The 102,546-nt window shown below is 46.9% G+C and overlaps 3 protein-coding genes and 1 long non-coding RNA gene across 15 annotated transcripts; 2 read left to right on the forward strand and 2 right to left on the reverse strand.

Moving 5' to 3' along the window:
- Positions 1-9,148: 9,148 nt before the first annotated feature.
- On the forward strand, positions 9,149-21,771 carry LOC128337668 (uncharacterized). Of its 4 annotated transcripts, none has more exons than XR_008312388.1 (7): positions 9,149-9,553; positions 10,464-10,807; positions 12,342-12,659; positions 15,790-15,906; positions 16,948-16,994; positions 18,794-19,295; positions 20,602-21,771. XR_008312388.1 is itself a non-coding variant. In XM_053278928.1 (7 exons), the coding sequence occupies exons 2-6, from the start codon at positions 10,771-10,773 to the stop codon at positions 18,893-18,895; spliced, it is 621 nt and encodes a 206-aa protein (XP_053134903.1). In that variant the 5' UTR covers positions 9,149-9,553; positions 10,464-10,770; the 3' UTR covers positions 18,896-18,916; positions 19,175-21,771. The 4 variants fall into 4 exon arrangements, 3 of the variants coding, with proteins under 3 accessions (XP_053134903.1, XP_053134904.1, XP_053134902.1); XM_053278928.1 differs by having other exon boundaries at positions 18,794-18,916; positions 19,175-21,771; XM_053278929.1 differs by having other exon boundaries at positions 18,794-18,916.
- A 25,265-nt stretch (positions 21,772-47,036) lies between these two features.
- On the reverse strand, positions 47,037-68,451 carry LOC128337661 (zinc finger protein 84-like). The gene is made up of 2 exons (XM_053278897.1): positions 68,152-68,451; positions 47,037-53,412 (listed from the first exon to the last, which is right to left on the reverse strand). The coding sequence occupies exon 2, from the start codon at positions 53,180-53,182 to the stop codon at positions 51,746-51,748; it is 1,437 nt and encodes a 478-aa protein (XP_053134872.1). The 5' UTR covers positions 53,183-53,412; positions 68,152-68,451; the 3' UTR covers positions 47,037-51,745.
- Positions 68,452-72,008: 3,557 nt separating this feature from the next.
- On the reverse strand, positions 72,009-99,417 carry LOC128337659 (zinc finger protein 268-like). 9 transcript variants are annotated; one of them, XR_008312384.1, is made up of 7 exons: positions 99,113-99,417; positions 76,752-76,775; positions 76,208-76,239; positions 75,400-75,684; positions 75,106-75,224; positions 74,469-74,814; positions 72,009-73,273 (listed from the first exon to the last, which is right to left on the reverse strand). XR_008312384.1 is itself a non-coding variant. In XM_053278894.1 (3 exons), the coding sequence occupies exon 3, from the start codon at positions 93,171-93,173 to the stop codon at positions 91,464-91,466; it is 1,710 nt and encodes a 569-aa protein (XP_053134869.1). In that variant the 5' UTR covers positions 93,174-93,403; positions 96,761-97,279; positions 99,113-99,417; the 3' UTR covers positions 86,514-91,463. The 9 variants fall into 9 exon arrangements, 2 of the variants coding, with proteins under 2 accessions (XP_053134869.1, XP_053134870.1); XR_008312386.1 differs by lacking the exon at positions 76,208-76,239; XR_008312385.1 differs by lacking the exon at positions 72,009-73,273 and having other exon boundaries at positions 73,796-74,814.
- Positions 81,507-85,671, forward strand: LOC128337676 (uncharacterized). Its single transcript, XR_008312399.1, has 2 exons — positions 81,507-81,668; positions 83,630-85,671. It is a non-coding gene; the product is annotated as an uncharacterized LOC128337676 (long non-coding RNA).
- Positions 99,418-102,546: the final 3,129 nt, after the last annotated feature.

Here is a 102,546-nt window from a genome sequence, read left to right on the forward strand (position 1 = left end):
TTTGTGTGGAAGCATTCTAGGAAGAGAACCTGGGTAGCTTTTCCTCCTACCTTGCTTCCACACAATCACTTCTACCCAGGTTCTCCTCCTTCCGTGCTTCCACACAACCAAAAAATAAGAGCACAGCCAGCTCCCAAACCACAGTTTGGGAGGAATTTCACATGATTGCCCGGAGGGCACGGGAAGTGGGGGGAAAGGCTGCTTTCCACTTACCTTCCCCCCAGACGACCAAGCAGGTCGGCTTCGACACACCTCCTGCGCGCCCACATGGACAGACCTGCTCCATGCAGCTCTGTGAAGCACGGAGTAGGGTGGAGGGATCTGGGGCAGGGACTTATTACAACAGCAGACATGTTGCACTGGGGATTCCCACGTCTCTGTGATTCCTCGGGCTTTCCTCAGTAGCTGGGGTAAGGGTGCGAGAGCACCTTTGATTGATTGATTCATTAAGTGCCGTCAGGTCGGTGTCGACTCTTAGCGACCACATAGATAGATTCTCTCCAGGACGATCTGTCAGGGAGCGAAGGGATACGCGAGGATCCCGCCACTTCTCATGCGCAGCCTAACCCTGCTTGGGGCAGCCCAAGAGCAGAAGGTTCCACATTCCCTCCCGGGCAGCATCTCCAGAAAGGACTGAGAGAGATGACTTGGAGGACCCTGGGAAGGACAATGGTGTTGGGCAGTCTAGGGCTCAGCAGAATTCCCTCTCTATGATCCATGGTGTTGGGCTTAAAGGACCAGTGCACAGGGATGGGTTCAGGCAACACAGAAGGGTCAGCTGCAGCCAAAACAAACTCAAGGGCCACTAGCCATGGGAGGGGCTTGGCTTGGGGGCATCTAAAAGATCACCGAGGAGGGTAATCACAAATCATTGATTAGATCTTTTTATCTCTCCACCCCCTTAGACTCTGTGTGGAAAGTGTGGATGTGGAGGAACTGCTGTCTATTCCTCCTAACCTTTTGCTGCTGCCACCAAGTAGACTTTTTGTAGGGCTGAATCCATTGCAACAGCCGTTCAAAAATTACCAAAACCCTCTAGTAGTGTGGAAAGGCTTTATAGGCATGGGGTGGAGACAAATCAACCAGCCTCTAATTTTTATATAACCAGAAAGTTTACTTTTAGGGAGCAGTTCAACGAAAACATTACTTTTGCAGCAAAAAATACAAACTCAAAACAGTTACTTACAGAGCAAGTCAGGGAAAAGAAAAAGCTGGAAAAATGCAGTCACTACGTAGCTCTATACTTTCCAGCCTAGCTGCTCAACAGCAGCAAAATGCCTCCGTTCAGGCAAGTCGCATTGAAAATGTGAACAGCAGGGGGAGCAGTCTTGCAGCAACTAACAACCCAAAAAAACAGCAGCTTCCTTATGCCGGATATATGACGTCCTAGTTCTATATCGCAGCAATTAAATTCGAGACAAGGCATTGGCAATGTGAACGGCACCCTGCTGTCCGCGGAGGGGCTGCGGTGTCACAGCGCAGGAAGTGTGGAAGCACACTTCTGAGATCCAACATGACCCCGTTGCAGGGTCTAATCTGGAAAGTGCCCTGCTGGTTCCTATTCAGAGTCCTCTGTACTTTCTTCCTTCAGCTTCTGGCTTGCTGGGCAGTCTCTTGTCCTGGTTATTGTCCAGCCTGGCCCTTCCTTTTCTTCCAGTGATTTCAGCTAGAAGGCTTCTCTCACAACTTCTCTTCTGCAGATGGGTCAACTCCACTGCAGACAGATTCTTTTTCTTGATGACTGCTAGACTCTTGACTCCTCTGGACCACCCTCTTGGACTCACTCTGGACTCACTCTGACTGATGTTTGTCCAAGACTTTTCTCTCAAAGCTTCCAAGCTCAGCTGTGCCTGACTTCCCGGACTCTTCCTCTATATATACATTTCTCTGGCCCAACAGTTCCTCAACCCACCCAATCAGAACGCACAAAAATCCCCTCCATTAAAAAAAATCTCTTTCCCCTCCAAAAAAAATAAAATAAAATAATCAACTGAGAAACTGCTAAACCAAATGTGAAACTTTTGGTTTCAAACAGAAAAACGAGAATGAACATTTGACCCTGCAGAGAGACCAGCCAGCATTCTATACACAGAAATCCTATTTACAATTAGGAAGTTTTAGGAATAGAATAGAATACAATTCATTTATCAGGGCTTATTTACAACTTAAAAGGTCTAGGCCTCGTTCCTCCACATAGTACGTGGGACACTAACCCAACAAGGAACAGCACGAAGTTGCAACTCATCTATTAAATACCACAATCTGAAACCAGTCCCTGCTGGGTGAAGCACCAGAAGCCAGGCTGCCTAGGGAGAAAATGGGGACTTTCACACTGAATAGATAGCAGCCCAAATCAGCTTCAGACAGGTGGAGGCATGTGTGTGTGTGTGTGTGTGTGTGCTAGCACGCTGTGGAAGCACTACACCCACCCACCCATCCCATCCCAGGGTCAGGGAGTTGCCCTGTGTGGACGCTAGGTGCCTTCCATTGTAAACTTCCAATTGGCCAGGGGAAGAGCCACCATTGGGTGAACGAGTTCAAAGAACCTGGGCTGCCACCAATCAGGGGCCGTGAGTGTGTCCCCAGACACGCCCCTTGCATCTGACGTCAGACACGGGGGGCATTATTTCGGTCCCAAATGGGGCCACGCAGTCCTGTTTGAAGCTGTAATCAGCCCACGCTGCATTGGCATCATCGCTGGAGTGACTCTTCCTGCCTTAAAGGCTGGGAGAAACACTCTGGGTCTCACTGCCAATGCAGCAGGGCCGACCGATCTCCCTCGCAAACGGGGCTGCGTGGCTGGAACGGCTCTCCCTGCCTTTAATGTATACTAATACTAATACTAATAATAATAATATACCCCCAGTGAGGCACTACCTTGGCGTGGTTGTGGGCCTTGTGTGTTCTGAGAAAGATGAGAGCTGTGCCAGAGGTCCAACCATACTGGACAGGTCTCACCAGAGGAGCCAGACAAAGAGTGCCTCTCCCATCAACAATATGGTGAGACGTAACTTTAATAAATCTATACTGGATCGGTCGTTGCCCGGGTCAACAAGGACCGCGCCAGGTGCTCTAGTCCCTGGACATCTGGTGGCAAGTGGGCAACAGGACTCAGGATCTTCAGTTGAGCAACCAGGGCTGGAGACTGCAAGGTTACTGGAAGAAACGTCACTTAACCGGAAAAAAATACGAAAAATGCCAACAAGGAAATAATGATCTGCTATTACAAGTCTAGTCCAACTAGAAGAGGTTATTTTAAAAGAATGTACCAAATTTGGAAAGAGAAGCATCCAGATACAGAAATAACAGAACAAAGGCTAGCAGACCAGAGAAGATTCATAATAAGAAATAAAGTATTCACAGGAGTTGAGCTGGAAGAACTGCAAAGAGCAACACAGGCTCAAGATATGGAAGAAGAATTACCACCAATTGAAGAAGTTGCTCAGGCTCAGGTGGAGGAGGTGTTGGAAATCGAGGATGCCACTGTTACTGAACTGTTTCAAAATCAAAACCAGGCAACTGCCCCTTTGCCTTCACCTCAAAAACCCAAATGCCGTTTAACAGAAAAGCAACAAGAACTACAGCAAAAAATAACTGAGCACATGAACCAAACAACCACCAGGGTTCGACTTCCAGCTCTAAAAACAATTGCCAAAAAACAACTTGCTCAGGCATTAAAAGATGTCAATGCTGCACTTGCAGAAATAACAACCAAGAATTTGCAAGAAACAAACCAACTAATGTACAGTTCAGCAACAATAACAACACAAGAGCTCGGATATAAGATCAGTGGACCTGTAAAAAAAGAAAGCAGTACATCACCTAAATGGAGGATTAGATTAGAAAATAAAATCTCCAGACTTAGATCAGATGCTGGTAAATTGAAAGATATGAAAGACAAGAAGCTGAAGAATGAAAACACCAAACAGTATCTGATCCAAAAATACCACCTAGACTCAAGGAAAATTAGAGATGTCCTGGAAATAATAAAGCAGCAAATAACAGCAGTATCAAAGAAGATTAGCAGGTATGAAACCAGAATTACACAACACAGGCAGAATCTCCAATTCCAGTCGAATCAGAGACGTTTCTACCAAAGCATAGAAGGAGAAACTGCAAGAAACCTAGAAACACCAAATCAAGAAGAAACAATGCAATTCTGGGGGAAATTATGGGACAATCCAATAGATTATAATAAAAAAGCAGGCTGGATGAAAGAGGTCAAAAAATGTAACCAACAAATGCAAGATCTAATAATAATACCAGAATTAATAAGTGAAAGAGCAAAGAAAATTAAAAATTGTACCGTGCCAGGCGACGATGAACTGCATGGCTTTTGGTTTAAACACCTAACAAGCCTTCATAAACAACTATCAAAACAGTTCAATCACATTTTGCAAAGAGGTGATATTGAACAATGGCTAACCACTGGGAAAACCATGTTCAAATTATTAACTGGAATAATAGCAGATGAAGTGATGCAACACTTATTAATTAACAAACAGCTTCCAGTTGAACAGAAAGGAAATTGCCCGAACACCAGAGGCACAAAAGACCAGCTGCTGATTGACAAAACGATTTTAGAAAACTGCAAGAGAAGGAAAACAAATCTAAGTGTTGCATGGATTGACTACAAGAAAGCCTTCGATTCATTGCCTTACACATGGATACTAAAATGTTTAGAAACAACTGGTGTCAGCAAAAACATTCAGATATTTATAAAAAAAAGCAATGAGCATGTGCAGTACACAGTTAACAATCAATGGAGAGACACTTGGACAGGTTAGCATTAGAAGAGGCATTTTCCAAGGGGACTCACTATCCACTCTGTTGTTTGTAATTGTCATGACCCCACTTCCACAAATACTAAACAAAACAGGCCTCGGATACCAAACATCTAAAACATCAAGTAAAATCAACCATCTGCTGTACATGGACGATCTGAAGTTGTATGGAGAGTCCCAGTCAGAAATTGAATCACTGCTAAACACTGTCCATATATTCAGTAGCGATATAGCAATGGAGTTTGGACTAGACAAGTGTGCTGCATTAATAATGAACAGAGGGAAAATAATAAAAACAGAAGTAATAGAACTGCCCAATGGAAGCAAGATCAAGAACCTGGAAGAGAAAGAACATTACAAATACCTGGGCATTCTCCAGGCAGATAACATCGCACACACTGATGTTAAAAGAAAAATTGGAAGTGAATACATCAGAAGAGTTAGAAAAATCCTCAAGTCCAAACTCAATGGCGGGAACACCATACAAGCCATCAACACCTGGGCTATACCTGTTATCAGATACACTGCAGGAATAATAGACTGGACCCAGGCAGAGCTAGAGACGCTAGATCGTAAGACCAGGAAAATCATGACCATCAATCATGCTCTGCACCCCCGCAGTGATGTCGATAGGCTATACCTCCCTCGCAGCTCAGGTGGAAGAGGAATGCTGCAAGTCCATCAAACAGTAGAGGAGGAGAAAAGAGGCCTTGAAGAATATATAAGGGACAGTGAAGAAGATGCACTTCAAATGGTCCATAATGCGAAACTATTCAACACCAATGAAACAAAGCAGGCCTACAAGAAAGAACAAGTCAAGAACCGAGCAGAAAAATGGAAAAATAAGCCACTGCATGGTTCATATTTGCACAATATAAGTGGAAAATCAGACATCACCAAGACCTGGCAATGGCTTAAGAATGGCAACTTGAAGAAAGAAACAGAGGGTTTACTACTGGCTGCACAAGAACAGGCACTAAGAACAAATGCAATAAGAGCAAAAGTTGAAAAATCCACAACAAACAGCAAGTGCCGCCTTTGTAAAGAAGCAGATGAAACAGTGGACCACCTAATCAGCTGTTGTAAAAAGATTGCACAGACTGACTACAAACAAAGGCATGACAAAGTAGCAGGGATGATACACTGGAACATCTGCAAAAAATACAAGCTACCTGTAGCCAAACATTGGTGGGACCATAAAATTGAAAAAGTGGTAGAAAATGAAGATGTAAAAATATTATGGGACTTCCGACTACAAACAGACAAACATCTGCCACACAATACACCAGATATAACTGTAGTCAAGAAGAAAGAAAAGCAAGTCAAAATAATCGACATAGCAATACCAGGGGATAGCAGAATAGAAGAAAAAGAAATAGAAAAAAATCACCAAAAAATCACCCTGGTGGCGCAGTGGTAAAACTGCCGCCCTGTAACCAGAAGGTTACAAGTTCGATCCTGACCAGGGGCTCAAGGTTGACTCAGCCTTCCATCCTTCCGAGGTTGGTAAAATGAGTACCCAGAATGTTGGGGGGCAATATGCTAAATCATTGTAAACCGCTTAGAGAGCTTCCAGCTATAGAGCGGTATATAAATGTAAGTGCTATTGCTAAGTGCTATTGCTAAATACAAAGATCTACAAATTGAAATTGAAAGGCTGTGGCAGAAAAAGACCAAAATAATCCCAGTGGTCATTGGCGCCCTGGGTGCAGTTCCAAAAGACCTTGAAGAGCACCTCATCACCATAGGGGCCACAGAAATCTCCATCAGCCAATTACAAAAAGCAGCTTTACTGGGAACAGCCTATATTCTGCGACGATATCTATAACAGCAACATTGACAATAAAATTCTGGCATTCCAGGTCCTTGGGAAGGACTCAATGTCTGCATAAAAGAAACCAGTCAATAACACCTGTCTGTCTGTGTAAAATAATAATAAATAGTAATAATAATATACAGAGAGGCAAGTGCAGACTGCTTTTCAGTGCTCTTGCTGCTGGCTGTTAGTTATCCCCACCTCTACTCCAGGGTATAGCCACCTAATGGCAAAGCGGGAAAATGACTTGATTATCAAGCCAGAGGTTGCCAGTTTGAATCCCCACTGGTATGTTTCCCAGAGTGGGGGAAACAACTATATTGGGCAGCAGAGATGTAGGAAGATGCTGAAAGGCATAATCTCATACTGCACAGGAGGAGGCAATGGGAAACCCCTCCTGTATTCTACCAAAGACAGCCACAGGGCTCTGTGGTTGCCAGGAGTTGAAACCTATTCGATGGCACACTTTACCTTTTACTCCAGGACTGGAATACAAGTAACTGAAGCCCCATTCAGAAGCTTGCCTGGATCAAGGAATGGATTAACCCCAAACACTACAACTTTGACCCTCCCTCCCTTGACAGGGTTGCATTTGTGTTGTGAAAGACAGACAAAACTTCAGGGTGCAAGAAATGGCCATACCCTGGAAGGTTGGTCACGGAAGTGATCCTGCATTTAACCAGGAGCAGTGGTTCGGCTCTGGCATGGATTTTGCATGTCATACAGAATTCAACAGTGCTATCAAATTCGATATCTGTGTAGGTGGAAAGTTGCCTAGAAAGTGTAAGCATCTTTAATTTCAAAAAGGAAACTTTTCAAGGTTGAGAGAACTCATTGAAAGGACGATAAAACGGAGCTGAGAACGCTACAAGAGGCCTCACAGTTTCCTAAAACCATGATAAGAAAAGTCGAGATGGAATATGTACCACAGACAAAAGGGGGGGGGGAAGCTTCAGATAATCTTCACGGATGCCAGCGTGGTTAACCAACAAAGTCAAGTAGCTATAAAAAACTACTTCAAGTGAACTTCTTGAATAAAAAACAAGAGAACTTCTATGATAAAGGGAGTGTTTTGCCAAATATCAAGAACAAAAAAAGAGTTTTGCATAGCCTTATGTGGCACACTTGTAAATGCCAGAGTCAGTTCTTTGCATGATTCTCAGATATAGCACTTGGGTTGTGTGCTGTGCTTCTGGTATTGAGTATTTAGAGCACGGCAGAGTCACACACAGACAGGCTTTTGATTTGCTCCTCCTTGTACCAAGTCATCAGCTACACAGAGGCCGCACTCGTATGTATATATCACAAAACTGGAGGTGAAGGGGCCTCTGGTTTCAATTTATGTCAGAATGCGCTGCAAAATGGATCCGCAGTTTCCTTCTCCGGACTCCAATTTGTACCTTCAGTTTGGAGTATGTTCCACAGGCTGAAACTCCAGTTCTGCGGTGCCAGCGTTATGTCCGAACACGGCACTGCAGTCTTGCTTCCTAGCAACCAGAGTTAAGGGAGGAAGCTCCTCCCTCGCTCTGGTTGCTATTGGCTGCCAGGGCTGTCCTTCAGTCAAGAAGGAAGCCCAGGCAGTCAGTTCTCCCTCCTCTCTGCAGCCAGAGAGTCTGCAGAGAGGGAACTCTTCCATGAAGTCCGAATTAGGACGGGAAAGAGGGGTGTGGAATTGCGGGTACGTTGGAGCTGCGGTTCCATGTTACACCCGAAGGCAGCCAGAATGTCCCTCTGAAAGGCTGCACCTGATAGGTACAGTCCTTCCAGGAGTTGCATACACCTGAGCCAGCCTCGGTGGTACTTCTGTATCTCCCCGTGATTCAGCAGCTGTACAGGAAAGCGAAGAAACTCTTGAAGTGAAGAGCGAAAACTCACCGGAGAGAAAACATACATGGGCTACGGTCCTCTGTACACATACTTGGGGAGAAATCTCATTGAACATCGAGTCCTTTCCAGCTTCCAGACTCTGAAGCCGAACTGCCGGTGAAGTGAGCCTCTTCTTGGATTCGGCTCCTGGGAATTGATTTCAGGTAAGATCTCTGTGCTTGAGAACAACCTGAGGTCTGCCTAGGAATGAGGTTTCATTGCCCTATTCCAGGGCTGCACAACTCAAATGCCCTAGTGGGCTGGAACCATTCAGAACTTGGCGTGCAGGGGCCGAGGTAATTTTTTAGCGCATTATTACATTCAGATTAAAAATATTATTAGTTACCTGTGGATCTATTCCCCCTGGCAATGGACCCATTATTTTAAACAAGGATAGTGGCCAGAAAATGGGTTCTGTCCCTGCTCAATCAGTGGGGCCCCAAACTGAGCCAGCGTGGTGTGGTGGTTAGAGTGCCGGACTAGGACCAGGGAGACCCGAGTTCAAATCCCCATTCAGCCATGAGACTTGCTGGGTGACTCTGGGCCAGTCACTTCTCTCTCAGCCTACCTACTTCACAGGGTTGTTGTGAGGAGAAACCTAAGTATGTAGTACACCGCTCTGGGCTCCTTGGAGGAAGAGCGGGATATAAAATGTAAATAAATAAATAAATACTACCAAGTCCTCTCTTCTCCGTAAACTGTTGTTGTTTTCAGGCTGCAATCCTAGGCATGCTTTCATGAGAGTAAGCCTCACTGGGATCATGGAACATATTTCTGAGAAAACATGCATAGGATGGTGCTCTAAGGCAGTTTCCAGCTCCTGTGATGCTGCAGGATACCTGAGGGCCAGTCAAACAGTCCCTGCGGGCCGAATCCGGCCCCCAGGCCTTACGTTGTGCAGGCCTGCCCTATCCTAAGGGCAGATCACATTGCACCGCCCACACAGAGGAGTTCCTTTACAAGAAACTTACGTCAAGACCCTTTCCTTGAAGCTGCTCACACCAGAGGTGGACTCGTCACTGGTGCTTCCGGGTCCTTCTGCTTTCAGCAATGCTGCTGGCCAAGTGCCTCCTTTTGTCCTCCATAGGTAAGACTTTGTCCTAATACTAACCCGGACCTCAGTGTTTTGTATCTGAGAAACTGGCATGGTAGAGTTTCTGTGCGCCGTAACTTCTTGGGAGAGTTTAGCTGCTATGCAAAGGAAATCTTACAGTGCTCACACTTACAGTGGTCTTGAGGCAGCAAGCATGACTTGTCCCCTTAGCTAAGCAGAGTCCGCCCTGGTTGCATATGAATGGGAGACTAGAAGTGTGACTAGAAGTGTGAGCACTGTAAAAGATTCCCCTCAGGGGATGGAGCCACTCTGGGAAGAGCATCTAGGTTCCAAATTCCCTCCCTGGCAGCAAGACAGGGCTGAGAGAGATTCCTGCCTGCAACCTTGGAGAAGTTGCTGCCAGTCTGTGTAGACAATACTGAGCTAGGTGGACCAAGAGTCTGGCTTAGTATAAGGCAGCTTCCCGTGTTCATAATATAACTATGGGAGGAGAACTGATCTTGTGCTAGCAAGCACAAATTGTCCCCTTTGCTAAGCAGGGTCCACCCTGGTTTGTATTTGAATGGGATACCAGTTTGTATTTGAATGGTAGTCACATGTGAGCACTGCAAGATATTATGGGGCTGCTCTGGGAAGAGGATCTGCATGCTTCTTTCCCTGGCAGCATCTCCTGCCAGGCAGCATCTCCTGCCTGCAACCTTGGAGAAGCCACTGTCAGTCTGTGCAGACAATACTGAGCTAGATAGACCAGGGTCTGACTTGGTATAAGGCAGCTTCCTATGCTCCTAATGATGCATTATTTCTTGTGTTTCCATCGCTGCAGGCAGCCTGGCAGAATCTAGCAATTCCTAGACAGGGATTCTGTTGCTTTCTAAACCCATTTTTCTGGTAGGAGTTGTGGAGGTGAAAAATTACAGCCTTCTGTTCGTGTTGCTTCTTGCAGTTATCTCCTCAGTGTTACATGCCCGGTTATCAATATATCAGACCGAGAGGTTCCTGTTTGTGGATACTGGGGGCACAGCTGAGATCTCGTGCACTTCTACAGAGAAAATTGAAGACAATGGCATTTCATTCAGTTGGTACAGAAGAGAGATGGTGAAATAACACATTTAACTGAGAATGGCTGTGACAAGTCTTCTGGTAAATTTGTCTGCAAAGTGAAAGAACAGAAGTTGACGCTGGAAATCTCCCATCCTCAAAAGACTGATTCTGGTCTCTATTTCTGTGGCAGACAGCTCGATTTTTCAATAATGTCTTTCAGCAATGGGACTTCCCTGATTGTCGGAGGTAAGGAATCAGAGTGAAGCTATCAATGGCAATTTTAAACATATTCTATTTCAGTCTTAATTTTATATCTGGCTATTGCACAGGGGTAGAGAAACAGTCTTGTGGTAGCAAGCATGAATTGTCTCCTTTGCTCAATAGGATTAGTTTGCTTTGCATTTGGGTGAGTGACTACATGTTAGCACTGACTGCTGTAAGAGATTCCCCTTAGGGAATGGTGCCATAACTCTGTGTCAGACTCAGAGCATCTACACTGTATGCAGAAGATCCCCGGTTGCATTCCTGGCTACCGCCAGGTCAAGCTTAGAAAGACTCCTGCCTGCAGCCTTGGAGAAGCTGCTGCCAATCATTGTACACAAGAACATCAGAACCGCCCTGCTGGATCAGGCCCAAGGAGGCCCATCTAGTCCAGCATCCTGTTTCACACAGTGGCCCACCAGATGCCACCGGAAGCCCACAGGCAGGAGTTGAGGGCATGCCCTCCTTCCTGCTGTTACTTCCATGCAATTGGCGGGAACATAGGAACATAGGAAGCTGCCATATACTGAGTCAAACCCTTGGTTCATCTAACTCAGTATTGTCTACCCAGACTGGCAGCGGCTTCTCCAAGGTTGCAGGCAGGAATCTCTCTCAGCCCTATCTTGAAGAAGCCAGAGAGGGAACTTGAAAACTTCTGCTCTTCCCAGAGCAGCTCCATCCCTTAAGGGGAATATCTTGCAGTGCTCACACATCAAGTCTCCCATTCATATGCAACCAGGGCGGACCCTGCTTAGCTAAGGGGACAAGTCATGCTTGCTACCACCAGATCTCCTCTGTCCAGGAAGCATACTCTGTCCAGGAGGCATACTCGGAGGCATCTTGCCTGAGACTGGAGGTGGCCCATAGCCCTCCGACTAGCCATTGATAGACCTCTCCTCCATGAAGTTATCCAAACCCCTCTTCAAGCCATCCAGGTTGTTGGCTGTCACTATATCTTGTGGCAGAGAATTCCACAATTTGATTATATATGTTGTGTGTGAAAAAGTACCTCTGTTTGTTGGTCCTAAACTTCTTGGCAATCAATTTCATTGGATGACCCCCTGCTTCTAGTGTTATGTGAGAGGGAGAAAAATTCCTCTCTGTCCACTTTCTCCACACCATGCATGGTTTTATAGACCTCTGTCATGTCTCCCCGCAGTCGTCTTTTTTTCTGAACTAAAAAGCCCCAAGTGTTGTAGCCTTACCTCGTAAGAAAGGTGCTCTAGGCCCCGATCATCTTGGTTGCCCTCTTCTGCACCTCTTCTGCACCCAAAGATCCCCTCATGAGTTTAATCACCGGATATTTGAACTGGGGACTCCCTTCTCCGATTCCAATTGTCTAGTCATAATAGGATATTAATTCTCAATAGTTATGGGGGCATTGCCCAATATCCCCTGAAAGCCCTAGTCTCTGCCCGAAACAGAAAAACAAACAGCAAGATAAGGTTCTGAAATGTCAGCCTGATGAGACCCCAGAGCAGCTGCTCTTACTGAATTCTTTGCTTATTTTCCTCATCAGACAGTTACACCCCAAGCACCTGGGTGATGCTTTTGCTCCCATCTGCTCATCCATCATCCGAGTTTGTGCAGAGCAAGCATTTCACTTGCGTGGTCCATGGAGCATCCAACTCGGTCCAGGTGTCCTGGAACATCTCTGGAGATCTCCAGCAAGAGGGACAGACACTTTTGGTGGAAAACAGCAGCGGATCCTTAACCTTCATCAGTTTCCTCTCCGTCCCCATGGTGGACTCACAGAACAGCAGGAAGCTCTACACCTGTGAAGTCAGGTTCAATTCCTCCAGCAGGAGTGTGAAGAAGAGTGCCCCATTCCCTGCAGGTGAGGGATGTTGAATGTTGCATAAAAATGTTGGCTGACATCCTAATGGAGTGAAGAGCAAAGCTGTGCTCAGACAAGAAGACTGCACAGCAGTGATAAAAAGCAGGGAGCTGAGGAATTCCGCTCCTGGGCAGAAGTTCAGCTTAGAGCAGATGAGGTGTGCAGCAGGTTGTGTGAGTGTTGTGCAAACAAGTGTGTGGCAGTGCAACAATCATCTGGAGCGTAAGCTGCAGGCTCTGTGCCAGGAGCCTGCGAAGCAATTCTCTGCTGTGGCCATCTCCCCATTTTGATTGATTGACCCCATACACGGGTGGCTTAAAACAGCTCTTACTTCACTTGCTGTCGCCCTGCGAATGTGAAGCCAACCCTTGTCGGTTAGAATGCTCATTTGCATTACAAACGCCCCTCTTTTCTATGAGCAGTGCTCAGATTTTCACAAGAGAGCTCCAACAGCCTCCTGTATGCAAACTCTGTGCCGTTCTGCTCTGCTGTGCCTGACCAGTGGAAAGTTTGAGTCAACTTGTGAAATTTTTGCTTCCTCGGCAAGAAACCACACTATCGATTTGTACCTCGCGCAGTGGCCAGTATCCCACCAACCCAGCTGCTAACACCCTCGGCAAGCTGCCTGCAGGCCTAGTCTGTTGAACTGCCAGCTCTCTCTCTCTCACACACACACAGCCGTTGCTTGAGAGTGAAATAGGAAGCAAGACAGCTGGTTTCTCTGTCAACAATTGTCAACTGCTGTGAACTCCTCTGAGCCCATGGTGAAAAGACATAAATACACTGAACAATCAAACAAACCAGGATATCTATCTATCTATCTATCTATCTATCTATCTATCTATCTATCTATCTATCATATTTATATACCGCCTGATATGTGTATCTCTAGGCAGAGTACACAGTTTAAAACAAGAAATACACAACAGAGTAAAAACAATTAAAACAATTTCATAGGATAAAAACAATTCAAGGTGCTGGTTTTGACTTTTAAAGCCCTTAACAGTTTGGGCCCAGGATATCTGAGGGACTGCCTGCTCCCAAGGGTTGCTGCCCGCTTGACAAGGTCATCTGAGGGGGCTCTTCTCCGGGTGCCGACAACGAGGGAGGCTCAGCTTCTCTGTGGCTGCCCCCAGACTCTGGAATGCTCTCCTGGTGGCTATTCGCTCCTCGGTCTCCATCGCCGTTTTTAGAAAGTGTGTGAAATCTTGGCTTTTTACCCAGTAAAAGCCTGGGTAAAAAGCCAAGATTTCACACACTTTCTAAAAATATAAAAAACCAATCTGACTGAAAAGATTTAAAATACAAGCATAAAAACTGTACAAAACACAAAGAACAAGCAGTTCTTATGCTTCAGTTTTTATGCTTGTATTTTAAATCTTTTCAGTCAGATTGGTTTTTTATATTTTAGCTTAAAATTTTAACTGTGTCATTTTTATAGACTTGTTTTTTTATTTTTGTGTCAACCGTCTTGCGATTGTTTTAATGAAAGGTGGTATACAAATTTAACAATAAATAGATAAAATAAGTTAAAACAAATAAAATAAATAAACAGTTTAAAATTCAATCCAGTTAAAAGCCTGATAAAGCAAGTGTGTCTTGAGGGTCTTTCTAAAAGCAGTCGGAGATGGAGATGCCCTTACCTGTTGGACTAGGACCGGGGAGACCTGAGTTCAAATCCCCATTCAGCCATGAGACTTGCTGGGTGACTCTGGGCCAGTCACTTCTCTCTCAGCCTAACCTGTATGTAAGTGCTAACCTACTTCACAGGGTTGTTGTGAGGAGAAATTTAAGTATGTAGTACACTGCTCTGGGCTCCTTGGAGGAAGAGCGGGATATAAAATTAAATTAAATTAAAATTATTTCAACAGGGAGCATATTCCAAAGCCCCGGGGCAGCCACAGAGAAGGCCTGGTACCAAGTCGCCACTAAACGAGCTGGTGCAACCGTTACCGGATCTTCCCAGATAATCTAAATAGGCAGGAGGGTTCATGACAGAGAAGGCGCTCTCTTAAGTACCCTGGGCCCAAGCCATTAAGGGCTTTATAGATAATAACCCTAACCCCTGCTGAGCAAAGAGGTGCCTTTTAAAAGTGGCAATTCTCTTTATTTAGCAGGGGGAGAGCAACTGGCCCTATCCATCCTCAGCACAGCATCCCGCCAGTGGCTGTTGTTGGTGTCTTTCTTATGTTTCTTAGATTGTGAGCCCTTTGGGGACAGGCAGCCATTTAATTAATTAATTAATTTCTGTATGTAAACTGCTTTGGGATGAAAAGTGGTATATAAATACTTCTTGTATTCATATTCACATTTGTATAACCAGTACTTTGTATTACGCTCAGAAACATATCGGCAGCCAGTGCAGTTCTTTCAGAATCAGTGCTTTATGGTCCCTTCAGGTTGTCCCAGATACCGGTCTGGCTGACGCATTCTGTACCAATGGTAGTTTCCGGACCACATTGTTTGTTATCCCTTATCCAGCCCATTACCGCCTCCAGGCAGGCATTTAGGGAAGCTATGCCATTTCTTAATGAGGTCAATATGAAAAAATAGATTTAGATGTCATCAGGATATTGATAACAAATCTCCTGATGACCTCTCCAAGCAGTTTCATGTAGATTTGGAGACAGTATGGAGCACTGTGGAACTCCATACTTTAGTCCTCGCTTTGCAGAACAGCAGTCTCCAATTGACACCATGTGGAATCTACCAGAGAGGTAGAAACAGAGCCACCATAAAAGAGTACCACCCAACCCCACCTCCCTCAGGTGACCCAGAAGGATACTATGGTTGATGGTATCGAAAGCTGCCAAGAGATCCAAAAGGATCGGCAGAGTCACACTCCCTCTGTGAGTAGCCAATTGGAGATCATCCATCAGGCCAAGGCAGTTTCAAGCCCACAGCCCACTCAAAAGCCGGATTCAAAAGGGTCTAGATCAGGGCTGCTCAACTTTGGTCCTCCTGCAGATGTTGGCCTATAACTCCCATCATCCCTGGCTATAGGCCACTGTGGCTGGGGATTATGGGAGTTGTAGTCCAAAAACAGCTGGGGGGGGCAAAGGAGCAGGCTTGCCCTAAGTAACTGAACCTCTTCTCTTTCTTCCCTTTAAATCTTCCTCTGTGATTACAGCTACCTCTGATCATAACTGCACAACCTACAAGATACCCCTGGCGGTCGGGGGCCTGCTGGCATTGCTGCTGCTTCTCCTGAGCTTCCTTTGGATTCGGCTCTGCCCTTCTGGTCCAGGTAAGAGAACTTCTGGTCTCTGCCCTTCTGGTCTCTGCCCTTCTGGTCCAGGTCCATCACATCCTATGTATGATGCTCAGTAATTTTACCAACAAGCCCATTCCCCTTCTCCTTGCATTTCTTCTCATCACACCCACACTGAACTTACAGAATGTGGTGCCACAAGATGTGGTGAGAGCCGCATAAAAGAAGAAGAAGAAGAAAAGGGTTAGACAGATGAACAGAAGGGAAGCCCAGTGATGCCAGTTACCCAGGTGACTACTCAGAGCTCCCCCTGCTTCCTGTTCCAGCCAGGTTGAGGCTAGGAGCACAGCTGGAACAGCCGAGGGGCCTCTCTGGGATCTTAGCACTGGGATATCTTCACACACGGAACACAGCAAGGAGGAGCTCTTCAGGACCCGGGACAGCTCCCAGTCCAAGCAAGAGAATTTCTTGGGCAATGCCCAGGTCTTCTCAGAGCTCCTCAGTCAGTGCCCAAGGGGGGCAACACCTCAGTTCAGGTCCAGCTGGATCGCAGAGCTCTCACTTGGGTTCAAACTCACTCCAAGGACACCTTTGACTCTTTCCACCCAAAGGGCAGGGCAGAGTTGGTGGGGGCCTTGGTGAAGCAGAGGAGCTGCAGATCCCTCTTCCCGGCTTGAAGGACCTGATCCTCCAGCCCTGGGGGCAGAGCCAGCGTTATCTGGGGGGATCCAGAGCTCTCTCACTCAGGTGGGGTCTGTGGGAGTGAGATCCTCCTGGCCGATAAGCCCCCTCTGCTTGAGCACCATTACCCAAGGCACCGAGACTGGATTCTGACACCAGGGCCAGAGTGAGTCCCTCTCTGAATATCAGCCACTGGGGAGGGAAAGGGAGAAGCTGGAGAGATTCCCAGAGGCCTCGGCCTAGCTGATTTTGGAGGCAGGATGCTGGGCCAGATGGGACCTGATCCACTGGGACTGGCATTGCTTAGGCCCCTGCAGCATAGAGGTAGCCACATCCTCAGACTCAAATGTGGCCTTATGTGGTTGTTTGCTTATTTCTGTCTTTTTATTCCCCAAGGATTCCAGCCCAGGTCCTCCGAACCTGCAGCCTCAGAGGAACCACAGGTATGGCTCTTTTTTGGAATACATCTCTGGCTTTCAAGCTACAACGGCTACTAGTCTAATGGTTACTAGTCTGAGGGCTATAGGCCACCTCCAGCTTCAGAGGCAAGATGCCTCTAAATACCAGTTGCAGGGGAGTGACAGCAGGAGAGGGGGCAGGGCTTTGTCTCTTGCCTGTGGGCTTCCCAGAGGCATCTGGTGGGCTACTGGGTGACACAAGATGCTGGACTAGAGAGGCCTTGAGCCTGATCCAGCAAGGTTGTTCTTAATCTTTTTTATGTCCTTAATATCCACATGAGCCCGATATGGTCTTCTTTGACCTTCTTAAGTGCTGTTCCAGTTAGGCCGGAATAAAGCTTGTATCTCATGTGCAGGAAGCTAGACTGACATTCTGCTGTTGGAGGAGCAGGTTTGGGTGGGTCTGAGTTCATGGGATCAGGCAGTGCTTGTTGGGGAAGAGGGCCATGGCTGTGGGTTGGCCTTCCCTCTCCTCCAGAAGGACCTCCTTGGTGTCTCAGCTGGGGTATATTGGAACACAGGAACCTGCCTTGTAATGGGACCTTCTGCATGGAATGCAGATGCTATGGCCTCCTCCAGGTAGCGATGTGACCGTGATGAAGGTTGTGAAGGAAGATGTGCCTTAATTACGCACAGAGGTGATGCTAGTCAGAGATTCACAGGTGAGAACTGAAGCATTTCTCACATCACTCGTGAAAAGTATTTGAAATCTGAAATGGCCAAGTGAGCAAAGTGCTGGATTTTGGTGGCAAGTTTGAATCGCCACTGATCCATGAAGAGGCCAGAGGAAAATCACTGAAGTCATTCAAACAATCAAAAACTGTGTTCTACCCAGGTTTGGAAGCTGTGTGTGCCCCCAATTTTCAGTTGTGTGGAAGCAAGATAGGAATAAAAGCTACCCAGCTTTCCCTCCTACCTTGCTTCCCACAACTGAAAATTGGCTCCCAAACCCAGGCAGAACACAGTTTTGTGTGAATGGCCTCACTATCTCTCAACTAAGCTTACCTTAAAGGTTGTTGTGAGGATAATATGGAAGAACACCCTGTATGAAGTTCTGAGCTCCACAGAGGTCGTATATGGTACTTACCTGCTAAATGAGCAAAGAGGCACCTTTTAAAAGTGGTGATTCTCTTTCTTTAGCAGTGGGAGAGCAACTGGCCCTATCCACCCCCAGCACAGCATCCCTCCAGTGGCTGTTGCTGGTGTCAGTCTTATGTTTCTTTTTTTAGATTGTGAGCCCTTTGGGGATAGGGAGCCATTGGATGGATGTATGGATGGATGTCTGCCTGTCTGTCCATATAAACCACTTTGGAACTTTTGTCAAAAAGCGGTATATAAATATTCTTCGTACTGGTATTCGCATAAATGCCATCCAGAAGTTAGCTGGTAGAATCAACCTAGTATGGGTTGATGTCTTGCTTCTAGGCACAGTCACTGCTCATGACCTGGTTTGAACTGCACAGTATGTTTATATTTCACTGCCACTCACCCAAAAGCGCTCTTACCCTCGGACTTCTGGCTGGAGGTCCAGGGCCTCCACACCCCCTGGTGGGCCCCGGTTAAAAATACTGCAGGTGTCATGGTGTGTGTGTGTGTGTAAGGGGATGATGCTTAATTTGCAGGGGTATGGGGAAAGCTCCAAAGGCCATTAGCTCCAGGCTCCAAAATTACCTGAGTACACCTCTGCACTCACTTCAAGTCTCTAGGATAGGGCAGGTTACAATTAAACAATGCTTCAAATACAGTAATCGGGTTCCGCCCCCCCGCTTCTGTCTGCAAAACAGGAAGGCATCTGCTACGCCCAACTGGATTTCCCTACCAGGAATCAGACTGGGAAGAAGAGGAGAGAGACACACCTCAAGGGAAACATCTCAAGATTTGAGTGATAGAAGACTACCTGCAAGAGAGTAAGTGGGGAGACTGGGAGGCTGTAGCAGAGTGCTCCAGAGAGAAGGCCAGGCCCCCTTCATGCACATGTGCATGCACACAATGCATGGCAGATAGAGCTTGGCCATTACAGCATGCTGGACAGTGAAAATGCTGACACCAACAATCCAGTTCAAGTACTAAAATTTAGCAAGTTAAAAGACAGTCCTCTGTGGATTTATTTTTCTTCCTTGCATCTTTTTCCTTCTTCAGAAAACAATGTCCTGTTTTGCTTGCAGATTATGTCACTCCACATAAATCATGTTTCCATTTCTATAACTCTGCATATTTGGGGGAGAAAGAAGAAAGGTCATGCTCACCAAGGATGCTCAATTCTTCACCAAGGATGCTTATAGCTTTGTAAGCAAATCAAAACTACTTTTCTCATTCACAGTCACAAAATTCAGTATTGGCAGCTTTGCTTGTGTTCGTATCACTTTGGGTCGTTTGGGTCTCGGGCACATTCCATTAGAAAGGCAACGTACAACTCAAGAAATATTCAGAAGAAATGCACTGCAGACGAAAGGGATTTTTTGCACAACATGGCAAAGGTTTCTATAGATATTACTGCCCATAAACATGTTTCCTTTCTCATTTCCCCACCCGTCTCTCATCATTATTTCTTAGATAGCAGGGGCCTGAAAGAGAAAGGAAAACTGAAATCTCCTCCATTTTCCAAAAACTGCTCAGGTCCCATTTCCCCTTACCACAGGCAACCAGACAAGTGGCCATTTACAAACCTAGGCATCTGAAACAATCCAAAGACTCATTCATCAGGATATATATGTTACACCCAGATTCCCCGTCTCCCCCCACCACCTGCTTTCCTTAGCCCTAGCTGAATCCTCCTTCCTGTCATTCCATCACTGGATAGTCCAAAGACTTTCACGGATGTCTTCCCCTGCTAACTGAGCCAAGAGGCACCTTTTAAAAGTGGTGATTCTCTTTCTTTAGTAGGGGGAGAGCAACTGGCCCTATCCACCCCCAGCACAGCATCCCCTGTGGCTATTGCTTGCTGGTGTGTCTATCTTATGTTTCTTTTTTAGGTTGTGAACCCATTGGGGACAGGAAGCCATTTTTAAAAAAATTTCTATCTATGTAAACTACTTTAGGAGCTTTTGTTGAAAGCAGTATATAAATATTCATTATATTTGTATTCCAGGCATTTCTCAAAATGAGGCCTGGCACATTCGATTTATTTCTTGTTTTATTTATTTTTATCATATTTATATTCTGCCTGGAGTTTTACAGACAGGGCCTCTCTCCCCCGCACTCCAAATCGACTCCTGATTGGAGTGTGCCAGTCCACATTTTCGCTGGATTTAACCCGACCTCCCTGCGGGCTATCAGGGCCCAGGACAGACAGGGCTTTGTTTTTCTCTGAAGGGAGGCTGCAAATTCTAGATTAGCCCAAGTTATGTCCAGGGTAAAAAAAAAACAATCCTCTATTTCCAGCAGCTTTTGAAAAAAGCTCCGGGGCTTCTGCTTTCTCGGAAGGTGTTGATGGAGGTGCTGATGGCTATGCGATTGGTCCATCTGATCCCTCGAATTAAAATGCCTCGAATCAGATTCACTCCTCAGATACCCCGAGACATAGAGCCATGTGTGAAAAACCTCCTGGTATGTGTATCTCTAGGTGGTGAGATACATCTTTTTGACATTTCAGTATCCAAGGATGCAAGTTACCTGTAGGATCTTCCTCATGGGTTTCGATTTGCTGGAAGCTTTTCATGTCTTGTGTGGGGAGAAAGAAAAAGAGGAGAAGAAGAAAAATCTGAGTAATGCTTGAACCATGGCTGGATCTAAGACAGTTTATCTTACAAACACCTTATCTCTGGCAAGATGCTTTTTGATAAGCAGGACAAGGGCGGGATCAACAGGAGGATGACAAAATGGTGGCTCCCAAAATATAACATCAAAAATCCCAGAGTCTCTGTTGCTGCCCCGAGACTCTGCAATATGCTTCCTGTTGAAATAAGAGCCTCCCCATCTCTGACAACTTTTAAAAAGTACTAAAGACTTATCTCTTCACCCAAGCTTTTTAATTTGACTTTAATTTTAATTTTGATTGTTTTAAGGTTTTTATTTTCTGTGTTTTAACTTGTTTTATGTTGTTGTAAATCGCCCAGAGATGAACGTTTGGGATGGTATACAAATTTGATATGAATGAATGATAAAAGACAGATCAAATGACGGGTCTCAAAATATAAAATCAAAGGATTCCTGTAAAAAGGGAGGGAGAGAAAGGAATGGTGGTACAAGCTGCTGTGTCCTTACTAACTAATTAGGAGTAATTAGTCCTTACTAATGCAGAGTAGAGGAGCAAGCAGTCAAGGCTTTTATATTCATGCCCTGTCCATCAGGGCGGACCTTGCTTAGCAAAGGGGACAATTCATGCTTGCTACCACAAGACCAGCTCTCCTCCCAAATCCCTCTGACCTCTGGGGAAATCAGTTTTCAACTCCAAATGCTGAAGAATCCTCATCATGTCTCCCGCATCTATCATGTCAGGACGGGCTTTCTCCATTGCTGCCCCGAAGCTTTGGAATGCACTCTCGAAATAAGAGCCTCCCCATCTCTGTCAGCTTTTTAAAAGTCTTTAAAGACACATCTGTTCACCCAGGCTTTTAACTGATATTGTTTTGATTGTTTTAATGTTGTTTTTAGAATATTGTTTTAAAATTTTAAATTGTATTTTAAATTTCTTGTTTTTAAATCTCTTGTTTTAATTAATGTTTTACTTCTTTAAAAATCTTGTTGTAAACCGCCCAGAGACGTAAGTTTGGGGCGGTATAAAAATATGTTAAATAAAATAAATAAAAGCAAATAAATAATGGCTCTGTCCTTCTGGTTCTGAAAAGTGTTCCCACTTTCCCCCAAAGTGTTCCCACTCTAGTCCAGGAGATTCTATCCCAAGTAGGGTGTGGATCCAAGATGAGGCAGAATAGGAGGGGGTAATGTGGTTAAGGTGAGCCCCCTCCAAGGAGGAAGGAGCCAGGATGGAGAAGCTTAGCCCAAGGGAATCTTCAAAAGGACTGAAAAGGATCATCACAAATTGTTTATTAGAGAGTTATCCCTCTCCTGTCTTAAGCTCTGTGTGAGTAATGACACCCTAAGCACAAACCCAACTTTGAACAGAACGAAAGAGCAACTTGTATATTACATCCGACAGACTAAAACAGGTCCATACTGAGTTAATTCAAGCACCCAGACCCAGGGGAAACGGGAAGGAAGTGGGGACATTCACACAATGTACAGTGGCCCAAATCAGCTGCTGTGGGAGAACTGGGAAAACTCAGCACTCTCCCAGGATCAGGGAGTTGGCCTACATGGACTTCAGTTACCTTCTGTTGTGACTTTTCATCTTCCTAACCCACATAAATCATGAGAGGAGAGCTGGTCTTGTGGTTGCAAGCATGACTTGTCTCCTTAGCTAAGCAGGGTCTGCCCTGGTTGCATATTTATGGGAAAGGTGAACCAAAGGTGAACATCTTGTGGCAACTTTGGCCCTCCACATGTTTTTTGGACTACAACTCCCACAATCCCCAGCCACAGCAGTTTAGACAGGGATTATGGGACTTGTAGGCCAACATCTTCAGGAGGGCTAATGTTGAACAGCCCTGTGGTAATGCATGACATTCCTTATGTTCTCCAATTTCTAAAAGATTGGGTTGATCTTATAAAACCTGTGTCCATTCATCTCACTAATCTGAGCATTCTGATGCTCAGATGAGAAAACACCACCAACAAAAGAAGCCCTGCTGGAATTGATGGGAGGAGAAATCCGGAAGCAGATGGGATGTTGAAAATACTTACTATGCAGAGCAAGCAGAAGAATCTCACCAAGAGGGGCAAGCATCTTCTAGTTCCCTTCCCCTTCTGGAATCTGAAGCAGACCTGCAGGTGAAAGGGTCTCTTCTTTGACCTGTGTCCCAATGGCTCAGCTAAGGACCAGAGCTGATTCCACCTCGGTGTCTGCCCAGGAGTGAAGCTTCACCGCCCTCTCTTAAAGCTATCCAGCATCAACTCTGCACCACCCACTTGGAGCTGTGCCATTACAAGAAATTTGCATCATCTCTAAGACTCTTTGCCTTGAAGCTGCACAGACACACACACACACACCAGATGCACATACTTGAGGCTGGTGTTTCTGGGTGCTTCTGCTTTCAGCAATGCTACTGGCCAAGTGCCTCTTTATTTTGTCCTCCACAGGTAATATTTTGCCTTATGGTCTAACCCGAACCTTAATGCTTTGCATCTGAGCCAGTGGCCCGATTGGATTTCAGTGATCCATTGGGAGAGTTTAGCTGGACTTGAGATGAAATGTTTTGTGCAGGCTTAACTATGCATTGTGTCATGCCCTGGCATAGCCTTTTGAATGTGGACATTTGTGACAGCTGTGGGCTGGTGTGTGTGATTGAATGGCAGGTGGAATCAGTTGAGATGACAGACCGGGTGGGGGTGGGGACAGGGATGTGTTGGGTTGCGAATGGACTACAATGGGCAGGCCAGAAATGTTTAAACAATTAGTAAGCCGAGTGTTCCATCATATATTGTTTGAATTTTTTTTTTTTTGATAGCTTAGCTGTTCAATCTGGTTGCCTCTGCCCCTTCTGTAAAGTAATTAAGTTAAATATATTTTTACCTTACTTGTTTTACCTTACTTGTGCCCCATTTTTTCCTAAATCAAATCAAATAATCTTTATTACAGTCAATGCCACTAAAGATTACAGCACACATATCATAAAGATTATAGTACACATATCGTAAGAACAGCCCTGCTGGATCAGGCCCAAGGCCCATCTAGTCCAGTATCCTGCTTCCCACAGTGGCCCACCAGATGCTTCTGAGAAGCCCACCAGCAAGAGGTGAGGGGATGCCATCTCTCCTACTGTTGTTCCCCAGCAACTGGTATTTAGAGGCACCTTGCTTCTGAGGCTGGAGGTGGCCTCTAGCCACCAGACTAGCAGCCACTGATAGACCTGTCCTCTATGAATTTGTCTAAGCCCCTCTTAAAGCGATCCTGGCTGGTGGCCAGCACCACATCCAGTGGCAGAGAGTTCCATGGGTTAATTATGCAATGTGTGAAAAAAAGTACTTCTTTTTGTCAGTCCTAGATTGCCTGGCAATCAGTTTCTAGGATTATCATTACAGGCACATTGGCAAAATCTAGGGATTCTCAGTCAGGGATGATGTTGCTTTCTAAATTCTTTATGTGGTAGAAGGATTTGGGATGAAAAATTACTGACAATGTTCCTTCTTGTGCTTACGTCCCCAGTGTTACAGGCTCAGTTGTCACTGTTTCACAGTTAGCAGTTCCAGTTTGTGGATGCTGGGGACAAGGCTGAGCTGTAATGCACTTTTGTAGATAAAATGAGAGATGGTGGATATCCATTCCACTGGTACAAAAGTAGCAACCGGGAAATAATATTTTTAATCGGGTATTGCTTTGATGAGAGAAAGGCAGGAAGATACAGCTGCAGAGCTGACGGAGGAAACTCGACACTGGAAATTGCCAATGTCCAAAAGGAAGATGCTGGCCTTTACTTCTGTGCTACGCATTCATATTACAACCTTTTGAATTTCAGCAATGAGACGTCACTGATCATTGGAGGTGAGGAAGCAGGGCTAAGTGCAGTGGCCATTTCAAAGCAGAATATGTTTCTGTATGGACCAGATCAGGGGCGTAACTATAATAGGGCAAGGGGAGACAGTTGTCTGGGGGCCCACTGCCTTGGGGGCCCCCCAGAGGCAAGTCACATGACTGACTCCCCCAGCCATGCACCCGCCCGGGCTTCCTTCAGTTGTATTCATCCTCCGAAATTAATGAGTGCAGCTACCAGAAAAGCATGTCTTTCTCTAGTACCATTAAATGACTTGCACCGACAACAATTTACAAAACCTTAAAAAAATAATTTAGGATTATGTTCTATCGTGGCACATAGTGTGTGTGTGTGTGTGTGTGTGTGTGTGTGTGTGTGTGCTTTTTGTTACCACTATTCAGCCTCATTTAAGATTTCTTTACTTCATGAGCTGAGCTTCAGTGTTCCATTTTAAAATCTTGTCTCTGGGCCCGCTCCAACCTTGCTACGCTCCTGGACCAGATCCAGTTCTCTATTCAACAGATTGCATACAGAATATGCTTCAGTTTGCTACACAGGGTGTGCGATCCTCTCCAGGACCAGGGAAGTGATCGGATTCACACATGCTTAGCTTTCACATGGCTTCCCAGACCTCTCTCTGTTCCGAATATTGATTCCTAATAGCAAGTATTTGTTACAGCTATAACCCGCCCTTCCTCCAAGGAGTTTAGGTGAGCATCTGCAGTTCTCTGTGCTCTGATTTGATCATAACAACCTTGTCCTGTAGGCTACACTGAGAGAGAGCGAGAGAGAGAGAGAGAGAGAGAGCCTGTTCTCATGGCCATATGGAGGTGGGCTGGAGGGGGGGCACCCTCTGCCTCCCAAATGACCCAAGCCCCTGATTGTGTCTACTTACCCCAAACAATCAGGCTGCTGAACACTCCGGGAGGGAAGGAAAACCCAAGCTGGGTCCGCCAGCATCCCACAATGCATTGTGTGAGCAACAGAGAAGCAGCTCTGAGTTCAGCAGGAGCACTCCTCTCCCTGGCCCTGTTTTCCACCCAACTCTATGGTTAATATGGCCACTGCCCGGGCATGGTTTAAAATGCACCGGTGCTACAGACCACCAAAACTAGGGATGTACCAACCGGCTCAAGGTCGAGCCAGTTCTCCATTGAAGTGAGTCAGCTCTAGGGCTCGCCTTTGAACTGGACCTGAGCTCAAGCCGAACCCTCGTGGGCCAGTTTGGGGCCGGTTCAGGGTTCTCAAGTGAAAATTAAAACAAAAGCAAAAACTCACTGCTGAACCCCTCTGGGGTAACTTGGGGGCCAGTTTGGGATTCTAAAGTGGATTTTAAAAAATGTAAACTCACTGCCGGGGTTGCTGCCATGGTGTGTGTGTGGGGTCTCTGGTGGTTCCCCCCATGGGCTGGTTCATCCCATTTTCAGGCCATTTCGGTCTTCTCTGTGCTTGTAGCAGCCATTTTGGAGGCCACCATGCATCCGACCTGGCCACTTGCGTGGCGGGGTCATGACCTGGCGATGCAAATGGCCAGGGTGCATGTGTGGCGGCCTCCAAAATAGCCGCAGAGACCACAGAGAGGGCCAAAATGGGCTGAACTGGCCCACAGAAGACCAGGGTGAGGCCGATGGGGGGAGGGGGACCATTGAAGACCCCCCCCCAGCCATGGCTGCAGCCCCACAGAGGCCACTGAACCCAGCAATGAGGTGTTGTTGTTTTTAAACCCCCACTTTAGAACCCCAAACTGGCTCGAATTGAAGTCGAACCAGGGTTCTAGCTCGGGGTACCAAAACCGAACATGCCCGGTCCAGCTCAAGTCCAGTTAGGACTCGAACCGAACCAGGCAAACCGGTTTTGTGCACACCCCTAACCAAAACAAAAGGTAGGGTGGGTTCCATTCGCGTCCTGCCTCACTTTTAACCTGGGTAGCAGATCTGGGCTACCCAGGTTCAGAGCAGCCAGGTCAGGAGGACTCCTGGTGCCCCAGACGACCACAGCTTCCTGGCTCAACCCTTTCCTATCCTATCCAGGAATCTGCGGTTGTGTGAACAGGCTCGGTGCTGCCCAGCATGGGCACATGTGCTCCCTAAGTGGGAATCAGAACCTCGATCTCCCTGTTCCTGTCTAGCTGTCTAGCCCAGGGTTTCTTAACTTTGGGCCCCCAAATGTTGTTGGACTACAACTCCCGTCATCCCCAGACATGGCCTTTGTGGCTGGGGATGATGGGAGTTGTAGTCTAACAACATCTGGGGGCCCAAGGTTAAGAAACACTGGTCTAGCCATTACACCATGCTAACTCCCTATGGTGGTGTCCTTCACTGTGAGGCCTGGGGTGGGGGCAGTGGCAGCCCATGTCAATCCTAAATGCATTGCCCTGGCTAATTGTTTATTGGGCCTGTGTGAAGCTTTGGCCAAAGCTGAATACTCGGCATGGTCCCCCTGGCACCGTGCAGAGGCTATCATTCCCACCGTGCTGTGCCTTGCCCAGCACTCCGGGGGGGGGGTCCTTTAAGGGAAACGGAGCCCTCTTGAGCCCCTGATCTTGGGAGGTGTGCACGGCATGCTGGGAAGTGTCGCCCTTAAGCTTGAGGAAAGCACAGTGCTGAGCGGAGAGAGCAGCATGATGCAAAATGACTCTGATGTTTTATCTTACATTTCTATCCAGCTTTTTCCTTCGAGGAGCTCAGAACAGTGTACATGGTTACGTTTATCCTCACAACAACCTTGTAAGGTAGGTTAGGCTGAGATATACATGACCAGCCCAGAGTCACCCAGTGAGTTTCATGGCTGAATGGGGATTCGAAATCGGGCCTTCCTGGTTCTAGTCCAATACTCTAACTATAAGGAAGGGTAAACCAGCCCAGGTCGGAGATGGAGCAGGTCAAAATTCCCATGCTGATTGGTAGTGGGACCGTGCCTGTGAATAGCCGCTGCTGCATCCGGCTAGGGTTGTTGTTTTGCCAGAGTGGCCCCTGCTTGAAAATCAGTGGCAATCACTGCCCTATAGTTTATGGGGACTTGGCCCAATATCCCCTGAAATCTCTGCCCCCCCAAAAGAGCTCAGTGACGCACCGAGGTTATTTTGGAGCATGGACCTGAAGGACTTCAGAGGTTCCCCCCCCCACCACCACAAGCCCCCTCCCCATGCTGTGAGGTCCCCCTTAAACATTTTTTGGCAACCAGCCACCTGGAGGGCGCAGGTCGGATCTGAGGAGTGCTGGAAACAGACTGAGGCTGGAGGGGTGCAACCTGCCGGGGGGGGGCTGCTTTTGTCTGTGTGCCACTGCCAGCATAGCGTAGTGGTTAGAGTGTTGGACTAGGACTGGGAAGACCTGAGTTCGAATCCCCATTCAACCATGAAACTCACTGGGTGACTCTGGGCCAGTCACGTCTCTCTCAGCCTAACCTACCTCACAGGGTTGTTGTGAGGATAAAAAATAAGGATGTACTCTGAGCTCCTCGGAGGAAAAAGCGGGATAGAACTGTAATAAATAAATAATAAAATAAATAAACATTGCAGGAGTTCATTGGAGCTCCTGGGCTTGTTTCGGGGGTGGGGTGGGTGGTGGGTGGGACTGAGATCCGAGAGGTGGGTGGGATGAGTAGAGTGCTCAGGGAGGGTGGGAGGGAGGGAGGAGGTTGTCCATTTGGAATTAGTCAACGGGCAGCATCCACTGTGAGCTAGGAATATATATTGGGCCTGGGGGACGGGACGGGACAGGGGGGCAGTCATCGGTAAGAGGTGGGAGAAGAGTGCTGAGCAATGTGGGGTGGGGTGGGGCATGTGGATGGCAGCCTGAACTTGTGGAGAAGCTGTGGGCCCCGCAATTGAGACCACGGACCAGATCCCCAAGGTCCGTGGGGAAGATCGCCTCTGACAGAGCTTGAGAACTAGGCAGCCAGATCGAGTTCCGAAATAGCCCGAAGAGGCCACACAATGGAACCGCGGTGGCAGCCCTGACTGAACTCCCGGCTTTCTTTTCCCAACTAGACAGTTATACCCGGAGCACCTGGGTGACGCTTCTGCACCCAGCATCCCCGGTGGCACAGGGCAACTATCTTGTCTGCGTGGTCCATGAGGTGTCCGGCTTAGTCCAGGTGGCCTGGAGCATCTCTGGAGATCTCCAGCCGGAGGGACAGATGCTTTCGGCGAACAACAGCCGCGGCTCCTTAACCTACATCAGTCTCTTCTCCATCCCCATGGACTCAGAGACAGGCAGAAAGAGCTACACCTGTGAAGTCAGGTTCAATTCTTCTGGCGGGAGTGTGAAGAAGAGTGCCCTGTTCCCTGCAGGTGAGGGGATTTGCCTGGGACTCCGCTCCCGTAAAAACAGTGATCCTTTCCACTCACGAGACTTGGGGAGACTCTTGCTTCAACCTGATTTGTAAGGTGAATGCAAAGCCAGCTGGATCCAGAAGGCGCATTTGCATTACAAATGCTTCTTTTCCCCATTAGCACTGTTCAGATTCCACACGAGAGGTTCACAGGCAACTTTAGCCGCATATATGAAAACTGCTTTCTGTTTTGCTCTTCTCTCTCTTCCTAGAGGCAAGTTTCAGTCAACTTGTGAAATGTTGGCTTCCTCTAGGCAGAAACCACATTTTAAATTTGGACCTTGCACAGTGGTCACTATGCCAGAAAAACAGGTCCCACCACTCTCTGCTCCCCTCTGCAAGCTGCTTGCTGGCTTGTCCTGATCAGCCCAAAGCAATACAAAAGAACCGGAAAAACTAATGTGGTCCTAGCTTATAATTTACAACTCCCAAGAATAAGAATATAAATGGATATTTTAATAATAAAAAATAAGAATGCTGCATAAAATGGATTAAAACTGAATTAAGAATATAAATGGGTATTTTAACAAAAAAATTAAGAATGCTGCATACAATGGCTTAAAACTGAATTAAGATAGGTTTTTTAAAAGTCATAAACCCTGTTAACCCCTGCTAACTTGGCAAAGAGGCACCTTTTACTGTGGTGATTCTCTTTATTGAGCAGGGGGAGAGTAACTGGCCCTATCCACCCCCAGGCACAGTACCTCCAGTGACTGTTGCTGGTGTCTGTCTTACGTTTCTTTTTAGATTGTGAGCCCTTTGGGGACAGGGATCCATCTTATTTATATATTATTTCTCTGTGTAAACCACCCTGAGCCATTTTTGGGAGGGCAGTATAGAAATTGAATTAACAACAACAACAACAATAATAATAAAACATTTACAATCCTCACACATGTGGGTTAAGTATTGTAAAAGTCCTCAGACATATGCAGCAATTCTCTACTTCCAAGTGAGTTGAACCTCTCCAGAATCTGACAAGGATCTAAGAGGACCTCAACTCACGTGGAAGTACAGTATTACTACATGTCTGTGGATTTTACAATGCAATACAATACTTTACAGGGAGGCACTTCACACGATAGGCTACTCTCCCCACAGACAATCAATCGGCAGCCCTTGGCAGTCGGATCAGCCGCCCTTACAACTACTGGCTCTGTGACGGAGCGGGGGGGGGCTGTGGGGATCGGGGGCTGCGCGGTCTCTGGAAGTTCCAGGGTGCCCCGCGTGAGCATGCTGGGCATTTTGGAGAGACCCCTGAGCCCGGGAGAATGCTTGCAGCCTCCCAGTCGGGGGTCTACTCGTGTGTCGCCACAAACTGTGGCGACACAGGAGCAAAAATATGAGGTTAACAGAGCGCTCACTCCATTAACCTCATCTAAGGGGAGGGGTAATTAGGTGGGCTAGCCGCCTTGGGAGCACCGGTCTTGCCTGCGAGCCCGGTGGTTCCCACGATCCCTCGAAAGCAGGCTGAGCTCCCTTAGCCCGCTTTCCCGTGACCGTGAGGATAGCTTCAGTATTTACAATACTGAAGTCATAAAACATTAAAAATCCTTATACATATGCTGGCTAAGTATTGTATTGTATTGTAAACGTTCACAGTTCACCGCCCTGAGCCAATTTTGGAAGGGCGGTATAGAAACTGAATGAATAAATAAATTAAAAAATTGTTGTAATACCCTACTTCCAAGTGAGTTGTGGTCCTCTTAGAGTTTTGTCAGATTCTGTTTTGTCAGATTCTGGAGAGGACCTCAACTCACTTGGAAGTCCAGGCAAAATCCTTGACAGGAATCCTGGTAAGGGAGATGGTATTCTTATAGACCACTGCCACCCCACCTCCCCACCCACATCCTCCTCTCACCTGCTCTACCATGGAGGAACTCTCTGGCAGAAGCTGGGTCCAAACCGGACCACTAGCCTCTCCCGACCTGATCTCTGTGACACATACCAAGTCGGCTCCTTCACCCATAATCAAGTCATGGACTACCTCAGATTTTTTTTTGGACCGACCTGGCATTACGGAGTAATACGGTGAGGTTCTGTGGGTGGTTGGCATTGCTCTCCAAGGTCAAAGAGGTGGTAGGCCTGCTGGAAGGGGAAACAGCAATTATACTTCTGAATTCCCTTCCCCTATAACAATCCGCTGGCCTACCAACGCCATATCTTCGTCGATTCCCCACCACCACTGCTGCAGTCGTCCCCCACGTCCCCATCTCTGCTCAACCCAAGACACACACCTGTACCAGGCCTAACTAAATACTAGACCACAATGAAGTGAGCAGGCGTCTTCCTTCCAGCAGTCCAAGACAATAGGTTGGCCCCAGCTCTCGGTCCCACCCCCGAAGGCCTCCCCCTTTGGCCTCCCCACTTTGGTGGCTGTGCCTTGGTGCTACTCGCCCTTATAAGGGCCAGGAGTTCAAAAGCCTCACCTGTAGCTTTCACCGACCACCAACCAGGCCAGCCCACCCAGGAACAAGAAATTACAGTTGCCCAAAATCCCCCTTGCCTGTCCAAGAAAGGGGGGAAGGGGGGGCGGAATTGGTCAGACGAAACAGCCGGTTGCCTGTGGGGGCCAAGTAGGAACTTTTTGGGCCACGCCAGATTGGCTTTAGGTGCGGCCTTTTCCCGCCTACTTCTTACTGAGGCTTCGGAGCTGGGTTGTGGGCAGGCACCGTAGAACAACCGGTCACTTGGCAGGAGAGCGCGGGTGTTGGGTAGGTAGATTCAGTATTGGTGTTTGGCTGGAGGGCCATTCGGGGTGGGGGTCAAGGAACAGCCCTTCAGGGTTTGGGCAGCCCGGAGGGCTGGGAATGACCCCCACTCGGGGGTGGGATGCGACTCACCGGCTCCGAGCTTGGGTTTGGGATGTGTTGGACCGCTCCCCCCTCAGTGGGGTGAAGCCTTGCGGTGAAAGGAGGTCAGGACAGGGCGCCTGAGCAAATCAGTTACCGGCCCTTTGCCCTGGTGTGGGATGGCTCTCACTAGGAGGTGGCCACCACACCACACCACACCACAGATAACAAACTTGCAACAAGGTCCCTAACTCCTCAGAGTGCGGGGACTCCTCCTAGTGAGGGCCATCCCACACCAGGGCAAAGGGCCAGGTACGGATTTGCTCAGGCGCCCAGTTTGTTATCTGCGGTACATTCATAGTGTGGCCCTTATTGACCCCAACTAAGCAAGTCCTGGCTTCATTGGGGCCTAGGGGTGCAAATCCCTCTTGCCCCTCCAAGAAAGGGAGGGGTGGGGAGGTGGGGGAAGAGGCCAGATGAAACAGGCTGACTATCCCCCACAACGTGTCTCCAGACACCATCTTAGTTTTTCCTGATCTTTTGTATTGCTTTGGTTTGCCTTTTTGGATCAGTCAGGATTATACCCTGCTTTGGGACCTGTCCTGTTCAGCCCACCCCTGAAATTGAAACAGGGCATTAGACTCCATTGCTGAGTCCTGTGAACAGTTGGAAACTGACCCTAGCTGCTCTGAGCCCAAGGAAGAGAGACATCTACACCCGCTAAATTGAGAAACAAAGCAAGACAGAAGGCCACTCCACAGATAAATTAAGACGCAGTAAATCAAGAAGCAAACAGCATCAGTGCCTAGATGCGAGCAAACCGCTCATCTCTCTTCCTTTTAAAACATCCTCTGCAGATGATCCCTGCGCAAGCTACATCAAGATGCCCCTGGCTGTGGGTGGCGTTCTGCTTTGGCTGATGCTTCTCCTCACCTTTTTGGGGATTCGGCTTTACCCGTCCCATCTCGGTAATATCACAAATTACATCCTCAGTGGTCAATCACCAGATAATGAGAACAATAAGCCCTGTCCTCCACAAACTGTGTCTCTTCTCATCACACCCACAAATGATATTTGACTCCATTGCTATATGGAATTCATTGCCACAAGACAGGCACATACGTAGCTAGGGGAGAGAGGGCTCATGTTCGCCCCCTCCCCAGTGGCCCCCCCCGTGTGTGCCAGCCACGCCCCCTGCATCTGACATCACATGAAGGGGCGTAGCCAGCACCCAGAATGGCCCATGTGCAGCCCTCTGCAGTGTCTATCTACCTATCAGGATGGGAGGAAGAAGAGGCGAGCATCTCAAGGGGAGACAGCTCAAGATCTGAATGACATACGACTCACTGGAAGAGCGTCAATGGGAAGAACCTTCTTGGGACAGAGAGCAGAGTGTGGTCTCACGAGAAGGTGCAATCTGCCTCCATGTGCATGCGCAAACACAAAAGGCATGGCAGATAGAGCTTGGCCATTAGAACACGCTGGGCAATGAAGACGTGGCACCATTAGCCTAGTAAGAAGTTGTAAGAAGCCTGTAACCTTGGAAAAGCTGCTGCCAGTCTGTGTAAACAATACTGAGTGAGATGGACCTATGGTCTGACTCAGTATATAGCAGCTTCCTATGTTCCTATATTATACAAGCATCAGCATTTAGCAAGTTTAGACATATTTAGTCTGGAATTTATTTTTCCCCCTTGTGCCTTTTCCTTTCTTCCCAAACTGATGTGATATTTTACTAGCACTCCATATCAATCACATTTCAATTTTTGTAACAGATTTCTGCATATTCAACTGGCAAGACAAAAAACAGAAAGGTCAAAGTCACACTCACCAAGGATGCTGGATTAGTTGTTTGCTACAGATCAACACTCAGATCAACACTGCTTTTTGCTGGGTCACATCCGCAACATTCAACAACAGTGGCTTGGGTGCTTTCGTATTGCTATTGCTCATTTTCATCTTAGGCAAGTTCCACTCAAAAGGCAACTCACAAATAAAGAAATATTCAGAAGTGATGCACCGCAGACTCAAAGAGTGCTCTGCACAGCCTTGCAGATGTTTCCCCGGACGTTACTATGCCATAAACATGTTTCCTTTCTCACTTGTGCACCCATATCCCTCATCACCATTTCTGACAGATGAAGGGTCTGGGGGGAAAGAAGGCTGACTTCCCAGCGTAAAAAACCTTCAGTGTCTGGCTGCCTGGGCCCCATTTTCCCTTGCCACTGGCAACCAGACATACACAAGCCTAGTCATGAAATTAGCCAAAGACTCATTCACCAGCATACAGTCTCAGACTCCCTTTATGACTTCTCGCCTCCTTAGGAACATAGGGAGCTGCCACATACAGAGTCAGACCATTGGTCCACCTTTTTCAGTATTGTCTACCCAGACTGGCAGCGGCTTCTTCAAGGTTTCAGGCAGGAGTCTCGCTCAGCCCTATCTGGAGATGCTGCCAGAGAGGGAACTTGGTACCTTCTGCATGCAAGAAAGCAGGTGCCTTTCCCAGAGTGGCCCCATCCCCTAAGGGGAATCTCTTCCTGTGCTCACACATGTCTTACAGACTGCTCTCACATTCCTTAGGCCTCTCCCTTCCTGCCATGCAACCACCAGCTTGTCCCAAGTGATACATGCCTATGTATCATTTACTCATTTTGTAGGTTTGTGGATATGCTTATATACATGCATTTCTTGATTCAAGATAAGATTATTATTATTATTATTATTATTAATAATAATAATAATAATCTATAACCATTGACAATAAAATTCTGGCATCCCAGGTCCTTGGGAAGGACTCGATGTCTGAATAAAACAAACCAGTCAATAACACCTGTCTGACTGTGTAAACAAGAAATAATCATCATCATTTGATTTCTATACAGCCCTTCCAAAAATGGCTCAGGGCGGTTTACACATAAATAAATAAGATGGTTCCCAAAGAGGTAAAAGGTGCCTCTTTGCCCAGTTAGCAGGGGATTTAGATCTCAACTCTCTGATTTATTGGATAACTCATACAGGTTATTGTCACATCAAATTACTGTTGTCACATCAAATTACTGTTTTATATATCTTACACATTTGTTCACTTGGGCTTTTAAGTACCGTATTTTACGGACTATAAGACGCTACAGACTATAAGACGCACCTTAATTTTAATCCAGTTTTTCAGTTTTAACATATTAAACTGTTAAAACATATAAGACGCACCTGAATTTTGGCGGATATTTTTCGAGGAAAAAAGTGAGTCTTATAGTCCATAAAATACGGTATGTACTGTTGTAATCGTTTTTAACATTGTTTTATATTTTAAATTATTGTGATGTTTTAACCTTTTTATTTTGTTGCAATTGGTATTATTTTTATTGTAAAATGCCCAGAGATATAAGTTTTGCGCAGTATACAAATAGATCAAATAAATAATAACCCCTGCTAACTTGGCAAAGAGGCACCTTTTCACGTGGTGTTTCTCTTGATTTAGCAGGGGGAGAGTAACTGGCCCTATTCACCTCCAGCACAATACCTCCAGTGACAGTTGCTGGTGTCTATCTGATGTTTCTTTTTAGATTGTGAGCCCTTTGGGGACAGGGATCCATCATATTTATTTGTTATTTATTTGTTATTTCTCTGTGTAAACTGCTCTGAGCCATTTTTGGAAAGGCAGTGTAGAAATGAAATGAAATGAAATGAAATCAATCAATCAATCAATCAATCAATAAAGGATAAATAATACGTATGGAAGATTATCCATAATACATGGATCTTTTTTGGTAGTTTACCTTGCCTTTCATTGATCCTAGTATGTGTAGTTTTTGTCTTTCTTAAAGATAGCCAGTATTACTCAGAGAGGTCTTCTTTCTTGTAAATTTGTGTGATGTATAACACTCTTTTCCTTAAAGCTGCATACACCGCAGGCTTGGGGACAGTGCTTCTGGGTCCTTCTGCTTTGAGCAAGGCTCCTGGCCACATACCTCATTTTCTCATCCACAGGTAATATTTTGCATGATGCTTAAAACTGATGCTTTGCATCCGAGCAACTGGATTGGCTGAGTTCCAACTTCCAATACTATACACATAACACCTTGGGAGAGTTTTATATGAAATATTTTTTGCACTGTCTTAAGTGTGTGCTTTCTGGTGTTTCCATCACAGACACCTTGGCAAAATCGAAGGATTCCTAGATTCAGGGCTGAATTATGTCACACTTAGACTGTCCTATGGTCTTATCCTTTTTGACAGAGGTATTCACAGAGATGTGCAGGATTACAAACCAGAAAATAGGATTATGCCCCCAGTTGGTGTTAGTAAATTATTTTCTGGGGTCAATACAGATGTGACATCCAAAAAATTAATATATATATTTTGTAACTGCTGCCAGGTTAGCTATAGCCAAACAATGGAAAAATCAAACCTGCCCGATGGACATCTGTTACAAGAACTTACGGCATATTGCGGTCTCAAAAAAGATAACCCATAACCCAGTCCCGTGCAAACCAGACTACAAATGATTCTTTTTAGGTAATTTGGTCAGATTTTATTCTTTATGGGGAAATTATGGTTGTTTTCCTACCAGAGACAATATTAGAGTGTGGATGGATTGAGGAATTGTGGTTTGTTGTATTATGCTTTGCTGTTTGTGTTTGAATCAGTATTGTTTAGCATTGTAAATTTGTTTTAATAAAGTTTAAAAAAAAAAAAAGACACACTGAGACCCTAAGCTATGTTGTTATTGTTTTTTATTTTTTATTTAGTACATTTATATACCACCCCATACAAAAAGGTCTCTGGGCAGTTCACGATATAAAACCAATTCAAACATTAACATAATTAAATATTAAACTTAAAAGGCTACATAGCATTACAAAATGGGCTGGACATCCCACCCCGAGGACATTACTTGACGGCCCCCCCTGCTCAGAGTTACAGCTGTGTTCATCTGATGAGGTGGACACTGCCTGTCACGTTGATGTGACGGGCGTTGGTCTAAACTGGGACCTGGCCAAATGAAATTTTTATATAACCTACAGTTAGCAATAGCACTAGCAATAGCACTTACATTTATATACCGCTCTATAGCTGGAAGCTCTCTAAACGGTTTACAATGATTTAGCATATTGCCCCCCAACGTTCTGGGTACTCATTTTACCGACCTCGGAAGGATGGAAGGCTGAGTCAACCTTGAGCCCCTGGTCAGGATCGAACTTGTAACCTTCTGGTTACAAGGCGGCAGTTTTACCACTGCGCCACCAGGGGCTCATATAGACTCTTAGAAATGCATTTGCATAAGTAAACCTCAGAGCGGTTTACACAGAGATATAACAAATAAATAAAAAATAAATATGATGGTTCCCTGTCCCCAAAGGGCTCACAATCTAAAAAGAAACATCAGATAGACACCAGCAACTGTCACTGGAGGCGTCTTTAAGCTTCCCCCCATAGGGAATAATGGGGATTTCAGAAGCCCCATAACTCCACTTGGGGGGCACCAGGGTGGCCCAGAGCGAGTGGTGGTGTAGTGCACATAGGGTGCCAACCACCCCCAAACCCACAAGCCCATGGGACACTGGGTTTTGTTGTTTCTGAGGTGTTCTGAGAGTAGATTCTCTGGTAGCAAATGAGAGTGGATTTGAAATTTGGGTGGTAGCTTCCACCCATTGGGCACTACCCCCCCCCATGTTTTTGGCCCCAGGGCCCTTTTTTTTAATCCGAATCGATTCAGATTCAGAAAATTCGGGTACAAATCAAATCTGGGGTGATTCGGGGGTGTATGTGTCAGATTCGGACCCAAAACAAATCGGGGGTGTTTCAGTTCAGGTACAAATCAAAACAAAAAAATCCACTTGTGCACACTCCTATTAAAAACCACAATCAGTATTAAGTTTCAAATTAAAAGTTGCTTTAAAAGCAAAAAATTGAGAATAATAACAAACTAAAAACTAAAGAACCTACCAGATATAACCAAAGATGGAACATTAAAAAGCCTCTTTTAAAAGATGTGTTTTTAATTTTTTTTAATTAAAAAAAACACAGAGTGCAATGTCCTTCTGTAAACACTGTGTTAGTCCGGATGAGAGTCCCCAGTGGGGCTTAAAGCAGTCCGGGTCATCCTGTGAACGTTCAGTGCTCACCTTTCGTTGTCCCAGGATGCTCATTTGCATTACAAATGCCTCTCTTTTCTAGGAGCAGTGCGCAGAAATTTACAAGAGAGCTTCAAAAACAACTTAAAGGTCTCCTCTATGCAAACTGTTTCGCTCTGCTGTCCTTGGCTGGTGGAAAGTTTGAGTCAACTTGTGAAAATGGTGGCTTCCTCAGGAAGAAACCACATTTATTGATTTGTATCTTGCACAGTGGCCAGTACCGCAAAGAAGAGCTCCTGCCTATGTCACTCCAGACGCCGCCTCTGCAAACCGCCTGCAGGCCTGTCCTGTTGAGCTGCCTGCCAGCCCAATCCTGTGGTTTGAAAGTGAAACAGGGCGAAAGATCACAATCGCTGGGTTCTCCGTCAACAGTAAGCATCTCTGTAAGTTCCCCTGAGCCTCTGCAAGAAAGATGCTGATCCACTAACGGAGGAGAAAGGCCAAGAAAGCAGGATATTGAAATCAGAGCCTCCCCATCTCTGGCAAGTTTTAAAAAGGCACTGAAGACATATTTGTTCACCCAGGCTTTTGGTTAGATTTCTAGTTTTAATCCTTTTAATGTTGGGTTTTAAATGATTTTAATGTTGAAATGATTTTTAATTGTCAACCGTCCAGAAACGCAAGTTTGGGGTGGTATAGAAATATGTTAAAAGAATGAATGAATGGGGGTGGGTGGGTTTTCCACTAAATAAAGAAATAAGAAATAAGCAGAAGAGGAGGTAAGTCCATAGGAACATAGGAAGCTGACATACTGAACATCCAAAAAAAGAAAAAGAAAAAAAGAATCTAAATATTATATATGAATATTTTAATATAATCATAATAAAACTGAATGGTTAGAAGAGTTTATATTTAAATATTCATATATATATATATGGATTCTTTTTTTTTTTTTGATGCTCTGACATATTGCTGAATCCAAACAGGGTTTTGTAATCTTTAACTCCCATTGTCTACATAGACTGGCAGCGGCATCTCCAAGGTTGCAGGCAGGAATCTCTCTCAGCCCTATCTTGGAGAAGCCAGGGAGGGAACTTGGAACCTTCTGAGTGCAGGGGCTCTTCCCAGGGCAGCCCCATCGCCTAAGGGGAATCCTTACACATGTAGTCTCCCATTCAAATGCAATCCAGGTTGGATCCTGTTTAGCAAAGGGGACAATTCACGCTTGCTACCACCATGAGACCAGCTCTCCTCAATTTTGTCCTGATTTTCCTGCCTGCTTAATCTTACCTATGCCTGTGAAATTTGGTCCGCAAATCTCATAGGAACATAGAAAGTTGCAATATACTGAGTCAGACCCTTGGTCCATCCAGCTCAGTATTGTCTTCACAGACTGGCAGCAGCTTCTCGAATGTTGCAGGCAGGAATCTCTCCCAGCCCTATCTTGGAGATGCTGCCAGGGAGGGAACTTGGAACCTTCTGCTCTTCCCAGAGCGGCTCCATCCCCAGGGGGGAATCTCTTACAGTGATCACACATGTAGTCTCCCATCCAAATGCAAACCAGAGCAGATCCCACTTATCAAAGGCGACAAGTCATGCTTGCTACCACAAGACCAGCTTTCCACTAAATCCACTACATCAAGAAACAGCATCAGGCCCTAAGCGAGCAAGCCTCTTCTTGCTCTCTTCTATTTAAAGCTTCCTCTGATGAAAAGTGCAAAAGCCACACCGTGCCCCTGGCTGTCAAGAGCATACCAGCATTGCTTCTTGTTCTCTGGAGCTTCCTTTGGATTCGACTCTGCCCTTCCTTATCACATAGGTAAAGTGTGCTGTCAAGTCGATTTCAACCCATGGCAACCATAGAGCCATGTGGTTTTCTTTGGTAGAATACAGGAGGGGTTTACCATTGCCTCCTCCCGTGCAGTAGGAGATGATGGAAAGCTGGCCTTGTGGTAGCAAGCATGACTTGTCCCCTTAGCTAAGCAGAGTCCACCCTGGTTGCATATGAATGGGAGACTAGAAGTGTGAGCACTGGAAGAGATTCCCCCCTCAGGGGATGGAGCTGCTCTGGGAAGAGGAGAAAGTTTCAAGTTCCCTCCCTGGCAGCATTTCCAAGATAGGGCTGAGAGAAATTCCTGCCTGCAACCTCGGAGAAGCCGCTGCCAGTCTGTGAAGACAATACTGAGCTAGATAGACCAATGGTCTGACTCGGTATATGGCAGCTTCCTATGTTCCTAGGATCTTACGCAAGAAATGTGAGATGAAATCCAGTGGGGGTCTTCCACTGGTGCCGCCCCTCACACAAGCGAGAATCCAGAAAACCACCACAGAATCTCCTCTTCAGAGTTCTGCGCATACTCTGGTACAAGCTCTTGCAGAAGCCTTTGTTCAAAGAAGCATTTGCTTCTTTGTTCGAAGAAGCCAAGAGCGGCACAAGGAAGCAGCAATTGTTCCATACATGGTTGGGTGATGAGGACAACCTGAACCTGGCATCTAAATCTAATTCCTGGAGCCGCCAGGCAAATAGTCTCGACAGGGAGAGCCAGAATGGGGACATCGTTCAATGGCAGGGTACCTGCCTTCCATGCAGAAGTCCCTAGTTCAGTCCTCTAGGTAGGCCTGGGAAAGACCCCTGCCTAAAAATGCTGCCAGTCAGAGCAGGCAATACTCAGCTAGATTGACTCAGGGTCTGACTCTGCAGGAGGCAGTTTCCTGTCGTTTGAGGGTATTTCACAAGCATGGTGCCGCCATCGGAAAGGCCCTCTCTCCAGTCACAGAGACCACCTCACTCTGTCATTTTGCCTTGGGAGAAACAGGAATTTAAAAAATATATACTCATTTATTTTAAAGGCCTCCTGTAGAGCATTAGCTTGCTTTGTGTAAAGGTAAAGTGTTCCGTCAAGTCGATTTCGACTCCTGGCAACCGCAGAGCCCTGTGGTTGTCTTTGGTAGGAGGGGTTTGCCACGGCCTCCTCCCGCGCAGTGTGAGATGTTGCCTTTCAGCATCTTCCTATATTGCTGCTGCCCGATATAGTCCCAGCAGGGATTCAAACCGGCAACCTTCTGCTTGTTAGTCAAGCATTTCCCCGCTGCGCCACTGAAGGTGTGCAGAGGACTAATTCAAAGCCTGCTTTCCCATGATTGCACCCTCCTCTTCGATTGAATTGTTTGGCTGGTTATTGTTTGAGGCTTTATTGTGACTTCATCTAATCTTTTGTGTTTTAATTTGTGGGGTGGGTGGCACTTGCAAGCTGTCTGGAGCAGGTCTGCAGTTGAGTAGGGGAGACATTGAACAACAAACAACCACCATTTCCCAAACGTGCCGGGCTGCTCACCTCTGATGATGAGCCTCGTCCCGCTCAGGATTCTGAATGCTTTATTGATGATTGTGGCACAATAATAAATCCCAGAGTGTTTTCTTTGTATGTTCCCGAGGGTCAGAATTGCTTTACGGACCTTTGCTCCTGCTGTTCTCTCGTTGTAACTTGGTTCAATCATGCGCAGGCTTCTGTCCTGCTCCTCTTTGTACCACGTCGTATTCCATGCCTCAGCTCCATCTGGAAGGTCACAGGTGATATTTCTGGCCTCTTCAGGAGATGCCCACACCTGAGTCAACTGCTGTGGTATTTCTGTGCCTCCCTGTGAATGAGCAGCTGTAAAGGAAAGCAAAGAAACTCCCGAGTGATCTAGTGCAAAACTAAGTGGAGGGAAAACATCTCTGCAGATTACATGATGCGTTCATGAGAGTGTGTTATCCCTGCCACCGTGTGGATGAGCCTGGGACTGGTACAGCCCATGCAGACTGCCTGGCTGCCTGCTAGCGGTGCTGGGAAATCCTGCAGGGTGTGTGTGTGCCTGATTTCTCTGTTGGCATCTACAGCCATGCCATGCAGTGCTGAGCCATACACTGGGCGGCAGCCTCCGTGCCTGAACCATACTGTTTAATATTTACGAAGACAATGTTGTCATTTCATGCAGTTCAAAGTAAAGGCACATTTTCAAAAATGATTTTAAAAAGCATGGGTTGCCCCCCACCCACCCAGCCCACCGACCCTGAGATCTTTGCACACATCAGCCAGATTTGTTCACCTTTCTTGAATACAGAGATATAGGAACATAGGGAGCTGCCTTATACTGAGTCAGACTTTTGGTCCATCTAGCTCAGTATTGTCTACCCAGACTGGCAGCAGCTTCTCCAAGGTTGCAGGCAGGAATCTCTCTCAGCCCTATCTTGGAGATGCTGCCAGGGAGGGAACTTGGAACCTAGATGCTCTTTCCAGAGCAGCTCCATCTCTTAAGGGGAATATCTTACAGTGCTCACACATGCAGTCTCCCATTCAAATGCAAACCAGGGTGGACCCTGCTTAGCAAATTCATGCTTGCTACCACAGGTCCAGCTCGCCTCCCTGCCTCACTGAAGAGCACATGGCAGAGATGCAGAACTGTCACTGCTAATAATGGATATTGACTCTACCATCGAGCCTCTGAAAAACCTCTGGAAAGTCACCCCGTCGCTCACATCCTCTGTCACAGGATTATTAAAGGCCTGCCTCACAGGGCTGTTGTGCAGAAGGTTAAGATAAAGAATAGGGACCAAATCTTGGGGAAAGGATGCCAAACATGTCTTCCCAAACTACAACAAAAAGGTGTCATAGATCATTTCCTAACACCCCAGTTTGTACACTGAATGCCTTGTCAGAAAGCTTGATTCCATTTCTTTGGAAATCACTCTCAACTGAAAGTTTTTTCAGATCACAAGATACCGAAAACGGAAAACAAATATATGTAAACTTGTTAAATTGTGAGGGAAATCTACACCCAAGAGGCATTCATGACAACCTTTGGCTTCTCAGAAACCTGGTTTCACAAATTATTAATTCCTTGTTTAGTGAAGGAAAAGAAAGGTTGTGCCGTCGAGTCGGGGTCGACTCCTGGCAACCACAGAGCCATATGGTTTTCTTGGTAGAATCCAGGAGGGGTTTACCATTGCCTCCTCCCTCACAGTATGAGATGATACCTTTCAGCACCTTCCTATATCACTGCTGCCTGATATAGGTGCCTCTCATAGTCTGGGAGAAACAGACTATGTTTCCAGTTCGAATCCAGCGGGGATTCGAACTGGCAACCTCTTTGTTCTCTATGCAAGTTGCTTCCCTCTGTGCCATTAGGTGGCTCTTGTTAAGTAAGAGAATCTAATTTACTTATAGAAATAATATATCCGAAACACTTTGAACTTCTTAATCTGAACTTCATAACATTAATCCTTATGCTAATCATCATAATATGAAAAGATACATCCTGCCTGCAACCTCAGAGAAGCCGCTGCCAGTCTATGAAGACAATACTGAGCTAGATAGGCCAATGGTCTGACTCAGTATATGGCCGCTTCCTATGTACATTACAATATGAAAAGAAGGTTCAGTGACCTATTCAACTGAACATGTTTGTATTTCTCTAAATTTGGAAGGATAGTATTAGAGTAGAGTACTTCTAAGGATGCATAGGGTTGTATTGTAGAGAGCACACTTACTTGAAAGTAAGTCCTATTGGTTTCTGAGGACCTTACTTCTGAGTAAACATGGTTAGGACTGCACTGCAAAATACTTACTGTGCAGAAAAAGGAGAAGAATCCCAAGCAAGTGGGCACACATCACGTAGCCCCTTCAGCTTCTGAACTCTGACGCAGTCTGGCTGACTGAAAGATCTCTTCTTAGTTCAGTGTGCTGTGATGTCTGTCTTTTCCCAATTTCTATGCATACAAAAATACTGTCTTGCACAAACGAGGACCTTTGGAAGCCTCCTCAGTAGCTTCTCTTTCAAATCATGCAAGCAGAGAGATACGATACAATCCTTCCCAATTCTTTGTCAAAATAGACTTAATCTACTTAAAAATGCTTAATATACAATACTTAACTTGGCATCCCAAAATTGAAAATCTGTGCTTTTCTGATGCCTAAAACCAGATTAACGGATGAGCTATCCTTTAGTGTCACACAAAACCTGCAAACACAGGAGGGGATGATGAAGAAAAGGAGCAGAAAACCCAAGACTTGGAAATCACAACTAATCCAGCTGAAGCAGAGTCACCTGTTCTCTTGCGATGGCTGGTCTCAGAGAGCAAAACAGTGCGAGGAGTTCTGTGAAATGCTGGGGGCTGATTCCCGCTCTGTGGCTGCCTAGGACTGGAACCTCATTGGCCTTGCTGGCACACACACTGCACCTCTGACCACAGGGAGGTGTTTCTTGACAAGAAATGGGCATCAGAGGCCAAACCCTCTCATTTGAAGCTGCAGGTTGTTGATGCTGGGAGCAGACTATTTCTTCTGGGATGTGGTTGCTGGCCAAGTATCTCCTCTTGTCCTCCCCAGGTAAGATTTCTTTTGCTTTAACCTGCCTCTGGAAATTAGGATCATTGAATTCTTCTGCAATCTGACAACTTGGGAGAAGTTGGCTGTGATTTAGATAAAACACTTGGCAGGAGCAGATGAGGGTGTTTTGGTTGCTTGAGTCGGATGATGTCCCTCCTACACACAGTGCCGTCTTCTGCAGCTGAAGCGGATGGTGAGTCAAAGGCTTGTATCAGAGGCTTAATTGATGAGTCGGAGGTTTGAGTCGGATGATGCATCTTCTGCAGATGACAGCAGCTCCTGGAGCCATTTCATTTATTTATTTAGATGTATTTATTTCTGTCTGTGTAAACCACTTTGGGAACTTTTGTTGAAAAGTGGTATATAAATATTTGTTGCATTCAGTCTTCCAGTCTTGGTCTAGAACAGGGGTGGGCAAACTTGGCCCTCCAGCTCCAACTACAACTCCCATCATCCCCAGCCACCGTTTATTGAATGAATGGGGAATGAGGAAACTTTGCAACACGAAGGGGCTCAGTTAAAAGGAAGGGGAAAGGGGAATCAATAGGATCAGATCTCTTCAGGACGCTTGGCAGTTATTTAAAACTGTGATAAGAGAAGCTGAGAGAGAACACACACCACAGATTTTAAACGCTACAAACAGGTCCTAGGGGATGCCAGCATGGTTAACCACGCCTGTTCTAACCCAGAGAGAAATCTCTCTCCCTCTCTCGCAACACTAGAACCAGAGATCATCTCATGAAACTGAAGGTTGGGAAATTTAGGACCGACAAAAGAAAGTACTTTTTCACACAGCACACAATTAATCTATGGCAGGGTTTCTTAACCTTGGACCCCCAGATGTTGATGGACTACAAATCCCATCATCCCCAGCCACAATGGACATGGCTGGGGATGATGGGAGTTGTAGTCCGTCAACATCTGGGGGCCCAAGGTTCAGAAACCCTGATCTACGGAATTCTTTGCCATGGGACGTGGTGATGGCCACCAGCTTGAATGGCTTTAAAAGGAGCTTAGACAAATTCACGGAGGACAGGTCTATCAAGGGCTACTAGTCTGGTGGCTATAGGCCACTTCTAGCCTTAGAGGCAAGATGCCTCTGAATACCAGTTGTAAGGGAGCAACAGCAGGAGAGAGAGCATGCCTTCACCTCTGGCCTGTGGGCTTCTCAGAGGCATCTGGTGGGCCACTGTGGGAAACAGGATGCTGGACTGGATAGGCCTCCTTGGGCCTGGAGGTGGCCTGAAGCCCTCCGACCAGTAGCCGATGATAGACCTCTCCTCCATGAAGTTATCCAAACCCCTCTAAAATCCATCCAGGTTGTTGACTGTCACCACATCTTGTGGCAGAGAATTCCACAAACGTATTATGTGTTGTGTGAAAAAGTACTTCCATTTGTTGGCCCTAGATTTCCTGGCAATCTATTTCATGGGATGACCCCTAGTTCTAGTGTGATGTGAGAGGGAGAAGAATTTCTCTGTGTCCCCTTTCTCCACCCCAGGCATGATTTTATAGACCTCTATCATGTCTCCCCACAGTCTTTTTTCTAAATTAAAAAGGCCCAGGTGTTGTAGCCTTGCCTCATAAGAAAGGTGCTCTAGGCCCCTGATCATCTGGGTTGCCCTCTTTTGCACCTATTCCAGTTCTACAATGTCCTTTTTTACATGTGGTGACCAGAATTGTACGCAGTACTCCAGGTGTGGCCACACCATAGTTTTGTATTAGGGCATTATAATATTAGCAGTTTTATTTTCAGTTCCCTTCCTAATGATCCCTAGCATGGAATTGGCCTTTTTCACAACCTCCGCACACTGAGTCGACACTTTCAACGAGTTGTCCACCACGACCCCAAGATCCCTCTCCTGGTCAGTCACCGACAGCTCAGATCTCATCAGCATATACTTGAAGTTGGGGTTATTTGTCCCAATGTTCATCACTTTACACTTGAACTGCATTTGCCACTTTGTCGCCCACTCACCCAGTTTGGAGAGATCCTTTTGGAGCTCTTCACAATCAGTTATGGATTTTCACTACCCGAAAGAGTTTGGTATCACCTGCAAATATGGCCACCTCGCTGCTTACCCCTGCTTCTAGATCATTTATGAATAAATAAACAGCACCAGTCCCAGTACAAAAGTCCCTGGGGGACCCCAATTCCTACTTCCCTATATTGTGAAATCTCTCCATTTATACCTACCCTCTGTTTCCTGTCTTTCAACCAGTTAGCAATCCACACATGTACTTGTCCCCTTATCCCATGACTGCTAAGTTTCCTCAGGAGTCTTTGATGAGGAACTTTGTCGAAAGCTTTTTGCAAGTCCAGATATACTATGTCAACTGGATCACCTTGATCCACACACTTGTTGACACTCTCAAAGAACTCTAAAAGCTTCATGAGGAAAGATTTCCCTTTGCAGAAGCCATGCTGGTTCTCCCCCAGCAGGGCCTGTTCTTCTATGTGCTTGACGATTTTATCCTTGAGGATGCTTTCCATCAATTTGCCTAGAACAGACGTTAAGATAACCAGCCTGTAATTTCCTGGATTACCCCTTTTTGAAAATCGGTGTTGCATTTGCTCCTTTCTAGTCCTCTGGTACAGAGCCTGATTGTAGGGACATTTTTGCAAGGAGGTTGGCAATTTCACATTTGAGTTCTTTAAGGACTCTTGGATGGATGCCATCCAGCCCTGGCGATTTGCTAGTCTTCAGTTTTTCCAGACAGTTTAGAATATCATCTCTTGTCACTTCTATCTGACTCAGTTCTTTATCCTCCATCCCCGAAAAGCCTGGTTCAGGAACAGGTATATGCTCAGTATCCTCTGCCATGAAGATGGAGGCAAAGAACTCCCCCCCCAAAAAAATTCAATTTTTATTAATTTTAACAACCGTAATGTTATCATTCATTACAAATACACACACACAAAGTGGACTTCCCGCTCACATTTCTTTGTGAATCATCAACTATAAATTTACCCTTGCTATAATAATAATTCAAAACATAAATTCAAACCCTTACAAACATAATTAATCTAACCAACCTGCGATTTTTACTAAATTTCAAACCCTGCTTTCAAGTCAATAGTAGGAAAATAATTCTTTAAATACAACCAAAATGGTTTCCAATCTTCTTTAAAACATTCCAAGTTTTGATCTCTTAATAGTGTTGTAAGTTTTGCCATCTCCGCATATTCCAAAATTTTTATCAGCCAGTCTTCTTTTGAAGGCAATTCACTAGTCTTCCATTTCTGTGCATATATAATTCTAGCCGCCGTAGAGTCATACATAAAAAATGTTAAATTAGTTGTAGAAATTGCACCTTGTGTTATTCCCAGCAGGAAGGATTCTGGCTTCTTAGGAAATGTCATTTAAAATATTTTCTTTAATTCATTATATATCATATCCCAATAGGCTTTAGCCTTCCCACAGGTCCACCACATATGAAAGAATGTGCCTTCAAAATGTCCACACTTCCAGCATTTGTTTGAAACATTTTTATACATTAATGCCAATTTTTTTGGTGTCAGATACCATCTATACATCATTTTATAATAGTTTTCTTTTATAGCATAACATGCAGTAAATTTTAAATCATTTTTCCATAACTTTTCCCAGGCTGCCATTTCTATATTATGCCCCACATCTTGAGCCCACTTTATCATAGTCGTTTTAACCACTTCCTCTCTTGTCTCATCCAAAAGCAACAGTTTATACATTTTGGAAACTAATTTTTCATCATTTTGACATAATTCCTTCTCAAAATTTGAAGTCTGGTACTCAAATCTGACTTTAAGGTCTTTCTTATACATCTCATTTAACTGATGATACTGAGACCAATCTCTAACCAAATCTTGTATTTCAGTTAAGCTTTTTAACTTACAATCCTTTTCCTGAAAGTGTAACAAATCCCTATAAGTACCCCAACACATTTGCATATATACTTCTTTACGTGATAAGGCTTCAATCGGAGATACCCATAATGGAGTTTTAGGTTCAAACCAATTTTTGTATTTTAACCACACCCTCATTAAACTCCTTCTCACATAGTGGTTCAAAAAATCTTTATGTATTTTACTTTTTTCATACCACAAATACGCATGCCATCCAAACCTTCTGTCAAATCCTTCCAAATCAAGAATTCTAGGGTTTCTTAGAGTTATCCATTCTTTTAACCAAGTCAAACAAACAGCTTCAAAATATAACCTTAAGTCTGGCAAGGTAAGACCACCTCTTTCCTTTGCATCTGTTAGATTCTTAAAATTAATTCTTGGTCTTTTCCCCTGCCAAACAAACTTAGTTATGTCCTTCTGCCATTGCTTAAAACAAGTTAAAGTGTTAATTATGGGAATAGTCTGAAAGAGAAACAACATTTTAGACAAGACATTCATTTTCACCACTGAAATTCTTCCCATTAAAGACAAATTCATTTTAGACCATCTTTGTAGATCAATTTTCACTGAATTCCATATTTTGACATAATTATTTATAAACAACAAGGAGTTGTTATTTGATAACCAGACCCCCAAATATTTAACTTTCTTTTCCACTTTCAACTCACTTATTTCAGAGAATCTGTCTTTAGCTTTCTGATCCATATTTTTAGTTAAAACCTTAGTCTTGGTCTTATTTATATAGAATCCAGCCAGCTGACCAAATTGTTGTATTTTATCCAAGAGTCTTTCAATCTTATCCATTGGATTCTCTAAAAACAGCACAACATCATCTGCAAAGGCTCTCAGTTTATAATCCTGTTTCCCAATTTTGGGACCATGTAATTTATCATCTTCTCTGATAGTTCTACAAAGTACTTCTAGAACCAATATAAAAAGCAATGGGGAAAGTGGGCATCCTTGTCTAGTCCCTTTTTGTATTACACAGTTGTCTGATAATTCCCCATTTACAATAATCTTAGCATATTTCTCCGAATAAATTGTCTTAATTGCCCTAATAAAATTATTGCAAGCAGTCATTACCTCTAGTAATCTCCACAAAAATTGCCACGAAATATTGTCAAAAGCTTTCTCTGCATCCAAAAAAATCATCGCCATCTGTTTATCATAATGTTTTGCATAGTACTCCAGTACCTTCAGGACTGTTCTGACATTATCTCTCAATTGTCTCTTTGGCAAAAATCCAGCTTGATCTTCATGAATAAAATGCCTCAATATAACCTTCATTCTTCTTGCCAAAATGGCAGCAAAAAGTTTGTAATCATTGTTTAAAAGTGAAATTGGTCTATAATTTTTAACTAACGTTAAGTCTTGGTCTGGTTTTGGGATTACTGCAATATTTGCGTACTTCCATGAATCCGGCATAATCCCTTTTTGTAAGATATCATTCATAGTCCATTGCAGAGGTTGTAGAATTTGATCTTTAAATGACTTATAGCATAAAGCTGACAGTCCATCAGGCCCGGGGGCCTTGTTGGGCTTGGCTTGATTAATTACTTCTATTATTTCCATAATAGTTATCGGAGCATGCATAGTTTGTATTTGCTCCTTAGTAAGTTTTGGAATATTTTTGGTGCTAAGAAACTGCTCAGTTTTTTTAATCTTCAACTATTTTGCCTTTATATAGTTCTGAATAATATTTTTAAAATTCCGCTTTTATTTCCTTTCCATCATAAGAGAGCCCATTTTTTGTAAGTATTTTGGATATGTAATTTTTCTTCTTCTCAGCTCTAATTTTCCAAGCTAACAACTTGCCTGGTTTGTTTGCGAACTCAAATGTCCTTTTCTTAACATATTTCAAGTTCCATTCTAGTTCATTCACTATCAACATAGAAAGTTGTTGTTGCAGGATTTTAATAGCTTGTATGACCGTCTTCTTATCTTTGGCCCATAATAATTCCCTTTCCTTTTGGAGATCTGCATCAATAATATCTCTTTTTTCAATCCTCTTTGCTTTTTAAAATATGAATTTTGCTGTATAAAGAAACCTCTCATAACCGATTTACTTGCATCCCAAACAGTTTTATTGTCCATTCCCTGATTTAAATTCAATTCAAAATAGTCCTTTAATTTCTTTTTAGCTTTCTCCACAACATCTGATTTTTTCAAGAGGTATTCATTCAATCTCCAACGAAATGAAGTCGTTCTTTTCTTCTTCCATGTAAAACAAATTGGGTTATGGTCTGAAAAAGTCCTAGGTAGAATATCCATCTTTTCCATACATGGTGTAATAGCTTTAGATGTCCAAACCATATCTATCCTTGAATGTGATCGATATCTTTCAAGGAAGTACAGGTGAAACTCGGAAAATTAGAATATCGTGCAAAAAGTCCATTAATTTCAGTAATGCAAATTAAAAGGTGAAACTGATATATGAGACAGACGCATTACATGCAAAGCGAGATAAGTCAAGCCTTAATTTGTTATAATTGTGATGATCATGGCGTACAGCTCATGAAAACCCCAAATCTACAATCTCAGAAAATTAGAATATTACATGGAACCCAGAAGACAAGGATTGAAGAATAGAACAATATCGGACCTCTGAAAAGTATAAGCATGCATATGTATTCAGTACTTGGTTTGGGCCCCTTTTGCAGCAATTACTGCCTCAATGCGGCGTGGCATGGATGCTATCAGCCTGTGGCACTGATGAGGTATTATGGAAGACCAGGATTCTTCATTAGCGGCCTTCAGCTCTTCTGTATTGTTTGGTCTCATGTCTCTCATCCTTCTCTTGGCAATGCCCCATAGATTCTCTATGGGGTCAGGTCAGGCGAGTTTGCTGGCCAATCAAGCACAGTACACTGTATACTTTTTGGAGGTCCGATATTGTTCTATTCTTCAATCCTTGTCTTATTGGTTCCATGCAATATTATTAAAGCCCTGCCTCTCCTTGACGCCTCCCTGATTTCCTCCTGCAACTCCCATTCACTGTCAGCGTTTTGCTCCAAAGGGCAATAGCATGTCCACAGTAGCACGTTCCCTTTCAGGCCTTGTATGGGTTTCTGTGGAGGACTCCAGTCCAACAAGGTTTTCTAGCTTGTTAGATTCTATCCCTTCTTTAACATACAGTGCTACTCCACCTCCAAGGCACCCTTCCCTGCCTTTTCTATAGAGATTATATCCAGAGATAACAGTGTCTCACTGGTTCTCACTGTTCCACCATGCTTCTGTTGTTTATGTGGCTTCTCTCCAGTGTAGGTTCTAGTGGTGTGCATGAAAATGCGGAGATGCAGTTTGATGCTGGGGGCAGTGGTTCTTTAAGGGTGGGGAAGGGTGCACTTACTCCTCCCTCCGCTTTTCCCCCACCGGAGCTCCAGTTTTAACAAAACCCATGGGGCGGCAGCATACCTCCCTGCCGCTCCTTTCCCTGTTCCTGGCCGGGAAAAGCCTCTGCACGTGCACCCATAGCATGTACATGCTGAGGGCCCATCGTGATGGGCGCATGCGCTACTTCCGGCCATTTCCAGACAAGAACCAGGAAAGGGGCAGCAGGGAGGAACACTGCTGCTCCATGTGTTTGTGCTAAAAATGGAGCGCCAGAGGGGGGGAAAGCAGAGGAAAGGGTAAGTGCACCCTCCACTGCCCTTAAAGACCCATGACACCACCGGCGCTGAACCTTTTAGCCAGCACCACCTTTGAAGCACCACCTCTAGAATGGCCTCCGGACTGGTTCATGAACATCCCTAGTGGGTTTTATGGTGTACAATAAGATTTCCTCTCTGGCTGAAGCTCTTTCCACACTCCAGGCATTTATATGGTTTCTCTCCAGTGTGGGTTCTATGGTGTATAGTAAGTTGTGGTCTCGTTCTGAAGCTCTTTCCACACTCCAGGCATTTATGTGGTTTCTCCCCAGTGTGGGTTCTATGGTGTACAATAAGATCTGAACTTTTGCTGAAGCTCTTTCCACACTCCAGGCATTTATGTGGTTTCTCCCCAGTGTGGGTTCTGTGGTGGACAGTAAGTTCTCCACTCGTGCGGAAGCTCTGTCCACACTCCCAGCATTTATGTGGTTTCTCCCCAGTGTGGGTTCTGTGGTGTACAATAAGTTCTCCACTCGTGCTGAAGCTCTTTCCACACTCTGGGCATTTATGTGGTTTCTCCCCAGTGTGGGTTCTGTGGTGTACAATAAGATTTGAACTTGTGCTGAAGCTCTTTCCACACTCCAAGCATTTATGTGGTTTTTCTCCAGTATGGGTTCTATGGTGTATAGTAAGATTTCCAATTCTGCTGAATCTCTTTCCACACTCCAGGCATTTATGTGGCTTCTCCCCAGTGTGGGTTCTATGGTGTAGAATCAGATGTGCTCTCCGGCTAAAGGTCTTTCCACACTCCAGGCATTTATGTGGTTTTTCCCCAGTGTGGGTTCTGTGGTGTATAGTAAATTCTCCACTTGTGCTGAAGCTCTTTCCACACTCTAGGCATTTGTGTGGCTTCTCCCCAGTGTGGGTTGTATGGTGTACAATAAGACGTGCACTTGTGCTGAAGCTCTTTCCACACTCTAGGCATTTGTGTGGCTTCTCCCCAGTGTGGGTTCTGTGGTGTACAATAAGATTTGAGCTCTGGCTGAAGCTCTTTCCACACTCAAGGCATTTATGTGGTTTCTCCCCAGTGTGGGTTCTATGGTGTACAATAAGATGTGCTCTCTGACTGAAGCTCTTTCCACACTCTAAGCATTTATGTGGTTGCTCCGCAGTGTGGGTTCTATGGTGTATAATATAATGTGCTCTCTGACTGAAGCTCTTTCCACACTCCAGGCATTTATGTGGTTTCTCCCCAGTGTGGGTTCTATAGTGTACAGTAAGTTTTGCTCTCCGGCTGAAGCTCTTTCCACACTCCAGGCATTTATGTGGTTTCTCCCCAGTGTGGGTTCTGTGGTGTATAATAAGTTGTGTACTTGTGCTGAAGCTCTTTCCACACTCCAGGCATTTATGTGGTTTCTCCCCAGTGTGGGTTCTATGGTGTACAATAAGATGTGTTCTCTGGCTGAAGCTTTTCCCACACTCCAGGCATTTATATGGTTTCTCCCCAGTGTGGGTTCTGTGGTGTATAGTAAGTTCTCCACTCGTGCTGAAGCTCTTTCCACATTCCAGGCATTTATGTGGTTTCTTCCTTGCATTCATTTCCTTCTAAGATTGAAAGCTGGGTTCAGTAGAGGAGCTTTTCCTATACGGAGGACACAGGCTTCTTTCTCCTGCTTGCTGTATTATTTGCTGGATTACATGCTGAAAAGCATTTGATTCATTCCTGTTCTCCCAGTTTTCTCCAGTTTTTAGTCTCTCTTGTTTCCTTTTTTCCCATCTAGCAGCTCCATCCATTGGGTTTCTATCATTCTTCCTCTGCCAACATTTACCTGCAGTACCCCGAAAGAGAAAACTAGTTAGAGCCTGGGATAGAAAAGGAAACTGAAGGAGACCCTATTGTCACGAGCCAATGGCCCAGATCCTGTCTGCACGTGTCTCTTCTCCTTGAGAAACAACATGGGCTCTGAACTGCTTACTGAAACTACTGAGCTAAACCTGCTAATCTATTCATTTCCTTAGCAATGCCTTATAAAATATTGTTATTAACATCCAATTTATACTTGTATTTTGTACTCTCTTATAAGTTGCCCCCACCAAAAGACTATGGGCAACAACCAAGAATCTTGCTGTTTGAAAAAGCTAATATTTTGGAAGCTGAGCAAGATGTCTCAGTGACCTTGCAGATTACAGAACCAGGACCTTCACTGGCTTTATTTATTTATTTATTTATTTATCTAACTATCGAATAATAAAATAAAATAAAAATTTATACCGCCCAAAACACAAGTTCTCTGGGCGGTTTACAAAACACTAAAAACAACCAAGAAAGATTGACACATTTCAACAATTTAAATTTAAAAAGTCAAAACTATTAGAACAATTAAAACAATAAATAATTACAAGCCTAGGTGAACAAATGCATCTTGACTGCCCTTTTAAAATTTGTAAGAGATGGGGAGGCTCTTTTTTCAGCAGAAAGTGAGCTGCAATTTGTGTTGGTCCCAAGAAGACCCTTTGGGATAGGCCCCAAGTCATCATGGTCACTATGAACTCCTGAGCCGCTCCAGACAAATTGGTCCCAAAGTGGACATTGAAGTCCCCCAGGACCACAACCCTGGGAGACACCTGAGACCAAGTCCGTCAGCTCAGTAAGGAACTCCATTGGGCAGTGGGGCAATTGGTACACCAAGAGAAGTCCAAGTCTATCCCTGGTCCCCAAACTTAGGTACACACATTCAGTATGGATACATTCAGTATGGAGTCAGGGTGGTGTAGTGGCTAGAGTACTTGACTAGGACCAAGGAGACCCGAGTTCAAATCCCCATTCAGCCATGATACTAGCTGGGTGACTCTGGGCCAGTCACTCCTCTCTCAGCCTTACCTACTTCACAGGGTTGTTGTAAGGAGAAACCTAAGTATGTAGTACTCCACTCTGGGCTCCTTGGAGGAAGCGTGGAATATAAATGCAAAATAATAATAATAAAATAATAATAATAATATGGTCAGGCACTTCCACAGGGATCCTGGTCATGGAGAGCTTATCCTTATGGACTTCAGCCACTCCACCTGCTCATGTCCCCGCACCTGCTCCTCAACAGAATACCCTGGAGGGAGAAGCTGGGACCAGACTGGGCCACCAGCCTCCCCCAAACAAGTCTCTGTAATACATACCAAGTCTGCCCCTTCATCCAGAATCAGATCATGGATGGTTTCTGACTTATTCTCGACAGACCTGGCACTACATAGGAGCAAGGCATTAAGGGTCTGTGGGAGGTCCACACTGCTCCCCAAGGTCAAAGAGCTGGCAGGGCAGCTGGCAGGGGAAACAGCTCATAGATTTCTGACTTCCCTTCCCCTGTAACGATGCACGGACCTGCCAAATTTACTTCCTCTATTCCCCTCAACCCCATCATAGCCACCACCCCACAGTCAGTGGACACAACCCCTGCCTCCCCATCCGCAGATAAAACAAGACACATATGGAACACCCAGGATCTGAAAACTACAGAAGCCAAACAAATCTCATAAGCCCCTGGCCCTCGTCGCCCCCCGAAGTGTCTCTCTCAAAGGGGATACCCCCTTTAGTGTTGCCCCTTCGGTGTGACCCCACCAGTGGCAGGCCCATCGCCACCTGCCAGCCGTCCTTTTATAAGCCGAGAAAGACAGCTAATCTGAGCAGCTGCCCTCAGGAACTGCTGACTCACCCCCTCTGGCCCCGATCCCGCACAGACAAACCTGCAGAGCAGCCAGAGCCCCACATGCTAGGGGGTACGCAGGCTGGCAAGCTGACCACAGCAGACAGCAACCACACAGGCTCTCACCACTGGGCAGCCACTGTCTCTGGGAAGCAGCTGTTAAAGCCTCCTCCTCTCTACAAGGCTTCTAGCAACTGTGCTCATGTTTTAGATTCAAGCAAAGTGCCAGCTTCCAGTGTCCAGACGTACTGGACAGAAATTAGCAGGAAGTAATTCACGCTTGTTATGGTGCTAATTGTTGCATCTTCCAGGCCTTTGGGCAGCTCTTGTTTGTATTAGAAGGAAGAGTGCTCCTCCCTCCCTCCTCCCATCAACATTAATGAGGCCAGCCCTAAAGGCCAGGAAAGAGAGATGGGCTTTTTGCTGCTGATCTATCAAGGCCAGAGAACACTTCACATAACACTAGCCGCTCTCCAGGCCTGTCCCAAAACAGTGGGGTGCAAGAGTTAACCCTGCTGAACACCAGAGGACAACTTGATGGACACCTGACAACTCTAGATGGGCCAAAACCCCAAAGATGGGCAAGAGGTTTCACAGATGACACCCCAGGGAGAAGTGGGAAGACCCTGCCCCTCGAGAACCATCCAAGTGATCTGCGGAGTTATCCATTGGGACTGGAGACAGAATTCGCCAGAGAGCTGGACCCTCCCATCAGTTCTCTCCCACACGTGCCATCAGTGCCCCCCAATTTCTCGTTTGTTCTCTGTACCCCAATTGCATTGAACTCAAGCTTCCGATGGGCGAGAAAGGATCAGTTCTGGCCAGTTTGGCCTCTCCTCCATCAGACCCTTTCCCAACCTCCCTCCTTTGCAGACGCAAATAGAACCAGCTTTAAACCCTCTTAGACAATGATCTGAAGGAGGAAATCAGGGAGGCATCCAGGAGAGACAGAGTTGTGGAAATGGGTGTCTTGAACCACCCTCCCTTGGAGTGGGCAAATTCCCATCTGGGTCAAAGAGGCCCGATTTCTAGAGACACTAAATGACTGTGCCTTAGAACAGCTGCTCATGGAACCAAACAGGGTGGATTTGATTTAAATCAAACTGATTTAATTCACGATTTAAATCACTCGTCAGTAAGGCTTGATTTAAATCATAGTTTTCTACATAAAGACTAATTCTTGCTGGTATAACTTTAATATGCAAGTAGATGAAGATTTTTAGAATAACAACTTTTCATATTAGTTTTTTTATCCCCAGTTTAATAGGTTAATCATTCATATTTGGACAACTTTTCTGTTGTACTTAGGAAGGAGAAAAATAATCATTACCTTAATAATAACAATTTAAATAGATTTATTCAACGAAACAATAACATTACAGCATATGTTATTTGCTTAAACAAACATCCATGTTTGTTAACTAATTTGGCTAAACAAAATATATATATTTTAAGAAACTTAGACTGTCAGCCCAGCCTACACATGAAAAACTTAAATACCGTCCTCTGTAGCTCACTCATCATCTTCATCTTCTTCTTTGTTCATAATCTGGAAAAGAAAAACAAGCTTTCCTGCTTTATCGGGTCCCAAACGATTTCTCAATTTAGAATGAATGAGTCCAAAGGAAGAGAATATTCTTTCAGCGCCTGCAGAAGAAGCTACTGCTGTTAAAAGTGAAATCATTACTTGAACAGTCTCTAAATCCAAGTGCTTAAGTGACTTCCACCAGTTCACTGGTGTGACTTTCTTTAAAATATCTTCAGCAAACATATATTTCTTGAATGGTTCCCCCTTAGCTTTGAAGTTTATTATAGTTGGCATTACAGATGGATGATTGCTGGATACCCATGTCATAGCGAACTCCTCTTCCTCAGCACTTAAGTTTTGACCCTGGTACTGGATATTGACAATATTTGCCAAAAAATGAGCTGGAGACAGTACTTGTCCCATTCATTTTTTAATGCTTGTAATTTAATTCTGTCCATGTGTAGTTCTGTTTTTAAGTGTTCACTCAGTTCCTTCCAAATTTCAACAGCATCAGCAATAAAACAGCTATTTTTCTGTATTTTGTTTAAAGATTCAGAGATGGGTTTCAGGATGCTCAGCATATGTTCAACATTTCTCTTAAGCCCAATGTTGAGGATTTTGGCCGTGACAGTGCCATCTATTTTATCTCGATTTTGTTCACAAACTGTCATCAGAATAGGCCAGTTCTTGATATACTGCTCAAAACAGTCCACCACAGAGTTCCATCTAACATCTTGTGGGAGCGTTAGCTTGGTTCCACCCATCCTTTTCAGAGCTGCTGCAGCAAAGTGATTGTTATGGAAGTATTTAGCAATTTCAACAACATTAGTCTTTATTTCTGGAACACTTAAGTCTTTGGCTAAGAGGTGCAGCAAATGAGCACTGCAACCATATGTTATTAGCTTTGTATTCCCTTCCTGCTCTTCTAAATTTCTTCTCATCTTGGATACATTTGCAGCATTGTCTGTGACCAAACTGCGTACTAGACATTTGAATTTTTGTTCACATGTTGTTATAGCTTTTACTGCCACTTCTTGTAAGTATTCTGCTGTGTGTGCATTTCCTGACGTATCAATTGTTTGTGCAAGGAAGACTTTCCCTTCTTCTGTTGTTATACAAGCACATACAATAGGATCATTGTGGACATTACTCCACCCATCAATACTTAAGTTAACAATTCTACCCTCCAGAGCTGTTGCACATTGCTCCATTTCTCTGTCATACACTTTATCCAGCAGTTTCCCTGCAACATCTGCTCTGCTGGGTGGACTGTATCCTGGTCTCAGTGACTGAACCATATTAATGAAATGTGGGTTCTCAGTCAGACGGAAAGAAGAGTTCGTTGCATAAACAAACTGGGCAATTTTTTCATCAATTAACTCTTTTTCTAATCTGCTAGTTTTTATCACAAACTTATCTATGGTGGTTCCAGGAGGGAAGGATTTTTTCTTTCTTTTAGGTGATAGTGATATGTGGCTGTGGGTGTCGGATGATGATGCTAATGAAGCACTATCCTGGATGGATAACTCTGAAACTGTAGAACAGGAGGATGGTGATCTTGAAGGTGGATAGTTTCCAGAATCCATGAATTCCCCTAAACAAAAAAGTCAATGCTGTTATTTTATTGTTTATACAATTTCTGCCTATTGTACACAGCACTGCCCCAAAAGGAATATTTGCTTTTCTTCATAACTGTACCAAATGACAGTAACATGCAGTAATAATAAGAAATATAATTTTGCTCAAACATGACAGTTCAAGGCAGTCTTTAGAAATATTATATGATTCAATAAAAATGTTTACCAACCTGAAGATCCTGCCTGTTCAAATGTGTTTCTTTGGTCATCTTCATCACAGCACTTCTCATGATGTTGCCTCATTCGGGCCACCAGGCCTTGCATTTCTTTGTTGCAGTGTTTGCATTTTGCAGGCATGCCTGCCTTACCGATAGGTAAAGGAACTTCATTAAAATATTGCCAAACTGGGTCTCTTTTACGGCCTGCTGCCATTATAGGTTTTTTCCTCCAAGGAAAGAATGTGATAAACCTCAGGTCATACACACAAAAAGATCCAAAGACTTGTCTGTCTGTGGCTATGCAGTATTGTGCTCAGAAAGTTTCACTTTCATTTTGTACTGCTTGTCTGCTTGCCCCTCCCTCCTCACACTTAGTTTCACTTTCTTCTTGTGCAGATCTATTCCACTCCAAACAATCAGAAAAATATTGTTTCTATTCTATTTCACTGAACTTCTTGAAACTTAGCACTGAAAGGGTTGATTCTGTATTCATAGGTTTGTAGAACAATAGGATTAAGGTCTTTTTCTCAACTCTGTTCATGTCATAACATTTTTGCTGTGAAGAAGAGGCATGTGATCTCTGCTGAGTCAAATTCAGTTTTGAGAACTGCAAAAGTAAACCAAGCATCTGTGATAATATCTTGTAGGCAGAGAAACTGCCCAATAATCTTACAGAAACCTCTGGAAGAGCATGACATTGTGAATGGATTAATGGAATTTATTTACCAAAAAAATTAAACATATACAGCCTTATTCTACATAATTAAAAAACTAATCTTTATTTCATGATGGAATAACCTTTGGATGGTAATATATTTTCCTCAAAAAGCATTTTATTTTTAAAAAATCCAATTTAAATCAAAAAGATCCCGATTTAAATCAAAAAAATCTGATTTTTTTTTATTTTTTTTTTAAATCATTGATTTTTATCCACCCTGGAACCAAATAGGGAGAAGATGACCCTGGACTTAACCCTGAGTGGCGCTCAGCACCTGTTAGGAGATGTCTGGGTCATGGAGCAGATGGGGAACAGGGACCAGAGAGCTATCCAGGTCATCCTATATGCGAGCGGAGACTTGCCTAGGAAGTGCAATATGGCCACTTTGGGCTTCAGAAGAGAAAAAAGGCTCAAAAATGAGTGTTGAGGGGAGTGTTGAAAAGAGAGCTGAAGGGCGAGGCCGGCTGGAGGGTGAAATGGATCTTATTCAGAGCCACCATGAACTAAGCCAGTCAGAACTCGCCTTTCCAAGTGGCCTGGCCTGCAGCTGTTAGCAGGGGGAGCTTTTTCAAATGTCCCCTTGGAACTGAATCTATCAAGCTTCTGCTCTACTTTTTCTGTGTGAACTGCTTGGGGAGATTTTTCTTTGAAAAGGCACTACATCGCCTGCTTATGTCTGTCCTCGCCCCCGCCAAAATGGTACAGAAATAATTATTCAAGGCCCAAGAGCCATTGATCAGCTTGATCTACAGCTGTTCAAGGGATTCCTACTGGACCTACTTCCAAGCTCCTTTTGTTGATGGAGAATGATTTCCATTTTACTTGGGAAGCCGCAGGGTCCATTAGTATGACCAGACACCATGGCTCCTTCTTTCTTTTCTCCATGCCTCCCTCTCCCACACCAGAAAACACTGAGGGATGGCTATTATTATTATTGATGATGATGATGATGATGATGATTAGCCCCTTTTGCACACTAAAGATGGAAGCAGCCACCTTTATTAGCTACGTTTTGGTGGGGGTTTCATTCAACACCCTTCCAAGCATAGTCTTTTTTCCAGATAACAGTTGAAAAGCAACCAACGGAGACCTAATTTCCTCCAGGGCAAAGGTGTGTGTGTTCCCCAATGAACTGATCAAGGGGATTGATTCAGAGCAAAAAGCCAGATGAGCCTGTCAGAGCTTCTCTGGGTGCATCTAGGGAATTTCACTCCAGCTCTAATGACTGGGGAGATGGGCTGAAGGTGCTTTCAAGTCATGCAGGTGGCTTCAAATTGTGTTTGCTAATTATACCTAGGATTAGAGAACTCTAAAAGTTCTTAAAGCAGTTTGTATAGAAACATAAGATCAATTAATAGATAAAGAAGGAGAGTGAGAAGTGGGATGACTGGGATGGGAGAGACCCAAGTTCAAATCCTTTCCCACTCAGTCATGAAGCTCAGTGGATGCCCTTAGGCCCATCACTTTGTCTCCTCCTAACCTACCTCACAGGACTGTTGTAAGAAGTAAAATGGCAGAAGAAAAAGCATTATGCCAGCCTGTGCTCCTTAGGCACATAGGAAGCTGCCTTCAACTGAGTCAGAACATTGGTCTCTCTAGCTCAGTCTTGTCTTCACAGTCTGGCAGCGGCTTCTCCAAGGTTGCAGGCAGGAATCTCTCTCAGCCCTCTCTTGGAGATGCCAGACAGGGATCTCGGAGCCTTCTGTATGCAAGCATGCAGGTGCTCTTCTACTGAGCAAGGGCCCCAACCCCTAAGGGGAATATTTGGCAGGGCTCACACCTGTAGTCTTCCATTCAAATACAATGATGGGGTGGGCAGAGGCGTAACTAGGGAAAACGGCGCCCGGGGCAAGCACTGAAATGGCGCCCCCCCGCCTCCCCCCCAACATACATATGATGATACATCCCACATTACACTTAGGTTTTTCCTCACAACAACCCTGTGAAGTTGCCTTGTATCTCAAACATCAGAATTATGATGCACTGAATGATGATACATCCTACATTGCACTTAGGTTTAATTTAGAGTCCAATTATTCATGCAACAAAGGGTTCTTCCACCACTTCATAATGAATGGTAGTGACAGATGTGAGCCAGGAGATTATTACTACAGTGTCTTCTGCCCCCTGGTAAAGACAGTCATGTACTGTACTGTGAAATAAGCCCAGAGAGAGACACTAACCAGCTACATCAATCTCATCTTCTGTTTTCTCAAGGCAGTGCTAACATTTGCAAGACTCATTCCCCTCCTGCAACACTATTCCCAGAGTCATATGCTACCAGGCAGCTAGGCATTCCAGCTGACAAAATGGGTGGCAGCATGTTGGTTGTACTTGTGAAATATGTAACTCCCCTGCATAAGAGGAAAACTCTTGTGGGTTAATTTTAAGGGTTGTTAATGGGCGGCAATCCACTAGCCAAACATGTTTTACTCTCAAAATTTCATCTCTCCCAGTAGAATGTTCCCTAGCCCTCTTGTGCACCTAATCGGTTTGGGACAGGAGAATCTCACCCCCATGATCAGTTCCACATCACAGTGTCCTCCTCCTTCCCTCTCCCTGTGACTCCCACAGAAGACAAATCTCTCTCTAGCTCTGTGTTTGCAGCTTGCTCTCTTAATCCCCATGACCTTCTTGCATATGGTAGATACACACAGGCAGCCATGGCAAAAGTGTCACAAGGTAAATGACCTCCCCCCACTACAGCCATTCCAAAGGAAAATACATGAAAGGAACCCTCCCTCTTGCTGCCTGATCCTATTAACTCCACTTCTTCCTCCATCACACATGCATGCTCTTATATTTAAAAAACCAATAAAGTGGGGTAGGTGGGGAAATGTTTAAATTGAAGACAGACGGGAGTGCGGATGGGGGAAGAACATGCATGCATCTTCACCCTTTCTCTCTATTCTCCATTCCCCTTCTTGCTGGATCTTTCTCACAAACCAGCAGAAAAGAATAGTGAAGAACTGAAAAATTAAATTAAAAGGGTGGGGCTAGGAAACTGCAAATAATGCAGAATCACTTTTGTAATTTTCTTCTTCCTACTCTCCCAGTTTTGCAGTTAATCATGCCTCTTCTGTGCAACTCTGCTGCTGCATGTTTTGTTTAAATAAAAATAATAATAGTATCAGGTTTAAAGGTGAGAAAGACCCAGTATGACCATTTCTGCTCTCCCCCCGCCGCCCCGCTTCTCAACTGTCAGTGGTTTCGGGGAGGAGAAGGAGGAGAGACCCCAACCTAGAAAGGGAAAACACGTTTTCCTCCAATCTTAAATAAACACACCTATCCTGCGAGATCTCAGTGATGGGGGGCGGGGGAAGTGGCTCATCATACCATTTTGCAATGCCGCCTCCTGGCTTCTTTCCTCCCCTCCATTTCTCCCTAGTCAGTCCAAAACACACACTAGTTTATAAACACTGCACCTTCACGGCAACGGCTTGCCATGCAGAGACAGACAGCGGCACTGAGGCAGGAAACGGAGAAGGCAGAAGCAACCCCAGCTGGGGGTTCCATGAGGAGGCACCGCCGCCTCACCCCCATCTTAGAGGTTACTTTGGGGGAGGCGGAGTTGGTGTGGCACTCTTGCCGGGGGGGGTGACCGAACTCCCCACTCCGCTTGAAGGAAGAAGCCCCTGCACGCGAATGCGGGGCATGGCTAATCTTTTTCTCCATGATCTCTTTCTTGCACACACGTACATTCCTCCCTTAGACAGCGGCTCTGCCTGCCCAGAGCCCAGCCGAGTCGCTCTGGGATGCCGCTTCCTGCCAGCCTAGCGGCATTTCAAGAAGATCGCAACAGGATTCGGAGCGGCGTGCAGAGCAGACTGGCTTGGCGAGGAAGTTTCTCCCCACACCCCGCCATCCCCCTCCTTCTTCCCGAGCTTGCCCTCACCAGCCAGCCAGCCCTCCTTGCTCTCCCCGCAGCGCTCAGTGCCGCGTTTGGCTCCTTACCCAAGAAACCATCCGGAGGATGGTGTGCGGCTTCTGGATGAAGGTTTGAGGGTCAAAGGCGCCCCGGCTTTGCCCGCTCCAAACGCGCCCGGTTCCATCCTCGGAGCAAAACCACGTGGCGAGACTGGCCGAGCTTCCTGCCTTCTTACCTTCCAAAAAGAGGAGCAACAGGGAACGAACGGGAGCCCTGCTCCGCCTGCCCGAACTGCAAGCCCGCTCGGACACCACCCGCTTGTTGCTCAACAGATGCTTTTTCGCCTATCCAGCTGCTTCTGGATGCCGGGCGGGCTCCTGCTGCGGAGAAGAGGAGCGCAGCGCCCAGCAGCTGCCCTGGCTGCTGCGTGGCGGCCGGCTGGCCGTCGCAGCAGCAGCCAGACCGGTGGTGGGACCTCCGTGGGTGTGGCTGCTGCCGGGCCTGCTCCGTGCTGGGCTGAGCAGCAAGCAAGCACTCCTCCGGCGGCCTGGCGGCCCGCTAGGTCAGACTTGAGTCGGGCCCGACTCGGCTGGGCTGCGGGCGGGCGAGGAGGGCCCCGACCTGCCCTCTCTCGGTTGCTGCTTGCACAGACTCCCCGCCCACGCTATGCGCGCTCTGCACATGCTCCTCAGAGGCACGGGGCAGTTGCTAAAGTTAATTTAAGTAAGCCCGCCCCCACCCCGCCGGTGCCCGACCGACCAAGTCAAAAAAAAATCACAGAAAAACACACCTTGTCCCTCCCCTCCTGTGCGCTAAGTTTTGCTCTCTGTCTTGTGCCGTCAGTTGGCCAAAGGTGAATGAATCCCCTTGCCCTCTCGGTTGCTGCTTGCAGTCTGCAGACGCCCCGCCCGCGCTATGCGCGCTCTGCACATGCTCCTCGGAGGCACGGGGCGGTTACTAACTGCTAAAGTTAAGTAAAGGCCGCCCCCGCCCCGCCGGCGCCCGGACCGACCAAGTCACAAAAATCACAAAAAAACACACCTTATCCCTCCTTGTGCTAAGTTTTGCTCTCTGTCTTGTCTCTTGTGCCGCCAGCCGGCCAAAGGTGAATGAATCCCCCTTCCCCTTCTGCTTCTTCTTGCCTTGGGCAGCAGCAGCAGGTCCGACTCCCTGCCTCTTTGCAGACGCCGACGCACGTGCAGCACACGGCAAGCTGGGAGGAGGAGTCGGACACGGACACCAGCACGCATACGCGACTGTGCGGGGCGGGGACTGGGAGGAGTGCAGCAGCACCGCCCGCAGATTAATTTTGGAGACAGTGACACGACTCAGTCAGTCAAGAAACAAAGACTTTTGTCTGTGAGTGACGAAGATTTTAGTTGATTTGGCGCCCGCGCGCAGCGCGCCAGAGCCGAGCAGTGGGGGGGCGGCTCCGGGACCGGGGGAGGGGGGGCGCCACCACGCCGACGCTTTAAAAAAAACAACCTGGCGCGGATGCTTTTTTTTAAAAAAAAGGAAAGCCAGGGGAACGGCGCGGGGGCACTTTGGCGCCCCCCACGTGATCATCCAGGGTGGCGCCTGGGGCACGTGCCCCCCTGCCCCCCTATCGTTACGCCTATGGGGGTGGGGGAAGCCAGACCACCAGGAAGGTCCCTTCAGGCACAGGGGTCACCCCTGGCCTCCTCTTCCCCACCTTCCAGGACCCCACTTACAGCTTCAAAACCATCTTTTCATTCCCAGCAGGAATCTGGGGTTGTGGGCTTGGAAACTGTGAGGATCCTTGCCTATCAAAGGCCTTTCCCCCAGCTCACTATTATCTCTCTTTCTCAGGCCTTCACAACTCAAATGACCTTGCGGGCCAAAACCAACCGTGACTTGGTTCATGGGGGCTGAGGTCAATTCCTAGGGAGCTTATTATTAGAGTAACACTTAATATCAATCAATCAACCAATCAACTGAATTAAAGTGAAATGAATTAAAAATGAATTTAAAATGAATTTAATCAATATTTAACTTTTGATGTTCTGGCAGGCCAAGATTGATTTAAATTAATATGAAATAAGTTGAATTAAAATTCATTCTAATAATATAAATATTATACAATCTGTACAAAATACATAATGAAATGAATTGTTCTTCCTTTCCACCTCTGCCAAATCATCACACAAAACATGGAACACTTTTAAGGGGTGGGGGAATGAGTACCTCTTCTCATAATTTTGGAAAAGAATGAAGAAGGGGAAACAAAGATGGAAAGGATGCAGCAGGAGGCTTGGCCTGAGAGAGAGAGAGAGAGAGAATGGAGCAGTCTTGGTGGGAGAGAGAGAAAAAAAGAATGGAGCAGTCTTGGTGGGAGGGAGAGAGAGAGAGAGAGAGAGAGAATGGAGCAGTCTTGTTGGGGGAGAGAGAGAGAGAATGGCACAGTCTTGGTGGGGGGAGAGAGAGAATGGAGCAGTCTTGGTGGGAGAGAGAGAGAGAAAGAGAGAGAGAGAGAATGGAGCAGTCTTGTTGGGGGGGAGAGAGAGAGAGAGAGAGAGAGAGAGAATGGAGCAGTCTTGGTGGGGGGAGAGAGAGAATGGAGCAGTCTTGGTGGGAGAGAGAGAGAGAAAGAGAGAGAGAGAGAGAGAGAGAGAGAGAGAGAGAATGGAGCAGTCTTGTTGGGGGAGGGAGAGAGAGAATGGCACAGTCTTGGTGGGAGAGAGAGAGAGAGAAAGAGAGAGAGAGAGAATGGAGCAGTCTTGTTGGGGGGGAGAGAGAGAGAGAGAGAGAGAGAATGGCGCAGTCTTGGTGGGGGGAGAGAGAGAATGGAGCAGTCTTGGTGGGAGAGAGAGAGAGAAAGAGAGAGAGAGAGAATGGAGCAGTCTTGTTGGGGGGGAGAGAGAGAGAGAGAGAGAGAGAGAATGGAGCAGTCTTGGTGGGGGGAGAGAGAGAATGGAGCAGTCTTGGTGGGAGAGAGAGAGAGAAAGAGAGAGAGAGAGAGAGAGAGAGAGAGAGAGAATGGAGCAGTCTTGTTGGGGGAGGGAGAGAGAGAATGGCACAGTCTTGGTGGGAGAGAGAGAGAGAGAAAGAGAGAGAGAGAGAATGGAGCAGTCTTGTTGGGGGGGAGAGAGAGAGAGAGAGAGAGAGAATGGAGCAGTCTTGGTGGGGGGAGAGAGAGAATGGAGCAGTCTTGGTGGGAGAGAGAGAGAGAAAGAGAGAGAGAGAGAGAGAGAGAGAGAATGGAGCAATCTTGGTGGGAGAGAGAGAGAGAGAGAGAGAGAATGGAGCAGTCCTGGGGGGGAGAGAAAGAGAATGGAGCAGTCTTAGTGGGGGGGAAGAGAGAGAATGGAGCAGTCTTGGTGGGAGAGAGAGAGAGTCTAAAGAGACTTAACTGCGCAGGCGCGCCTCGCAGTTGGGAAGCAACACCGGGCCAAATGGCAGGCCCGAGTGTCGCTCTGGTTTCTGCCGCTGTGCGCCACTGCTGCCATGGGGGAGGGTAAGGAAGAACACCCGCACCCCCGCAGCCATCTCCTCCGCCGTGCAGCAGCTGGAATTTTTTTTGAGGAGATTTTTTTAAGCAGCAGGCGGAGGAAGAAGAAATAGCCCCAGGAACCAGGAAAAAAGGCCTCGCGGACCGCATCTGGCCCCCGGGAAGCATGTTGTGCAGGCCTGCTCTATCCAAACTGCTTGGGACTCACTCACTCTCTGACATAAACTCCCAGACCACCCCTCAAAAGACTGAAACATTGGTTTTGTTTTTGCAGGTAGGCTCCATAATTCATGCAGACTACCAAAACAATTTTTTAAAAACCCCACAAAATAGCATTCTTTCCCCAGAAAATGCAGGGAAACTCTCCTTTTGAAAAGCATGGAGGAGCAAGAAAGCTCAGAGAAAAGAAAGGCTAGAGTCACACAGAGAGAGAAAAGATTGGATTGTGGAGGAATGCTTTCAAAATGCAAGAATTTATCTATCACACACCCCTGGGGTGCAGCCTGAGATCTCCAAATATGCCCATTTAATGTGTGTACTTCAAGCTAACAGACAGATAAAGTCTCCATAGAAGACAGAGCCAAAGTTCTCAGTTCTGCCTTGGAAAAGAATGGCATCTCCACAGCTGATCACTGAGCATGACTCTATTGTTTTAGGGACTTATATCTATGGGAAGGAGCATAGATCTCCTGTTTGAAGCAGGAGATACAACAAAGCAAGCCTGGGAACCATAGAGACAGAGGAGAGGGATAGGCCTGCATCTGGGATAGCAAGCCGGGTCCAGTAGGATTCGAAAGAAGTGGTTGGAAGAAGATACTCAACCCACACTGGGCTCTTCATCTGAAGTGGGAATTGGGGGGAAACCCTACCGATATACTCAACACACCTTGAAAAGTCTCATCTGAACTGGCCGTTTGGTCTCCTTGCAAACAGGAGTAGAAAGGAAAGAAAGAATCATTAGTTCAATAGGAATGGCAAGGAGAAACTTTCCCCTTCCCCAGCTCAACACTCACTGGTTGCTGAGAGCTTTGGGGTCGATCTGGGGTTGGAGCAAAGAGTTATAATCATTTATTATTTTACATCGTTCTCTTTCTCCAAGGAGCCCAGAGCGGTGTACTACATACTTGAGTTTCTCTTTCACAACAACCCTCTGAGGTAGGTTAGGCTGAGAGAGAAGTGACTGGCCCAGAGTCAGCCAGCAAGTCTCATGAGGCTGAATGGGAATCGGAACTCAGGTCTCCCCAGTCCTAGTCCAGCACTCTAACCACTACACCATGCTGGCTCTCTTCTTGCAAACCCTCCCGGCCTCTCTCTCTCTCTCCCCACCCACCTCCATGCCCTGGACAGGTGGATGCTGCTGGCTGCACACCTCAGAGCCATGCCGGGACATTCCTGACAGCAGAAAAGACTGCTGGGTGGCTGAGAGGGAGGGAGAGAGAGAGACCACCACCTCCACCCCTTCCCCGGGCTGCTGTTGTTGCTTTTCCTCCCTTACCTTGCTCTTTATCCAAAACATGCAGCAGCCAAGAGTCCTTCAGGCTGGCACGGGGTGTTTGTGTGCGCGTGTAAGAACACGTGCAATCCTTCAGGAGGCGCTGTCCTCTTGCACCCTGCTGCAGACTCAAGGATGCCCCCGAAAACTCAGGAAAGTCCTGCTCGTTATTATGCCCAGCAGTCTTCTGCAGCCTCCTGCAAGCTCTGCCTCCTTTCCAAGCGCTTCACCCACGCCCCCCACCGCCTTCGCTTCCGCTTCCTCCTCCTCAGCTGCTCCTCTTGCAACCCTTTCAGGCTATTGTCAGCATCCCCAAATCCCTGGTGGGCATGGGGGGGCTATCCCACAACGCATTGCACAGGAAACTGAGAGGCGGGGCATGGAAAGGAAATGCAGCTGCAGCAGCTCCTCCCTTCCTGGCCGCTCTTGAAGCAGCACTCCGAGGACTTCAGGAAGCCGGGCTGCGGGTGGGAGACTGTGAGGATAAGGGAAGGCGGGGGGGGGCACAAGCGGAGGGTGGTGCAGCCTGGGGAGCTCAGAGCCCGGCCAGGAAGAGGAGGAGGAGGAGAAGAGAGAGAGATCCAGGGGGAAGGGGGGGTGATGGAGGCAGAACTCCTGGCCCCAAGCAAGCAAGCAAGCAAGCAAGCAAGCAGCTGGTCTCTGGCTCCTCCCGTCTGCTCTGAGGAGGGAAGCTGAGGGGGAGGGAAGGAAACTGCCAGTTCCCCAATGGAAGGGCTGCTGCACCCCACCTCCTGCACAGCCTGGCCTCAGGGGATCTGGGGGTCAGTGGGGCCAACCTAGGGGCAGAGGGGGCCTTGCCTGAGGGCCCTCCTGACCTCGCCTGACAGTGACACACACACACACACACACACACACACACGGACTCCAGTCATGATGGGAATTGGGCATTCTGGGCAGGGGATGATGGGACTTTTAGTCCAACCACCTCTGGGGAACCCTGTCTGGGAACCCCTGCCGTAAAAAGACAAGAACTGATTTGTGCCAGAGAACCGGCTTCTAATCAGCTTCACTTCCATTGTCGTGAGAGTGGATCACCACCACCCCACATTCTGGCTCTATGGCTTGGACACGTACAACTCTCTCTTTGACTCCCCCTTTGTTGTCTTTTAGCTTTGAAAAGAGAGATGAATCTTTCGCCTTTCCTCCTCAGGAAGGTGCTCCAGCTCCTCCGTCTCTTGACTAGCTTTTTTCTGTACAGTTTCTCTTGCTCGCTGCTGCCTTTTTCTCCCTCCCTCCCTGCCCTGTTTCTTGAGATGGGACCATCAGAACAGGGAATTGGTTTCAAAGAAGGATTTGGTCCTGTGATTCTGCCCTGACACACCCCAGTGACAGAGAGAGACGCAAGTTGACAAACTGGAGGCTTTTCACAACCAGCTTTTAGTTCACATCCCCTCCAGAATGGAGGATGTGCATTCACATATTGGGCAGATTGCTATCGGGGAGCACTTTACACAGGATTTGGATTTTTCATTCCGCGTTAGAGTGTAATAAATAAGGTTACACTCTAACGCGGAATGTAAAATCCAAATTATAAATATCCAAATTATAGATATTTCTATAAATATAAATATCTGGGGTTAAAAATCCACTTTTGGGGGCAACTTCAAGTGGTTAGAGTGCTGGACTAGGACCAGGGAGACCTGAGTTCCAATCCCCATTCAGCCATGATACTAGCTGGGTGACTCTGGGCCAGTCACTTCTCTCTCAGCCTAACCTACTTCACAGGGTTGTTGTGAGGAGAAACTCAAGTATGTAGTACACTGCTCTGGGTTCCTTGGAGGAAGAGCGGGATAAAAATGTAAAAATAAATAATAAAAATAATTTTTAAAGCCTGCTGTCTGAAAATGTCCTTGGTGGGGGAGGAACTTGGCCCTGGTTTTTCCTGGAAAAAGGTCTTCAAAAAGTAGCTTAGTTTTCTCTGCATCAAGTGTGAACCGGCCTCAAATCAGAGTGACTCCAGTTAAGTAAATAAAATAGCCACGGGGCACAGCTGTCTAAGAGGCCTGGTTTGGAGTTAGTGCTGAAATTCTCAATCTGCACATTTCTCATGTGGTTGGCATTTCAAGTCAGAGAGGATTGAAGGACATTTTAAAATGAAATGGAGATGTTCAGAATTCTCCCTCTTTCCGTGCTTTCTCCCCTGCCCTGGTCCAGAGCACCATGTGTGTGCAAGACCTGTGCTTCATGCTTGCATAAATCACCCCAGATGTGGAAATTCTTGGGGCATTTCAGCATTGGCTCTGAGGCCCCCTCATCTGATGTGACCTCGGATTTCACAGCCTCCATGGGTAGGCCCTGAACCAACACTGTCACACAGGCTTCTTAAAAGCTGGGCCTGGCTTGCTTCTTTGAGACTTAACACCCAGTGAGTTTCATGGCTGAGAAGGGATTTGAACTCGGGTCTCCCTGGTCCTAGTCCAACACTCTAACCACTATGCCACATGGGCTTCTTGGCACAGAGCTGCTTTCCTGGCCAATGACATATCCAGAGCCACTTTGCCTGGAGCGGAGGGGGGGAGGGGGGGAGAGACAAACCCAGCCGCTGGATGAGGGGGTTGCAAGATCGGCCCTGCAGAATGGAGGGCCCCCTCCAGGGGTAGATGCAGGCAGGAGTATCTCACCTTGCCTGCTCTCTGCAGCCTCTCTGGCCCTCCTGCCCTGCCCTGCCCTTCTGCAGTAGGCCCGGAAGTCAGTGGCTGCCTGCTGGGTGGAAGGAGCAGCCCACAGGCCCTGACAGCCGCCTCCTGGGCTCTGCCCTACATACAGGGGCGTATCTAGGGTGGTGCAGGCAGGGCACGTGCCCCCGGCACCACTTAAAGGGGGGCGCCATTTTGTAAAATTAAAAAGAATTAAAAATGGCTGCCGAAAACAAAATTGCCACCGTCCATTCTCAAATGTCATGCCAGGCCTTGCAGAGACCATTTGAGCATGTGTGGTGGCCATTTTGTTTTCAGTGGACTGTGCTTCCTTTACAGTTGTCACCTGCTGCCTATGTCTGTATGTGTGTGTGTAGAGTGATAACACAGCATGGAAATTGGTGACACAACTATACCCCTGATCTGGCCTGTGAGCCATTTCTTTGAAGCAGGGGTTAGTCTGGTTTGGACCAACACACCCCTTTGTGGGGACAGGCTGGTTCGAACTCCGATTGCCAGGACCAGGCTGGGTCGATGTTGAGCCTGGCCCAAATCGAGTCAGTTCACACATCTCTAGTGGCTGCTTTTTGATTAGATCTGTTAACTGTGGTTCTTGTGTCTGATATAATTTTTTTTTTTTTAAAAAAAAATACTAGCCAGATATAGAGGATGGATCTCTAGAATTCCCCACCCACCGCTTCCTGTTCATGGGGTATAATAAAGCCTTCATGGGAGGAGGGTACACTCTTGTTTTCAAATGACTAAATTTCCCTGTGGAAGAGGACTTAATGGAAAGCTCATCTCCTTGCCTTTCTAGAGAGGAGGGAGGATAACCAGATGAACAGGGCCCAGAGTGGCTTCTCCTGCTCTCCTTTATTTTCCTCGAGGTGCAAAGTGAACAGAACAACTTGGGGCGTACCAAGCTCTGAAAGGGCCAGATGCTGAGTGAGACGGACCAGTGGTGTGGCTCAGTAGAAGTCTTTTCTAAAATCTAACCTAGATTTTATTCTTCACACTAACAGGGGAAATGATGGTTGTTTTCCTACCACAGGCAATCAAACCACAGGAGTGTGGATGGACTGATGAGTTGAGATTTGTCGTATAATGTTTTGCTGTTGGTGTCTGGATATATATTGCTTAGTGTTGTAATTCTGTTTTTTCCCCCAAATTCAATTTTTATTAATTTTAACAATAATATCCATAACAAACATAATAGAGAAAAATGAACTTCCCACGCACCTCTCTTCGTGAAACATCAACTATAAAATTTACCCTTGCTATAGTAATAATACAAAACACAAATTTAAGCCCTTAAAAAACAATTAATCTACCCAACCTGCATTTTTTTTTAAAAAAAATTTCAAATCCTGCTGTAAGATCCATAGTAGGAAAATAATTCTTTAAGTACAACAAAAACGGTTTCCAATCTTCTCTGAAACCTTCTAAGTTTTGGTCTCTTATCAGTGTTGTAAGTTTTGCCATCTCTGCATATTCCAAAATCAGCCAATCTTCCAAATCAGCCAAAATATTCCAAAATCAGCCAATCTTCTTTTGAAGGCAGTTCATTACTTCTCCATTTCTGTGCATATATTATTCTGGCCGCCGTAGAAGCATACATTAAGAATGTTAAGTTATCTGTAGAGATTACTCTTTGTGTTATTCCCAGCAGGAAGGATTCTGGCTTCTTAGGAAATGTCATTTTAAATATTTTCTTTAATTCATTATATATCATATCCCAATAGGCCTTAGCCTTCCCACAGGTCCACCACATATGGAAAAAGGTACCTTCAGAATGCCCACGCTTCCAAGTCAGTTTTTACAAATGGCACAATCGCAATCATACAAGGCGGACGTTTGTTTGCACTGTGTGTCCGCCACCATCTTTGCCTACGGCCCACAAACAGGCTTTGTAAAATTGATTTTTTCAAAAAAATGTTCTAAAATGTTTTGTTTGGTACTGTGTTTTCTATTTTGTATTGTGATTTGTTTGTTTTGTGTTCTGTGTTTTGAGTGGAAGCTTTTATTGTTGTGCTGTTGTGAGCCACCCCAATAACAAGGCAAAAATGGTTGAGGCTGCCTAAACATATCTTGGGAGAAAAGGCGTGCTTGTTGTTGCTTTGAGGAATGAATGGCAGAATGAATGACACATCATCTTGTGGAGAGAAAGGCTTTCATGGCCTCCTCTCAGTCAGTCTGTGAAATCTGCAAATCAGGGAAAGGCTTGGCTTTCTCAAACTTCTCAGATCTCCTTGAGAAACAATGGAGGTGGATCTGGGGCTGAGGAGCCTCCTACCAAGGAGCAGTCTACCTTGTGCTGGGAAAGAGCTCAGGTGAGTAGAGCCTCTCAGAGCCTCCCTTGGCCCCGAAGGCATCTCCCAGGAGAGACGTTTCTGCAGCTGGGCTGGACCCAAAGACCTTTCCACCCCACTGTGCCCAAAGAATACTCCGAGCAGCATGTCTGTCTCTTCCTTTAAAACAAACACAAAACCTTTATTTTTCACAATCCACTTCTGCTGTGTCTTATTTCAATTGTATTCTATCCCACATATCATTATTTCCCCTCCCCTCCCCTCTCCCAATCAAAGAAGATCTATGTTAAAATGCGATGCGACACAAAGGAATAGATCGATTGCAGCCCAGCTCTCCCGATCCAAGCCATCTCCCCCTCCTCCACCACAGTCCATCCGGCTTTGGCCTTTGGCCCTACGGGGCCCACACGCCCAGTTTGTCCTCCAAGGCGCAGAGCCGGCTCCTCAGCCTCCGCCTCAGCCCCTTGACTGTCTGCTGGCCCTGCTTGAGGCTGGCAAGGTCTCCCTGGCCTGGACGGAGAGGAAAGAGACCCCGAGAAGGGAGGGGGGGCCTGTCTGCCCACCCCCGGCCAGGCCCTACGCTGGCTTGATGGAAGGGGCCAGGCTCTGCCCGGACTCCCCCTCCCCTGGCCTGAAAGACCCACCATGGCTCCCCCCCCGCGCGCGCTCCCCCAGTTCCTCTGCCTTCCTTCTGCCTCCAGAGGGCCTCCTGCTCTCCTTCTCCCTTGCTGCCCTTTTTGGCCTGGAATGGCCCCCCAGAATTGACTGCTTCTCCTTCCTCTCCTGCCACCCAGGCTCAAAACCCAGCCCCTCTGTGCCGCTGCTGCCTCCACGCCTCCTCTGTTCCTCTCCCACCCTTCCTCCTCCTCTCTTCTCCTCTCTCCGGAGGAGGCCCAACCTCAGATTGTAAGCTCCTAGGAGCAGAGGCCTTTTGCCCATGTCCTCTGATGATGCTATGAGGAGGGCTGTTCTCAGCACAGCCGCCTGGCACCCTCCGGGTGGCCTCTTTTCCTCAGGGCTCAGCTCAAAAAGCGAAATATTTGTCTGCTTCCTGGTGATCAGATCCTGCTCTCCCTCCAAGGAGTTCAGCTTTTTATCCTCATCAGAACCCTGAGAGGCAGGTTAGGCTGTGTGATGAAGAGCCAGCAGCCAGCAAAGTTGGTGGCTGAATGGGGTTTCGAACCCAAGTCTCTCTGGTCCTAAGGCTGGGGAACGGACCTAATGCCTGTTCCTCCCCCCACTTATCTGCTGCACACACTTCTCCCCCCTTCCTGCCCCCATTTTTGGACTTTAAGTTCCAACCCCAAGGATGGAAGGGGAAGAGGGCGCCGGGTGGGGCACTTCGGAGACTTACTCTCCTGCAGCTCGTGAATCTGGATCTCCGTCATTGTCTCCAGGACTTCATGAATGTTGTGGAGATCCGGATCCAAAAGAGGAAGGGAAGGAGGAGGGGTGAGGAGGGGGTGCAGGTGGAGGGAAGTGGGGAGCTGGTGGGGGAGAGGGAGGGCAGGGAGACGGGCCCAGGCAGGGGCTGGGGGATGAAGAGGAGCAGGCATCAGCAGCAGGAGGAGAACCAGCAGGAGGAGGAGGAGGAGAACCAGCAGGAGGAGGAGAATAAGGAGCTGGAGGAGGAGAACCAGCAGCAGGAGGAGAATCAGCGTCACCATCACCATCACCATCAGAGCCTTGGGGGAGATGATCTGCAAGAGAAGAGAGCAAAGAGGAGGTTGGAGGACATCTCGGGGCACCCCCAGCCCCTGCCCTCTCTGCCCCTCCCTTAGAAGGTGCTTAGCTGCCCCCAGCGGAGTGTGGCCACCCGGAAGGAAGAAGATGCAGGCACAGCCTCAGGAAGCAGCAGCAATGACCCCGCAGGCCTCCCCTCCCCAAGACTGGACAGGGAACAAATGTTGGACTCCTCGGAGGGAGGGAAAAGGGAGCAAGGGAGCCATCGGGGGCCCGGCAGCCACTCCAGGGGTGTGTGGTGGAGCTACCTGCTTCTCCTTCCCTCCACAGACGATCTTCAGCCGCTTCGATCCTCCTCTTGACGTCAATTATCTGCCAGTGCAGGGTCCCCAAGGAGGCCATAAAAATCTCTGCTAGATCCTCTTTTCTGGGAGGGAGAGAGCAAACGGGACCCCCTCTGGCATGGCCTCACCAGACTGGGGGCCGCGGAGAGGGCAAGACCAGGGATGGGTCCGTTTCGTGGGCTGGCCTTGAAATCTCCCCCGGATGCCCCTTGCGGGGGTCTGGGTGTGTGGGGAGGGGCAGAGGGGGGCAGTACTTACGCTTCTCCGTGTGCTGGACCTGGAGGTCACTCAAGAGGTCCATCGCCACCATAGCCTCCTCCTTGGATGTTGTGGAGGGGGTCTCCTGGGGCTGGACTACTATGGTGGAGAGGTCAGGGATGGGATGGGAGTGGGCTGGGGTTGATGTTTCCTCCTTTAGAAGAAGGGGGGAGACTGGGATGGGGAGGTGGGAGCATAGGGGGGAGCTTGGGTGGGGAGGTAGGGATTGGGGTCGGTGGGTGGCGGAAGGAGGAGGGGGAACAGGGCTGGGGTTCTCAGGAACACCTGCAAGAGACGGAAGGAAGCAGGGATCAGGAGACGGAGGAAGCCTCGGGGCCCTGATGGCCATGGCCTCCACTTTCTGCTTGCCAAACGAGGATGTTCTTTGGGTGGGCCAGTGACAGAAACAAATGGGGGAGGCTGTATCGAGGCTTTCTCTGCCATGATGCCCACATAACGCAGCTGCCATACTGAGTCTGAGGTTTTACCTCCCTAGGCCAAGCTCTGACTGGCATCCACTCCAAAGCAAATGTCTCCTCCTAGGACAAGGAAGTGTGGCTAGGACCTGAAGGCCATGGCCATCCTCCCTCCCTAGGTGGCTGGCAGAGGACCCCCAGAGAAGGCTGTGGGCTCCATCAGGTGCCTAGGAGGCCGGTGGCCTGTCCTCCTCCTGCCACTCATCCATCAGACGACCTTCTTCTTCCCATCGGGCTCCTTTGCCCAGAGCAAGAGCTCCTCAAGGAGAGCTGCTTTGGAGATGTGGAGAAGCCGTGAGAAGGAGACCGCACCATGCTTGTCCCCCACTCACCAGTCTGATCCTTCTCCGGATCTTCAGGAAGCCTGCAGAGGAGAGCAGAGACGTATTCTCGGTCAGCAATCCCAGGACCTGGGGGGTTTCCCAGTCAAGCCAGGGGGTACACATCTCCCCCTCTCCTCCTGCCTCAGATGCATCCGACCGGCAGGCCTTCTAGGTGGCCCTGGTCGTTTTGGATGCTTCCAGAGTTGGGAATTCTCTGGGGTTCGGAACGGACAGCATCTGGGGTACTGTTTGGCCCTGAAGACTGACCCGTCCCTCTCCAGAATAGTTTTCCAAATCAGGTTTTGTTGGGGGCGTGTGTGGTTTTTTTTTGGCCAAATAAGACAAGAAGCCAGTTTTGCTAGGATCAAATTCAGATTTGCTAGCATCATATCCATTGGCCTGTGTTTGGCCTCCTGAAGGCAGCCGGGCTCACCCAGTTGGGGACATGGGTGCCACACCTCCTGGGTTGGGGTCCTGCCTGAACCCCACCCACGCTTGAAGGGGACCCCCTCCTGAGCCAGAAACAGGCAGAAGGGAAAGAAGAACCACTTACTTGACAGCTTCTTCCTTTTGGGACCTGGAAGAAGAAGGAAGAAGCAGGCTTAGGCACGATTCTTGGCAAGAGGATGGGTGGGCTTCATGGGCAGCTGGAGATGTCAGCTTCAAAGGGAGGGCAAAGGGTTTCCCCACAACCATCCCCTTAGTGGTCTCCCATAGTTCCTGGTCACTCCTCATGGTTCATGAGTCTAGGGCCTGCAAGCCAAGGGAGTACTGTGGAAACCACCCCACGAGGCGACCCTTGAGGGTTCCTGCATTTCAAGGAGAAGCTGCTTGGGGTCCATGCTGGAGGTGAAATGAAGAACAGAAGAACAGCCCTGCTGGATCAGGCCCAAGGAGGCCCATCAAGCCCAGCATCCTGTTTCACACAATGGCCCACCTGATGCCTCTGGGAAGCCCACAGGCAGGGGGTGAGAGCTTGTCCTCTCTCCTTCCTGCTGTTGCTCCCCTGCAGCTGGGATTGAGACGCATCCAACCCAGAGAAGGGAAAACCAAGGAAAGACAGCTTTCAAAACCAGTCCCAGGCAGCCCTCGGGTGTGGCCCCACCCCCGCCCCCCCACCAGGCCAGACTGTACCCGAGACGGGCCCAGCAGCCACCCATTTCGGCAAAGAAAACCAGACCACAAGACCAACTAACTGCCGCTGGACGCCCAGGATGGCCAATGAGCCTCCTCCCTCGGAATCCCTGCAGAATTCCGGAACTGCAGTGAGGTCACCAGATCCACTACTGGCCATGCTGGCTTGTTGAGGTTGGAAATCCGGCCTTGGGATGCAGCTCCCAGTCCCCAAGCACCAGGGCAGGGTCAGCCCTTTCTGCCCTCCCTGCTCCCCACATGGCTTTCCCCCTCTAATCACACGATCCAGTGCTTAGCTTGGAAATGCCTCTGCAGTAAGGAAGCCCTCCTTCACATCTGGAGGTCATTGACACCACCCCAATCTGGGTCAGACAAGTGTCCTGCCCAGGTTTGGGAGCTGGGTGTGCTCCCCCTTTTCGGTGGTGTGGAAAGAAACAGCCAGGGAGGAGGAGGGAGAAGTGATGGTGTGGAATCCAGGGAGGAGGATATGCTGGGTAGATCAGCTCTTCTTTCTACTCTGGTCCAAAGCTGGGTATGAAAGCCAAGAAGGATGGTACTGTCCTAGTCCTACCCAGTGTTTCCTCCTCTCTGGATTCCACAACATCACTTCTCCCACCTGCTACCTAGTTGGAAGATGCTCCCCCAGCAGGGCCAAACCAGCCCCCCCAATGGGCTCCCCCCACCCCAGTCCAAGCCTCCAGCTGCTGCTTTGGCTCCTGGTGGGAAAGGAAAGGCCTGGAGAAGAAGGTTTGGTCTGCAGTGACCTCTGCTGGCAGCCAGGGCAGACATGCTTCCCTTTCCAAGTTGGTTTTGTGTTTGCAATGGTTGGGTTGGGTCTTCAGGGTCAAATTTTGAGGATTCCTCTAGCCTCAAAACAGTGAGTTCTTTTTCCTTGGAGGTTGAACTTAAAAGTTCAACTTTTTTGTTGTGTGTGTTTCTCTGCTTAATGGTTTGTATTCACAAAACCAAATGTCATGAAAGGAGACTGAGCAGCCCAGAATGCCACTGCAAGGGGCCAGAAATCCAGGGCTTCCTTGGAACAAGGGGTCCCGAGGAGGGACACCCACCCCTCATTTGCAGGGCTTAGGCTGTGTTCAGGTAAGGCTGAGGCACCAGAGTCCTTTCAGACAAAAGACAAGGGGGGCCAAGCTGAGGGCCGCCAGCCATTGTGGGACTACAGCTCCCATCATCCACCCCAACTGCAATATGGGACAATAGGAGTGGTTTCTCCAAAGTTGAAGGCAGGAGATGCAGGGAGAGAACTTGGGTTCTTCTGCTCTTCCCAGCGCGGCCAACTTCTCCAAGGGGAATATCTTCCAGTGCTCACACATGTAGTCTCCCATTCAAATGCAGACCAGGATGGACCCTGCTTAGCTAAGGGGACAAGTCATGTCTGCTACCACAAGACCAGCTGTCCTCTCCCTTGCTTGTGACCACAAGACCTGTTCTCCACGTCTCCTCCCCTCGCCCATCTGCTTAATGCCTCAGTTCCCTTTCCCGGTCCCCCATGGAATCACAAAACTTAGCCACTTTTTGAGGTCTTCCCCCAGATCTCCCCTCCGCCCACCCCACTTCCTTCCTTTTCTGGCCCATCTTCCAGGCAAGCTATTTTGTGTCACCCCTGTTTTTGCATGGCTGTGGAAAGGAAGCTGGAGTGACATCCTTTAGGTGTGATGCAGAGAGGGAGTGAGAATCTGGATTCTCTCTTCGGGCTTAGGTGGCTCTTTCCGTGAAAGTGACCAAATTACTCAGCCTGCCCTGCCCAGATGTTGCTCGCTTGGACGCATGTCTAGCTCGCTTGCCTAGTTGCAGAATTGGGGTTGCAGAATGGTGACCTAGGCGTCATGAGTCTGGGTTTTATCATGGCTTCCTTCCCAAGCCCAAAGAGCTACTCCTTGTAAAACCTTTTCCTCAGTTCCCCACTTGGTCCCCTTTTTCCCAGCCACCTCCCTCTGCCCCCACCAGAGGAATTCAGAGATATTTGTGGGTGGAGAATGCTTTGACGTAGCCCAGAAAAGTGTTGGAAGTGAAGGACTATGCGCTGCCTCTTGTCTCAAAGACAGTGGAGGACAGACTAGTGTGTCAGAGGTCTAGAGGGTCAAGACATTGGTCATCCCTTCTCTACTGCTCTAACACTAGCCCTTGGGAATGTAGAATGCTACTCTCAGGGGACTTCCTTCCTTCCAGCCACTTCCTTTTTTTCTTCTCTTCCTGTTCCTTCTACCTTGCAACATGCAAGCTCCTCTCTCCCTGCACCATGTGATACGCCTCTGGGAGGGGATACAGGTGGAGGGAAGTGGGAAAGCTGGTGGGGGAGAGGGAGGGCGGGGAGATGGGCCCAGGCAGGGGCTGGGGGGGTTGAAGAGGAGCAGGCATCAGCAGCAGGAGGAGAACCAGCAGCAGGAGGAGAACCAGGAGCATTTGGGACCATTCATGCTTGAAAAGGTGAGGACAAGTCAGGGGAGCCCAGTGGAGGAGGATGCAGGAGGATGCAGAAAGCAGGGGCTGGCTGGGCCTGGGAGGAGGAGGAGGAGGAGGAGGCCCACAGGTAGCCAGGCAGTCGAGTTCACTAGCCTTCATCCCCACCAGGAGGAGATCCCTGTCTGGATTCATTGCACCTTCTCAACAGAGCCGTGCTAATAGAAGGAAAGCCATTGTCAAAACTGTTCTGGCAGCTTCCCATGTTCCTAGGAAAGATCCGGCACTGTCACTAGAGGCTCAAGTGTGGCTCGGAGGGCCTTTGCTCAGTCTCGGCTGATACGCCAACTGGGACCTGACCTGGACAGAGAGAGCTTGGCCACAGGGACTCCTGCTCTGGGCACCTCACACTTCGTTTACCACCATGCATTGTACGTGTGGTGTAGGCCTGAACCAGACCGAAGCCATGTTACCTTTGATATATTCTGTCTGTATAAGGGGGGCCTAGGGGAATCCTTATAAGGAGTTGCTTTTCTGTACCAAGGAGGGCCAGGAGAGACAAGATAAGAAGATGATGAGGTATTCACTTTAAAGTTCATGCGCAGAAGTTAGCTGGAAATTTACTGAGAGTCCAGAAAAGGAAAGGGGCAGTGCCTATGTATCCTCTCCTAGGTTATAAATATGTCATGCTTGTAAATGAACGGGGCCTTGGACTTGAGCGTGAGCTATCCAAGACCTTTGCTACTATAGAGCAAATAAAGCCTTTGAATCCTTCTCGGCTGGTGATGTGTTTGGCTACTGACCCAGAAAAGAACCTCTCTTTGTTGTGGTACAACAATCTTGGTGCCGTTGCTACTCGGATTGGGGCCACGTTCCCTACACGGGAGTAGGGCACCACTAGCTCCCACTGGGCGGAAGGATCCCTGGCGAATCTGGACCAAATCGACCAAGCCGGCTACACCTGCATTTTGCGGGACGTCGCATCGTGTCCGGACCGCCTGAGCTCCTCCACAAGCAGTGTGCCAGACAAAAGAGAAGGAAGGCATTGGTGAGGAAGAAGCGTGCAAGGGTTAGAGTCCCACGGAGCGGGTGAGTGTTGTGCAAGCCTGGACACTATAGACAATGCAGAGTTAGGGTCCTAATATAGTCCAGGTGCACAAGGTTGGTTTCAGTCCCACTCATTGGGTTAGTCCCACCCGCTGGGTTAGAGTCCCAAGCCCCACATAGTGATGGGGAGAGCTCAGAGCAAATCGGGAGAGGAGTCATGTACCCCGCTGGAATGTGTTTTAAAGAACTGGCAGGTTCTTACAGGCGGCGACCCGTTGAGGAAGAAGAAATGAGTTAGAAAATGGGTCCAAATGGGATCCAGAAGGATCCATGGACTTCCAAAATATGTTGCAGCTGCTTTTGTTTTGTACCCGGACGGGTAAATACGAGAAGCATCAATATGCTCAGAGTTTTGTGGAGTTATGGTCTCGAGACCAGCTGGTGATGGGTTGTAGGTTCTGGAAGACCACATTGGTCGCTGTCGGCAAGGTACCTGTCGGCCCACTAAAAAAATCCCCCACCATATGTCTTACTATCAGAAGATTATTCAGTTCTACCTGGGAAGTTTGTTTAACATTATATGTTCAAAGGTTTATGGAATGGAATTGAAAGAGGAAGGGATGATTGTAATTTGCTAAAATCATGCTGTCTGTTCTGTCTCCAAACTCAAACGGATGCTGGTTGCTTCAGCCGAAAACAAGGAGGGGAGCAAGGGTGAAACTGCACGCCCCTCCTCCAGTTTGTTGTTGTTGTTGCTTAATTAGCTATTTTTGAGCACTATGAAAGCTTAACCACAGCTCTTTCTTTGCTTATCCTGCTGTAATTGTCAACTTAGGAAGGAAGGAGAGAACTTAGGAAGCAAAACTTAAAGGTTTGTAATAGAGAAAAGGAATTCGGAATGGAATGTATTGCAATGTGGTTTAAAATTTGAAGGACAAAAGGGAAGTTTCTCTTTAAACGGAATAAAATGTATGTAGTGTGGGTTGAGTTGTGATTTAAAGGTTGGAACTGGCATGTTGGAAACGGAATAGTGGGTTGAGTTGTGATTTATAGCAGAGTCAAGAGGAAAGGTGCTGTTTTGGATGGTATAAGGAATGTGGTCTGAGATACGTTGGGGGGGAAATGTTGATTTATAGACCATTTTGCTAATGACTGTGTTTTCTTGGGGTTTTTTTTTGTGTGTGTTCCGCTTGTCTGGATAACTTGCTCATGAGTTAAGCCCTAAACAGGCTTAAATGTTATATCACAGTTTATTTTGTTTAAATGCAGTTTGAAATATGTAGCTGCTCATTTTGTTGTGTTTTTAAAATGGTATTTAAAATGTGAACTTCCCTGCTCCCCGTCAAAAATGTTTGTTTAAATGTTAACTGTGCCTGATGCTACTTTCAGGAGGGCTGTGTGTGTGTGTGTGTGTGTGTGTGTGTGTGTTTCTCTGTATGGGATTCCGCATTCTGTTGAGTGTTCTGCCACTCAACTTGGTACAGGTGGGACTTTTGTTGTATTTGTGAAAGTGTTTTAGTGACTTGCTGTATTTTTGCAATATGTATGAAACATTTCTGTTAATTGATTTTGATGTAAACTAAGAGTATTATCAATGGGTCTGAGGCTTCAAAATTTATAAATTTGTCTTACTGCCAGCCCTGCTTGCTTTCACAGGGAACTTTAGGATTCCAGATTATTTATACCAAGTAGCAGAGAGTTCCAAAGGACTGGGTTGCATATTACCTGGAAAACCTCCCAGTTTGAAAGGGATCAAGTTTTTTGTGTGTTGTCGTAAAACCCTGTTTTCACAGCTGCTGACGAGAGGTTTGATCTATCACAGCTTGTGTCTATCACAGGCTTCACTCCTCTGCAAGACTATGGACATTTTTTTTACTAAAGAAGCCTGTTTGTTTCATGAGACTCTAAACCTCACAAAAGAGATTTTCAACAAGGTATAGTATTTTTTCTTGGGGGCAAGGACTGTTTCTTTTATATAGGTTTTTGTGAGGATATTGTTGCCCTACCAAGCTTGCTAGTGATGAGGCTGAAGACAGAGAGTTGGAACACTATCTACACGTGGCTTAGATGGGGACAGCGAAAATCCCAAAGGCCAGATGTCACTGGCACTGGATGGAGATTGATTGCCCTGACAGAAGTCTGTAAGTATGTAGGCAGCCAGCGTGGTGATTAGAGTGCTGGGCTAGGACTGGGGAGACCTGAGTCTGAATCCTCATTCAACCATGACACTTGCTGGGTGACACTGGGCCAGCCAAACGGCCTGGCCTGCTTCGGAGGATTGTTGTGAAAAGAAAAAACTTATGTAGTACACACTCTGGACTTTTCGGAAGAACAGCTGGATATAAAAGAGACTCTATGAGGCTACAGGGGAACAGGACTGTCAGTAGTTCCACCCAAAAGGCCTTTGTGAAATTCAAGTGCTGGAGTTTATGTTGTGGCCTCTCGAGTGATAAGACTACCTGTCAGATTTTAATGCCTTTTCAGTCACAAACCCACGAGGGGGGATGAATGTGAACATTATTATTATTTCCCCTTTTGATTTTTATTGTTTTTGCCTCCTGCTCAGGATTGCTCGTCAGGTGAAGCCTTTTCTCCCTGTGGCATAGCCGCAGCAGTTGTCATCCCCTGTTTTGGACTTGGGGGGGGGGAGAGGGCAAGCAGGAAAACAAAAACATAAATTGGAAAGAAAATGCCAAAAGATCAAGTTGAAAATAGCCTCAGGTTTATTTATTGTATTGGGCTACTCAGGGACTCAGTCTCAGCATGCTGTCCCTACCCAGGGGAGGGAAATTGCTAATTCATGCCTCTGTCTTTTGTTTCTAACATAAGCAGGATTGCCTTGAACTGTCTCTCCCGAGAGGGATGTCTTTCTGTCACAGACCAAAGCAGTGGTCAAGTGAAAGGGAAGGGAGCAGTCCTGACCCAGAAGGACCGGCAGTGTGACAGGCCGGGCTAACCATCATCAGCAACAGCTGCTGCCTGAGGGGGGTTCCCCATCTGCATTCCCAGTCCAGGCCAATGATGACGGAACATCCATCGGCTGCCCTGTCTTGTGTTCGAGGAAAAGGCCATGATGCAGGTTTCTTGTTCCTGATCCTCCTGCGTCCCAGAGTGCTGTAGTTAAAGATTTGATGCCAAATATCTGAGGAAGGCCTGAAGGCTAACAGGCCAGCCAGATATTGAACTGCTAAAGTATCTGTTTTGTTGTTTGTTTTTCTATGAAGTTATAAGACATTATTTCAAATTGCACATGGGGGGGAGCCAAGGCTCTCAAGCACATGGACATCCGAGCTTGTCTATGAATGCTAGCCAAACAAGCCAGAGCAATACGAGTGGATGAGAGGACATCCAGGATAGCCAAAATCCTGCGACACTGAACAAGACCAAAGACACTTGGTTTTTAAATTTTAGGGCTTTCCATGGTTTCCTTTGGCCATGACAGACCCTAAAGGACACAAAAGTGGGGTGAGAGTTGATTTGATCCACTTTCTCATAGCAACTATGTACTATTTAGTCCTTAAATCCTGACTGATGTAGTCAGAATCAGTCCAGGCATGTGTTAAAGACTGTGGCTGGTAAGCTCAAGTTTAGTGAACAAAACAAAGTTAAGGACATGAATGCTAACCTAAAGATTTAGGTTGGTTCAAACAAGAGGAGGGATTGACGTATAGCTTGAACCACAGTAACGCCATTTGCTTTTAGGATCATGCATGTAGCTCACAAAGACTTGGGCGAGGCTGTGGAGTATTATTTTATTAGGTGCTGTTATCTTTCTTTGCTGTAATGGCCATGCAAGCAGAGAACAAGCATAATAAGGCTTGGGCATGCACTAAAGATGGTTAGTGGAGGAGTACGGGCTGTGAAGACGGGGGCTGAGGGGGATAGGAAAGCTATTTCTTGTCCTGTTGGAAAGGTGAAACCTATTTCTTCTATTTTATCTACACTGTTGGGAGAATGAACTCATCTTTTTGAGAAACGGAACTTATTTCTTATCTTTGCTGTATAAACATGCTGCCGTATCACAGAGAAGGGGTGCTAGAGTTTGAGAGCGTCAGCAGACCAGAACCTTTGTTTACCATGGAGCAGAACCCCTGTGATATATTGGATTTGTGGACAATGGGCGAGAAAGCAGTTATCACCCCTCTGGAATGGGATCTGTATTTTCATTAACCAAACATGTTGTTATTATTTCAATCAGAGCATAATAATCAAACTGGATGAACAAAAACTCAGAGACTTAGCTAGTGAAATACATATGAAACCAGACCCGGATTGGAACTTGTGGGATTGGTTAACAGGATGGTTACCCAGCTTTTCCTGAATAAAGGGATTGTTTATTCTTTTTGTTTTAGGGATAGGAATTTGTGTAATAATATGTTGCTGCTTACAATATTTTCCTATCATAACCACGTGCGCTATGGATATGTGCCACGCTACTAGAGTAAAAAACCCCACAAGCCGAGGCCCAGCTATACAAGCCCTCAATATGCAAACTCTATATTAAAGACTTAATATGCACAAAGAAAAAGGAGGGAATTGGTGTAGGCCTGAACCAGACCGAAGCCATGTTACCTTTGCTATATTTTGTCTGTGTAAGGGGGGCCTGGGGGATTCCTTATAAGGAGTTGCTTTTCTGTGCTAAGGAGGGCCAGGAGAGACTAGATAAGAAGGTGATGAGGTATTCATTTTAAAGTAAATGCGCAGAAGTTAGCTGGAAAATTACTGAAAGTCCAGACAAAGGAAAGGCGCAGAACCTATGTATCATCTCCTAGTTTATAAATATGCCATGCTTGTAAATGAACGGGGTCTTGGACTTGAGCGAGAGCTATCCAGGACCTTTGCTACTATAGGGCAAATAAAGCCTTTAAATCCTTCTCGGCTGGTGAAGTCTTTTGGCTACTGACCCAGAAAAGAACCTCTCTTTGTTGGGGTACAACAATACCAACATAGGAACATAGGAAGCTGCAATATACCAAGTCAGACCATTGGTCCATCTAGCTTAGTATTGTCTGCACAGACTGGCAGCAGCTTTTCCAAAGTTGCAGGCAGGGATCTCTCTCAGCCCTATCTTGGAGATGCTGCCAGGGAGGGAACTTGGAACCTTCTGCTCTTCCCAGAGCGGCTCCATCCCCTAAGGGGAAGATCTTACAGTGCTCCATTCAAATGCAACTAGAGTGGACCCTACTTAGTTAAGAGGACAAGTCGTGCTTGCTACATCAAGACCAGATCTCCATGCTGGTCCCCATCAGAATAAGGAACTTGTGTATCAAGAAGGGCTCCAAAAAATGTTTAACTCTCAATGCAGTGAGTGTGATCCTGCATCACATCAGATGGGCTCAGTTAAGTAAAAGCATAGTAAATAGGTGCAGCCCCCTTCTTAGTGACCTGGTTGTATTTATATATTTATTTACTTGATTTATATCAAGTAAAATGGGTGTTTTGGGATAGTGCTGAAATAATCAGCCTGCAAATTTCTTGTCACATTGTTGGCATTAAAAAAATAAAGGGGGGGGGGGTGATTTAGTCTCCATTTTGAAATGGAACAGACATGATTAGTGTTAGAGGTTGTTGATTTTTACCCACAATAGGTAAAACAAGCAGAGCACTAAGGAATGAGCACACACTCCAGTTACAGAGTAGGTAGCAGAGGATGGTTTGGATACTGCAGCTATTGAGAGAAAACACATGGAGATCCTTGTATGACTAAACACGAAATATTTATTGGTTAAATACACTTAGATAGGAAAGCCCTATCTCTAATCTAAAGGACTACATAATGGATAGGTAAGGAGAGAGAGAGAGAGAGGTTTCCATCTGCTCTCTAGGAGGAAAGGAAGGATTGTGACTCAGTACAGGAAGTGCTGCAGAGTCCGTTCAGGGGTCATAGAGTGAGGACAGATTGGGAGACCCTGACTCACTGTCTCTACTCCCAATGCCCCTAGTGGTCATTAGGACAGTTGGTGCAAAAGGTCGATGCACTGGAAGTTCATCTCCAACAATTAGAACTATCCATTTCTCTCTGCTTTCTCTGCTAATGTGCTCCTAAGCACCGTGTGTGTGTGCTATGTGGAACTCTGGAAGAAGCTGTATATAGACCAGGCCAGCTCAACTTCGGCCCTCCTGCAGATGTTTGCCTACGACTCCCATAATCCCTGGCTATTGGCCACTGTGGCTGTGGATCATGGGAGTTGTAGTCCAAGAACTGCTGGGGGGGGGGCCCAAGTTGAGCAGGCCTGATATAGACTAAGCCAACCTCCATCTACTTCAGTACTATCTGACCCAGGTGAGCACAGCTTGAACCCTTTGGATTATAACTCCCAGCAGGCTCAGCAACAGTCATCAATAATCAGAGGTGGTGCGAGATGTAGCCAACAACGGCAGGAGGGACAAAGTTGTTCAACACTGGTCTACACTGACTGGCAGCGACCCTCCAAGGTTCCAGGCAACCTCTATCCCAGCCCTATCTGTGGATGCTGCCAGGGATTGAACCTGGGACCTCTGGCATGGAAAGCAGGGGCTCAACTCCTGAGTGAGACGTGCTCCAGATGGACATATGAAGCTCCAGAACTGAGTCACACTACTGGTCCATTCAGCTCAGTATTATCAACACCAACCAACACAGAGCGGTATTCCTAGGCAAGGAAAAGCAAGGGAATGCTGTGAAACACGAATATTCATGAATCAGTTGGACCGAATGATGCACACTTATTCTTAACACAGAACCAAACACACCAGTATGAACACTTGGCCTCAATTCCCTCAGAAGGTAACAAGGGTGAAAACAAGTAAAAAGAGAAAAAGAAATTGGACAAGGTTGTATATTTCACACAGTGAGGCAGTTTCCCAGGTTTCTCTGCAGTTTCAGGTGTATGATTTTTATGCTCTGTGAGTTTGCTCATGTGCAGTAAGTCTTGCCTTCCTCCCGATGTTCTTTTGAACACTCCAAGCATTCATGTGGTTCTCTATGTGGATTCTATGGGATACAGTAAGAGCTCCACTTGTGCTGAAGTCTCTCCACACGCCAGGCATTTATGTGGTTTCTCCCCAGTGTGCGTTCTATGGTGTTTATTCAGGTTGGAGCTCTTTCCACACTTCAGGCATTTAAGAACATAAGAACAGCCCTGCTGGATCAGGCCCAAGGCTCATCTAGTCCAGCATCCTGTTTTGCACAGTGGCCCACCAGATGCTGCTCGACGCCACAGGCAGGAGTTGAGGGTATGCCCTCTCTCCTGCTGTTACTCCCCCGCAACTGGTACTCAGAGGCATCAGGCCTTTGAGGCTGGAGGTGGCCTGAAGCCCTCCGACTAGTAGCCGATGATAGACCTCTCCTCCATGACGTTATCCAAACCCCTCTTCAAGGCATCCAGGTTGTTGACTGTCACCACATCTTGTGGCAGAGAATTCCACAAGTGCATTATGTGTTGTGCGAAAAAGTACTTCCATTTGTTGGCCCTAGATTTCCTGGCAATCTGTTTCATGGGATGACCCCTAGTTCTAGTGTGATGTGAGAGGGAGAAGAATTTCTATCTGTCCTCTTTCTCCATACCAGGCCTGATTTTATAGACCTCTATCATGTCTCCCCACAGTCTTTTTTCTAAATTTAAAAGCACCAGGTGTTGTAGCCTTGCCTCAAAAGAAAGGGGCTCTAGGCCCCTGATCAAATTGTTTGCCCTCTTCTGCACCCATTCCAGTTCTACAATGTTTTTAGATGTGGTGACCAAAATTGTACGCAGTACTCCAGGTGTGGCCACACCATAGTTTTGTATTAGGGCATTATAATATTAGGAGTTTTGTTTTCAGTCCCCTTCCTAATGATCCCTAGCATGGAATTGGCCTTTTTCACACCCTCCGCATATTGAGTCGGCACTTTCAACGAGTTGTCCACCACGACCCCAAGATCCCTCTCCTGGTCAGTCACCGACAGCTCAGATCCCATCAGCATATACTTGAAGGTCCCCCTTGACATTTTGGGATTTTGCCACCTTGGGGAGATAGAGGTGCTAACTACGTACGACGCTGCATTTTTCTAAATTTCGGGTTTCATTTGCTTGGGCCCGGTTAAATGTGTTGCCCTCTTCTCTTTTGGAACGGAGGTTTGCTAAAGATCATCCTGTTGCGGTTTTCTGCCCTTGTGGCTTTGGCCTCCTGGAAACTGTCACCCATGTATTGCTATATTGCTCTTTATATCGGGATGCTAGAGAAGAACTTATTTCCCCTCTGTTACTCACATTTCCCGGAAGGTGTGAGCTCTTTTATACATATTACTGCCTCGCAGATTCAAGTCCCGGGATGATGACAATCGTGGCTAAATTTTTCTACATTGCCATTAGGTTAAGGTCCCTATTAAGTGCTTAATTGTGAGAGCTTCTATTGTTTTTAAGTAATTTATTATGAGTGATTGTATTCTGTTTTATTGATCATTGTATTGAGTATATTTGTTACTCCTATTTCTGCTGGCCAATGGCCGTAATAAAATTGATAATGATGATGATGATATACTTAAAGTTGGGGTTCTTCGTCCCAATGTGCATCACTTTAAACTTGAACCGCATTTGCCACTTTGTCGCCCACTCACCCAGTTTGGAGAGATCCTTTTGGAGCTCTTTACAATCAGTTATGGATTTCACTACCCGGAAGAGTTTGGTATCATCTGCAAATTTGGCCACCTCGCTGCTTACCCCTGCTTCTAGATCATTTATGAATAAATTAAAAAGCACCAGTCCCAGTAAACCAGTGCCTGGGGAACCCCAATTCTTACTTCCCTCCATTGTGAAAACTCTCCATTTATACCTACCCTCTGTTTCCTGTCTTTCAACCAGTTAGCAATCCACACATGTATTTGTCCCCTTATCCCATGACTGCTAAGTTTCCTCAGGAGTCTTTGATGAGCAACTCTGTCGAAATCTTTTTGGAAGTCCAGATATACCATGTCAACTGGATCACCTTGATCCACACACTTGTTGACACTCTCAAAGAACTCCAAAAGCTTCATGAGGAAAGATTTCCCTTTGCAGAAACCGTCCTGGTTCTCCCCCAGCAGGGCCTGTTCTTCTATGTGCTTTACAATTTTATCCTTGAGGATGCTTTCCATCAATTTGCCTAGAACAGATGTTAAGCTAACCGGCCTGTAATTTCCTGGATTACCCCTTTTTGAAAATCGGTGTTGCATTTGCTACTTTCTAGTCCTCTGGTACACAGCCTGATTGTAGGGATAAGTTATATATTTTTGCAAGGAGGTTGGCAATTTCATATTTGAGTTCTTTAAGGACTCTTAGATGGATGCCATCCAGCCCTGGCGATTTGCTAGTCTTCAGTTTTTCCAGACAGTTTAGAACATCATCTCTTGTCACTTCTATCTGACTCAGTTCTTTAGCCTCCATCCCCGAAAAGCCTGGTTCAGGAACAGGTATATGCTCAGTATCCCCTGCCATGAAGACAGAGGCAAAGAACTCATTTAGCTTCTCTGCAACCTCCATATCCTCCTTAATAATCCCTTTCACTCCGTCATTGTCTAATGGTCCAACTGCCTCCCTGGCAGGTTTCCTGCTTCTGATGCATTTAAAGAAGTTTTTGTTATTCCCCTTGACTTTTTAGGCTAAATGTTCCTCAAAGTCTCTTTTTGCCTCTTTGCACATTGTTGTAGAATGTTAGCCATGCTGGGGTATATCATCCTTTGGGGTATACAATCTAACTGGGCTTCTAGTACTGTGATTTTGAGTAAACTCCATGCACTCTAGCAAAGTGACTCTCCTGATTTTCCCTTTCAGCTTTCTTTTCACCATACTCCTCATTTTGGAGAAGTTTCCTCTTCCAAAATTCAAAATGTCTGTGTTAGACTTCCTTGGTGATTCTATCCCTGAATTTGATCACACTATGGTCACTGTTCCCTAAAAAGGGTTGATGATACTGACATCACACACCAGGTCCTGGGTGCCACTGCCACTCAGGATGAAGTCCAAGGTCACCTTCTCTCTGGTTGGTTGCAAGACCAACTCTTCTAGGGCACAGTTACTCAGCGTATCTGATTTGACCTCTTTGTCATTACCTGACTGAATTTACCCAGCCTATGTGTGGGTAATTAAAGTTAACCATTATTACAGCCCTGCCTCTCCTTGATGCCTCCCTGATTTCCTCCTGCAACTCCCAGTCGCTGTCAGCGTTTTGATCCAGAGGGCAATAGCACGTCCCCAGTAGCACGTTCCCATTCAGGTCTTGTATGGGTTTCTGTGGAGGACTCCAGTCCAACTAGGTTTTCTAGCTTGTTAGATTCTATCCCTTCTTTAACATACAGTGCTACTCCACTCCATGTGGTTTCTCCCCAGTGTGGGTTCTGTGGTGTACAGTAAGTTCTCCACTCGTGCTGAAGCTCTGTCCACACTCAAAGCATTTATGTGGTTTCTCCCCAGTGTGGGTTCTGTGGTGTACAATAAGTTCTCCATTCGTGCTGAAGCTCTTTCCACACACTGGGCATTTATGTGGTTTCTCCCCAGTGTGGGTTCTGTTGTGTACAATAAGATATGAACTTGTGCTGAAGCTCTTTCCACACTCCAAGCATTTATGTGGTTTCTCCCCAGTATGGATTCTATGGTGTACAATAAGATGTGCTCTCTGGCTGAAGCTCTTTCCACACTTTTCTACTTGTGCTGAAGCTCTTTCCACATTCCTGTCAATTATGTGGTTTCTCCCGAGTGTGGGCTCTGTGGTGTACAGTAAGAGTTCCTTTGGTGCTGAAGCTCTTTCCACACTCTAGGCATTTATGTGGCTTCTCCCCAGTATGAATTCTATGGTGTACAATAAGATGAGCTCTCTGGCTGAAGCTCTTTCCACACTCCAAGCATTTATGCGGTTTCTCCCCAGTGTGTGTTCTATGGTGTACAGTAAGTTGTGGTCTCGTGCTGAAGCTCTTTCCACACTCCAGGCATTTATGTGGTTTCTCCCCAGTATGGATTCTATGGTGTACAATAAGATGTGCTCTCTGGCTGAAGCTCTTTCCACACTCCAGGCATTTATGTGGTTTCTCCCCAGTGTGGGTTCTGTGGTGTACAGTAAGTTCTCCACTCGTGCTGAAGCTCTGTCCACACTCAAAGCATTTATGTGGTTTCTCCCCAGTGTGGGTTCTGTGGTGTACAATAAGTTCTCCATTCGTGCTGAAGCTCTTTCCACACACTGGGCATTTATGTGGTTTCTCCCCAGTGTGGGTTCTGTTGTGTACAATAAGATATGAACTTGTGCTGAAGCTCTTTCCACACTCCAAGCATTTATGTGGTTTTTCTCCAGTGTGTGTTCTGAGGTGTATAGTAAGTTTTCCACTTGTGCTGAAGCTCTTTCCACATTCCAGGCACTTATGTGGTTTCTCCCCAGTGTGGGCTCTGTGGTGTACAGTAAGAGCTCCTCTTGTGCTGAAGCTCTTTCCACACTCCAGGCATTTATGTGGCTTCTCCCGAGTGTGGGTTCTATGGTGTACAATAAGATGTGCTCTCTGGCTGAAGGTCTTTCCACACTCCAGGCATTTATGTGGTTTTTCCTCAGTGTGGGTTCTATGGTGTACAGTAAGTTGTGGTCTCGTGCTGAAGCCCTTTCCACACTCCAGGCATTTATGTGTTTTCTCCCCAGTGTGGGTTCTATGGTGTACAGTAAGTTGTGGTCTTGTGCTGAAGCTCTTTCCACACTCTAGGCATTTATGTGGTTTCTCCCCAGTGTGGGTTCTATGGTGTTCAATAAGATGTGCTCTCTGGTTGAAGCTCTTTCCACACTGCAGGCATTCATGTGGTTTCTCCCCAGTGTGGGTTCTATGGTGTATAATAAGATATCCGCTTGTGCTGAAACTCTTTCCACACTCCAGGCATTTATGTGGTTTCTCCCGAGTGTGGGTTCTATGGTGTACAATAAGTTGTACTCTCTGGCTGAAGCAATTTCCACACTCCAAGCATTTATGTGGTTTTTCCCCAGTGTGGGTTCTGTGGTGTACAATAAGATTTGCTCTCTGGCTGAAGCTCTTTCCACACTCCAAGCATTTATGTGGTTTTTCCCCAGTGTGGCTTCTTTGGTGTAGAGTAAGTTGTTGTCTCATGCTGAAGCTCTTTCCACACTCCAGGCATTTATATTGTTTCTCCCCAGTGTGGGTTCTATGGTGTATAATAAGCTGTCCACTTGTGCTGAAGCGCTTTCCACACTCCAGGCATTTATGTGGCTTCTCCCCAGTATGGGTTCTATGGTGTACAATAAGATGTGCTTTCTGGTTGAAGCTCTTTCCACACTCCAAGCATTTATGTGGTTTCTCCCCAGTGTGGGTTCTTTGGTGTATAGTAAATTCTCCACTCTTGCTGAAGCTCTTTCCACATTCCAGGCATTTATGTGGTTTCTTCCTTGCTTTCATTTCCTTCTAAGATTGAAAGCTGGGTTCAATAGAGGAGCTTTTCCTACACGGAGGACACAGGTTTCTTTCTCCTGCTTGCTGTGTTATTTGCTGGATTACATGCTGAAAAGCTTTTTATTCATTCCTGTTCTCCCAGTGTTCTCCAGTTTTTAGTCTCTCTTGTTTCCTTTTTTCCCATCTAGCAGCTCCATCCATTGGGTTTCTATCATTCTTCCTCTCCCAACATTTACCTGCAGTACCCCGAAAGAGAAAACTAGTTAGAGCCTGGGATAGAAAAGGAAACTGAAGGAGACCCTATTGTCACGAGCCAGTGGCCTAGATCCTGTCTGCATGTGTCTCTTCTCCTTGAGAAACAACATGATTAGCACAAGATAATAAAGAATTTAAATCAAGGGTTGACAATTTAGAGAAAGATCTGGGATCACTGAAAGAGGACAGAGAAAAATTACTAGACCAAATGGCAATGCTGGAATTAAGACTTTTAAGATTCAGGGGTATCCCAGAGAAAGATAACCAGAACATCAAAAAACTACTTGGGGAAGAACTTGCATTACTTGCATTACTTTTGGGAATTACAGCTGGAGAGATGGAGGCACAGATTGAAAAAGCTTTTCGCCTAAATTCGGATTTTGCCACAAAAAATAAATTGATCAAAGATTGCCTGGTGGAATTTACCTCTAAATCAATTACTGAGCAAATCTTTCAGGCTCATTTTACTACAGCTCTCACAATTGACGCTCATCAGATAAAATTTTTGAAAGAAATTCCAATTAGAATTTTAAGAAAACATAAGGATTACCAATTTTTGACTGATGCATTAAATGCCAATGGAATACGTTTCAGGTGGGAATTACCAGAGGGAGTGTCTTTTTTCTACAAGGGTAAGAAGAATAGATTTACTGAGCTTCTTAAAGTGCAAGAATTTTGGCGGAAATATAAAAAAGACTTCTTTCCCGAGCACCCTGCTTCCTCAACACATAATTAGAATATGGATTACAAAAGAAATTACAGATTTTTTTCTTGGAACATTAATGGGTTAAATTCTAAAGTTAAAAGAAATAAAGTTTTTCATTTTCTTAAAAAACAAAATTTGGACATTGTGTGCTTACAAGAGACCCACATTAGAAAGCAAGACAGAAAATTTTTGGTTAATAAGGCTCTAGGACAAGAATTCGTTTCTTCAGACAAGAAAAAGAAAAGAGGGGTAGTATTTTATGTTAAACAACAATTTGAACCCAAACTGATCTTTAAAGATGAAGAAGGCAGGATATTAGCATTGGAAATTCTAATTTCCGGAATTAAAGCAGTGATAATTGGAATTTATGCCCCAAATGAAAAGATGGGCCAGAACCCCAAAGATGGGCAAGAGGTTTCACAGATGACACCCCAGGGAGAAGTGGGAAGACCCTGCCCCTCGAGAACCAAACAAGTGATCTGCCTCCCTCCTCCCATCAACATTAATGAGGCCAGCCCTAAAGGCCAGGAAAGAGAGATGGGCTTTTTGCTGCTGATCTATCAAGGCCAGAGAACACTTCACATAACACTAGCCGCTCTCCAGGCCTGTCCCAAAACAGTGGGGTGCAAGAGTTAACCCTGCTGAACACCAGAGGACAACTTGATGGACACCTGACAACTCTAGATGGGCCAAAACCCCAAAGATGGGCAAGAGGTTTCACAGATGACACCCCAGGGAGAAGTGGGAAGACCCTGCCCCTCGAGAACCATCCAAGTGATCTGCGGAGTTATCCATTGGAAATGGAGACAAAATTTGCCAGAGAGCTGGACTCTCCCATCAGTTCTCTCCCACACGTGCCATCAGCGCCCCCCAATTTCTCGTCTGTTCTCTGTACCCCAACTTCATTGAACTCAAGCTTCCAATAGGTGGGGAAAGATCAGACCTGGCCAGTTTGGCCTCTCCCCCATCAGACCCTTTCCCAACCTCCCTCCTTTGCAGACGCAAATAGAACCAGCTTTAAACCCTCTTAGACAATGATCTGAAGGAGGAAATCAGGGAGGCATCCAGGAGAGACAGATTTGTGAAAATGGGTGTCTTGAACCACCCTCCCTTGGAGTGGGCAAATTCCCATCTGGGTCAAAGAGGCCCGATTTCTAGATACACTAAATGACTGTGTCTTAGAACAGCTTGTCATGGAACCAAATAGGGAGAAGATGACCCTGGACTTAACCTGGAACTCAGGTCCCGGAGGCTCATAAAATACTCCCTTTCCTGCTTCCTACACGACATCAGTTCCTCACTTGCACATACAGGAATCTGTCAGATGCAGCTCTGAATTAGCACTTTATTTATTTACGGTCAGTGACCAAAAGAGAAATGTACAGTCATTAATACAGTAACTCAAAATCACATAAAATCCTATTTTAAGGATATTATTAAGAATATTATTAAAATAAGCGTGTGTGTGTATACACACACACACACACCTAAAAATGGGAGGTTTTTTTTTTTTTTAAAAGAATACCCTCATGAGTTTGAGACTCTTATTTTAAAAGCCACATAACAGTACTTAGCAACGGTTCTGGAGATTACTTTTGCTCTGAATTAGCAAAAATGCTAAATGTATCAAGTGAGTCCAAATCCAATGCAGACTAAGCATTTCCTCCATCCAATGCACCACAGAGAATCACAGAGGGAATCCAGACATTTCCTGATCTCCTGTGCGGGGGAAAAAGAAAAGAAAGTGGAGGGGAGCATGATTTCAACCTGTTTCTGATTTTAATAAGGGAATGGGTCCTTTAATTTCCAAAGCTGTTTCTCAATAGCTTTGCTAAACTCACAGAACGTACACTTGCAAACTGGTGGACAACACAAGTTTCTACACTAACTGTGACTGCCTTAAGCATACACAGGTTTTCTTCTCAGGACCAGATAGACAATAATGCCATGTCCGAAAAATTTAAAGAAGGACCCCTCTAATCCAAGGTTGCAGTATGGACATTGGAAAGGGAAACATCTCCTTCTGTCTGTGCAGCTTGGAATCCAATTGCCTCTAAGACATGGGTGGGAGCATTGAAAATACAGGTCAGTAGGAGCACCTTGAAGCAGATCTAATCTTGCTCTTCATCGTCTCTCACCCATCCCTCTCCTTTGGGGATCCAGTTTGGTTTTTAAGGGGTCCTTCTGGCCTCTTCCGGCTTAAGACCTGTGGAGGTTGGCCTACAACTCCCATCATCCGTGACTATTGGCTGATGTGTCTGGGGATGCTGGGAGTTGTAGTCCAAAACCAACAGGAAGGCTTCAGTTGCGCAGCAGCCCTTCTGTAGACAATGCTGAGCCCGATGGACCTTCTGTGCCTGTCTTCCAAACTGCACCCACATGGTGCTCTGGACTGGAGAACAAATCTGCGTTGCTCTGCATGGGATATCAGTGCCAAGAAAAAAATGCATGGTCAAGACTGTGCAAACCCTTTCAGCAAAACTCAACACCAACTCAAGGACACACTTTACCTTTCCAAAAGATATATGAATTGTCCCAAATGCTAAGCAGAGCCCGCTTTTGTTTGCATTGGAATGGGAGACTACCTGTGAGCACCACGAGAGGTTCCCCTTGGGGGATGGGGAGAACTCACCTGCAGGCTTGCATGCAGAAGGCTCCAAGTCCCCTCTCTGGCAGCATCTCCTGTCTGAAACCTCGATGAAGCTGCTGCCAGTCTGGGTAGACAATGGTGAGCTGGATGGACCAAGAGTCCGACTGGGAAGAAGGCAGCTTCCTGTGTCCCGATGTCCCCTGTGCTGGGATGAGCCCTGGGGCAGCAGCAAGGGGCTGGGAGGAGCTGGGCTCCCTTCACCAGAGCAGACACGGCAGCCCTGGCAGCTGATCTCCAGCAGGCCGGCTGCTCTGGTGGGCTACGGAGGGCAGTGCCCAGGAGGCGGCTGTCAGGGCCTGTGGGCTGCTTCTTCCGCCCAGCAGGCAGCCACTGACTTCAGGGCCCACTGCAGCAGGGCAGGGCAGGGCAGGAGGGCCAGAAAGGCTGCAGAGAGCAGGCAAGGCTCACCGGGCTCCCGGATCTGGCCTGTCCAGGCACTTGTGTCCAGCTCCGGGCTTGGCCTGCCCAGCTGCATTTCCAAGAAGGCCAGGAAGGGGATTTCTGCAAGGAAAGGGGGGCAAAAAGAGTGCGGGGAATCCCTGAAGAAAGGCAGAAGGCAGGCTGTGCGGCCAGGTGAAGAAAGGGCTTACGAAAGGCCACGTCTCAGCCAAATGGGAGTAAAGTTAGCCCCCTAGAGAGAGAGAGCAAAGAGACCCCCTTTTAAAGTGGTGATTCTCTTGTATTTAGTAGTGGGAGAGCAACTGGCCTTATCCAGCCCCAGCACAACATCCCTCCAGTGACTATTGCTGGCAACTGCCTTATGTTTCTTTTAAATTGTGAGCCTTTTGGAGACAGGGGACCATTTTATTTATGTATTTTATGTAAACCGCTTTGTGAACTTGGGTTCAAGGTAATGTGCTGTGGAGTCGGTGTCGACTCCTGGTGCCTCCAGAGCCCTGTGGTTGTCTTTGGTAGAATACAGGTAGGGTTGACCATTGCCATCTTCCTCGCAGTAAGAGATTATGCCTTTCATCATCTTCCTATATCGATGTTTCCCATAGTCTGGCAAACACACCAGCAGGGATTCGAACCGGCAACCTCTGGCTTGATAGCTGAAGAGCGGCATATAAATATTCGTAGTAGTAAAGAGTGAGATGCTCCTGCCTGCATCTACCCCTGGAGGGTGCCCTCCATTCTGCAGGGCCGATCTTGCAACCCCCTCATCCAGCGGCTGGGTTTGTCTCTCCCCCACTCCAGGCAAAGTGGCTCTGGATATGTCCATTGGCCAGGAAAGCAGCTCTGAACCAAGAAGCCCATGTGGCATAGTGGTTAGAGTGTTGGACTAGGACCAGGGAGACCCGAATTAAAATCCCTTCTCAGCCATGAAACTCACTGGGTGTTAAGTCTCAAAGAAGCAAGCCAGGCCCAGCTTTTAAGAAGCCTGTGTGACAGCGTTTGTTCAGGGCCTACCCATGGAGGCTGTGAAATCCGAGGTCACATCAGATGAGGGGGCCTCAGAGCCAATGCTGAAATGCCCCAAGAATTTCCACATCTGGGGGGATTTATGCAAGCATGAAGCACAGGTCTTGCACACACTTGGTGCTCTGGACCAGGGCAGGGGAGAAAGCACGGAAAGAGGGAGAATTCTGAACATCTCCATTTCATTTTAAAATGTCCTTCAATCCTCTCTGACTTGAAATGCCAACCACATGAGAAATGTGCAGATTGAGAATTTCAGCACGAACTCCAAACCAGGCCTCTTAAAGATGACAGCTGTGCCCCATGGCTATTTTATTGACTTAACTGGAGTCAGTCGGATTTGAGGCCGGTTCACACTTGATGCATCCAAAACTAAGCTACTTTTTGAAGACCTTTTCGCAGGAAAGACCAGGGCCAAGTTTCTCCCCCACCAAGGGCATTTTCAGACAGCAGGCTTTTAAAATTATTTCTATTATTTATTTTTACATTTATATCCCGTTCTTCCTCCAAGGAGCCCACAGCGGTGTACTACATACTTGAGTTTCTCTTTCACAACAATCCTGTGAGGTAGGTTAGGCTGAGAGAGAAGTGACTGGCCCAGAGTCACCCAGCAAGTCTCATGAGGCTGAATGGGGATTGGAACTCGGGTCTCCCCGGTCCTAGTCCAGCACTCTAACCACTACACCATGCTGGTTCTCTTCTTGCAAACCCTCCCGTCCTCTCTCTCTCCCCACCCACCTCCATGCCCTGGACAGGTGGATGCTGCTGGCTGCACACCTCAGAGCCATGCCGGGACATTTCTGACAGCAGAAAAGACTGCTGGGTGGCTGGGAGAGGGAGAGAGAGAGAGAGAGAGAGAGAGACCACCACCTCCACCCCTTCCTCGGGGTGCTGCTGTTGCTTTTCCTCCCTTACCTTGCTCTTTCTCCAAAGCATGCAGCAGCCCAGAATCCTTCAGGCTGTCAAGGTGTGTGTGTGTGTAAGATCACGTGCAATCCTTCAGGCAGCGCTGTCCTCTTGCACCCTGCTGCAGACTCAAGGATGCCCCCGAAAACTCAGGAAAGTCCTGCTCGTTATTATGCCCAGGAGGCTTCTGCAGCCTCCTGCAAGCTCTGCCTCCTTTCCAAGCCCTTCACCCCCCCTCCCCGCCTTCTCTTCCGCTTCCTCCTCCTCAGCTGCTCCTCATGCAACACTTTCAAGCTATTCTCAGGATCCCCAAATCCCTGGGGGGGGGGCTATCCCACAATGCATTGCACAGGAAGCTGAGAGGCTGGGCATGGAATGGAAATGCAGCAGCAGCAGCTCCTCCCTTCCTGGCCGCTCTTGAAGCAGCACTCCGAGGACTTCAGGAAGCCGGGCTGCGGGTGGGAGACTGTGATGATAAGGGAAGGCGGGCGGGGGGGCACAAGCGGAGGGTGGTGCAGCCTGGGGAGCTCAGAGCCCGGCCAGAAGCAGGAAGAGGAGGAGGAGGAGGAGGAGGAGAGAGAGATCCAGGGGGAAGGGGGGGTGATGGGTGCAGCCGCAGAAGGCAGAACTCCTGGCCCCAAGCAAGCAAGCAAGCAAGCAGCTGGTCTCTGGCTCCTCCCGTCTGCTCTGAGGAGGGAAGCTGAGGGGGAGGGAAGGAAACTGCCAGATCCCCGATGGAAGGGCTGCTGCACCCCACTTCCTGCACAGCCCGGCCTCAGGGGGATCTGGGGGTCAGTGGGGCCAACCTAGGGGCAGAGGGGGCCCTGCCTGAGGGCCCTCCTGACCTCGCCTGACAGTGACACACACACACACGCACTCCATTCATGATGGGTAGGTAAAACCCATCATGCCATACCACCCAATGGACTTTGGTGTCCCTTGGACCTACCCATGCTGGACAATGGGGTGATTTGAGTTCTCCATAGGCGAATCATGAGACTGCCCTCTGGACTGGAGAGCTGGTCTTGTGGTAGCAAGCATGACTTGTCCCCATAGCTAAGCAGGGTATGCCCTGGTTGCATATGTATGGGAGACTGCAAGATATTCCCCTCAGCCGATGAAGCCACTCTGGGAAGAGCAGAAGGTTTCAAGTTTCCTGGCTTCTCCAAGATAGGGCTGAGAGAGATTCCTGCCTGTAACCTTGGAGAAGCTGCTGCCAGTCTGTGAAGACAATACTGAGCTAGATAGACCAATGGTCTGGCTCATTATATGGCAGTTTCTTATGTTCCTATGATTTTTGATTCACCGAACTGGCTAGCAATGGTTGGCCAGTTTGACAATTGATTCAAATTTTTGTGATTTGATTTAAGGTTGAATCAAATTGTGAAATGGGACTTGTGTACAACTGTCCTCTCTTGGCCCTGAGTGCATCTCCCATGAGAGACTTTTCTGCAGCAGGGCTGGACCCAAAGACCTTTTCACACCACTGGGCCCAAAGAATACTCAGAGCAGCAGATCTGTCTCTTCTTGAAAAACAAACACAGCACTTTATGTTTTTCCACAAAATTTGGAAAACAAATTACAACTCAATCAATAAATTCAAAAACAACAACCAAAACTCATATTATTTCTCAAGAAAGGCCTCCTCAAGTTGGCTGAGCCTGTTGCTGAGTTCCAGCAGCTCCCTGCTCAGCACCCCGACATGTTGCAGGTGGGCGTGGAAGATCAGGAGACCTTCTTGTCCTGCAAGGAAAGGAACCCAATGGGACAAAGGGCCTTGTTGCCACCCTACCAGGTGCGACCTTGACTTTCTGGACCCTGCCACTGTCCACTCCCAGCACAGACTCCTCATTCTGGCCTTGAACCCACAACCCCCCATGGCTCTGCCCCACCCTCTGCCTCTGGGCTTGACACTGGCACCCCCAACCTTGCAAAAAAAAACAAACCCCGAAGCAGGTCTCTTGCTCTCAACAAGGACTCCTGCCCTTCTCCCTCGCTGCCCCTTAGGCTTGGAGCTGCCACCCAGCTGGAATTGGACCCTTCTGAGCCTCTACAGCAGGGCTGGTCAAATTTGGCTCTCCTGCTGATGTTGGCCTACAGCTCCCATAATCCCTGACCACTCTAGCTGGGGATTATGGGAGTTGTAGTCCAAAAACAGCTGGGGGGGGGCAATGTTGAGCAGGCCTGCTCTAGAGTCTCTCCCTGTCATCGCTATGTTTGGGCCCTCAGAACTGCAAAACGGCCATCGGGACGGAACGGCAAGAGGCACCCGGGTGCTGCGCGGAGGAGACTTACGGTCCTCCATCTGCTGCTTCTGCAACGCCATCAGGTTCTCCAATTGGTCTTTCATGTTAGGGAGATGTTGAGGAGGGGAAGGGGAGGGATGGAGGGAGAGGCAGGAGGGAGAGAGGGAGGGGGTGGCGGAGAGGCGGAGATACTCGGTGGAGGCCGAGGAGGAGGACCATGTGAAAATGGGGCGAGGAGCCTGGAGGGATGAGGCCTCTGCGTCAGGGCCTTGAGGGAGGTCTGCAAGAGAGGAGCAGCAGAAGAAGATGGTTGGCCCCAGAGCCTGGCTTGCTCCTCACCCCTGCAAGGAGCTGCAGCTGGACCAGTGGAGCTTATCATTATTATGATTATGATTATTACATTTCTATCCCACTCTTCCTCCAAGGAGCCCTGAGCAAGTATTACATACTTGAGTTTCCCTTTCACAACAACCCTGTGAAGTAGGTTAGGCTGAGAGAAAAGTGACTGGCCCAGAGTCACCCAGCTAGTTTCACGGCTGAGTGGGGATTTGAACTCGGGTCTCCCGGTCCTAGTCCAGCACGCTAACCACTACACCACGCTGGCTCTCTTAGTCAGCTGGGAGGCAGAGAGGAGGACCCAGGAACGCCTCCGGGTTCCCCGGCAGGGTTCGGGGGCAGGCCAAAGGGCTAGGAGATGCCCTCATACTGACCCTCTTGCAGAGCCCTCCTGCTGGTGGAGGGACCTGGGCAGGCATCCGCCGTGGTGGATCCGGTGTCCTCCGGGGGCTCCAGCAGCCTGGGATGGGAGAGGGCTGGGGGCGCAGTCTCTGGGGTGGGGAGAAGGGGGAGGGAGGGGGAGCCTGGGGTGGGGGTGTGGAGGAGTAAGGGGGTGCTTGGCTGGGGTGGTAGGGAGGGGGGTGGGGAGGTGGGGGCAGGAGCAGAGGGAACGGGGCTGGGGTTCTCAGGAACACCTGCAGGAGAGGGAAGGAAGCAGAGCTCAGGAGACGGAGGAAGCCTCGGGGCCCGGATGGCCACAGCCTCGGCTTTCTGTTTAGCTGGCCAGGCTGGGCTGCAGCGATGATTAGTTCTTTCTTTGGGTGGGCCGGTTCAAGGCTTCCTCTGGCCATGAGAAATGGCTCGGCTCTCTCAGCCATGCCTACACAATGCAGCGGCCAGCCCATGTCCGAGGCTCCCCCC

This window comes from Hemicordylus capensis, chromosome 14 (assembly GCF_027244095.1).
Source record: "Hemicordylus capensis ecotype Gifberg chromosome 14, rHemCap1.1.pri, whole genome shotgun sequence".
In the NCBI taxonomy this organism is placed as follows: domain Eukaryota; kingdom Metazoa; phylum Chordata; class Lepidosauria; order Squamata; family Cordylidae; genus Hemicordylus; species Hemicordylus capensis.

Bases quoted from the DNA above. Each gene is read 5' to 3' on its own strand.
- LOC128337668 (XM_053278927.1), top strand. From the start codon at position 10,771: ATGTCTTTCAGCAATGGGACTTCCCTGATTGTCGGAG. The intron at 10,808-12,341 runs GTAAGGAATCAG...TTTCCTCATCAG, and splicing joins GACTTCCCTGATTGTCGGAG to ACAGTTACACCCCAAGCACC. The intron at 16,995-18,793 runs GTATGGCTCTTT...TCTGCAAAACAG, and splicing joins CAGCCTCAGAGGAACCACAG to GAAGGCATCTGCTACGCCCA.
- LOC128337661 (XM_053278897.1), bottom strand. From the start codon at position 53,182: ATGAATGCAAGGAAGAAACCACATAAATGCCTGGAATGTGGAAAGAGC.
- LOC128337659 (XM_053278895.1), bottom strand. From the start codon at position 93,173: ATGAAAGCAAGGAAGAAACCACATAAATGCCTGGAATGTGGAAAGAGC.